We start from the raw sequence: 101,482 nt of genomic DNA, 5'->3' as shown, positions 1-101,482 counted from the left end.
ACTGAGATTCTTGAGGTAGGAGTATGAACAAGAGAGCTTGAGAATGTGAGGAATTTCACAGAAGAACTGGTGCACAGTGTTGCCTCGGCAGAGTGGAAGTGGTATTGGCAGTGTGCAGCAGAGCATGGAGAAGCCCAGTGCCCCAGGCAGCTGCTGCCATGCTGGCACAAGCTCTGCCATCCAGGAGGATCCTGCAGTGCAGGGGCTTGCAGATGGCAACGTAGCGGTCATAGGACAGTGAGAAGGTAAAATTTGGCTGACAACAGGAATGAAAACAGACAGACCTGGGCAGCACATGCAGTGTAGGAGATGGCCCTGGTGTCCCAGAGGGCATTGGCCATGGCTTTGGGGAGAGTGGTGGAGATGCAGCCCAGGTCGAGGAGGGCGAGGTTGAGGAGGAAGAAGTCCATGGGGGCGTGCAGGCGGTGGTGACAGGCTATGCCTGTGCTGATGAGGCCGTTGCCAAGGAGGGCAGCCAGGTAGATGCCCAGTAGGAGCCAGAAGTGCAGGAGCTGCAGCTGCCGCGTGTCTGCCAGCGTCAGGAGGAGGAACTCGCTGATGGAGCTGCTGATGGGCATCTGCTGCTCCTGGACATGGATAATCATCAAAGGAGAAACAAAAGGCAAGTTAGGTGAGACTTCTCTTGGCAACAACCTGTACCATTCCTTGGTGACCTTCCCACTGCTGTATAATCCAATACGTTTTCTTTCTCTGAGGGAAATGATTGTTCAGATCCAGGACTTGAGACTATTTTCATGAATTTGAATACATAAGGAAGAGGAGAGGCTTCTGCCCGTGGGCTCTTGAGAAAGCAATCCTTACCCACCCAGGTGGGTACTTTGCTAAGAGGCAGGAGTGCTTGGTTTTCCTTGTAGAATGTGACATCTCTCTTTGCATCTCCCCACTTCATCTCCCTGGGCTTTCAGGTATGTGGAGAGCATGATTGAGACCTGGCTTGCTGAGAAAGGCCACATAGACAGTATTCAGCTGATGAGGCGAGAGTAAACAAGACAAGGACACGGCGCCCTTGAGCAATGTAACAGAATGAGAAAAGAAGGGAGCAGAATGTATAGATGAGAAAGACAAATAGCATGGTCTACAAGTAGCTGAAGAGCCTGTCAGGAGCTCGGGCTTTGCAATATGTATGAGCTTCATTAGCGCCAACATAAATGCACGCAACCTTCTGATTAAAGTTGAGACTTTCTGATCAATTTTGTGGTCGTGTGTTTGTCTTCCGCTGAGCTCCGACACAGGTAAGGCTTTCAGGGAAAGATTTGCATCCTGCAGGGCAGCTCACAGCTTGGAAAGGCATCTGTCTTAGAGAGAGAGCCAAGTGCCCTAGTGATGGCATCTCATTAAAAGAATGTCAGCTCTTTCCCCAGCCTCACAGACTGCTGTCCACAGCCCCAAGCAGCTGCTCTCAGCCCCCGTGTGCTGCAGAAGGAACTGAGCTCACGCCTGGAGAGATGCAGCTCTGCTTTGCTCTGGCTGCAGACGAGGGGGTTCATGCTTGGACACCACTGCCATGAAGGCAGAGGTATTTCTGGGTGGGAGAGGATGCACGGGGGCTTGCTCAGAAGAAGGAGCCAGCTTGGAAGGGAATCCTATGTGGTTGTCTCTTGAGTTGTCCCTCCTGACAACATTTCTGTTTTTCCTTTCCTCTCATTCCCTGATTACAGCCCAGCTGCCCGGAGATCGTCTTCCCTGCCTGCTGTTTACAAGTCTTGTGTATTTTCCTTCTTTTCCTTTCCGCACTCACATTCACCACCCCAAGGTCAGTGCACCCATCTTTGCCTGTCAGGAAACTGCCTGTTTGCAGGGCAGTACCTGTGTGCATGCCTATCTTTGCAGGTATAAACAGACATATCAGAAAGCCTGAATGGGATCAACAAAGCTGATGCTCATTCTGTCCACTGAGTGAGGAAAGGCTAATGGAACATGAGGATGCTGCTCACAAACCTGTTCACCTCCTGAGCTACAGTACAACAATCTCAGCGATGTGTCAGCTTAGACAGCTTCTCTCCCATTTCTCCAGTCATCCCTATCCTAAGGGTAGGAAAATGAAGCCCCATGTTTGGTCCTGGTTCTTATAAGTCCCCTCTGCTGGGTCCTGAGCGTGCAGTGCAGCTGTGAGCCCCCAGCCCCATGCAGCACCCTCAGCAGCAGAAGGCCCCTGTGCTGCTGGGGGGCTCCTTCCTTCCCCCACACATCTTCTTGCAGCTGCCTGGCTCTGCTGGACAGCCCTTTACGCTTCCATAGGGATGGGATTCAGCTGAATCAGTTGAGGCATCTTATCCTGAGGTCGTAGCCCTGGGACCTGGAGGGCAGTCAGCTCCCTCCCGTGCCTCCCACACACCCAGCCAGACCAGCACTGACCACACATTTGGCCACAAGCAACTGGGCCCCCATCATCCCTCCTCTTTCACAGGCCACTTTCTCCTCCATCTGCATTAATTCCCATCTTGTCTGGTGCAGTCTCTATCCTCTTATCAGCTCTCACTGACTGCATTTCCCTCTTGGATCCCCACAATGCTGGCCCCATGCTGGCTGTACCTCCCTCTCCCTGACGGAGCTGCCATCTGTGTCACAGGGGTTGTGCCGCACTCAGTGACATCTCTGTGTCTGCTGTAATGAAAAATAGCCTTAAATATGACAACCCCTTTTCTGGACAGTGCTCCTTGAAGACTTTGTCTGCAACACTGTGACCTCCCTAATGAACAGTTCAAGCCTTCAGGACTTGAGGGAAATGGCTTGTTAGGTCTTTCTGCACTGTAGTGAGCCCCACAGCGTGTGTGGTGTCCATGAACTTCAGGCACTGAGAGAAGACTGCTGTAACCAAATGATGAAGGTGCATTTAAAATGCTGTCCAGAAATGTTGGAGAGTGTTGGAGTATTAATTGGTCCCTGTGGGGCCATTACCAACAAAGCCTCCCCATAGCTGTGTTAGAGCAGACAATTGGAGGCCATGATCACAGGCAAAGGCCCTGTGCAGGTGCTTTGAGGTTGAGAAAGCCCTTGGTTTGTCTGATGCAACAGAAGGGTAGGGCCATCGCTGCAGCCTCTGGGAAGGGTGGTCCTGTCCCTCACTGATGGCCCAAGGCTCTCTTACGGTCAGTGGGATGTGGGTGTGGAGTGTCCTGTGAGGGAGAATGATAGGACAACTACTGGGCTCCCCATAGGGCTGCAAGGCAGCAAGGAGGCCCCCGTGGCACGAGGACAACACGTGCCCTCTTGAGCCTCAGCAGCAGATACAACTGCCACAGCCTAGAGGACAAAGACCTTGGTTTTCTGTCGGGGCCCTCCAGCATTGCCAGTGCTGTTACACAGAATCACAAAATGGCCTGGGTTGGAAGGGACCTCAAGGACCATCAATCTCCAACCCCTCTGCCACATGAATGGCCACAAACCTCCACATTTCATACTAGATCAGGCTGCCCAGGGCCCCATCCAACCTGGCCTTGAACACCTCCAGGGACGGGGCATCCACAACCTCTCTAGGCAGACAGTTCCGTTTCTGGCACGAGAAACTCAAATCTAACAAGCAGGGACACTGCAGGGGTTGGTGGCACTGTGGGTGTTGGGATCAGATGCCTCACTCTGCTTCGAGGAGAAACGTGCAAATGAAGAGTAGGTACCCATTCGTGTGTGTAAATTCTTTCAGTACACTCGGAGGCGAAGCGATTTGCATTCCTGGTCCACAAAAGAAATCCTGTAGCACAGAAAAGGCACCTTAGCCTTGCGTATGAACCACTCAGCACTCAGCTCTGAGCAGAAATGAAACAAATATCTCACGTCAATCTGAGCAGATCAGATCCTGGCACAGCCCTCAATTTCGGGGAAGCTGGTAACCCATTTACAAGTAAGGCTGTTCTTGAGACACTCCGTAAAAGAATTAAGAATAATTAATTGGTATCGTAGTCCAGGCCGAGTGGCTTATAGTAGACTCCCGCAGTGACGCCCACTTTAGTTCCCTGTCCCTCAATCCATACCCAGAGACTTTCAACCATGTCATTCATTACTAACTGTAAGCTCCATTCCATCCAGCCCACCAGTACACGCAGCAACCCCATCCCATCTCACCTGCCCTGCATCTCCGCCCTAGAGAGCCCAGAGCCATCCATCACACACAGCACACTCCTCACAGCACCATTCCCACCATGTCTCACTCATGCTGATGATGCTGCAGCACACAGATCCTCCAACTCTGGATGCCTACATGAAAAACAAGTAACAAATAACAGCCTTGCACATGGGCACCCGGGGGGCTGGTTGTTCCCTCTTAAAGCAACTAAACATGACGTGTGACAAACCATGAGGGGAAATCCACCATTAAGATGATTTGTTCAGGATAAAATAATGGACAAACAGCTTCATTGTCTCACCAAAATCAACTCCAATTCCTGCAAGCTGCATTCCAAGCACAGCAAATGAGAAGGCCCTGCTGCAGGAGATGCCAGACACACCTTCCCAAGGACAAAGCAAAAACCTTCAAGCTCAAAAGGGATCACTTGCAAGGCAGGCATGCACTGGAGAGCACTCTGATATCTCTGTGCTCTGGGGATGAGCAGCTTGTGCACCGCGTGGGTTTGCATTGCCTTCTGCTCCCACCACCTCCAGAAACTTGGGATGGTGCACTGAGGAAGAACAAGCTCAGCTTTTTGGAGTTTTATTGCAGACAAACAAGGCTTGGCGTCATACAGCTGCTCTGACCAGCTGATTAAAGCATTCAAGAAGAGCAGCAGAACCAATGTGCAGCACGGTTAGGAAGGATGATGGGGCTGTGTGAAAGAAATGCCCTCCCAAAAGCAAGCACTGGGCTGGAGGAGGCACCAAAACCAAATCCTGCTTGCACCTTTCCCTCTCTTCATTCCACGTGCTGACATTTGTTTTCAGAACAAAAACAAGACCACAGTGAAGAAAGCTTCAGAACAACTCAGCTACTTTATTCACCCCCTTCCCTTTCCACTACAAATGGTTCTCAGAAAACCTCCAAGAATCACATTACTGCTCTCCTGACCCTTCTCCCAGATTCATCAGAGCACTCACAGATCACTGAGAGCAACACATGCACAGACACACAGAACATCCCTACACTGCCGCTTCTCCTTAGGAAATGGCATCAAAAAGCTGCTGGCAGGAAGAGCAGAAGAGGAAAGCGGGCATGGTGAGAGAACTGCTTAGGGCAGCAAGGAAAGGCCATCTGAAGCTCCTGGCTTAAGTCCCTTCTGCAGAGGGTGCCAGTGATGCACCAGAAACACCACCTGCAGGGCCAGCGAGGAGCTCTGCCCTCTGCACAAAGCCCTTCTCACACTCAAGGCAGTTCTAAGGCTTCCAGCCACGTGAACTCACTGGTGCAGGCACGGATTGGACTTCACCCAAGTGCAGACACTCCGGAACCTCAGCAGGTTCCAGCTGTGGCCAAAGCTCTTCTTGCAGGCTGCACATTTGCAGGGTTCCTCACGTGGATACACTGGTGTGCTCCCAGTTGAGCTCCCAGCTCTGGACAGACCTCTTCCTGCAGTCAAGGCACTCACAGGGACTCCCCTGGTTGCTTCTCTGGGGACTACTGACGGTAGAGATCCAGACGAAGCTCTTCCCACACACTCTGCAGACAGGATTTCTTCCTTCCTGGTGACATATCGGCCAGCTGAGGTCTCCTTTGGGTCCTCACCTGCTGCCCCACAGCAGAGGAGTTTCTACAGGGAAGGTAAGAGGTGACTCTCCTTGCACACAGCCCTGGCAGAAATGTGCCACCTGGCAGAGGATTTCCTGTGGTTGTGACACATCCCACCCTGGACTCTGCTTTGTATGACCACTCAACAAAGCAACTGCAGCTGGAGGAGAGCAATACGCATAATTCTCATGGAAAGAAGGAAAAGAGGATTCAGTTTGGCCACAGAGCTCTTCCTCGACTCAAGGGATTTGTAAGGTCCATCACCACACAAAGCCATAGTTGGTCACCAAGCTGGGGCTCTGGCTGAAGCTCTTCCCACGTTCATGTGTCTGCAGGCTCTGTACCTTGTGTGGCTGTGCTGGTAGGTAACGAGACTGCAACTGCTTTTGAAGGTTCCCAATGTCTTGAGATGCTTCTACAGCCTGCGTGCGCTGTGGATGTGCTGGTGGATGTTGAGACTAGATCTGCGTTTATAGCTCTTCCCACGCTCAGGACACTGAAAAGGTCTCTCCCCTGTGTGGATGCGCTGGTGTTGCTTCAATTCAGAACTGCCCCTGAAGCTCTTCCCACACTCAGGACACCGAAATGGTTTCTCTCCTGTGTGGATGCGTTGGTGGGAGGTGAGGTGGGATCTCCTTTTGAAGCTCTTCCTACAGTCAGAGCACTTGTATGGACTCTTTGTTGAGCGTATGCACTGGTGGTTAATGATGCTGGAATCTTTTTCAAAGCTATTTCCACACTCGGTGCATGGATTCTGCTTTTTCTTCTGGCACACAACCTTGCTCCTGGGTTCTTCAAGCTCCTCTTGACCTATGTTGAAGTCCAGTGGGATGCTTCCTGTCTTTCGCAGACACTTTCCCTGTGACTTCTTGATGTGCTCACCCTGACCTTGCTCCAGGCCTCCTTGGACATCCCTTCTGATTTCTTCCACACAGGCACTACTGCATCGCCTTTCAGCCACACCACTTTCCTGCTGATCCTCCAATATATCTGTAATCCCGATTCCTGCTGGATGAAAGAGGAAATCCAGAAATAGCACACAGTGCCCAAAATAAAACACAGAGATGGCTCTTCCTGCCCCAAACCTCTTCCCTCCACCACCTCACCTGGGCTGAGGTCTCCTGGCACGGCCTCAGGGCTACGCACATCTGGGATCCAGGGCTCTTCTCCTCCTTCAAGCAGGGAGATCACCACGGGTCTGGGGGCTGCAAGTGGAGCTTCAACGAGAGAAACAGGGGAGATGAGAACATTTCCATCCTTCTGGCACAGTGCCTGTTCAACAGCTCCACTCTGTGTCCCTCCCCAGGGAGAAACCACACTTTGGGCCTGAATGATACTGGCCCACAGCTTCCTTTCGAGCAAAGAATGCTTTCACAACTCTGAAAATTATGAAGGAATGTTTTCTTTAAAATTAAATTGTGAACGGCCTGTTTCTTTTCTGAAAATATATCAATGACCAAGGCATCAAAATGTCTATGGCAACTGAATGCAAAATCCTACATGGTAAAGGAGTAACCAGGGAGTCGTGTATGAGCCGGAGCTGGTAGCACCGTGCAGCGCACCGACAGAAGGGCTGGTTTTCTCCCTCCTGGATGATGCCCGCGTGCCAGCACCGACCCTGGGGCATTTATGAGTCTGCCGTGCATGGTAATCCCTCCTGAAACTCACGCTTCTCAGTATTTCCTTTGTTGCTGTCGTCGTTATCAATATGTAACTGCACAGCTATTATTCTAGGCCCTGCCTGCAGAGGCTCATTCTGCACAGCCAAAGGTGCCCTAACGAGGAGGAAAGGCAGCAAAGCCCTCACCCAGCGAGGCCACGCACTGGTACGTCTCCAGCATCACGTCCCGGTAGAGCGCTCGCTGCGCAGGGTCCAGCAGCGCCCACTCCTCCCTGCTGAAATACACGGCCACCTGCGCAAAGCTCACGGGCTCCTGCAAGCAAAGAGGCTCCTTGCTGGGAACAGCCAAGGCCCAGGGAAGCAGCTTGCACAGGACACAAACTCCTGTCCCAGCCGCTTCTCTGGCCCCAGCACACACGTGCTGCATGAGGGCACCTCCCTCTCCCCCGGCATTCGCATCCCTCGCCCCTCGCCCTCTCCTGCCTGCTTCCCCCAGCCCCTACCTGACACGGATGTGCTGTGGCCATCTGCTGCTCTCCTGCAGGTGAGATGATCACGGCCAGAAGGAAATGTCGAACTGGAACCTGCAGGGACAAGAGAAATGGCAGGGGAGCTGTGACGGAACGCAGCAGTCCCTGTCCCAGCCCAGCCCTCCACAGCCCATCTGCAGGACACTGCCTGGGCGATGGCACAGCAGGCCTTGCACAGGAACACAAGCAGCAACAGCACGGGCAGCACTCTAGCTACAGCTGATTACAAATCACACAGCTGACTCAAACTGGGGGGCAGAAAGCACTGACACCCGGTTCAACAGCTGAGGGTACATGAACTGTATGCCTAAAGGCAATGCAGAGCAATGAGTTAGTCATCTTACCCCTAAACAGGGAGCAGCCCAAGCGCCCCTTGAGCCCTCCTGCACAGCATTGGGTGCACAACAGGAGCTCCCCACAATCAGGGATGTCTCTTGAGGTCACACCTGTACAGAGATCCCTCTCAGCTTGATGTCAAGACACCTTGCTGACACAGACCTTCTTTAAGAGACCCAACATTAGTTTGGAGCTTCCTGAGCTTCTAAGGGGTTGTGTTACAATGAATATCTGAAGGTAATCATAGAATTATACAAGGGCCTGGGTTGAAAAGGACCACAGTGACCACCTAGATTCAACCCCCTGCTGTGTGCAGGGTTGCCATCCATCAAACCGGGCTGTCCTGAGCCACATCCAGCGTGGCCACGAATGCATCGAGGGATGGGGCATCCACAACCTCCCTGGGCAACCTCTTCCCGTGTGTCACCACCCTCTGGGTGAAAAACTTCCTGCTAATATCCAACCTGAATCTCCCCTGTCTCAACTTAAAACTATTCCCTCTTGTCCCGTCACTATCCACCCGTGTAAGCAGTCGATCTTCCTCCAGTTTATGCGTTTCCCTCAAGTCCTGGAAGGCCACAATGAGGTCTCCCTGGAGCCTTCTCTTCTCCAAGCTGAACGAGCCCCGCTTCCTCCTTGCACCAAGAATGCCTCGGCGGCTGCATTTCCCTCCTCCCCCCCCCCCAGGGGGCGCTGCTCCCCACTCAGCTCAGCACGCACCCTGCGCTCACTTCCAGGGCCCGTTCTCAGCAGCGTGCGCCCTTTGCACCGGGCAGCCTGGGCTGCGCTTTGCTGACGTGCTGCTCGGGCGGTTCTCCATGCGTGCTCCAGTCAGCCCACAGGCTGTCAGCTTTCCAGCGTCTATCACACGGCCCAGTGCCGGAGCTGGCGCCGATGCTGGACGTGCTCAGGGCCCGCAGCTGAGCGCTAAAGGCATCTGCGGCTGCCGGGTCGGCCCGAACAAAAGCCTCGGGAAGGGTTTGCACGACCCCAGGTGAGCCATCAGCCCGGCGCCAAGCGCACAGAAGGTAACGCGGAAAGGGCCGCTGGAGGCAGGTGTTGCTGCTGCGTCCCCGAAGGGAAACTGCGGGCTGCCGGGGAGGGCGAGGGGAGCGGAAACTAAGACACTCCAAAGGACTTATCGGGGAGCTGAAAGCTTCCATGGATCCATGCGTGTACAGCTGCGGAGCGAGGTCATCTCGTGCCTCCCGTGGCCCAGAGGGAGAAACACAGTCGCAGCTGGGCTGTTACACAGAGCCAAGCAGGCAGCAGAGCACGCTCAGCTCCTCTGCTCGCTCCCTCTCTGTCCCAGCTCCAACCCCTTCCTGTGGCCCTCGGATCCCAACCCGGGCTGCAACACGCCTGGGAACCGCTGCTCCCGTCCCCTCGGGGTGCTGCTCGCAAGGAGAGGGAGAGCTTCCTGCAGCACGGGGACAGTGCGCGAGGGGACGGGTAAAAAAAAGCACACAGAGCAACGGGAGTAAGGGATACAAGCAACCAAACAACTACTGCTACTGAACAAAATCTAATTAGTATTAATACTGCTTGACGGTAAGAACTCTGTGCCCTGATTTAAAAAGAATCTCTTTCTTGACGTCCCAAAGCTGCAGGTCATCTACTAGTCCTCAAGTAGTGCTGCAGCCCTCCCCAGTCCCTGCCTTGAAACGGCGTTCACCTGGAAGAGAAAAATGCCTGCAGCTCCTCCGCACGAGCCACGAGGGGCACCTACCTCGGGTGCGGAGCAGGCTGCTCCCACCTCTGGCGCAGGCAACCGGGCTCCTGGGAGTCGCGGAGAGCAGAGGATGCCGAGTGCCCGCAGCCCGGAGTTGGCCACAGGACGGCCTTGCTGCACCTCCTGCCGCCGCGGTGCTGCCCGGATGGCTTCCAGCCAGGCTCTGGCCGCTTCGGCACAGCCTCAGGTGCCGGGCAGCAATTCCCACAGCGAGCACGCCCCGAGCCGGCTGCCAGGCCTTGGCAGTTTTGCAGCTCATTCTCATGGCACGTCTGCACCCGGGGGAGGGAGGGGAGGATGGGGGCTGTGTGTTGTCACGCTAATGAAGCGTCGCTTTCTGCTGGGTCCCTTGCTTCCTTTGCTGGGGCCATTCGCACATCCCCACGTTGCTGTCCTGGCGCTCCTTTAACTCCTCTCACCCGTGAGCAGGTCCCAGCTGGAGGCAATCTCCGGCTGCCCTGCTCTCGAGGGCAGCATCTCCCTGCAGCTGGCTCACTTCCTCGCTGAGCGCTGCCCATGGCACTCATGGCACGTTTCTCCTCACTGAGCAAGTGACGTCTGTTTCTAACGACTTCCTATCCTGCTTTCTCAGTTCAGTCCTCTCTGCACGGCATGAGCATGGTTAAGCTCTCTGCTGTACGAGGGCCGGCGCTGCTGTTTGCTGCTGTAGATCTACAGACTTTAAGGTCACCCAGAAGGAACCGCCCTCGGGGTAACCGGGGGTTTGTGTCCAGGAAAGACTGCTTCCTGTTCTGCTTCATTTTCTGTGGGGCAAACATGGCCTGCAAATTTCACTTGGCAGTGTTTAAACTCTACGCATCTTTCTGCAGGGGATGTTCCTCTGAACTTTGCTGTGATCACAGCCGCATCTCTTTCCTTTGCGCTGATAACCCAGTTGTACACATGGCCAAAAGTACTTCCTCCGCTCACGTCAGAGCTTTCCAAAAAGAAATGGTTTTGTAACACATTCAAAGGGCCGTTATCCCTAACGCAGAGGGGGTCAATGCATCCTCTTCTGACACTAATTCACTTCACTAGAAATAAACCATCCAATAAAGCTGTGGAAGCCAGAGGGCCTGTCTATAAGGGGGTCATTCCCCGCTTCACTCTTTTCCAAGAAGTTCTCTGTATCCCTGGAGGAGGAGCCGTTCCACTGAAGCACTAAGTCTCCTCCTGCATAATGTCCTTTCTAGTTCTCAGGAAGGGTCTTACATTGAGGCCTGTCTATAGCTGTACATTGAATTTAGGTCCTTTTTCCTATTGTTGCCATTTTATTTGCACACCTACGCCTACTTCCTGCTGCACCCCATAGTGTCCAATTGGTGGAGAAAATCCCACACTGAGGGATTTCCATTCCTCCATCTCTTGGTAAGGCTGTACGTATCCAACAATCAGGGAGCTTTAGGCTAACTGCTATTCCTTTAGTGATGTTTAAATAGGTATTTTCACGCCAGGCTGAAGCAAGTCTTATATAACACGTGCAACATATAAAACACATTCTAAACATATTGTCTCTTAATCCTTAGCTTCAATGGTCTGGTCTTCTTAATAGTTCACTGCGGTTGAGATGTCTTCTTAACTCACGATGTTTACTCCTTCACCTTGATCGCTATATATGATGTTCTGGAACCCCAAATCTTGGAATTATATCTTGTAACAATATTTTAGTTACTCCCTGCACCTTGTTGGTCCTGCAAGGGAAAAGCCTCTGGCCAGCCCGAAAAGGTGTCTGTTAATACCAGCGTACACCTATATATATTTTCTTGGGAATTCAGAGAAATCAATTCACCATTGTTGCCCAGGATAACGTCCCTTCCCTATTTGTCCCATGGCACCCTGGGGCCTGTTCTAGGATTACTCTGTAACCAAATCTCACATTGCTGTGTTACCTGCTTAGAGGCGGTGGATAAATTCCAAGCCACGATCTGTTGGCTCAACTATTCATACAGGGCCTCGGTTCCCCAGTGAGTTTTCCTGAGCTCAGCCATGATTATGGCCCATAACAGGGAGGCGGGAGCTATTATCTTGTTTTGAAGCCTGCACCTCTGTGTCCTCTGTTTCTGAATACTCTCCAAGCCCCTCGATTAGTTTATCCAGGTCCTGTATTTTGTTTCCTTTAATCTCCTCTGAACCAGAAGGAAATAAAGATATTCTTGCTCTGATTCGCAAAAGACCTTTGGAGATATAGACAAGTTCAGCAGACATAGGGGGAAAAACCAAAAGATTGTAACTGTTTGTGCCAGACAGAACCTCTGGACGTGATCACGCGACATCTGGCTTGTACACCTGGCATGGGAGCGAGCAGATGCTATCAAGGTCAAGTTGACCAGTGGCAAACCTGAGGGGGCTGACGGAGGTGAGAGGCAAAGAACCACGGGTTCACGTGTGACAAAGGAGCAGATGGTGGACTGCCAAATGGTGGAAGAGTCCATCACTTCTACGTGGAAGTGCTTTACGTTGCCCCAGCCAGGAACAGATGGGGAAGACGACCTGCGCAGAAGGTCGAGCTGCATCTCACTCAGGAGCGGTTCCACGGCAGGCTGGCAGCAGGGCGTGGAGAGCAGCACACTGCTGAGTGGCTGCTGACGGAGTACTGCACCGAGATGGGGGCCCTGATGCTCCTTCCTCGTCAGGGAGAGTGAGACTTACATTGGGGACTACGTTCTGTCCTTCTGGCACAGTGAGAAGGTGCGGCACTGCCGCATCCACTGGCGGCAGGACACCAGCATCCACAGGTTCTTTCTAAGTGACAGCCTGGTGTTTGACAGCCTCTATGACCTCATCACCCACTATTGGGAGACGCCACTGAGGTACAGCAGACTTGGGATGAAGCTGACAGAGCCGGTGCCGCGGTCCAACACCCACAGCAACAAAGCCTGCGTGCCACAGGACAGCACAAGAGGGACGAGCCCAGCTCTAGTGCCACCTCCTTCAGGGCAGGATGGAAGATCCAGCACTGCCGCATGCAGCAGGAGGGTCACAATTCATAAGACACTTGACCAAGAGCATATTGTTCAAGTTCACTGTACACAATAAAAGTTTTTGTTCTGCACTAACAACAGATTCTGTGTCTAATTGCCACAGCCTTCATCTGCTTTGCCTTCCTCAACTTGTATGATGACCTTTGGATAGGATTTTAAAAGGGCATAGAGAGTTTTTACCAGTATTTCATAGTTGTATATCCATATGCAACACCACCTTGTCATCCCTAGGAAAGTCTGGAGCTCCTTTGCTGTTTGAGGTTCCACAGTCTGGCAAATTGCTTCCTTCCTCGTTGTTCTCCAGGGTTTGGGATCCAGCAGCAACTTCGTAACCCAAATAGGTTACTTGTGGCCATGCCATCTGGGCTTTCTGTGGAGAAACTCAGTAGTCATTAAGTCTGAGAAAGTTTAGCAGACTAATTGTCCTTGCTGTGCATACCTCATTTGTATTGGTAGCTATCAGAAGGTCATCCATGTACTGTAACAGGGCTCCTTGTCCTGGGTCCGTACCTATTGCTCCACTCTTTGGCAAGTGGTTCCTGAAAAGAGTGGGACTTTTTTTTTTTTTAAAAAACATGGAAAAGCACTGTTCATGTAAGTTCTGTTGGGTTGTGTTGTTCTTCCTAAATCAGGATTCTCCCACTCAAAGGTAAACATGAGCTGATTCTCTGGACTCAACGGTAGACAAAAGATGGCATCTTCTAGGTGGAGAATGGTAAACCATGCCAATTCCCCTGATAATTTTGTAAGCAGCATGTATGGGTATGCTACCAATGGGTATAAATCCTACACTATTCTATTGATGGCCCTTAAATCCTGTACTCACACTCCAATAACAACCCTGTCTCCGAAAACTGTCAATTACTGGCCGGATTCTTTTCCTGTCTCCGAATTCGAGGGGGTACTGTTTAATCCAAACAGACTGAGCTTCCTTCTTTATTCTGATTGCTATTGGTGCTGCATTCTTAGCTCTTCCTGGGGTTTCTATTACCCACACCCCAGGACAGACTTGATCACTTCCTTTGTCTGGGATCCTTGTCCCAGCAGGGGTAGTGATCAGTGCTAAATAAGCACTGCTATTAACAGTTCTTCTTTGACCTTAAATTCCGATTCTCCTTTCAACTTGATTTCAGCTTCCAGTTGTTCTACTAAATCTTGCCCTAGTAAAGGCTTTGGTGAATTTGGCACCTTCAAAAATTTGTGTATCCCTACCTGTTTACAAATACGAAGTTGTAAAGACTTAAGAAAGTAAACCTCCTCACTTTTGCCAGTGGCTTCCCTTACGGTTACAAATTCATCACCTAATGGAGTTAGAGAAGGATTTAACACCCAATTAGATGCTCCAGCCTCTTCACCTTTGCAGCAATTCCTTCCTTAGCTTAATCTTCTCCACCCTTAACTGTTATTGTATCTATTACCAAATCCAGCGCCTCTTTTCGCACTAAGTGCTTTCCCGTTCCACCAGGGCAGAACCTCCTGGGCCCTTCAGCTCCCCTCCTTCAGCTCTTCCTGAGGAGATCTCTGGGTCCTAGAGCCCTGCTCTCAGCTCCTCCCCTCCTAAGGCTTCCCGTGCTAACACTGGGATATCAAGTTTCCCAGGTCTCTGCAGATGAAGGCTATTCGCTTCCAGCGTCTCATCTCCTGCCTTCGCAAAAACAATATTCACTGCTAAGTGCTCATCACCTTCCAACCACCACTGATTACATTTTTTAATTAAAGTTTTCTTGCTCACGAGGCCCCCAGGATCCCCAGCAATACCTCAAGTGGAATTTGCCTGGGAACTTCCTTTCCCCGTGCTCCTCCATACTAAACTTCACTGATTCTTTATTGTTCCTCAAGCCCACACCTTATAGCTGTACGTTAGTGTGACCAAATACATATTCCTCTTTAAACCCCAGCCCACAACGCCAACCGAAATGCCAATTTCCTCTATTCCACTGTAATTCCTGAAACCAGCGTGGTACGGGCGCTGTGCCATGATTCGTAGTCAGCGGAACGGCAGGGTAGCGGTGCTGCGCTGAGGTCCGAATCATGGAACCGGTAATTAAGGTAATACTTCAGCTGTGCAAAGATTACTGTGACAAGAACATTCCTTCTAAGAAGGAGGTCGCTGCAGTTATCTCCAGGTTAGAGCAGGAGGGGGAGGTTAACGCCCCCCAAGAGATTCTTGACCACTGGAGGTGGGACAATCTCACCTCCGCGCTCACGCAACATATTGTGAGCGCACAGAAGGGTGGATCTGAGCTAAAAACTTGGGGCCTGATACTAGGAGCGTTGAAGGCAGCCAGAGAGGAAAAAAACGTATCGGTGGAGGCTCGGTTGCTTTTGGGTCTCAGCGACGGGGCTGGGACACCGGACCCAGGGGGCTCCGGAGGGGGCTCGGGAGCGGTGGTTGTTTACAGGGACCGAGAGGAGACGGAGCCGCGAGCTGAACTGACAGTGCCCAGTCTGAAAGAAGACAGACAACAAGATAGCAGAGGACGTTCGCTGACTCACCCCCCCCCGCCACCATATCCAGACCGGTTGGGTGAAACGTTGTATCCTTTATCTGAATTGTGTCAGTGCGCCCTGGGTCAAGGGAGCAGAGGAGGGTACGACCCACACGGGCAGGAGCAGCTTACTGCCGGCACAGGGAGGGGGCAGACAAAAGGCCTGCTGTCTCAGATTACACCCAAGGGCAATAGCTCGGGCAATAGCTGGAGCAACAGCTCAGCAGATGAAGGGGAAGTTAGTTCTGGGAGAAATGTTAGGGCATTGTTGCGGGCCGCCCCGGGAACGCTTAACACCCCAGGAGAAATTATCCAGTGCGTCAGCCTGCGACATCAAAAATCTCTGCAGCGACAAGGGCCGTGTTTTCAGTGTGGCCAATATGTGGAGATAGAGCCTGGCAGGGTATCCCAAAGAACCCCCTTGGTGGCCCGTGTTACTTAGGGAAGCTAACAATGCTTGCTCCAAATTATACTGGCTGTCTTAGTGTGTCTCATAGCTTACATCCTAATAGGTGCCACCGCAATATGAGCCTGGAACCTGAGTGTGATGATGCAGTTAAGTTGTGGAGTGTCACAGTATGCATCTTTGTTTCAGCGGTAGCAGCTTTAGTCCAAATAGAAAGACTGGCATGTTGGTCTGCGAAACAAGCCAATATGACAACGCTTATGCTAAATGCAATGCTTGAAAATCTTAGTAGTGTTTGCCATACGCTGTTACAAAGTAGAGCGGCTATTAACTTCTTGCTGTTAGCTCAAGGACATGGATGTGAGGATGTTGAAGGAATGTGCGGCTTTAACCTCAGTGTGTCAATACATAAACAGCTACAATGGATGCAAAAACATATGCAGAAGATTAAAGAAGAGAGTGATCCCTTTGGCAGTTGGCTGGATGGACTGTTCGGGGAAATGGGCTCATGGTTAAAGCAATTGCTTAAGGTTCTCGCAATAGGGCTCGCAATCTTTGCATGTCTTTTGATTTGCTTTCTGTGCTTTATAGGATGTCTGCAAAATAGCCTGCAACAAATGATTGAGAGGACTTTTGACCAACGAGTAGAGTGTCTTAAGCTATGTGAGAGACTGTAAGAAATGCAACATAGGGCTATTAGGCAGTATGCAAATATCGCGCTGTAACGGGGCAAGGCTTTACCGAGCACGGGGAGGGGGAGATGTTGTCATAGGCGCTAACGAGATATCAGGCTGTGATGTGAAAGGACCCCCTGCTGTGTTTTGGTAGGCGATAACGGGGTATCGGGTTGTGACGCGATAGGACCTCCCCCACTCTGTGAGTACGTGTGAGTAACACGTGACGCATGCTTAGGGGGCTTAGGCGATAGGGATGTGTATGTAAGGGGTTGTTGTGCCTTAATAAATTGTCATTTGCTTCTACATCATATTGGTGTCAGTGTTGCTATGGCCCTAGCGAATGCAGATCGCTAGCCCCTAGGCAGCGCGGCCTTTGTCACGGTGGTTGCCGGAGGTAACAGCAGAGGATATGGGGATAGGGGCCACAGGCTGCAGGAGCAGAGTGCTGCTCAGGAGAAGGCAACGTGTGAGGTAAAGGTGGCACATACGGGCTTTTGTGGTCACCTTGGGTTATGGCTCGTGGGGTTATGGCTCAGGGCCACACCTTCGGGTCACAGGGCCCCCCGTCCCCTCTCCAGAGGAATTAAAAGCACTCCACCACCACCCCACACCCCCCCTTTTCACCTCAACCCACTCCCCACATCCTCACGTTCCCCTTGTGTCCCTATACGACCCCATATCCCAGTGTCCCACTTGCAGCCCTGTGGGATAAACAAAGTCATTATCTTGCTAACGTGTAAAAAAGCTTAGCAGTAAGTTGAGTCAGACACAAACACACAGGAGACACCTGACTCCTACATGTAACCAGTTGTTTTTGCGCGGGTATAAAAGGTTGTGAGCACCTACAATAAAGGTCCTTCGTTCTGCACCAGCAAGGGAGTCTGCGCCTCTCTCGCCACACCAGCAAGGGAGCTCGGAGCCCTCTTGCCACAAAGAAGAGAGGAGAGGAGAGAAACGATAGAGCAGAACAAAGAAAAAGGGAAGAGAGGAGCTTTTAAGGGGAAGAACAGGAGAGGGATGAGCAAGAGGGGAAGAGAAAGAGGTAAGAAGAGCAGATCTAAAAAGGACAAGAGGAAAAGAGATGGCGGGGAGAACAGAGGGAACAGCAAAAGAGGGAAGGGCAAATGGAAGAAGAAAGGAAGGAATGGGGCAGAGAAAAGAGGGAGAAGAGTGCAGAAAAAAAAAGGAGAGGAGAGAAAGAGAAAAGGCCACAGCAAACTGAGTTACTGAGAAAAGAAAAAAAGAAGGAATATGAATAATTTTTAAGTTCTACTAAAGTCAAAGTCTTATTAAGACAGATTTTTTTTTTTTTTTTTTTTTTTTTTTTTTTTTTTTAGTGTTTGTATCTTCTAGACAATTAAAGAATATTCAGGAACATTTTCAGTACATTTTTGTAACGTCTGTTTCATCTCAGCTGCTCTAAAATGCCCAACAGGTGTCGGGGGGGGATCATCTCCTTAAAGGCACTCAGAAAATCCCACTTCTTGTGTCTAACATCGACAAGCTTACCTTCATGAAGGAGTAGAGAGACTTCCCATATACGGTCAGGAATTCTCTTCTGATACCCAGCATATCAATTCCGGAGCGGGACACCACCGCTCCGATCAGAGTGTTGTCATCTGCATCCAGGCCCTGGAAAGCAAAGCAGCCACATGCAGCTAACAGAGAACCTGCTGGAGAATCACCCACAGACACAAAGATCTCAGTGCCCAGTCTTGTGCAGGAGCTGCTCTTAATTAGAGCATTTTTGCATAATGGAGCGATCCATTAGCAGCTTGCTCCTGACTATTACCCTGATGTGCAGAAAAGCCTGAGCTGTCCTAGAAAAGCCAGTTTCCTGGCTGGCTGCAGCTTCCATCACACAATTGCCACAATGCTGCTGACTCAAGCATGCAAATGCAAGAAAGAAGCAAGCAATCTTACTCCACAATCTGTTTACCTTCATGGATTTATACAGTCTTTCAGCAAAACACGCAAGCTTGTTTCACGTGCACTTTACTGTAAGGAGAGACAAGAACAAGAGAATTAAGGTCAGGAGAAGCAGGAGCTTTTCCACACCGCTGCAGCACTTTCTTGGTGCAGGTGTTTCTTCTGTCAAGATGCAACTCCAGGCCAACAAACAGCAAACGCAGTGCAGGCATCCACAGTCAGTGATGTGCTGTGAGCTGATGTCTCTGCCTGCACACAGCAGTATTTGCATGAAGGCTTTCATGCCTCCTGACAGCAAACCTCTGCTGCCAAAGCTCCCTTTGGCCAGGCACACCATACCATACAGCACAATATACATTTCTCATCTGACTGGGTCTGTAAAGCATACAATCTTAGAACCGTTTGGGTTGGAAGGGACCCCTAAGATTATCTAGTTCCAACCCCCCTGCAATAGGCAGGGACACCTCCCTCTACACCAGGGTGCTCCAAGTCCCACCCAGCCTTGCTCTGTGCCCATAAACAAAGACAAACCCGTACGTAACAGTCACTCAAGGGAAGACACAGCACCTCTAATCATTTCATTTCTTTGTAGACAACATTTAAAAGCAGAGCGCTCACCTACAGGCAGCAAAGCATCTTCCAGGTCTCCTGCCATCTCAGATTTAATGCTGTTATGTCCTTGTTAGCAATGCCTCTGTACCATCAAAAACTAGGGGGAAGAGTCCATGGCGAAAAGTCAAAGAGATTCAAAGGACCGCTTTGCAACAAGCTCTTCATATACTGCATGAACATTCTTTCATCCCTGCAGCACTCTCAGCTAAATCAGGATCGTCCCACAGAAATAATTCATTTTCACTGCTAACAGTCTTGCTAATTGGCCTACCACAGCTAGTACCATTTTCAAGACCTGCTGCTTTGTGCTGCCAATCAAGTTTCTTAGCTCCTCTCCCCCCTGCCCCAATGGCAGTCACACTTCATGATCTCTGCTTTCCATGCTGGAGCTGCAGCCAGTTGGACTTAGGTTTCTCAAGTCCCTTTCAGTCTCAGGAGGGAATAAAACAGCCTGAATGGAATGGATGCAATGGGGCTCTCTCTAGGACACCTGCTGCCTCAGAAGAGTTCACATCTATTGGACAGCTACAGAGCTCCTACAAAAGCATCACACACAAACAAGGAAGGAAAGAAAAACCCAGGACACTGTGCAGGGGTCCTACCTCTCAGCAGGTGATCCCTGTTCCGTGTACAGAGGATGGACATAAACTGCACCTCATCTGTTCCCCACTTCTTCTCCCCCGCTTCGTACAGGCACTTCAAGACATTAGGGGTGACAAAGTAAGGCTCATGGAGAAGACTGGGCGTACAGGAGATCTTAAATCCCTTGCAGCTAGAGCACTGCTGGCGCGTACTTGTCTAGATCACGGATATTTTCCAACAAGTACCTACCAGGCACGGCAACCCACAGCCAAAATCTCATTGCCCCTGCCAAGTAGCCAGCCTGTCGAGAGACCTCTCATTAGAGACTTGCAAACAAGGCTAAAAGCATTATTTCCATTTCACAGGCTGGCTTCTCTTCACCATGCATCACCTGCACAAGAATAGATTGGGAAGCACATTACACGCACCTGAGCATCTTGCTGAGCATGGGCATCATCCACATACATTCCTTCATCTCTGTTTCCCTGCAAAGACACAAGGATAGAAGACTCAGTTCACCAGAGCATCTACTGGAAGCAACTCCTGAGAATTCCCCATTCATGAAAAGCTGCTGGGGATGGATAATGGAGTCCTTCAAAGGGAACACTAGCTTACAAATGAAACGCAGCTCAGATGTACTTTGGGCTTCCTTCTGAAACGAGCAGCAACCCACTTTACTGGGACATTTAAAGAAGAGCCCACAGCACTCATGCACACCCAGAGTCAGAGTTCCCTCCCCGGAGAGGCTGGGTTTGAGGAGCAGGCCATGGGACACACAGGGTGAGAAAAAGCCAGCCTGGAGCTCCTCACCACTGAGTGCAGAGCTGTGCCCACAGCTCTGAAGATTCACCCCCTTCTCCCCTCAGCTTGGCTCACTGTAGCGAGGGACACGAGGACCCTTCGAAACATGGGAGATGTGTCAGATACGATGCCATCCTCAAGGGAGCAGCCATATTCCAGCAAGAACACACACACAGCATCCGTTAGGAGCCACCACCTGGGTGCTGCCCACATTTGCCAGCTGTAACCTAGCTAAGTACAGAACTGTGCCCAGGGCTCCCAGCAGCATTGCAGCACTCCAGCCATCATCATTAGTGCTACAGCCTCCAATTAAGAAGCGCAGACAGAAGGAAACTGACAAGAGAGCCTTTCGCACTCCTTATGAAGCTTGTAGTTCTCATTAATGCCACAAATCTCTCCATTGGTGCAAGAAGCCAGAATTTCCATCGGGCAACCTTCATCTGCTCCTGCTCCCTAGGGAATCACCAAGGCAAGACTTAAGATACCAGCACCTGCTTGTGACGTGCAACCAGGTTTCTTTAAGAGAGAGAAGACATGCATAACAAAGCAGTAAGTCCTTGGCCAGAACTTAAGCAATACAAAAGGAAGATTTCCAAACCTTCACAGCCCTCCTTAGTTCGTGCACGTCATACATGGTGGTGGGAGTCATCACCCCAATGATCACCCTCTCAAAATTCCCACTCTGCTCCGACTTCAAGTCATCAATCAAATCCTAGAAGGCGAAGAGGAGAAAGGAGTTGGCAGAAGGGACGGCCTTTGAGGACAGAGGAACTGAGCTGTTCAGCACTCCTCTTCAGGCTCCAACCCTCCTTGCATCAACAACTGCTCTGAACTGAACAACAAAACAACCTTGGTCAGGTGAAGTCTCTGCCGACCTTTCTCTTGTAGAGATTGGGTCATTTTTCACTTTGCGCCCAAGTGACACAACCACGTTCGTGCATCTCTGCAGACCACCCACCCTGCCAGTAGTGCTCTTAGAGGTGATCAGAACTTGCTGACGCTGGGAAAAATTTAGTTTGGTCAAGACGTCAGTGATGGCATCTTCATCCGTGCCTGCAAGAAACAAATGGAAGCTAGTCAGGATGCTTGCACAAGGATCAGAAGTGCCCTCTGGTCTTGTGCCACCTCCAGTCCCTCACACAGCCAGATCTCAACAGCTCCAGGACTACATCGATGCACACAAAGCTGCCAGGACCCACGCCACCAGAGCAGCTGCATTTCGGGACACGAAGGGCAGTTCTGTTTCCGTTTTTCAACAATTTTTAGGGCAGCTGTGCAGCAGAGCAGTGCAAGCAGCTATGCTTCCCTCTATCAAACCACCAGAGCAGCCATTCGCAGTGCTGGGGAAAAAATAAAAGTTGACCATGGAGGGAGATCAACTTAGCAAAGCCCGTCATGGCCTTCCTGAGTGCCTGCGCTTCTTGCTCAGCGCTGAAACTTGAGACCCCCTCGATTGTTGCCTAAGGCCACAAGAAAAGGATTTAGCAAAGGCAGACCGACGCATGCAGAGTTGAACTGGAAAAAAAAAAGAAGACAAACATAAAAGATGTGAACACAGAGATAGTAAAACTCCACCCACACAACTGATGTTCTCTCTCACTTCTGTCTCACACGGCAGCCTGTTCTAGTGGGACTTCCCAAGCATATCAGAAAGAAGCCACGGGGGCACAACTGCATGGAGAACATATCTCCATATTGCTGCCCACAGAGTACCTGGTTTCCAGTGAAACAAAAGCTGGACCACCCAGCATCTGTGTTCAGGCCCACCAGGCCTTCTTCCTAGCAGTTCTCCACGTCAATCATAAAGCAATGCGCTCCCATCATAGCCCTAGTCCTGACTTCTCTTGTAGCAGGTAAGGACCAGTATTCTGCACCATTCCTTTTGCTCTGCTCGGCACTGGGGAGGCTGCAGCTGGAGAACAGTGTCCAGCTCTGGGCTCCCAGTACAGGAGACAGCTGGACATGCTGGAAAGAGTCCAACGCAGGGCTACCAAGATGGTGAAGGGACTGGAACACCTCTGCCATGACAAGAGGCTGAGAGAGAGGGGGCTGCTCAGCCTGGAGAAGGGGAGCTCAGGGGGATCCCACCCACGGCTGTAGAAGTTCTGCACAGAAGTTTGTCCTGATATCCAACCTAAACTTACCCCATGCCTGTGTGTCCTGCGGAACCCCACAGATGTGACAGTGGGCTGCTTCTCAAAGGAAACCAGCGCTCGGCGTCGGGAGTGGAGGAGGAAGCAGCTGATCCTGCCAATAACGCTGCCATCGCGCGTCCCTCCCCGGGACTCCCACACCTTCCTCTCCCCAGCCCCGCTCGGCTCCTCGCAGGCTGCAGACACTGCTGAGGCACTCGCGCTCCAGGCCGTCATCTTCTTCCCGTGCTGCCGGACCGCTCTCTGCAGCGCTGCGCTGAGCTCCTGCTGCTGCACCAGAACCGCAGCTCCCGTGCTGACGGACGGCGGAGCTTCGTGCCGGCACCCACAGCACGCGGCCCCCGGGCTGCTGGCGGCACGGCAGGATGCTCCCGTCCCCGCCTCCCTCCCACCGCCCCTCGGCTCCGGCATCCTCCCGTTATCCGCCTGAGGAAACGAAGGCCCCGCACAGGGCTCTGGACGGGCTGACCGACGGCTGATGCCAACGGAACGACGTTCAACACCGCCACGCGCCGGTCCCGCACTTCGGTCACGACGACCCGAGGCATCTCTGCAGGCCGGGGGCAGAGCGGCTGGAAGGCCGCGCGGAGGAAAAGGATCCGGGGGGCGCGGGCCCCGGGGCCCCGGAAGCGGAGCGGGCGCGCGGCGCGGGGCAGCGCCGCGGGCAGCCGGGCCGGGGCCACGCGGGACGCGCGCGGTGATGACGCAATGACGGCGCGACCGCGGGCGCAAACGACCCCGCCGGGAGCGCCCGCCCCGTTCCGCGGGCCGACCAATAGGAGAGCGGGAGAGGCGGGGCCGAGCGCGGGCTCTCCGCCAATGGCGGCCGCGGGATTCCGTGCCGGGAAAGCGGCGCTCCGCCGCCCCGCGTCCCCGCCGCCGCCCGCCCCGCGCCTCGGGGCCCCGTCCGTCCCGCGTCAGAACGGAGCCGTCCTCCGGAGTCGGCGTCGCGGCGGGGCGCCGCCGGCTGAGAACCGGCGGCTGACTGCGAGCGGCGGGACGCCCGGTGTCCGGGAGCGGCTCCTGGCCGAGCCGGGCAGCCCCGAAAGAGAGGGACCGACCCCGCCGATCGAGACGCGTTCGAGCCCGGCAGAGTCGGGCGGCCGCCTTCGGTTCCGGCTCGGCTCGGCTCGAACGGTCAGCAGCGCCGTGCTGAGCCGCTGCCCCGCAGGCGGAGGACTCGACTGCCGTTTTCTGTATTCACGTCTGTCCGAGAAGAAAGCTGGCGGCGCTGGCGCTGACCAGGGAGAGGGAGGCCGGGGGCCGGAAAGCTCTCGGGCTGCGGCTCCAGGGCAGGCAGAGGAAGTCACGGCGCCGGTGACATCAGCCGGGCTGCTGGGACCTGCGGTGCTGTCACGCTGCGTTTCCGTGACGACGGCGGGCTCTCCCCGAGGAGCCGAGGGCAGCTTTGCTGCTGAGTTCTTTACCCGACGAAGCCCGACGCGGGGGGGCTGGGCAGACAGTCTTGGCAAAGAGGCCCGTGCTACAGCAAGATTGACAGCACGACGCCTTTTGTTCCCCTTGAGCCCTGGCCAGGCTTCGGGGTGAAAACCAAGAGGAGAAAGAGGGCAGCGGCTGTTCCCCCGGACTGCTCCGTACATTGGTTTACTCCGTGCTAGAAAGGCTGGAGATGCTTGCAGCAGCTCTGGACGCCTCACTCGTGGGATGGATGCATTGCTGTGCAACTTCCCCATGGCTGGGAGAGGTTCTTCAGATCCTCCCTGCAAACGGGGCTCCCCAGTGACTGCGGATCTGGCTGATGGTAAAGTGCTGGGGCAATTGGTCGTGGATCTTTCTTCACCACTGTGCTCACGTGGCAATGAGTAGGCCCACTGCCTTGCTTATTCCCTTTACTGCTAAGCTTCTCTTTTGGCTATAGACGCTGCCAATATTACTGTTGGTTTTATTTTGTCATAGGCAGTAAAATAAGCCTATCCCAAAGACATTGGTGTCTTTGTTGCAGCTGTTGAGCCCACCGATTGGCACAACAGCATTAACACATGATGGGCACGTAACTTGGACATCAGGAACGTGACTTCAAAGGCTTCAAAGCATCGGGAATGTCTCCTTTGGAGAGAGACTGAGAGGTTTGGGCTTGTTGAGCCCGGAGAACAGAAGGCTCATGGGAGACCGTGTGGCTGCCTTTCAGTACACGGGGCCTCACAGATCACCCTTGCTGAGGGTGAGCACTATTCCCTCATCGAGGACATTGATGAAGATGTTGAACAAGACCGGACCCAGCACCGACCCCTGAGGAACACCGCTGGTTACAGGTCTCCAACCGGACTCTGCACCGCCAACGACGACCCTCTGCGCTCTGCCAGTCAGCCAATTCTCAACCCACCTCACTGTCCACTCATCTGTCCACACTTCCTCAGCTTTGTCATAAGGATGTTGTGGGAGACGGTATCAAATGCCTTGCTGAAATCAAGGTAGACCACATGCACTACATCCACCCAGCCAGTGACAACATCGTAGAAGGCTACCAGTTTGGTCAAGCATGCCCTCCCCCTGGTGAACCCTTGCTGATTACTCCTGATAACCTCCTTTTCTTCCAGTTGTCTGGAGATGGCATCCAGCACAAGCTGTTCCATCACCTTTCCAGGGACAGAGGTGTGCCCAGGTGGCCAAGAGGGCCAACAGCATCTTGCATTAGAAATAGCGTGGCCAGCAGGAGCAGGGAGGGAATCATCCCCCTGTACTCAGCCCTGGTGAGGCCACGCATTGAGCACTGTGTTCAGTTTTGGGCCGCTCACTACAAAAAAAGACATTGAGGCCCTGGAACGTGTCTACAACTTCCTGAATGGAGGCTGTGATGAGGAGGGGTTTGGCCTCTTCTCCCAGGCAACAAACAGGACCCGAGCAAATGGCCATAAGTTGTACCAGAGGAGGTTTAGGTTGGACATAAGGAAGAACTTGTTCTCTCAGAGAGCAGCCAGGCACTGGAATGGCTGCCCAGGGAGGTGGTGGAGTCGCCGTCCCTGGCAGTGTTCAAGAGGCATCTGGATTAGGAGTTACAGGATATGGTTTAGTGCTTGTGGCAGCAATGGTGATGGAAGGATGGTTTTTTCTCCTTTCCTTTTTCTTCTTTTCTTCCCTTTTTTACCTTTTTTCATTTTGTTTTCTGTTTTCCATCTTTTCTTTCCCTCTCCCCTTTTCTTTCCCTCTCCCCTTTTCTTTCCCTCTCCCCTTTTCTTTCCCTCTCCCCTTTTCTTTCCCTCTCCCCTTTTCTTTCCCTCTCCCCTTTAGTACTTTCTTACTTTTCATCTTTTAGATTCCTTTCTAAAAGAAAAGATAGAATGGGAGACAATAATTAAAGAAACAAAACCTGCTTTGAAAGCCATGGGGCCGGATGGATTGAACCTTGGGGTGCTGAGGGGGTTGGCAGACGTGGCTGCCAAGCTGCTCTCCATCATCCTTCAGCAGTCCTGGCTAATTGGGGATGTGTCCTGGCTGTCCCTGAACGTGTTTAAAGAGCTCTGGATGTGGTGCTCAGGGACATGATTGAGTGGTGGGTTGTTAGAGTTAGGGGAGTATGGTCAGGTTGCGGTTGGACTCGATGATCTTTCAGGTCTTTTCCAACCTGATCCATTCTATGATTCTATGGATTTAACAGCAGCGTTCTTGTGGGAGCTGCATTGAGACTTGCAGTGTCTCTGGGTCCCCAGAATTACTTTCTCCAAGCTGATTCGTAGGTGCTGGCACTTCTTTAAAGCCAAGAGCAGCTGCTGATGGGAGGAAGGTAGTTCAGGCTCATGAGCTCTGCAGCATCTCCCAGGATGGTACCAGAGGAGGCAGGAATGATATTGCAGAAGATGAGAAGCTCCCCAGCAGGAAGCCAGAAACCCTGCGGGAGAGTCAGAGCACGTGTGGATGCCCAGGAGGTAATGCAGCCCCAGTATTTGAGAAGCGCGTGGCCATGGAGCTGCGGCCCAAGAACAGAGCTATTCCGCCTTTGCAGAATAGCTGGCATCCCAAGAAGGACTCGTCTGTCCTTGTAAAAAGCAGGGGGAGGGCACATCCAAATGCTTGCTAGTTGCTTGGGAGCTCAAATCCTCCAAGCTGGAGGCAGCCTGGGGGTAACATCTCCTTGGTCCGATCGTGCAGCACCTGAGCAAGAACTGGCTGCACGAGGGTCATCTTAATTTCTCTGTTCTTTTACTTAAATAAACCCGTTGGGAGACCGTGGTGTTGATTTCCTAAAATTTGGATCTGGGAGGTGAGCACGCCCTTTGCTTATGATGGAAGCACAGAAGTGATGCGGGCACTCGCTGAGGTCACAGTCATCGCCGAGGTGGGAGCGTTTGTGGCACAGCCGGTGAGCAGAGCTGGTGCTCTGGTGAGCGTGCTGCACGCAGAGACTGAGCTGTGAGCTTTCCTTGAGAGATCACCCTGCGAGAGCCCGTCGGAAGCACCGCTGCGGCGTGTGCGTGAGCTGGGCACAGCTCAGGCTGAGCAGGCCGAGCAGGTGAGCTGGGTTTGGTGCTGGGTGGTTGCTGGGAGGTGTCTCAGCAGGAAAGCTGGGCTGGGGTGGGCACGCTGCATCAGCCCTCGTCCCGGCTGGCGGTGAGACAGAGGGAGTTTTCTTCAGGACAGCAACACCAGCCATGTGCTTCAAGGCGCGTAACTATTGAGGAGATGGAGAACACTTGCTGTCAGAAATCATGGCAGCTGTACAGGAGCTGGGTGTATTTTGGGGACAGTCCTTGTAACCAGCTGGTTTCGAGACATTGCCCTGCCCAAGAGTCTAAACTGCACAGCAGAAGAATGCTGGGAAAATGCTTCTTCCTCACTGTTTTTCACTTGCAGGTTCTTTCCTTAGGGTTTCTTTTTCCTTTCCAAAAGGAGATTTTGGGGATCGAGGCACTTGAAGAGAGAGTGAAGCCAGCTCTTTCCAACAGTGCAGGCAGTCCCTGTGGAGAGGACCCTGGGAACTTGAGGTTCCCCTGAGACGTTCCCCAGCATGTCTCAGCAGGGAGACGGACGCAGTTACCATCGCTGCTTTGCGCGTGGAAAGGTATGGCTGGGTTTCTTTCGCTTGGGTTTCTCCTTTCTCTGGTTTTGGAGGGGAAGGGGTGGAGCAGGGGGAGCCCTGCTGGTCCTTTGTTAGCTCAGTAAGTGGCTGGGTTGTGCACTTGCAGCAACAGGACAGCATTGCCAGGCTCCTTAACCTGCTGGGGCAGGGTGGGAGCAGAGAGCGGGCACTGCCCTCCTGCCAGCTGCGCCTGGTTATGGTTTGCCAGCTGCCCTGGGTTTCTGCTGAGAAGTTTGTTCTAGCTGCCTGCAGTAGTAAAGGGTGGGGAAGAAATAGTGGTGAAGAGCTAAGGCTGTGTACGGTAATTTTGCATGGGTTGAACTGTGGCACCTGAAGTCACTGTTTCCCTCGGAATAATGCTGGTGTTTGCAGGTGTGTTGGTTTAACCCCCCGAAGTGATGTCTGAGAGCGCCCGTCTTCTCCACCTGAACGATGAGAAAGCTGGATATGCCCAGAAATTGCAGCGCGTGCAGATGTTGTGAATGCGCTCTCAAATGTTTCCGTTAGTGATAACTAACGTCTCAGCACTCTGATACCCATCTCTGGCACCATCTGGAACGCTGCATCTCTTTGCAAACGTTGGGTGCCCGTTTCCATGGCCCTTCCTTTATTTCTCTCCTCAGAAGCAGCGCGGCGCGGTTCCCTGTGCTAGGGAGCAGCACCCAGCAGGCTGCCAGAGATCCAACAGCGCCTTGCAGCGCACAGAGGGACGCGATGGGGACAGACCATCCTTAGCACCACGCAAAAGTGAGTCTCTGCAGTCCTCTGTCATGAAGTATGGAAGAATGCATTTTAAGTATTACTTCTGAGCGGTGCAGCACTGCAGGGATGTCCGGTAATCATGGTGGAAGCATTAGAGAGGCCAACAGCAACAGATGGCAGCAGTGAGACAGAAGTGTGTGTGTAAGTGGTGGTGCTCAGAGCTGAGTGCATTCCCTGTAGGGACAAAAAATCCGTGTCTCGACTTTTGCAGCTGATAGCGTTTTGTGTGCTGACGCAGCTTTGCTCTGCAGCATGCAGAGCTGTCAGGCAGACCAGGGTTCCTCTGCTGCCACCTGAGCGGGAATGAGAGCAGTAGTGCTTTGTGCAAGCGCACTGCAGTTTAAAGATCAGTTTCTGTTCTGGCTGTAGAAGAGTGTCTTTTGGTTTTTGTGGTGGACGTGGGCTAACAGGACAGTGCTGCTCCTGGTGTCTGTGAAATCAACACACAATCTGTTGTTGTAGGGACGGAGCCTGCGCGTCCATGGAATGGTGCTGGGCTTGGGGGGAAACGGAAAGCCTCCCCAGGTAAGAAGCTCTTGTGAGCTGTGGTGTGGGTACCTGCCTCTAAATAGGGCTGCATGAAGGGCTGTGTGGGATGGAGGAGAAAAGAAGGGGCACTGCAGATCTGTGCTGACTGCAGAAATGGCACAGCGTTGTAGCAGCAGAAAGGCCAATTGAAGAAACTACGCTTGAGGAGCAGAAGTTTGTGGTTGGCTGTGCTAAAATGCTCCTCCAAAGAGATGCTCTTCATGTCTTTCTTGTTTCCTTTCTGACAGAAGCTGATGCAAGCAGGCTTGCAGTGAAGCGCAGCCTTGCAGGAAGCCAGGGGAGGAGCATGGAGTGTGGCACAGCCCCCAAGAGAGGTACAGACACACAGCAGCATCTGGGTTTGGTGCACTGTCTTTCTAGTTAGGCTTTCTGTCTGTCCTTTCCTGGGACTGCTGTCGTTGCGTGTTGCTTGAGATCTTAATCCCTGGGGATTACAGTTGCCTTTCCTGTCCCAATTGGAAATGGCCCACAGTTCAGCCAAGATCCCAAGGTCCATTGCTGTGAACACTCGAGAGTTCCTAGCACTGTGGCCCATTTTGCAGACCGAAGGCAGTGTGTGACTCTCTTTTAATCTTGCTGCTTCCCCTTGCTTGATTCAAACAGGGAGAGGTGCTGAGCCAAACGGCAAGATGTACGCAAAAGCTCCTCTCCAGGCTCCAGGAGGGCTTCCTGGAACAGCAGGTCCCAGCAGAGGGGAAAGACCTTCCCCTGCAGTTGACAACCACTCCCTCTACAAGACCTCTGCAAGAAAGCGCAAGGGAGTGGAGGAAGAGGAGCAAAAAGCAGAGCTGTGGCCTGCCAAGAAACAAGTGAAGGTGGAGCGCGATGGGGAGAAGGCTCAGAGCCCACATCAGAGCAGAGGCGGTGTGCCAGCTCCAGCAACACACCCTGGGCCTGCCCCAGCGCCGACTGAGCGGTTCCAGACCTCAAAGCGAAGAGGTAGGAAGGTGCTGCAGCTGCCCTGGTGAGGTGCTTCCCTTATCAGGTGCATGGAGTTTGTTTAGGATTTGCTTTGCTTTCTCCTTCTCTCTGCAGAGAGGGGAAAAGAGTAGAAGGCTGCCGAGTCCAATGGCAAGGAAGTGCCAGAAAGTGTAACCCTCTCTTTTCCCATGAAATCCATGACGGCCTTCTGCTTGTCCCACTGGAAATACCCTTCCCTGAGAGGCTTCCTAACCTGTTTTCATGTACCCATGTTTCCGCGGTTTTGCTGTTGACAAACTGAATTTCTCTCCTCTTTCTCTATAGCAAGACGACAACGACAAAAAGAGAGGAGAGCAGAAATGAAGAAGGCTGCTCTGAGAGCTGCCGCTGCACGTGCAGAGGTGAGTCCTCGGTGAGCACAGACACGGCTCTTGTTGTTCTCTGTCTGTCAGATGTGAAGGGGATTGTAGAATGCTGGGGGAAGCGGTGTCCTACTTTGACGCTCACTTTCTTTCTTTCCAGTCCCCCACAATGAACAGCCTTGTGGAGATGATGGAGAAGCTGCAGCTGAAGGACTGAGTGGAGGAGCATCAGAAGGCAGCGGCTTCGTGGCAGCAGCCCAACTTGGCACTCTGGTTGCAGTCCATCAATAAACAATTGGAGCTTTGTATTCACAAAGAGCGCACGGCCTGATTTGTCCAGTGGCACTCAGTGAGCTGCTGCACCACCTCCTCGTTATTCCACTCGCGGCGCTGGGTCAGAACTCCCACATCTCCATCAGGGGATGCTGCAGGTTATAGAAGCAATGGACGCACCAGTCCTTGGCCCTGCCCATAAACGCACTGCCTGCAAAGCACGTGCACAGAACTGCAAGTAGCACGGCCTGAGCACAGGCGCGCTGAGTTAGAGAACAGCTGTCTCGAGCTGTCTGAGTTTCTCGGGGCAGCACTGAGCAGAAGTGAGCGTGTGCCCCTCACCCTGCAGGCGTCTCTGTTGGGGGAAGAGAGGCTCCGCCGGCTGCCTGATCCCAGAAGGCAGAGGTGTTCTCCTGACTTCTCTGCAGTGCTACCTTGCCTCATTGTCCCCCCTCTCTTCAGCCGTTTTGATGCTACTTTTCATCCTTTGGGCAGAGCTTGAGTCACTCTCATCATCGCACAGCTTTGTACTGAGCGGTGTGGAATTTTCTGGCTTTGCTCTTAAAAGCCTAGGCTGAAAACTGCAGCGTGCATGCTTAGTTTACATGGGGACATGGGGGGGACATCCCCTAACCCCCATTATCAAAAAATAAACCTTAATTGCAAAAGTGAGGGGTGTCAACCCCCGACCCATGGGAACAAAGTGGTCCGTGGGGGTGACACTGTGGGGGTGTCCCCATCTCCAGTACGTGACACCACCAGGGTGCCATGAAGGTGTCCCCAACTTTGGTGGTGTGACAGCATGATGCTGTGTCCCCACTTCTCCAGGAAGTCCTCCAGCTGGTTACAGTGTCCCCAGCTTCGGCTCAACATCCCCAGGGGGTCCTTTTGTCCCCTCTGCATGACGGTGACACCCGATGCTGGCTGCCGAACGTGACACCTGATGACGATGACACCGCGTCACGGCTGTGCCACGCTGGTGTCACACAGTCCCTTCTGGTGGTGGCACAGAGTTCACCACCGTGCGTGTCCCCATCCTCATGTCAGACAATGGTGACAGCACCAGAGGACTCCAGTGTCACCAGGTCCAGCTCTAGGCAGGCCTGGAGGGGTGACAAAGAACAGTGAGAGGCTCAGTGACAGCATGGTGACAACGCAGAGCTGCCTGTGCCTGGCCCCATGCGGTGGTCAGAGTACAGGGAATGGTTCTCACCCGATAGATGGTGGCACACAAGTGATGGTGACACCAGATGATGGTAACAACAGTGACAGCCAGGGATGGGGACACTGCGTCACGGCTGTTCCACATCGAGGTCACCCTGTGTCACGGTGTCACCTGAAGACAGTGACACTCAATGACTCCCAGTGGCATCCAGTGAAGGGAAGAACCAACAATGGTGACACCACCGACCCCATGTCACACCCACAGCAGACCCCACATGTCCCCCGACTGTCCCCAGCTCCCCTCCCTGTACACTCCTCGTCACCTCTTCAATGAGGATGGCACCGCTCTGCAGTTGTGCCAGTCCTCTTCTTGGTTGCAAGTGTTCCATTTGGTTTTGTCATCCAGTATTTTTGGGAGAAAACGTGTGGTAGTTCTAAGAGAAGGGGTATTTCTGGGAGCAAATCTCCTCTTTTTGGAAGAGAAGGTGAAATTTACCACTGAAATGTGGTATTTCTGGGAGAAAATGACATACTTGAGGGAGAGAACTCGGAAATGGTGGGAGAGAATGTCTTCTATTCGAGAGCAACTGTGGTATTTTTGGTGTGACGACTGGTCCTTTGGGGAGAAAATACGGTAAATATGGGAGAAAATGTCCTCTTGAGGAGTGTCAAGTAGTACTTTTGAGAGAAAATGTCAGGTATTTCTCAGAAAACTGCTGTTTCTGGGAGATAGTAGCATCCTTGGTTGGAAAATGACAGGTGTTTGTGAGAAAGCTGGTATTTTGGGAAAAAAGGCCGTATTTTTAAGACGAAGCTGGTATTTCTGGGGGAATATGTCCCATCTTTGGGAGAAAAGTGGTCTATCTTGGAGAAAATGTTGTGTATTTGGGAGAAAACTGGTCTATCTGGAAGAAACTGCCATTTTTCTGGGAGTAAGTGTGATCCTGAGGAGCGTCAAGTAGTATTCTTGGGATGAAACGTGAGGTATTTCTAAGAGTAGTGGTATTTCTGGGAGAAAATGTCTTGTTTTGGGGGGAAAAGATCACATGTATGTGAGAAAGCTGGTATTTCTGGGAGTAAACGCCATATTTTTAGGAAAAAATGGGTATTTCCCAGATAATCGGTCACATAGTTGGAGAAAAGTGGTCTATCTGGGAGAAAATGTCCTTGTTTTTTGGTGGAAGAGATCATGTGTAGGGGACTAAAATAGTGTTCCCGGATGAAAATGTCACGTATCTGTGAGAAAAGTGGTATCTGTGGGTCACAGTGCTGTTCCCCAGGGGTCGGTGCTGGGGCCTGTCCTCCTCAAGATCTTTCTTGATGAGCTGAGGGCACTGAGTGCACCCTCGGGAAGTTTGCGGATGACACCAGGCTGGCTGGAAGTGTGGATCTGCCTGGGGGTAGCGAGGCCCCACAGAGGGATCTGGACAGGCTGGAGAGCTGGGCTGAAGCCAATGGGATGAGTTCCAACAAGGCCAAAGGCCGGCTCCTGCGCTTTGGCTGCAACAACCCCAGGCGACGCTACAGGCTGGGGGCGGAGCGGCTGGAAGATGCGTAGAGGAAGTGGACCTGGGGGTGTTGATGGATGCTGGGCTGAAATGAGCCAGCAGTGTGCCCGGGTGGCCAAGAAGGCCAATGGCATCCTGGCCTGCATCGGGAACGGTGTGGCCAGCAGGAACAGGGCAGTGATTGTCCCCCTGTCCTCAGCTCTGGTGAGGCCGCACCTCGAGTGCTGTGTCCACTTTTGGGCCCCTCACTGCCAGAAAGACATCGAGGCCCTGGAGCGGGTTCAAAGAAGGGCGCCAAGGCTGGCGAGGGGTCTGGAGCACAGAGCTCACGAGGAGCGGCTGAAGGAGCTGGGGTTGTTCAGTTGGAGAAGAGGAGGCTCAGGAAGACCTTACTGCTCTCTAGAACTACCTGAAGGGAGCTTGTAGTGAGCTGGGCTTCGGCCTCTTCTCTCGTGTCACTAGTGCCGAAAAACGACGTTATAACCCACAAATATCAGTGTTCTCCCAAATACACGATGTTTTCTTCCGGAAAGATCACTTTTCAATCCTAAATACGACAATTTGTTCCAAAAATGAGATATTTTCTCCCGGAAATACAAGCATTCTCCAAAATCCATGATATTTTCTCCCGGAATGCCAGCTTTATCAGAGATATATGAAATTTTCTTCCAAAAATATGATATTTCCTCCCAGAAATATCAGTTTCCTTAGAAATTCTTCATGTTTCCTCCAAAAAATACAACATTACAATACCCCCCCTTCCCCATAATGTGATACTTTCTCCAGGGAGTCACAGTTTTCTTAGAAATACCTCATGTTTTCTCCAAACAATATGACATTACAATCCTCAGTATGACATTTTCTCCCAAAAATAGGACATTTCCTCCCAGAAATACCAGTTATCTTTACAAAAATATAACGTTTTCTCCCAGAAATACCAGTTTTCTCCCCCAAAATAGGACATATTCACCCAGAAATACCAGTTTTCTCCAAAAATAGGACTGTAGCCATCGGAGATCTGCTGGAAGGACAGACGGCCAGCTCCAGGAGCTCCAGGAGGCTCCTGGAATGCAGCCATGGTCACTTTGTGCTCCGGGCGTTGGGCAGACCGACCAGAGGTGAAGCGTGGCTGGATCTGCTGCTCAGCAGTGCGGAGGAGATGATGAGTGAAAGGCGTTCAGGTTGGGGCAGCCTGGCTGCAGTGAGCACGGCTTGTGGGGTTGGTGATCCGAGGGATGTGGGCATGGCAAGGAGTGGGGCAGGACCTGAGCTTTGGGACAGCGAGCTTTAAGCTTTCACGGGCTGATGGCCCAGATCTCTGGGGATCTGTCTGTAAAAACAAAGATGGTGAGCAAAGCTGGCTGCTCTTCAAGGCTGCCTTCCCTTCTGAGAGCACAAGAGCTCTCCGTCCCTCTGAATAGAAAGCAGAGGACGCAGGAAGCCCATCGGCTCGGCGCAGACCTGCTGGGCAGCTGGGGGCAAAGCAAGGAGCAACGAGCTCTGCTAACAGGCCGTGTCACCTGGAGCAATACAGGGCTAACAAACAGGCCGTGTCACCTGGAGCAATACAGGGCTAACAGGCCGTGTCACCTGGGAAGAATACAGGGATGTCTGGACCTGCAGACGTGGGATCAGGAAACACAAGGCGCAGAACTGAACTTGGAGAGGGACGTGAAAAACAACAGGAAGACTTTCTACACGTGCATTGGCCAGAAGAGACAGGTCAAAGCAAGTGTGCCTCCTTTGTAAATGTAAAAGGAGAACTGCCTGCAACAGATGGAGAGAAGGCTGAGGTACAGAATGAGTTCTGTGCCTCGGTCTTCACTGGCAGCCAGGATTCCAGAGTTTGTCACGTCCCTGAGCCCTGCATCCATAAACCTCCAGGTGGGGACCGGGGTGGTAAATACCCCCTGCTGTGAGGGCAGAGCAGAGAGACTGCCTGATGAGATTGAACGTGTGCAAGTCTATGGAGCAGATAGATGGTGAGATGTGAGAGTGAACGTGTACAAGTCTATGGGCAGGATGGCGTGCATCTCAGGGCTCTGAAGAAGCTGGCTGCCGAGCCGCTCTCCATCATATTTGAGAAGTCGTGGCTGTCTGGTGAGGTCCTGGATGCCTGGAGGAAGGGTCACGTCACTGCCGTTGGCAAGAAAGGGAGCAAGGAGGACACGGGAACTACAGGCCGGTGAGTCTCACCTCTGTGCCTGGGAAGATGATGGAACAGATCCTCCTGGATGACATGCTTGATCACATGAGGAGTGAGCGTGTGATCCGAGACAGCCAGCACGGCTTCAGCAGGGGAAGTCATGCTTAACCAATCTGGTGGCCTTCTGTGATGGAGTGACGGCATCGGTGGACAAGGGGAGGGTGACCGATGTCATTTCCCCGGACTTGAGCACGGCCTTTGACACGGTCCCCCACCACATCCTGATCTCCAAACCGGAGGGATGTGGATTTGATGGGTGGACCACTGGATGGATAAGGAATTGGTTGTAAGGCCGCAGACAAAGAGTGGTTATTAATGGCTCTATGTCCAGGTGAGGCCAGTAATGAGCGGCGTCCCCCAGGGGTCTGTCTTGGGACTGGTGCTCTTTAGCATCTTTATCAATGACATCGATGGTGAAATCGAGTGCACCCTCAGCAAGTTTGCTGACGACACCAAGCTGAGTGGTGCGGTTGACACGGCTGAAGGAAGGGATGCCATTCGGAGGGACCTCGACAGTTTGGAAAGGCAGACCCGGGTGAACCTGATCAGGTCCTACACAGCACAGTGCAAGGTTTTGCACTTGGGCCGGAGGAATCCCAGGCATCCATACAGACTGGAAGGAGCGGTCCTTGAGAGCAGCCCCGTGGAGAAGGACCTGGGGGTCCTGATAGATGAAAAGCTTAGCATGAGCCAGCAGTGTGCCCTTGCAGGTGGGAAAGCAAATGGGATCCTGGGCTCCATCAGAAGAGGGGTGGCCAGCAGGGACAGGGAGGTGATTGTCCCCCTCTACTCCGCTCTTGTGAGGCCCCATCTGCAGTACTGTGTCCAGATCTGGAGCCCCCAGTACAAGAAAGACAGGGAGCTGTTGGAGAGGGTCCAGAGGAGGGCCACAAAGATGATCAGGGGACTGGAGCACCTCCCTTATGAGGACAGGCTGAGGGAGCTGGGCTTGTTCAGCCTGGAGAAAAGAAGGCTGTGGGGTGACCTCATTGCAGCATTTCAGCACCTAAAGGGAGCCTACAAGCAGGAGGGAAGTCAACTCTTGGAAAGGGTAGAAAACTGCAGGACGAGGGGAAATGGTTTGAAGTTGAGGGAGGGAAGATTTAGGGTGGATGTCAGGGGGAAGTTCTTTACAGAGAGAGTGGTGAGGCGCTGGAACAGCTGCCCAGAGAGACTGTGGATGCCCCATCCATCCCTGGAGGTGTTCAAGGCCAGATTTATGGGAACCTGGGCAGCCTGGTCTAGTGTGAAATGTGGAGGTTGGTGGGCCTGCAAGTGGCAGGGGGGTTGAAGCTTCATGATCCTTGAGGTCCCTTCCAACCCTGGCCATTCTGTGATTCTGCTATTCTTGTAAGTGATATCCTTTAGTCTTCAGTATAACAGACATTCTGTGACTGTGCTTGAAGACAGTCTCCCTTGAGCGTTTTAGTTGTGCTTGTTTAGTGCTCGTAAAACCAACTGTGCAAGTGCTGCTCTCCTTTGTGAGGGGATTGCTGGCAGGAGCTAAGCAGTTACCACAGGCACCTCCAGCAAGGAGCTGCTGTGGCAGATGGGTGGGTGGAGCAGCTGTCTTCCAACCTGTCCACTGCAACAATTAGCATTCTGTAAGCTACTCTTCCCCAGTTTGCAGAACGAGTATCAAAAGTTGATACTCTTTTGTGAAAGAGTAAATGCGGGTTGAAAAAAAAGATGATATGACATTCCTGACTGCAGGTGAACAGCAGCACAGATGCTGGTCACCGCCGCAGAAAAAGCTCGACTTGTTAATGAACATCTGTGTTGGGATTTTGTACAGCTGACCTCACCTGCCTCTCATTCCTTGCCATCACCCCCTTTTTCTTCTAAGGTGAAAAAGACAGCCTTATTCTTTGTGAGTCCGTAATTGTGATCGTTTATTGATTGAGTACAACCAGATAAGACATGGAGTGCCAAGTTGGGAGGCACTCGCAGCGCTGCCCTGTAACACCACACACTGCAGCTGCTGCCTTCTGATGTTCTTCCTCTCAGTCCTTCAGATGCAGATTCTGCATCATTGCCACAGGGCTGTTCATTGTAGAGGACTGGAAAAAAACAAAGTGTAGAAATAGGACAGAAACAATCTAGGGAGACCTCACTAAGAAAGTCTGAACAGTAAACTTCCACAACAGCCCCATGCAGAACAGCAGGTGACTGCCATTCAGATCACTGACATTACTTCCCATAACACACAGCTTCGCTGCTGTCCCCTCCCTTCCCTACCTGAGCTGCATGCCCTTCCTTTTCCCTACCTGAGCTGCTTGCCCCTCGCCTCCTTTTTCTTGGTGCTCTTGCCTTTTCCTGCTACTCACTCCCAATCTCAACACTTGCCTGCTCTGCTTGCTGCTCTGACAAGTGCCTCTTAACTCTGCTCGCAGCTTCTCTCCTTCTGCATGCCCTTCTCTATTCCCTTCTTGTGCCCTTCAGGCTTCTGCTCCCCTTGCTGAGCAAGCCCATGCCCGGTAGCTCCCCTTCAACCTCCTCCGCCCTTTGCCTTTCTCCACACAGATGCTTGCTTCTGGCCAGCACTCCTGCCCGCTGCCTAGCCCACAGCCCGCATCTCTTGGGGAGACAGCAAGGTGGCCTGGAGCTACCCACACCTCCTCCCGGGCACGGCTTCTCAGCTTTGCTTCAAGCCCACAAAAAACCCCAAGGAGCTCCTCTTACCTTTGCGCTCAGCTTCTTCTCCTGCCACGCAGCTCCTGTGCCAGGCCGGGGCTCAGCTCTTCCCACACTCCTCCATTCCTGCAAGATTGCTTTCTCTCATTCACTGCCTTCCTTTGCTTTCCTTTGCTCTGCTACCCTTAGCTTCCCTACTTGCTTTCTCTACATTTACGTGCACCGCTTTGTACTTTTGAGTCTCTTCTTTGCCTCTTCTTTCTCTATTTTCCCTTCAACCCTCCCCTCCCCTCACCCCTCCTTCCCATTTTTCCCTTCCTCCCCTCCCCTCTCCCCCCTCCTTCCCTTCCCCTCCCCTCCCATACCCCCCCTTTTCTCCCTTTCCCCTCCCCTTCCCCCTTGCCTTATGGCAAACTCACTTTTCCTGCTCTTCACTCCCTCCTTCTTCATTCTCCTGCCTTTTGCTGCTACTCTCGCCTTGCTTTCCCTTGCTGTGCTTTGCTTTGCTTTCTCTACATTTGTGGCCATCCAGTCTTTTCTCAGCTGTTATTCTTGACTGTTTACTTGGCTTTTTTCTTCTTTTCTCATTTCTTTTTTTTCTGACCTTTTTTGGCTTTATTCTTTTTCTTCTTTTTTTATGCTTTCATTTCTTTTTTCATTTCATTGCACTTGTTCTTTTTTTTTTTCTCTTTTCGTTTTTTTCTGTTTTCTTCTATTTTTTCTCTTTTGGTTTTCTTTTTTCATTTTCACTCTTTTTTTCTTTTTTTTATTCTTTTTTTCTTTTTTTTCATTGCACTTTTCTTTTTTATTTCATTTTTCTTTCTCTTTTCTCATTTTTTTCTATTTTCATCTTTTTCTTTTTCATCTTGGTTTTCTTTTTTTGTTTTCCATTTTTTTTCTTTTTTCCTTTTTTATTTTTTTCCTTTATTACTCTTTTTTTTCCCTTTCTCTTTTTTCTTTCACCTTTTTTCTTGTTTTTCTTTTTTTTTTTTTTTTTTTTTTTTTTAATAATCATAGGTACTCCTGAAACCCCCTTTAAGCCCTCCCTACCCTCCCCATTCTTTCTTTTCTCCCTCACCTCCCCCCCTGCCCTATCCTACCATTCCCTTGCCTGCTCTTCTTACCTGAGCTGCTGTCCCTTCCTTTACCTACCTGAGCTGCTTGTTCCAAAAATTACCTAGCTGACCTGCTTGCCCCTCACTTTCCTAGCTGAGCTGCTGTTTTCTCACTTACCTGCCTTAGTAGCTTGCCCCTCACTTTCCCAGCTGAGCTGCTGGCCCCTCTCATTCCCTACCTGAGCTGCTTCCCCCTAACTTACCTAGCTGAGCTCCTTGCCCCTCGCTACGTACTTGAGCAGATGTTTGCTCACTTGGCTTCCTTACTGTTTGTCCCCTCACTTACCTACCTCACCTGCTATCCACTCACTTTGCTAGCTTAGCTGCTGTCCCCTCCCTTCCCTAGCTGAGCTGCATGCCCTTCCTTTTCCCTACCTGAGCTGCTGTCCCCTCCCTTCCCTAGCTGAGCTGCATGCCCTTCCTTTTCCCTACCTGAGCTGCTGTCCCCTCCCTTCCCTACCTGAGCTGCTTGCCCCTCGCCTCCTTTTTCTTGGTGCTCTTGCCTTTTCCTGCTACTCACTCCCAATCTCAACACTTGCCTGCTCTGCTTGCTGCTCTGACAAGTGCCTCTTAACTCTGCTCGCAGCTTCTCTCCTTCTGCATGCCCTTCTCTATTCCCTTCTTGTGCCCTTCAGGCTTCTGCTCCCCTTGCTGAGCAAGCCCATGCCCGGTAGCTCCCCTTCAACCTCCTCCGCCCTTTGCCTTTCTCCACACAGATGCTTGCTTCTGGCCAGCACTCCTGCCTGCTGCCTAGCCCACAGCCCGCATCTCTTGGGGAGACAGCAAGGTGGCCTGGAGCTACCCACACCTCCTCCCGGGCACGGCTTCTCAGCTTTGCTTCAAGCCCACAAAAAACCCCAAGGAGCTCCTCTTACCTTTGCGCTCAGCTTCTTCTCCTGCCGTGCAGCTCCTGTGCCAGGCCGGGGCTCAGCTCTTCCCACACTCCTCCATTCCTGCAAGGTTGCTTTCCTTTGCTCTGCTGCAGTTAGCTTTCCTACTTGCTTTCTCTTGATATACATGGATTGCTTTTTACTTTTTCTCCTCCTCTGTGCCTCTTTTTTTCCCTGTTTTCAGCACTTCCATTTTTTTTTTTCTTTTTCCATCTTCTTTTTTCTTACTTTTCATTCTCATTTTTCCTTTTGTTTTTTTTTTCCCCGCCCCCTGGAGATTCTCCCCCTGTATCCCCCTCAGCTTGCCTGTATCTGTGCCTCCAACTGGGTCTTCTCTCTCACATTCCCGTCTAGTGCCTGGTGTCGCCCCACATTACCCTCTATTTCGCTGTGCCCACGCAAGCCCCCTATTGTCTCTCTGCAGCCTTTTATAACCTTACACCTCTCTACTTCCCCCCCAATCCCACCCACAGACCCCTGTCATACCTGTTTCTCTATACCACGCCTACAGCCCTCCCACTGCTCCCTGTAGCCCCACATCCCCTTCTATCCCACCTCTATTCCCCCTACAGCCACTCATAGAGCCACAGTTTCTTAGGTCCTCCCCCAGCTCCCTATATCCCTCCCCGTAGCTCTCCCCAGCCCCTCCCACCCCCCAATGCTCCCTATAGCACCGTGTCCCCCCGTTACCCCCTTACAGCCCTCTGCTGCCCTAAATCCCCCTGTACCCACCCCTATCGCCCCATGTACCCCGATACCACAGCCGCTGCAGCCCCGCCTGCCTCCCTATCCCCCCCCCCGCCTTCCCAGCCCCTCACCCCACCAGGCTTCCTCCCCTGTCCCGGCGCCGCTCTCCGTCCCTCCCGGCTCCGGCTCTGCTGTGCTCAGCACCGCTCCCGTCGTGCCGCGGTTCCGTCTCGGTGCTGCCCGGACAGCTCCGGCGCGCAGCAGCGGTGCGGGGCGGCCCGGGCTGCGGGAGCGCCGCCGCCTGAGGGGAGAAGAGCTCTGAGCCAGCTGCCAACGGCCGTTCCCGCGCGCCGCGCCTCAGCCAATCGGAGCCAGCGCCGCTGCCGTTGACCAACGAGAGCCCGGGGGCGGAACGGATCGGAACGTGCCCAACGAGAGCCAGGGGGCGGGACGGACCGGCACCTGACCAATGAGAGCCCGGGAGCGGGACGGACCGGCTCCTGCCCAATGAGAGCCCGGGGGCGGTGCGGCGTTGCGCTGCGCTGTTGGTGGGAGGAGCGCGGCAGGGGGCGGGCCGTGGGTGGGGCCTCGGGGTGCGCCCTACTGCTATAGGGGGTGCGAGATGGGACTGGGATTGACAGGTGGGAGGTGGGGCTTGGATGTGGGGTTGGGATATGAGGTTTGGAACTGGGCTTGGGAGCTGGGGTTGGGATGTTGGATGTGCATTGGGATGTGAAATGTAGGGTTGGGGTGTGGGGATATGGATATGGGGTGAATATGGAATGGGAGATAGGAAAATGGAATATATATGGGATGGGCTTGGGATGGACATGGGACCAACATTGAAGAATGTGGGATGGATTGGGGATGAAATATGGACACTGGATGGGATTGGGATGATAGTGGCATGGGATAAGTAGATGGAATGGACATGGGATGCATGTGGGGATAAGGATTCGGAATGGCTATGGATATAGGGTTAGGGATGGGGATAGGATGTGGGGGTATGGATGTGGGATGGGTTTGAGATGGCTGTGGGGTGGATATGATGGATATGGGATGGGATAACGTTGTGGGATACGGACAAGGGATGGCTACGAGATGGGGCTGTAGTGGTTATGGGGCCATAGGGGCGATGGGGCCAGAATGCTGCAGTCACCTCTGTTCCCAGAGTTCATCCCCAGTGTGACACACGGAGCCCCACAGCCGCTCCTCTGCCCTTTATCACTTACATGGGGAGGACATCCCCCATCCTCCATTATCAAAAATAAACCTTAATTAGAAAAGTGAGGGGTGTCAACCCCGCCCCATGGGAACAATGTTTTCTGTGGGGGAGGGCACAGACGGCGTCTCCAGAGGGCTGTCCCAAACTCTGGGGGGTGTTCACAACTCTAGGATATGACACCACCAGGGTGCCGTGAAGGTGTCCCAAGCTTTGGGGTGTGACACACGGATGTTTCCAATTTTGGTGGTGTGACATTGTCATGTGGGGTTCCCACTTCCCCGGGAAGTCCTCCAGGTGGTCACGGTGTCCCCAGCTTCGGCCCAATGTCCCCAGGGGGTCCTTTTGTCCCCTCTGCATGACGGTGACACCCGGCGCCAGCTGCCAGGAGTGACGCCCAATGGTGATGACACCGCATCACGGCTGTGACACACTGGTGTCACACAGTCCCCTCTGGTGGTGGCACAGAGTTCACCACCGTGCATGTCCCCGTCCTCATGGCAGACGATGGTGACAGCAACAGAGGTTTCCGGTGTCACCGGGTCCTGCGGTAGGCAGGTCTGGAGGGGTGACAAAGAACAGTGAGAGGCTCAGTGACAACATGGTGACAACGTGGTGCCGCCAGTGCCTGCCCCCACATGATGGTCAGAGTACAGGGAATGGTGTCACCCGATAGATGGTGGCACACAAGTGATGGTGACACCAGATGACGGTAACAACAGTGACAGCCAGGGATGGGGACACTGCGTCACGGCTGTTCCACATCGAGGTCACCCTGTGTCACGGCGTCACCTGAAGACAGTGACATTCAGTGACACCCAATGGCATCCAGTGAAGGTGACACTCAATGATGGTGACACCACCAACCCCATGTCACACCTGCACCAGACCCCACGTGTCCCCCAACTTTCCCCTGCCCCCCCTCCCTGTACCCCTCCTCGTCACCTCTTCAATGAGGATGGCACCGTGCTGAAGTTGTGCCACCATGGCAGGGGGGACAGCATGGGACAGTCATGGACAGCCAGGGTGACAGCGTCCAGGAGCTGTAGGACGCGGATGGGGCTCTCAAGGTACGTTGGTACGGCCCCAGGTTCCATGGTTACAGTGACGGTGAGAACTTTGGGGACAAGTGGTTGTCCGGTGTCACCCGGTGGCCCTGGGGGGATTGTTTCCGTGGGGCTTTGCACAGGGATTGGTGGGAACCATCCATTTCTGAAAGGAAGTGGCAAAAAATATACAAGAAAAGTGACATAGTATTGATTTTAATGGAAACAGACATTATTGGGGGTGATCCCACGGGGACAAAGAAGAGCGAGAACGTGTCACTATGTGAGGTTGTCCTCAAAATCCCCATTGGAGACCTCTGGAGGACTCCAGGAACGCCTGGGGACCCCAAGACACCCATGGGACATCTCCAGACCCTTCCAGAAGACAATAGGACCCTCTGAACCCACCTCAGGACCCCCCCACATTCCACAGGATCATTCTGGGACGTCTGCAGACCCTTCTGGATGAATCCAAGGACCCCCTGGATCAATTTGAAAACCCCCTGCACCCTCCAAGTCCTCTCTGGGACATCCCCAGAGATGTCTCTGATGACGGGATGACTCCAGGACCACTCAGACCCACATGAGAACTCTCTGGACCCTACCAGACTCTACTGGGACATCTCCAAATCATCCCAGTGGCTCCTCGGAGCTCTTGGACCCATCCTGGGAGCTTCCAGATCCTTCCAGGGACCCCCAGGACCATTCTCGCGAGCCCCTGGACACCCCAGGATCCCTCTGGGACATCTCCAGATCCTTCCGTATGAATCCAAGGACACCTTGGATCCACCTGGGGACCAACTGGATGCCCCAAACCCCTCTACAACATCTCCAGATTCTTCTGCATGCCTCCAGGGCTATATAGGGCGGGGCTCGTGGGGAATCTATGGGCGGAAAGGTGTGAGTGGGGCTTCTGTGAGGTGGAAAGAGGGTCTGGAGGTGGAGAAAGGTTGGAAGGGGAAACTGAGGGATTGTGGAGGGCTTCCGTGGCGTGGAAAGGGGCTCTGAGGATGGAGAGAGGGGGTTGTGAGGGGGAAAAGAGCAGAACAAAGCTTCTGTGAGTGAAAAGGGGGCCTGGGGATGGACAGGTACATTGTGGAGGGGAACTTGAGGGGTGGAAAGGGGGCTTTTGTAGGGCAGAAAGGGGGGTCTGGGATTGGACGGGGGGTTGTGTGGGGGAAAAAAGGGGTGAGTTGGGTCTCTGTTGGGAGGAAAAGGGGTCTAGGAATGGAGAAGGGGTGGCAGAGGAAACCTGGAGGGTTGTGGGGGGCTTCTATGGGGTGGAAGGGGAGTCTGGGGGACACCTTAGGGAAGTATTGGGGGGGAGGAGAGTGGGATGTCTATGGGGTCGAAAAAGAGTCTGGGGGGAAACTTAGTGGCTTGTGGGGGGAAAGGGGTGAACAGAGTTTCTACAAGGCAGGAAGAGCATCTGGGGGTGGAGGGAGGGGTGGGAGGGAAGAGCCAGGGGTTGTGCGAGGCTTCTATGGGGTCTGGCTGAGGGGAATTGGAGGTCAGAATGAGGGAACTGACTCCAGGGGTCAGGGAGGAGCGCACAGGGGGGTACAGGGACCTCTAGGGGTCAGAAAAAAGGGGCCAGGAGGTGGGAGGAGAAGGGAGGACACGGGACCCTGGGGGTCAAATAGAGGGGAATGGGGGGTGGTAGGAGACTCTGGGGATCAGAATGGGGGAATTGGAGTGGGGGCACTCGGGGTGAGGAGAGGGGGTTCGGGGGTCAGATAGAGGAGACTGGGAAAGGGGGGGACTCTAGGGGACAGAATGGGGAGAGCGGTGGGGGGGTGGGGGGACACCAGGGATCAGAACGGGGGACTGGGGAGGGATGAGGGATCGGGGGGGGGACCCTGGGGATCAGAATGGGGGAGGCACAGAGGGGAGGGGTGGAAGAGGACTACGGCGATCAGAACGGGGGGACTGGAGGGGAGGGAGACCGGGGGAGGGTGTAACCCCGGGGGGCACATAGAGGGACTGGGGGGTGCGGGCGATCAGCGGTAGGGGGAGAGGGGGGGAGGGCAGCGGAAGACACGGGGTGGGGGAGGCGGCGAGACGCAGGGCAGCCGCCCCCGCCGAGGGAAGCCCCGAGCACAACGGAGACCCCGCGGGGCCGAGGCAGAGCGGCACGCGGCCCCCCCGCCGCCTTCACCCCGGCCCCCGCCCCGGCGCCCCCCGAACACCCACCTGTAGGAGCCGAGGCGGCGCCCGGAGCCCCGAGGCGCCCCGCACCGCTTCCGCACGGCCGCCTCCTCGGGTCGCGGCGTGATGACGTCACTCGGCGGGGACGGCGCGGCGCCGTAGCGACTGACCGGCGCTGAGGCGCTGAGGCGCCGTCGCCGTGGCGACGCCGTCGAACGGCACCGCTCCTGCGGGAGCCGCGCTGAGACGTGCGGCGTCTCCGGCTTCCCCAGAATCGCTTTCTCCAGGCCGATTCCGAGCTGCTGGCGCTTCTTGAAAGCCGAGCGCGCATCTCTGCCCGGTTTTCTCACGGCTCCTGCGGCGGCATCTCTGGCCGCTTGCTCCTCCGAGGAAGAACCGAGCGGTGGCCCGGCCGGGCTCGGTGCGTGGGATGTGAGAAGGGCACAGCCCGGAGCAGGACCTGAAGAACGAGCTCAGCTCACCGCTGGCACGTGTTCTGTAGTCCCCCGGGTCCTGCAGAGCTGCGCTGGACTCGCTGAGCAGCACGGCGTGGTGCGGGGATGTAAGAGCACACAGGTGCTCGGTAGACTTGCTGGGGCAGGAAGCTCTCACTGATGCTAAACTCGCTGAAACGAAGTGACTCGTTCAGGACACGTGCCTGAAACAAATGCTGGTTCTCTAGGCAGAGCTGCCGGACAGACCTGTCAGCACTGGGAATTAAGCACGGCAGTGAGATGAAGCCAATGATGCGTTCATGTAAGAGCAAGAGGTGCTTTGGAATGCCTTTATGGCTGCACTGCTCCTCGGGAAGCAGTTACACCTGCCGGCTCAATAAGAGCTGTCCCGTAGATGCTGTACAGCTGTGGAGCCTTTGCCCACCTGCACTGCATCTTTTAGATGCATCATTGAGAGGAATTGAACCAGCAAGGCTTCAGGGCTGAGCTCTAAGAATGGAAACTCCCTCAACTTTTGAAAGAGACCGGGTTTCTAAGGTCTTAAGACCTGGAGCTGGCAGGGCACACCCCTCTTGTGCCTTTCTCCCGACTGGTTTTTGGGAGACAGCAAATGGACACCCCTACAAGAAGTCTCAGGGTGTTTCCTTCTGACACTCTTATTATGGAAGTAAGAATACATTCCTGGCTCCATTTTGCTCCTGTGTCAGAAGGCAGAGATTTAAGCTACCTAAAGTCACTTTTCCACAAACGTTCCCACAGAAAGAAGCATCCAACATCTCTCTGTAGCTGCGGAGACCCTGACTTCTCAACCCTTTCCAGGTATGTTTTACTGTCTCTTTCCAAATTTAGAAACGGCAGCTGTGCAGAAAAACATGCCACAGATCCTGAAGTGTGGGCCAGCGGGGAGTTTTACCCCGTCTCCTCCCTGATGTCAATCTGAAGTGATCTCCTTTAGTCCTCAGTATAACAAACACATCCTGTGACCGTGCTTGAAGACAGTCTCCCTTGAGCGTTTTAGCTGAACTTGGTTAGCGCTCTTAAAACCAGCTGTGCAAGTGCTGCTTTCCTCCCCACTGTGAGGGATTGCTGTCAGGAGCCAACCAGTTATGCCAGGCACATCCAGCAAGGAGCTGCTGTGGCACGATGGGCGTGCGGAGCGGCTGTCTTCCAACCTGTCCTCTGCAGCAGTTAGCATTCTGCGGGTTACTCTTCCCCAGTTTGCAGAACAAATATCAGAAGTTGATGCTCTTTTGTGAAAGAGTAAATGTGGGTTGAAAAAAAGGCAGTGTGACATTCCTGACTGCAGGTGAACAGCAGCACAGATGCTGCCAGCCCCGCTGTAAAAGCTGGACTTGTTAATGAAGCAGCTTATCTATCTGTGTCGGGCTGTGGTATCAGGGCATTGCTCTTCAGATCTTTGTTTTCCATCTGAGGATTTTGTCCCAGCAGGGTTTGTGCCTCAGGATTTTGGGCAGGAGAAGGGCTGGCAGCAGCCCAGGGCAGGACGTGGGTCCCCTGGGGACAGCAGCTACATCCCCTGCCCCATCTGCACAGTGACCCTGGGCCATCCCTAGGACACCTCGAGACCCTCCTCCTCTGCACAGCCCCACAAAGCACGAGGGAAGGTCTGGGGTGGCACTGGTCCTCCTGGAATGGGGCAGGGATGGTGCCCTCCATCCCATCCATCCCCAGTGCTCAGGGCTCCAGAGATCCCCAGGGTCCCTCAGTGTCCCTGCACCAGTGCCACTCTTATCGTAACAGACTTCTTCCTTATGTCCAGTCTAAAGGAGAAGAGGAAAGGTTGTCAGGGGGTTTCCCCAGTGAGAAGTACAGTTTCAGAAAGGGACGTGTACAGAGAACCCAGAGGGATAACAAGGCAAGCCTAACAATGACTGCTACAAAACCAATGGTACAAAGAGAGAATTCACTGCCAGAAATATCTCACAGTCCAGTGATAAAGATTCACAGCTGCAAGGTTGTCTTCTAATTAAAAACAGTAATTACAAACAATCTGGATTTTTGAGCTGTTATAATAAATATTAGTAGGTGGGGATTGCTAAATGGTGCTGCAGTCTCCTACTCGTAACATCCTTGCTGCTTCATTCTGGGTGCCGTCACTGAGCAGCATCTAATGGAAGTTCTTCCCTGCTCAGCTGGCTGCCTTAGTTGGAGCCCTGATGGCAATGACGTGGTGATGGCAGGCTTAGTTTTGCTGTTTTCTCCTCGTCAGAATACTCCGACTTTTGAAGGAAGCAGCTTCTTGTTTCCTGCCTTCCTGCCTTCCTGCCTTCCGCCCTTCCTCCCTTCCTCCCTTTTAATTTTAATTCATTTGGAATATCTATATTCCATATAGATGTTTTGAATATCATTATTTGTAGTGCTGAAAACTTCTTTAGAAAACAGTCATACTCAGTTAAAAAGGTATAATAAGGATGTTAAAGAAAGAACCCTCTGATGTGTTGACCAGGGATGAACATAAAAACAGCTCCCAGTTAATGTATAGGCAGCTGATGTGACTGCCTCTGTCCTCAGCAGCTTGCTCAAAGGAGCCCCACAAAGCATTTCAGCGCTGGGCTGCTGAGGGAAGCTGTCGGAACAGGAGCACTGTGTCCTCTTGCAGAGGACCGGGATGCTTTTACAGCTGACTGACTGACGGCTGCTTTGGTTGTGGCCACAGCTCCTGAGGAGGGCAGCAGTGCTGAGAGCTGAGAGGAAATGGGGGAATGTTGCACCTCCTGGAGGATGCTGAGAAATTAGTGGCCTAGGGCAGGTGCTGGAGAGGAGCTGCAGGGTGCTATCGTGGCAGCTGGGCACTGCTGGTAGCACAACGGACTGTGCCTCTGCTAAGGCGACTGCAGTCACAGAGTGAGCAGTGAGGCAGCAGGCATACGAGGCTTGCAGCACTGCCTTCCTCCCGTCTCTCTCCACGTTCAGATTCTTGGTCCAGCCCACAAAGCAAAATGAAGTAGAGGAGGGAGGAAATGTGCTCATAGTTCTTGCTTGGTTCCTATTGCAGAGCAAATGATTGCCTGCTGTCTGGTAAAGCTCATGCAGAAGCACTGATGCTTTTGCATAATGAACTGCCACCCTTGTCTCCTGCCCGAGCCGGGACGTAGGGCACCCGCAGCCTCTGGGCAGCCTGGGCCAGGGCCTCGCTGCCTCTGGGGGAGGGATTTCTCTACACATCAACCTCAGTTTCCACTCTTGGAGTTCAAAGCCATTCCCACACGACAGTGGCTGTCTGCCAATGCCAAGTGGCACACAAGGTCTGCTCGTGGGTCAGGTAGTGACATGACAACAGTGTGGACAATTGTGATGGTACTTTCTATTTATTGGTACAGCACAGCCTAGAAAGCCCCGGTTGATGCCAGCTGTGGTTCTCTGGCTGTCAGATGATGCCCCCAAACGCACACACGGGGTGCTCCCACCTCCTGACTGATGGTGGAGAAGTGGGAGGGCAGAAGTGATGCTGGGGGGGGAAGGGGCGGGAGTCAGGGGGCTGCTGTGCCTGTCATACTTCCCCCAGACAGTTTTTTTTTTACAGGTGTTACATGATGATCCCCCTGAGGGGGCCGCTCCCACCTCTTGATGGATGGTGGAGAGGAGTGGGAGGGCAGAGGTGGTGTTGGGGGGGCTGGGGGCTGCAGGGCCTGCTTCCCCCTGGCATTCTGGGTGGTTTTCTGGGTGTTGGGCAATGCCCCCAAACTGACAACCTAGGGGGGCCGCTCCCACCTCCTGAAGGATGGTGGAGGGGAGTGGGAGGGTGGTGATGATGCCCAGGGGGACGGGGGGCTGCTGGGCCAGTTGGCTTTCCCCAGGCAGCGGTTGTCTGTCGGTTGGCCAATGTCCCCAAGTCTACACACTGCTGGGCTCGCTTCCATCCCCTGATGGATGCTGGAGGGGAGAGCGAAGGCAGAGGTGGTGCTGGGGGCTGCCAGGCCTCTCAGGCTTCCCTGAGGATGTGGCTGCCCCCAGGCTGACACCCTGAGGGACCACTCCCGACCCCCGAAGGATGGTGGTGGGGGACGGGGGGGTGGTCTTGATGCCCAGGGCGGCTGGGGGGCTGCTGGGCCTGTTGCTTATCCGCCAGGGTGCCGTTGTTTGGGTGCTGGCTGATGAGCACAAGCTTCCAAGCCAAGCGGGTTCCTCCCGTCCCCTAAAAGATGGCGGTGGGGGACGGGAGGTGGTATTGATGCCCCCCAGGCTGCAGAGCCTGGTGGGCTGTGGGGCCCACGGGTGCAGCTGGGCCCGGCTGCTGTCAGGTCTGGCAGGGGCCGCCCTGGTGGTGCCATCCGGCCAGTGGGCAGGTGGTTACGGCTGCTGGCATCATGTCCATCTGCCAGGCCCCTTGAGGAGAGCAGGACGAGGGCAAACTGTGGCCGCAGACATCGTGCTGGGCTCCATCAGCTGCAGCGAGGCGCCTGTGGAGAGAGGAACGTGCTGAGGGCCCCTGCTCTCCTTCCTCAATGGCAAAGAGCCGCCCTCAGCTCTCAGCCTGTCTCAGGCCCAGCACTAAGAACGGGCTGCAGGAACGGCCGTGCCAATTCAAACATCTGATAGCGTAAATCTCAGACCACGTTAGCCAACAACTAACCAGCCTCTGTGCTGCTGGAACTACAAGTGCCTCCTGGCTCACAGCAGCCCTACATTAAAGAGTTGGGCAGGATGGGGGTGGGGGTGAACAACAACTCACTGGTTTCTCTGCCTCCATCGCCGGATAAGCAGACAGCACGTTATCATGGCTGCCAGCATGGAAACCAGGAAAGCTGCAGTCAGTGCCAGGCAGTACTTCAGTAAAACTTGATCTTCTGTGGCGTTTGCACGTCCTTCATCTTCCACACCTGGAGGAACAATGTGCTCACTGCTGTGTCTTGTGCCCTACTGGCAGTCTCACGAGAGGTCTGACATGGCCAAAAATGTTGTCTTTCACTTTGTTGGCCTCCAGGAACATGTGAAAATCCTCGGGCTGCAATGCTTCCCTGATTCCAGCGAAGCAAAGGGAACTCCCTAAGGCACTGCACATCAAGGCAGCGCCATAGGGAACCTCTTTTTGGCCTCTCAGCTTTGTTTACACTCTGGCTCTGCCACGGTCCAGACCTTCCTGGGCCATGGATTTGCTCCTTCTTCTCCATCATGCTCTAAGACTCCTTTTGCACTTGCCCACCCTCGCCTCCTGAGGCTGGGTAGTTGTCTGACTAAACAAATCTCACTAGAGCAGAAGGAGAGCGTGTGGATCTGTTTAATCAGGGTATAGACAGAAATACACTCACCACGTGCTGCCTTCTTCATGATTTTCATTAGTAAATGGGACAGTCTCTTGGAATATTTTCCATCTTCCCATGCCACTTTCCATCCCCCAGGACCTTAACAGAAAGCATTAAGATAAATCTTAGAGAAACAAAGTATTGAACTGAGCGGTCTTTTCGGTGAAGTCAACAAAGACAACAGCCACCCTGGGATGCCTGTGGGGCTCCAGCACAGGAAGCAGCCGAGAATTTGGCACAGCCTTCCCTGGAGGCAATTCTGCAGCCAAAGCATGAGGAGAACTTCCCACCACACACTGCAATCTACACAACTGCACAAGGGCATCACTGAAGAGCAGATGGTGCCAGGGGATCGTGTGAGGACAGGGCACGCACATGCAGCTGTGCATTCTCACTCACGCCTGCAGACATGCCCGGCTGACATTAGGACTGTGAGCTGGCATCTCTCAAAGGAAGCAAAAACTCATGGCATACCAATACGAGTTGCTGGGGCTTCTGTCCTTGAGCTCGGCTGGGAAGCTGGAGACCATTCGACTCCACCCGCACCTGGACACAAACACAGAGCAGCTCCTGTCAGACATGGCCAGGTACTTGTTTAGACTACAATGCCAGCTCCACAGCACTCTTCTCTCCCTGCTACACAGCAGCATCTGGCAAATAGCTGCTAGGTGCCTGCAGCAGCACCGTGCCAGTCCAAGAAGGAACCGTGTGCAGAACTGTCTGCAGAAGGGAAGGGGCTGGAAGGGGAAGGGAAGATCTGAAGGCCCTTTCCTTTGGGATAGCCCCACAGGAGGCTTATGGAGCAGATTATGCTGAACCTTTGGCAAGACACTGCTTATAGGCGCAGCTGTAAAGAGAAACATTCCCATTGTGTGTTGTGATCTCTCTCTTCCTTAGGGACCTGCAGTGACTGGAAGGGGCTCAGCTGATGACGTGGCACTCAGACTTGGGTCGAAAGTTGCCAAGCTGGAGAGGTGGGCAGTTGGCTGGCACCCAGGCTTCTCGTGCAGGAGAAATCACCGGGCAGTGAAAAGCTGAACCCTTCCTGAACTACCACAACCACATATGAGCAGAGAGTGTGAGATGTAGGCTGGTGACTTACCTCTGGCATCCAGCCCAGGCTCAGGAACAGGACTCTGCTTTGGTAATTCACCAAGAGGACCTGCAGGCACAGATGTGATCAGACACAGGTGAGGAGAGCTTCCACTGCACCTTGGGGCCTGGGGTTTTTTTCTGCAGTGACCTGCGAGGACTGACGGCAGGTCAGGGAATGACATGGCCCAAACAGCAAACGTATAGGTTCTCTCCTCCAAAGAGTGGCAAGGGCTGCCTTCCCACAGATATGTGACAACTCTCCAAATAAAGAAATACTCAGGACAGATCTGTGTACAGCCTTTGAGGCACAAAGAGACTTGAAAGACCCTTGGAGGTTCCTGAGTCCATCTTGTCTGGTGCAGTCTCTATCCTCTTATCAGCTCTCACTGACTGCATTTCCCTCTTGGATCCCCACAATGCTGGCCCCATGCTGGCTGTACCTCCCTCTCCCTGACGGAGCTGCCATCTGTGTCACAGGGGTTGTGCCGCACTCAGTGACATCTCTGTGTCTGCTGTAATGAAAAATAGCCTTAAATATGACAACCCCTTTTCTGGACAGTGCTCCTTGAAGACTTTGTCTGCAACACTGTGACCTCCCTAATGAACAGTTCAAGCCTTCAGGATTTGAGGGAAATGGCTTGTTAGGTCTTTCTGCACTGTAGTGAGCCCCACAGCGTGTGTGGTGTCCATGAACTTCAGGCACTGAGAGAAGACTGCTGTAACCAAATGATGAAGGTGCATTTAAAATGCTGTCCAGAAATGTTGGAGAGTGTTGGAGTATTAATTGGTCCCTGTGGGGCCATTACCAACAAAGCCTCCCCATAGCTGTGTTAGAGCAGACAATTGGAGGCCATGATCATAGGCAAAGGCCCTGTGCAGGTGCTTTGAGGTTGAGAAAGCCCTTGGTTTGTCTGATGCAACAGAAGGGTAGGGCCATCGCTGCAGCCTCTGGGAAGGGTGGTCCTGTCCCTCACTGATGGCCCAAGGCTCTCTTACGGTCAGTGGGATGTGGGTGTGGAGTGTCCTGTGAGGGAGAATGATAGGACAACTACTGGGCTCCCCATAGGGCTGCAAGGCAGCAAGGAGGCCCCCGTGGCACGAGGACAACACGTGCCCTCTTGAGCCTCAGCAGCAGATACAACTGCCACAGCCTAGAGGACAAAGACCTTGGTTTTCTGTCGGGGCCCTCCAGCATTGCCAGTGCTGTTACACAGAATCACAAAATGGCCTGGGTTGGAAGGGACCTCAAGGACCATCAATCTCCAACCCCTCTGCCACATGAATGGCCACAAACCTCCACATTTCATACTAGATCAGGCTGCCCAGGGCCCCATCCAACCTGGCCTTGAACACCTCCAGGGACGGGGCATCCACAACCTCTCTAGGCAGACAGTTCCGTTTCTGGCACGAGAAACTCAAATCTAACAAGCAGGGACACTGCAGGGGTTGGTGGCACTGTGGGTGTTGGGATCAGATGCCTCACTCTGCTTCGAGGAGAAACGTGCAAATGAAGAGTAGGTACCCATTCGTGTGTGTAAATTCTTTCAGTACACTCGGAGGCGAAGCGATTTGCATTCCTGGTCCACAAAAGAAATCCTGTAGCACAGAAAAGGCACCTTAGCCTTGCGTATGAACCACTCAGCACTCAGCTCTGAGCAGAAATGAAACAAATATCTCACGTCAATCTGAGCAGATCAGATCCTGGCACAGCCCTCAATTTCGGGGAAGCTGGTAACCCATTTACAAGTAAGGCTGTTCTTGAGACACTCCGTAAAAGAATTAAGAATAATTAATTGGTATCGTAGTCCAGGCCGAGTGGCTTATAGTAGACTCCCGCAGTGACGCCCACTTTAGTTCCCTGTCCCTCAGTCCATACCCAGAGACTTTCAACCATGTCATTCATTACTAACTGTAAGCTCCATTCCATCCAGCCCACCAGTACACGCAGCAACCCCATCCCATCTCACCTGCCCTGCATCTCCGCCCTAGAGAGCCCAGAGCCATCCATCACACACAGCACACTCCTCACAGCACCATTCCCACCATGTCTCACTCATGCTGATGATGCTGCAGCACACAGATCCTCCAACTCTGGATGCCTACATGAAAAACAAGTAACAAATAACAGCCTTGCACATGGGCACCCGGGGGGCTGGTTGTTCCCTCTTAATGCAACTAAACATGACGTGTGACAAACCATGAGGGGAAATCCACCATTAAGATGATTTGTTCAGGATAAAATAATGGAAAAACAGCTTCATTGTCTCACCAAAATCAACTCCAATTCCTGCAAGCTGCATTCCAAGCACAGCAAATGAGAAGGCCCTGCTGCAGGAGATGCCAGACACACCTTCCCAAGGACAAAGCAAAAACCTTCAAGCTCAAAAGGGATCACTTGCAAGGCAGGCATGCACTGGAGAGCACTCTGATATCTCTGTGCTCTGGGGATGAGCAGCTTGTGCACCGCGTGGGTTTGCATTGCCTTCTGCTCCCACCACCTCCAGAAACTTGGGATGGTGCACTGAGGAAGAACAAGCTCAGCTTTTTGGAGTTTTATTGCAGACAAACAAGGCTTGGCGTCATACAGCCGCTCTGACCAGCTGATTAAAGCATTCAAGAAGAGCAGCAGAACCAATGTGCAGCACAGTTAGGAAGGATGATGGGGCTGTGTGAAAGAAATGCCCTCCCAAAAGCAAGCACTGGGCTGGAGGAGGCACCAAAACCAAATCCTGCTTGCACCTTTCCCTCTCTTCATTCCACGTGCTGACATTTGTTTTCAGAACAAAAACAAGACCACAGTGAAGAAAGCTTCAGAACAACTCAGCTACTTTATTCACCCCCTTCCCTTTCCACTACAAATGGTTCTCAGAAAACCTCCAAGAATCACATTACTGCTCTCCTGACCCTTCTCCCAGATTCATCAGAGCACTCACAGATCACTGAGAGCAACACATGCACAGACACACAGAACATCCCTACACTGCCGCTTCTCCTTAGGAAATGGCATCAAAAAGCTGCTGGCAGGAAGAGCAGAAGAGGAAAGCGGGCATGGTGAGAGAACTGCTTAGGGCAGCAAGGAAAGGCCATCTGAAGCTCCTGGCTTAAGTCCCTTCTGCAGAGGGTGCCAGTGATGCACCAGAAACACCACCTGCAGGGCCAGCGAGGAGCTCTGCCCTCTGCACAAAGCCCTTCTCACACTTAAGGCAGTTCTAAGGCTTCCAGCCACGTGAACTCACTGGTGCAGGCACAGATTGGACTTCACCCAAGTGCAGACACTCCGGAACCTCAGCAGGTTCCAGCTGTGGCCAAAGCTCTTCTTGCAGGCTGCACATTTGCAGGGTTCCTCACGTGGATACACTGGTGTGCTCCCAGTTGAGCTCCCAGCTCTGGACAGACCTCTTCCTGCAGTCAAGGCACTCACAGGGACTCCCCTGGTTGCTTCTCTGGGGACTACTGACGGTAGAGATCCAGACGAAGCTCTTCCCACACACTCTGCAGACAGGATTTCTTCCTTCCTGGTGACATATCGGCCAGCTGAGGTCTCCTTTGGGTCCTCACCTGCTGCCCCACAGCAGAGGAGTTTCTACAGGGAAGGTAAGAGGTGACTCTCCTTGCACACAGCCCTGGCAGAAATGTGCCACCTGGCAGAGGATTTCCTGTGGCTGTGACACATCCCACCCTGGACTCTGCTTTGTATGACCACTCAGCAAAGCAACTGCAGTTGGAGGAGAGCAATATGCATAATTCTCATGGAAAGAAGGAAAAGAGGATACAGTTTGGCCACAGAGCTCTTCCTCGACTCAAGGGATTTGTAAGGTCCATCACCACACAAAGCCATAGTTGGTCACCAAGCTGGGGCTCTGGCTGAAGCTCTTCCCACGTTCATGTGTCTGCAGGCTCTGTACCTTGTGTGGCTGTGCTGGTAGGTAACGAGACTGCAACTGCTTTTGAAGGTTCCCAGCGTCTTGAGATGCTTCTACAGCCTGCGTGCGCTGTGGATGTGCTGGTGGATGTTGAGACTAGACCTGCGTTTATAGCTCTTCCCACGCTCAGGACACTGAAAAGGTCTCTCCCCTGTGTGGATGCGCTGGTGTTGCTTTAATTCAGAACTGCCCCTTAAGCTCTTCCCACACTCAGGACACCGAAATGGTTTCTCTCCTGTGTGGATGCGTTGGTGGGAGGTGAGGTGGGATCTCCTTTTGAAGCTCTTCCCACAGTCAGAGCACTTGTATGGACTCTTTGTTGAGCGTATGCACTGGTGGTTAATGATGCTGGAATCTTTTTCAAAGCTATTTCCACACTCGGTGCATGGATTCTGCTTTTTCTTCTGGCACACAACCTTGCTCCTGGGTTCTTCAAGCTCCTCTTGACCTATGTTGAAGTCCAGTGGGATGCTTCCTGTCTTTCGCAGACACTTTCCCTGTGACTTCTTGATGTGCTCACCCTGACCTTGCTCCAGGCCTCCTTGGACATCCCTTCTGATTTCTTCCACACAGGCACTACTGCATCGCCTTTCAGCCACACCACTTTCCTGCTGATCCTCCAGTATATCTGTAATCCCGATTCCTGCTGGATGAAAGAGGAAATCCAGAAATAGCACACAGTGCCCAAAATAAAACACAGAGATGGCTCTTCCTGCCCCAAACCTCTTCCCTCCACCACCTCACCTGGGCTGAGGTCTCCTGGCACGGCCTCAGGGCTACGCACATCTGGGATCCAGGGCTCTTCTCCTCCTTCAAGCAGGGAGATCACCACGGGTCTGGGGGCTGCAAGTGGAGCTTCAACGAGAGAAACAGGGGAGATGAGAACATTTCCATCCTTCTGGCACAGTGCCTGTTCAACAGCTCCACTCTGTGTCCCTCCCCAGGGAGAAACCACACTTTGGGCCTGAATGATACTGGCCCACAGCTTCCTTTCGAGCAAAGAATGCTTTCACAACTCTGAAAATTATGAAGGAATGTTTTCTTTAAAATTAAATTGTGAACGGCCTGTTTCTTTTCTGAAAATATATAAATGACCAAGGCATCAAAATGTCTATGGCAACTGAATGCAAAATCCTACATGGTAAAGGAGTAACCAGGGAGTCGTGTATGAGCCGGAGCTGGTAGCACCGTGCAGCGCACCGACAGAAGGGCTGGTTTTCTCCCTCCTGGATGATGCCCGCGTGCCAGCACCGACCCTGGGGCATTTATGAGTCTGCCGTGCATGGTAATCCCTCCTGAAACTCACGCTTCTCAGTATTTCCTTTGTTGCTGTCGTCGTTATCAATATGTAACTGCACAGCTATTATTCTAGGCCCTGCCTGCAGAGGCTCATTCTGCACAGCCAAAGGTGCCCTAACGAGGAGGAAAGGCAGCAAAGCCCTCACCCAGCGAGGCCACGCACTGGTACGTCTCCAGCATCACGTCCCGGTAGAGCGCTCGCTGCGCAGGGTCCAGCAGCGCCCACTCCTCCCTGCTGAAATACACGGCCACCTGCGCAAAGCTCACGGGCTCCTGCAAGCAAAGAGGCTCCTTGCTGGGAACAGCCAAGGCCCAGGGAAGCAGCTCGCACAGGACACAAACTCCTGTCCCAGCCACTTCTCTGGCCCCAGCACACACGTGCTGCATGAGGGCACCTCCCTCTCCCCCGGCATTCGCATCCCTCGCCCCTCGCCCTCTCCTGCCTGCTTCCCCCAGCCCCTACCTGACACGGATGTGCTGTGGCCATCTGCTGCTCTCCTGCAGGTGAGATGATCACGGCCAGAAGGAAATGTCGAACTGGAGCCTGCAGGGACAAGAGAAATGGCAGGGGAGCTGTGACGGAACGCAGCAGTCCCTGTCCCAGCCCAGCCCTCCACAGCCCATCTGCAGGACACTGCCTGGGCGATGGCACAGCAGGCCTTGCACAGGAACACAAGCAGCAACAGCACGGGCAGCACTCTAGCTACAGCTGATTACAAATCACACAGCTGACTCAAACTGGGGGGCAGAAAGCACTGACACCCGGTTCAACAGCTGAGGGTACATGAACTGTATGCCTAAAGGCAATGCAGAGCAATGAGTCAGTCATCTTACCCCGAAACAGGGAGCAGCCCAAGCGCCCCTTGAGCCCTCCTGCACAGCATTGGGTGCACAACAGGAGCTCCCCACAATCAGGGATGTCTCTTGAGGTCACACCTGTACAGAGATCCCTCTCAGCTTGATGTCAAGACACCTTGCTGACACAGACCTTCTTTAAGAGACCCAACATTAGTTTCGAGCTTCCTGAGCTTCTAAGGGGTTGTGTTACAATGAATATCTGAAGGTAATCATAGAACTATACAAGGGCCTGGGTTGAAAAGGACCACAGTGACCACCTAGATTCAACCCCCTGCTGTGTGCAGGGTTGCCATCCATCAAACCGGGCTGCCCTGAGCCACATCCAGCGTGGCCACGAATGCATCGAGGGATGGGGCATCCACAACCTCCCTGGGCAACCTCTTCCCGTGTGTCACCACCCTCTGGGTGAAAAACTTCCTGCTAATATCCAACCTGAATCTCCCCTGTCTCAACTTAAAACTATTCCCTCTTGTCCCGTCACTATCCACCCGTGTAAGCAGTCGATCCTCCTCCAGTTTATGCGTTTCCCTCAAGTCCTGGAAGGCCACAATGAGGTCTCCCTGGAGCCTTCTCTTCTCCAAGCTGAACGAGCCCCGCTTCCTCCTTGCACCAAGAATGCCTCGGCGGCTGCATTTCCCTCCTCTCCCCCCCACCAGGGGGCGCTGCTCCCCACTCAGCTCAGCACGCACACTGCGCTCACTTCCAGGGCCCGTTCTCAGCAGCGTGCGCCCTTTGCACCGGGCAGCCTGGGCTGCGCTTTGCTGACGTGCTGCTCGGGCGGTTCTCCACGCGTGCTCCAGTCAGCCCGCAGGCTGTCAGCTTTCCAGCGTCTATCACACGGCCCAGTGCCGGAGCTGGCGCCGATGCTGGACGTGCTCAGGGCCCGCAGCTGAGCGCTAAAGGCATCTGCGGCTGCCGGGACAGCCCGAACAAAAGCCTCGGGAGGGGTTTGCACGAGTGCTGCAGCCCTCCCCAGTCCCTGCCTCGAAACGGCGTTCACCTGGAAGAGAAAAATGCCTGCAGCTCCTCCGCACGAGCCACGAGGGGCACCTACCTCGGGTGCGGAGCAGGCTGCTCCCACCTCTGGTGCAGGCAACCGGGCTCCTGGGAGTCGCTCCTGGGAGAGCAGAGGATGCCGAGTGCCCGCAGCCCGGAGCTGGCCGCAGGACGGCCTTGCTGCACCTCCTGCCATCGCGGTGCTGCCCGGATGGCTTCCAGCCAGGCTCTGGCCGCTTCGGCACAGCCTCAGGTGCCGGGCAGCAATTCCCACAGCGAGCACGCCCCGAGCCGGCTGCCAGGCCGTGGGCAGTTTCACAGCTCGTTCTCGTGGCACATCTGCAGCCGTGGGAGAGAGGGGAGGATGGGGGCTGTTTTGTCACGCTAATGAAGCGTCGCTCTCTGCTCCGTCCCTTTGCTGCCTTTGCTGGGGACATTCGCACATCCTTGGGGTCACACATTCCCACGTTGCTGTCCTGGCGCTCCTTTAACTCCTCTCACCCGTGAGCAGGTCCCAGAAGAGGCAATCTCCGGCTGCCCTGCTCTCGAGGGCAGCATCTCCCTGCAGCTGGCTCACTTCCTCACTGAGCGCTGCCCATGGCACTCATGGCACGTTTCTACTCACTGAGCGAGTGACTTCTATTGCTAACAACTTCCTATCCTGCTTTCTCAATTCGGTCTTCTCTGCAAGGCATGAGCATGGTTAAGCTCTCTGTGTACGAGGGCCAGCTCTGCTGTTCACTTATGTAGATCTACTGACTTTAAGGTCACCCAGAAGGAACCGCCCTCGGGGTAACCGGGGGTTTGTGTCCGGAGAAGACTGCTTCCTTTTCTATTGCATTTTCTGTGGGGCAAAAGTGGGCTCCAAGTTTCACTTGGCAATGTTTAAACTCTACACATCTTTCTGCAGGGGATGTTCCTCTGAACTTTGCCGTGATCACAGCCGCATCTCTTTCCTTTGTGCTGGTAACCCAGCTGCACGCATGAGCAAAATTATTTCCTCCGCTCACATCAAAATTTTCTAGGAAGCAATGGTTTTGTAACAAAAGGGCCAGTATCCCTATGGCAGAGGAGGTTAACACATCCTCTTCTGACTCTGCTCTTGAGAAGAAAAAAAAAAAAGAAAAAGAAAAAGAAAAAGAAAACAAACAAGGAAGCTAACAAAGAAGCCCACCCTAGTCTAGTCTGGGACATGGTTCACCAGATTCTTCCAAGTGTTCTCACTTCTGTCTCACTCAAGGCTAAACAGAACTTCCATATGTGTGGAAGAACACAGATCATGGCCTGAACAGGATGACTTGTGGAAAATCAAACTCCATAACCACAAAGTGGTTATAAAGCAGGTATATTTTGAGTTACAGCACTGCACACACACGCTGGGTACTGAGGGAGTAGCCTCTCCTAACATGCACACCGTAAAAGGACAGTTTAAGGATATCTATAGAGACAAGTTACACATATGCAAGAATAGGAGAGGATATTACGATTGATTCTAAGGAAGGAGGCGTAGATTATTCTGATATTACCCTTAGTATAGGAGGAGATATTCACTGGTTCCAAGAAGTTATAATATTCTCCACCCCAACTGCTGAGTTACTGTGGCTTGCAGCTCTTATTCCTTGCTGTAGTGGCACAGCAAGGAACCAGTAAGTGAGCACGAGTGCCTGGAGCGGTGCGAGAGATGCGTTCCTCGGCTCACCTCCCCCTTCTCCAGGCTGCTGCTAGGAAGGGTAAGTCAACCCCCGTCTGACGTCCCCCCCGAAGCGTCTGCGTCACTTTTTCTGCTCTACACCTCCTTACCTAGTACATAATTCCGAAACAATTCTAAAGAAATAGTCCCACATCAATTCCCCCCTTTTCTACAATCTAGCAATTGTCACGTCGCTAGATGACACCATTCTCACCTCAGGATTTATGAAGAACGCCCTGCTTTCCATCTTTTAGTGTATCTTATGCTGTTTCCATTAAACATACTCAAGAAACAATGTAACAACACATACGAATATTCCAAGAAAGAGTAAGACTACACAAGCCTTGAAGAGTTGCTTTAGCCAGGCAAAGCTCGGTAACCAACTGGTTAATCAGCTCCACAGTTCTGTAAATCCAAATGAGGTGTTATCCAAAATAACTTGGTGGATCACCTGAATTTATTCCCATAGTTTAGTGTGCACATCTGTTTCTTTTCTTTGAGTTTCATCAGTTTTGATTGATTATAGCGTACACCCCTCCTTCTTTGGCCGTCAGGAGATCAAGAGCCATTCCTTTCTGCAATACTACTTGACTAAGAGAGGATACCTCTGTCTGCAATCCAAGAATAGCATCCATAGTTGAGTTCTTGATTTCCCTAATGTAGCTGCTATACTGATAATTGCCTTTTCTGATTCACTTACTCCTAGTCTAGGAATAAACCATCCAATAAAACTACGGAACCCAGAGGGCCTGTCTATATGGGGGTTATTACCTGCTTCACCCTTTTCCAAGAGGTTCTCAGTATCCCTGGAGGAGGCGCTGTTCCATTGAAGCACTAAGTATCCTCCTCATAATGTCCTTTCTAGTTCTCAGGAAGGGTCTCACATTGAGGCCTGTCTATAGTTGTATACTGAATTTAGGTCCTTTTTCCTATTGTCGTGATTTTATTTGCACACCTACGCCTACTTCCTGCTCCACCCATAGTGTCCAATTGGTGGAGGGAATCCCACACTGAGGGATTTCCATTCCTCCATCTCTTGGTAAGGCTGTACATATCCAACAATCAGTGAGCTTTAGGCTAACCGCTAGTGATATTTGAATAGGTGATTTCACACCAGGCTAAAGCAAGTGCAATCTATAAACACATTCTAAACTTACTGTCTCTTAATCCTTAGCTCCAATGGTCCAGTCTTCTTAATATTCCACTGGGGTTGAAATGTCTTCTTAACTCACGTGTAGCTCCACAAGCTTGCTCTTTCACCTTGATTGCTGTATATAATATGATATGATATGTTCCGGAACCCCAAATCCTGGAATTATCTCTTGTAACAGTACTTTAGTTACTCCCTGCACCTTGTTGGTCCTGCAAGGGAAAAACCTCTGGCCAACCTGAAAAGGTGTCTGTTAATACCAGCATATACCAATACCCCCCTTTTCTTGGGAGTTCAGAGAAATCAATTCACCATTGTTGCCCAGGATAAATTCCCTTCCCTGTTTGTCCCAGGGCACCCTGGGGCCTGTTCTAGGATTACTCTGTAAACAGATCTCACATTGCTGTGTTACCTGCTTAGTGGTGGTGTATAAATTCCAAGCCACAACCCATTGGCTCAAGTATTTATACAGGGTCTCGGTTCCCCAGTGAGTTTTCCTGTGCTCAGCCATGATTATGGCCCATAATAGGGAGGTGGGAACTATTATCTTGTTTTGAAGCCTGCACCTCTGTGTCCTCTGTTTCTGAATGCTCTCCAAGCCCCCTCGATTAGTTTATCCAGGTCCTGTATTTTGCTTCCTTTACTCTGTGTATCGCCGGGAGAAAAGAAGGACATTCTTGCTCTGATTAGCAAAAGACCTTGGGAGATGTAAACAAGTTCAGCAGAATGAAGGGAGAAAGCCGAAAGATTGTAACTATCTGTGCCAGACTGAGCCTCTCGACGTGATCACGAGGCGTCCAGCTTGTGCACCTGGCACGGGAGTGAGCAGATGCTATCAAGGTCAAGCTGACCAGTGGCAAACCTGAGGTGGCTGACAGAGGTGAGTGGCCTGTGTGCCACGGGATGGCACAAGAGGGACGAGCCCAGCTCTAGTGCCATCTCCTTCAGGGCAGGATGGAAGATCCAGCACTGCCGCATGCAGCAGGAGGGTCACAATTCATAAGACACTTGACCAAGAGCATATTGTTCAAGTTCACTGTACACAATAAAAGTTTTTGTTCTGCACGAACAACAGAGTCTGTGTCTAATTGCCACAGGTAAACCTTAGTCTGCTTTGCCCTCCTCAACCTGAATGAGGACCTCTGGATAGGATTTAAAAAGGGCATAGAGAGTTTTTACCAGTATTCCATAGTTGTATATCCATACGCAACACCACCTTGTCATCCCTAGGAAAGTCCGGAGCGCCTTTGCTGCTTGAGGTTCCACAGTCTGGCAAATCGCTTCCTTCCTTGTTGTTCTCTAGGGTTTGGAATCCAGCAGCAATTTCGTAACCCAAGGTTACTTGTGGCCACGCCATCTGGGCTTTCTGTGGAGAAACTCAATAGCCATCAAGTCCGAGAAAGTTTAGCAGACTAATTGTCCTTGCTATGCATACCTCCTTTGTTGTGGTAGCTATCAGAAGGCCATCCATGTGCTGTGACAGGGTTCCTTGTCCTGGGGCCGTACCCATTGCTCCAGTCTTTGGCAAGTTGGTTCCTGACTTTTCAGTGGGACTTTTGTTTGTTTGTTTGTTTGTTTTAACCTCTGGAAAAGTGCTGTGCATGTAAGTTGTGTTGCTCTTCCTGAATCAGGATTCTCCCACTCAAAGGTAAACATGAGCTGATTCTCTGGACTCAATGGTGGACAAAAAATGGCATCTTTTAGGTCCAGAACGGCAAACCATGCCAATTCACCTGATAATTTTGAAAGCAGCGTGTATGGGTATGCTACCAATGGGTATAAATCCTACACTATTCTATTGATGGCCCTTAAATCTTGTGCTCACACTCCAGCAACAACCCGAATTTCTGAAAACTGTCAATTATTGGCTGGATTCCTTTCCCATCTCCGAATTTGAGGGGGTACAGTTTAATCCAAACCGGCCGAGCTCCCTGCTTTATTCTGATTGCTAGTGGTGCTGCATTCTTAGCTCTTCCTGGGGTCTCTACTACCCACACCCCAGGATAGACTTGATCACTTCCTTTGTCTGGGATCCTGGTCCCAGCAGGGGTAGTGATCAATGCTAAACTAAGCACCTCACTTAACTGTTCTTCTTGTACCTTACATTCCAATTTTCCTTTCAACTTGATTTCAAGATTCCAGTTGTTCTGATAAATCTCGCCCTACTAAAGGCTTTGGTGAATTTGGCACCTACAAACATTTGTGTATCCCTACCTGTTCACCTACACTAAGTTAAGGGTTAAGAAAGTAAACTTCCTCACTTTTGCCAGTGTCTTCCCTTACGGTTACAAATTCACCACTCACTGGAGTATTTAACACCCAATTAGATGCTCCAGTTACTACAAATTCCACACTTTGCTGCAATTCCTTCCTCAGCTTAATCTTCTCTACCCTTGACTGTTACTGCATCTGTTACCAAATCCAGCACCTCTTTTTGCACTAACTGCTTTCCCGTTCAACAGGGGCAGAACCCTCTTGGGCCCTTCCAGCTCTCCCCCTTCAGCTCTTCCTGAGGAGATCTCTGGGTCCTAGAGCCCTGCTCTCAGCTCCTCCCTTCCTAAGGCTTCCCGTGCTAACACTGGGATATCAAGTTTCCCATGTCTCTGCAGATGAAGGCTATTTGTTCCCAGCATCTCATCTCCTGACTTCGCAAAAACAATATTAACTGCTAAATGGTCATCGCCTTCCAACCACCACTGATTACAATTTTTAATTAAAGTTTTCTTGCTCACGGGGCCCCCAGGCTCTCCAGCAATATCTCAGGTGGAATTTGCCTGGGAACTTCCTTTCCCTGTGTTCCTCCATACTTAATTTCATTGATTCTTTATTGTTCCCCAAAGTCCACACCTTATAGCTCGTAAGTTACTGTGACCAAATACATACTCCTCTTTAAACCCCAGTCCACAACGCCAACCAAAATGCCAGTTTCCTCTATTCCACTGTAATTCCTGGGCAGTACTACAGGTCAAGGCTCTGATAACAAATACAGGGTTAAACAAATATCCAACTAAACTCGATTCCCACGTTCACACCACTCACACCTTGGATCCAAAGGTTAGCATTCACACTAGATAGCAGCCGCTTATAAAGTCTCGTTGCTGGGTAATGGAGTCTGCCTACTTCCCCAGGGCACAGGAACACCAAATTCCCTGGGCACGAGCTATAACCAATGTCTCCCAGCAACAAGAGCACTTGTGTTGTAAATGGAATTCCACAAGCAATAATTTTATAACAGAAACACTTATCAATCACAAAGATAACAACAATGAAAAACCAGTTTGGACATTTACTCGTTACATGATCCTACCAGGCCCCTTCCTGGCAGCTAACTGCAAATGCCCCCCAGCGCATTTTTGTTGCGATGATTTCTCCAAAGTATTACAAAGCTTACATTCCCGAGCGCATTATAGCCTCAATCTCAGGGTGCCTTGCAAGATTTCACCTCGGAATTCTTGAGATAACTCCCCAAGTGGGACCCTGCTCTCAAGGGTTGTGCTCCCACACCGATCTGCATCACACAGCCTATAGCTGTGGATCCACCCTCTGGGGGAGCACCCTCGCTCCTTCACCCAAATGGAGTACATCTCCTTAAGACATACGGGTCCCTGTACCTGTAATGTACCTGGTCCATACCAGGGCTCTTTCTCTGCCCCACAGTGGATGATGTGTGGGCCTCTCTCCTCCTCAAAATTAAGACACTTGCACTTATGCCTTTGCAGGACAGATCTTTCCAGGTACAATCCCTTCCTGGTTTTGTGCAATTATCACCAGCCTCTGTTTTCAAAAGACAGGTGCCTGTGACAGATAGGTGAATATCTCCAGGAACCAAACTGAAACAATAGAAGCTAGGCACTTAATAAAAAATAATCCCTCACAAAGCCCACCTAAATTGTTCAGTATCTAAATATTTTTACAAATCTGGGTCATGGATCCCTAAGTTCATTTGGGGAGATGCCTATGTGGTCATCCTCACAGCGGTATGAGTCCCTTTTTAAAGCCGGTGGGGCAGGAAGCCTCCTCTGCATCTCCCAGCATCCCTGGCCTTTGGTTACTACTAAAAGGTTTCTCTTTAGCTCCTGTTTCATCTTCCATCATCACAAAACAGCTGCTGTAAGGTCTTCTTCCCATTTGGCCTCTGACTAATCACATCTATCCTGATGTCTGATAGAGAGAATGCCTCTTTGCGGTCTAATGGGAGCGGTGAGGGATTCAACAAAGGACCTTCCTTCCACTTTTAGAAAGAACTTTCATCAAAACGTAACTAAGCTAAGAAAACAGCTGAGAACTGCTTACCATCTCCTTCAATCACATGACTGCAGGGGAAACAGCTGAAGAGGAAGGAGAAACAACAAAGTTTTCAAGCAATGATTTTATTGACGGTAATTTCTCAAATGTATCTCAATAGCTTTCCTGTTTTATTTAAACTGAAATAAAAGGAGAAGGATGGCAAGTCTGATTTGGGTTTCCAATTGAATCTTGCGTCATCTAATTACAAATGTCTTCATGATATTAAAAATGAAAATATTTCTTTACATCTGCTCCACCCTCTACAAATATGGTTTTGTTTTGCTGCTTCCCTAATCCTGAACATCTGAGCATTGGAAATCCAGCAATGAAGAGTCACATACACATTTTTAGTAAACATCCAGCTGAACATCTGTACATCCACTCAACACACAACTCTTGCCTGGTGTATGTTCTTGCTCTATCCTGACTGCAATACTGTTGCTAATCATGTCATGGCATTTATTGTCTGCAGGGATGCCAGCATATTTCAATCACCTGCCCTTCATCGCTGACAAATTTAGGATCCACCTGCAAATTTGCAGAACTCCCAAATGTAATCCTCCTTTATTTATCCAAGCAGAGATGTGTACACAACACCTTGCACCTGGCTTCCAAAGAATAAAGGTCTATCCATTATGGTGCTCGACTGCACAGTCAAGGGAGTCTGGAGGGAAACGGTACAACTACATATACCTCTTCTTTAAATGCTAGGTGCTGTCCTCTGACAAATTTAGTCTTTGTTAGTCTTCAGCAACCGGATGAAAGAGCTGCTTGATGCAGCTCATCTTAACACACGGTCATCTTAGAATTGCAGCTGTAAGGAAGACCACGCCATTCAAAAGCTTTGTGTTAAACCACTACTCCTGAGTGGCAAGTCGTCTTTATGTTCTTCGGGAAAACTGGGTGTCATTAGCTGCTCTCATTTAAACATCTGTAAAAGCTTGAAACAGCTCAACATAAGCAACACTAAGCTTGAAGAGCAACTAGATTCTGATTAGCCCAGCTATCCTGAAAATAAGAATTACAACTATTGTTTTGTACTTTTAGATCACTAAAATAACATTCCTTTTACTGTCTTTAACATTTCAACCCAAAAGTTACAAAAAAAATGCACTGAAGTGATTCTGATACGTTATTAATGACAAAGATTACATTTTCAGCACCACTGCATCTTGTGAAGAAAGTACATGCTACAGGATATTAAAGTACATGCTACAGGATATTTTCACAACAAAAGGCCTAGACTGCTTATCTTTATAACTTAAATGGAAGATAAAGAAGTAAATCTTGTACAGAGACTTGAAATATGAACTGTCACCTAAACTGCTTTAGAGATACTTACGTGGCAAGTAACTGGAAGCCATAGAAACGTTATAATGCCCACTAGCACTACGTTTGTCACAGAACTTTACTGCCTTTCCATATATCCTGCTTCTCACTTGGTGACATTTTCTTCTGCAAGGACCTCGCAATGCTTCCTGGGACATCTCCTGATTTTAGCTCCGCAGGCAGAGGTCTTTTCTCAGTGGAAGATCAGGCACATCAAGGTTGAAAATGGGATTAGGAGATGCATTTGCTGATCACTGCTGCACACTTTTCTAACCCTTTCATGGAAGCTGATCAGCGATATTCCAGGTAAGTACGTTAACCTTTACACTTGTGAAAGACAACGTGTCAGCTGATGCTTACCCCCACGTGCCACTGTTTGCCCATAGCGTTCACCACACGTCCTTCAACTGGTCTTCTACGTGCTCCACAGATGGGGACGCCCATTTTGTCACGGCAGGTAAACCATATAATTATTCTCCTTTCGGTTCGTGAGCATCAGCAGTGAATTCCTTCCTGTTCAAAACTTCATTAATTGAGAGCATGAATAGAACAATTTCAACTTCAGAGCTTCCGTAGAGATCATTTAATTTTTAGCACTTGTTTCAGTAACAGGATTTATACTATAATAATGTCTTTAGCAGCATCAAATATGACAGTTCAATATGATTATTTTTTTTTAAACAAGCTTGATTGATTCTGAGAAAAGCCTGCTAAGTAGGATGCATCAAATCTCTATGAAAATAGCTACGGAGCTTGTCTCAAACAGGTTAGAAAGCTGTAGTCATGCCTGGCTTACATTCTGGCTCTCTTAGCACAGGTTTCTTTTAGATTTACTTAAATGTAATTGAAGGAAAGAAAAATGCACTCCTCTGCATTTTCCCCGTGATATCAAACATCAGAGAAAGAAAAATATAAGCTGACAATACCGCTGACAACACTACAGGTTGTTCTTCAAATCAGCCTCTGCCATGATAATGAAATGATAGCTTCCTTTGTACTAAAAAGCAAACAACTAGTAACGTGTGTTATATCCTACAATGCCCCCTCATCCATGCATCACTGGGGGATGTAAAAACATGCAGCTATGTATTCTGCAGCTGCAGAAGCTGATGAAACGAGATGAAGGAAATCTGAAAAGAAAAACACACTTTGTGCAACTCAACTAAAAGCAAAGAACATAGGCAAGATAATGACTGAAGCAGCCAAAGACAACCAATTTTCTGCCCTTTGTATTAGAAAAATAATGTCATTTTGCTGCTATAAGCAAGTTTGCACCCAGATTTCCTATTTCCTATGGTACCACCCTGTGCTGCAAATTGCAGTCTTTCATCCCGCCCCACTCCCATGCTTTACCCTCAGACTCTTCAGAAATTTAGATTGGAAGCTGGATGGCAAAACGGGCCCTAACTCTCTACATAACCACATGTACTGCATTAAAAGCATGAAATCAATGGCTACACAGTTTACTTAAAAAAAAAAAAAAAAAACCGTGAAGGATCCCACTGAAATGAGCGCATTTATTAGTGAAAAAGGTGATAAACTGGACTCAAATTGGGGAACCCCTGTTGGGAAAATAAAAATCTATTTAAAAATGACAAAACTTCCGCATCTGATTTGTTTTTAAGTGTCTACCACAGTGTATCCTACTCATCCTGAAACATCACCAGGTACAAAACACACTTGACAGGAAATCTGGTGTCGAAGTAGACAAGTAGTTAATATTTTATGCACACATTTTAAGATATCCACTCTCAGTTTTGTGATGCATTCTTAGACCTTTTTCTCATAAAAGACACTTTGGTTACTCCATCTCAGCAGGAAAGCCTTAGGAACCATAACCTCTACATCCCTCCCAACTGTCATTCCATTTTCATCATTATCAGTGATAGAAGGAAGGGTGAAGACCCACCTGCCGTTATTCTTGACAAATCCAACTCCTGCCAATACTTGTTGGCAGATATCACAGCAGAAGCACTTCCAGTGGTTGTTCATAGCTTTAGTAACGCAACCAATAACAAACTCACCTGTAGGAAACATAGTAACAGGATGTAAAATGCCATGCTACACAAAGTTAAAAGAAGCCTGCAACTGAATTGCTAGAATTACATCACCTTGCTCCTCTTCTAGAAAAGGACACTTTTCAACTGTTGTTCACACAGTGTTGGCTTCTACTCCACTAGGCCTAGAATCAAGGCTTGAAAGAGCTCCATACTCAAAGCACAACAGAACTGAGTTTGGATGGCCCTGACCCTCCTGCGAGAAAACTCCTGCAGTCAAAGTACAGTAGAATACAAAGACACACAGAGATACAGCAGGAGAATGCACTTGCTAAACAGCAAATCCAACACGCACACCAATTTCTGATCTACCACAGAGTCCTGTGCTGGGAGGCACTGAGGAAGTGAGAAAACTACCATTTCATATTCTCTGCTGCACAGCCATGCCAAACACTCACGCTGTTCTCTGCACGCACGCTGCAGCCAAGGCCCTGAGCAGCGCAAACACTGCCTGCAATACGTCGGGAGCTCCGCCTCCTGCTGCTGCCAAAGGCTGACACCCGGCTCTGAAGAGCCTACAGATCCAACAGCTGCCAAAGAGAAGTGATCAGGCAGATAACAGGTATGAACGAAACGAAGTCTAACATGCAAGTCTGTGGCATTCCCCTGAAGTCATAGCTTTCCAAGAATAAAATGCGATGGTCTCTAGAAGTGTCGGGAAAGCTTGAGGCATCGCTGCTGACTGCAGCCCTGCTGATTTCGGCTACTCTCACCACATTCAAGAACTGGAAAAGCTCACTTTCAGGCAGGATTCATGGAGTGCTGCAGCCCAGATGGGTTTTTTCTCTCAGTGAAAAGCCTTCACATTAAGCTTACCTGACATCGAAGTCACTAACTATTCTGTGAAATGTGGTATTCTTGAACCCACAAGCCTTTCTCCCCTGTGCACAGGGCCCTGAAATTTTCAGCTGTTTGAGGGACAATATTTGAAAGCAGCTCCGTGGTTGTGTGTCCTACAGGTTCGTCACTGGCAGAAACAAAATACACAACAACAGGGTTGGTGTCCTTTGACAGCTCCGCTGCCAGAGAGAGGTGGCCCTTCTGCAGCTCTGACAAGCTTTCCTGGCATTCTCCAAGTCTCCTCTCAAAAGAATTGGCCAGTTCTTGAACTTTAGCTCTGACCCCAAATTGCTCTACTTTCACTTCACCATCTGAAAACAAATCCGAGATTTCCTTAGCTCTAGTCACTGCAGCCAGAGATCAGCAGCTTTTGTTCTGTATAATCTCCAGGGTAAAACAAAGCCAAACAAACTACAGAAGATACTGAAAAGAACTGTAAAAACCACTCAACCGACTAACCAGCATCACCTGTAGCTGTCCAAATTAAAACACTGTTTGATGTTTCAGAGGGCACTAAGTTCATTTCTTTAGCGATGACATGCTTTGCACACACCTCAAGAACTTGGTCCCTTCTCATAAGGATCCTGTAACACTTCTTCTGTGTATGGAAGAGGACCCTGAGCTCTCCAACACCGCGCTCCTTCCACTGAGCAGCATCTCTGGCCCAACTGTAAAATTTCGCCCTCTCTTTGAAGGGAATTCCTTCATCTTCTTCTCCAGACTACCTCCACCTAAAACACAGCACAGTAATGCATGATTTCCCCCAGAAATTGTCACCAACAACACTGTTACAATTCTGACATCATAATCCAAAATTATTCGATGTTTTCCTTTCTTCAGTGGCTTTGTACCCACAGCTCTATACTCATCATGCACTGAAGTGACCGAACAGCCCTGCCTTCTCAAAAGGAGAGAGCCCAACAGATTTCAGCCTTTGAAATTCATTTTTAAGCTATCAAGTGTGCCGGCATATTTCCCAGTGAAATTTCAGGTCTGCTGAATGATGTGCTGAGTGATAACCCAGCACTGTTAGCATTCCAGGTGTTCCCCTTATGAAGGCTGCTAAGTAACTTAATACTGGCATTTGATCAGAATAAGAATCAACTGAAAATAATAAATGGAGGCCTCACAGCTGCGTATCCTCCTCACTTTATATGTGCACATTACTGCCTTTTAACATCCTTCAATTAACACATCTTCCACAGTTAAAGAAAAGCTTGAAAGAACTGGAGAAACATGTGACAGACAAGCATTTCTGAAGGAGAAAAAGAGCAGGCAAGGCAAGAAAGAAAACAACAGACGTCATAATATGATTAACGGATGAGGAAAGGCAGACAAGATATTGCAGAAAGAGGAAGACAACATTTTGCAGACTTCATCAGATTAACTGTTCCAATTAAAGGACACTACATACTGTTTTTTGGTGCTCTATCAGTCTTGCTTAGTCATTATACTAACCTGCAATTAAGTTCTATTCTTTACAGGAAGCCAAACTAGAAGACTACAGTCATTGTAAGCTTCTCCTCTTATTAGGCATACTAAGGTTAAACACGAAATCCAGACATGAACAACTGAGTTAAGCCTTACAAAGCTACATCAGGCTTCTTCAAGCAAGTTGTTCTACTTCCTAAAAAGCTGTATCATCACCTCCTGGTAAATTCTCTGACACGCGAGCAGTTTCTGTGGATTCTGCTTCTCCGCTGCTGGCAGCTGACTGCACAAATACTGTTGCTGTTGCTTCACTGGTTGATGGAGTATGTAATTATTCCTTACTTGTAGAGACTGAGTCAGTACGATTAATAAAACAGTAAGCAAATAAGCCACAAGAGCCTAAAGATACAAACTTCAAACTCCATTAAGTCTGGACACTAAGAATAACGACTCCCTCCAAAAAAACCACATTTTCTCTCTCCCCTCCCTCCCTTCCACAAATTGATAAATTTCTTCATTTAATTACAACAGCAGTACAGTAAAAACAAGATAGTAAGTTCTCAGTCTCCAACTTTCCTATAGTGCTACTAATGTTTCAGAACAGCTAACTACCAGGGATTAAGGGAAGTGAACAACTGGGGAAAAACAAAAAGCAAACAAGAATTGTTGTTGGAAGCTTTCAGACATTCTTCATCACTCTTAAAACACACACAGCTTTGACTCAACAAGAGACTGAAGTACCTTTGAAGCAGTACGATTCCAAAACAAGCACCATTTCCCTTGGAAACTGCTCTGAAATCACTTAACTCTTACATACCTGCTAGGAGGAATTCTACTAGCCAAAGCTGTTTCTACTTTAGGAGGCAAAGCTGTTTCCTTTCTCTCCCAGAGAAACTTAAGTTCTTAGTAGTACCATAGTTCCAGTGCCAGAACAGACTTGAGACACAGTCAAAGAAGTCAAGTAGTTTCTAATCTGCCAGACGCTTTATTTCTCACTAAGTGAAAATAGTCTAAGAATAATACTGCAAATTTATTGCCTAAACTTTCGTAAAGACTTGACTCGTACTTTTTCTTTGAGTTTTTACTTCTTTCTGAGAGCCTTCTGGACTGGCATCCTCCGCACTGCTACTAAAGCCACAGACAGACGTAGAAGGGACCTGTGGAGTTTCTCCTTTAGCCTTCTGCTCAGAAGATTTAGTTTCCCAAGCAGTAACACATTCACGTTTGACTGGGGGGCCTGCTGCAAAGCACAAAGATTAGTGGAAAACAGCTGATAAGACAGCTAAATACCGTGATCATTTTTGGCACATACATTATAAAGTAACCTAACGATATTCAGAACATCTTAAATGTAGAGCTTTTGAAATAACATCATTATGTAAAAAGACACTCATTCAGGATAACCAAGGAACTGTAAATCCGTCATACTTGGGTTTTCTGCTGCTATCAAAGAACCTCCATGCAATAATGAAGACTTCAATCTTGCAACTGCCACTACAGATACTAGCTTCCTTTGACATTTACTTATATTTCCGGTAGCTCAATACGTGCCACCTTTTATTAGTACACAGACACTCACAGCCTCAGAAAGAGTGACTGGCCAAATGGAAGATGACAGTTTTTCTCAATTTAAATATTGTAAACTTATTGTAAATAATTGTCTGTTGGTTCTAGTAGCACTATACACTTTCCTTTTGAAATTCACGTCTCAGACCAAGAACAGGTCAACATTTTCATATTGTTACAAGAATTATTGACGGCCATATGCCAAACAAAATACAACTACACAGAAGAGCCATATGGGTATCATCTACAGAGGAAAAGCAAAACCAAGGACTGAAAAAGAAAGTAAGAAACAGAAAGCAGTCAGCAGCAGCGTGTGCTACCGATGAACTTTGAGCATTTGGAACTCCAGATGATATTAACCAGAGACTGAATAGAGCTTATTTCACAATACTTCTGGGAAGTACAAGAAGAAAAACCACGACAAACAAAGGCTCCAGCTAAAGATGTGAAGTTACTGGAAAGGAATGGAAGCAGACAAGAAGGATGCCTCCTAGTTGAAGGGATAATTCGAGTTGAAGCTTAAGCACAACTGCTGTTTTCGGAGTTTACCAGTCAGAGCGAGGCCTGAGCACAAACACTGCCAGTTCAACACAAAAAATGCACTGTCAGCACTTCACCCTGACATTTTAAACAACGCCTCGTTGTTTAAACAATATTAGCATCTCCTGGTTCTAGCAGTACCAAACTCCTTCCCTACAAAAAAAGCAACACTAAGATCAACTCTGACGCCTCGGACAGATTCCAAAATCCTACCCGCAACTCCCTTTCTCACTACAGAGTTGCACTGAGTCCCGCATAAGGCACGCTTCTGTTCTTACGTGCAAAGAACTACAACTTCATATTTACTCAAGTTGAAAGTCTAGGATTTGAAGATTCACAGACGTGCATTAGAACTGAAAGAAACAACATACTATTAAGACAGAAGAAGTAATACACAATGACCAGCGTTAACAAGTGACTGACTAATGAGCTGCACACTTGAATAAATTACTGGTTCAATTAACACTCACCTTTCTCCAGGATTTTAAACGAGAAGTTGGAGGGCCCACCCTGTGCCGAAGGAGCCGGCTGGGATGCCTCGCTCTCCCAAGGTTTCTGAGCAGCACTACAGCTTTTGGGTGGTTCAGCTACTCCCGCTTTTTCCTGCTCTGCTTTCCGAGATGCTGAAGTTCCTTCATCGCTCTTTCTTGGACGATTCAAGCTGAATCCAAAGAGGGAGCCGGGGGCTGAAGTATTCCCAAACGGGAATGTCTCTTTGTTACTGAAAACGCTCCTGACAATTCAGATCTAAATACAAACTTTGGAGCAGAAACCTCCGTTTTTGCTGGCATTTCAGAGGTGCTTGATACCTCTAAAGCTTCTACGGTGGCATCACAAGCATCACCACCATGGCCGAGGTCGCTTCTCTCCCTGGTAGCTTCCTCCAGCACAGCTACAGCGTTGTTACCACAAGGAGATGCTTTGGCTGCATTAGTACGAGAAACATGAGATGTTACCAACGTGCCTTTCTCACGGGTGTGCTCACTCTTGTCCCTGTCTGCTGTTTCTTCAGACTGGAGTGTAACTCCACTACTCGAAGGCAGTTTGTTTTTGTCTTTTTCATCCATGTTTGTCAAGTCAGTTGTACACTCTTTGGATGGATCATCTTTCTTAGCGGTATTTTTACTGGACTCCTGTATACCAAATTTAAATCCACCGAGAGGCATCCACATTGAAAAATTACATCCTTCCTCTGCAGGCTTTGCTTCACCATCTGCAAGATTCTGAGAGGTACATGCTGGTGTTTTCCCTTCAAGTTTCAAGGAAAATTCTTGAAGAGATACTTCTGAATTAGTTTTGCTTGTATTCTGGCAAGCAACACATTTTGGGGCAGTGGGTTCATTTCTTACTAAACAGATGTCACAGTTCCACTGGCCTTCCTTTTTAGCAAAGGCAGATCCCAATTTGTCCTGTGCGGCACTAACACTGGATTCTAGAGGTTTTAAAACCACACGTTTTGTGAAATAGCCTGGTTCAGGCAGTGGTGGATTTGTGCTTGCCTGTGGAAGGCTGTAGTTGTAGCGATCACCACAAGGCAAAATGATTCCAGCAGATGGAGCATCAAAATGCCAAGGTGCGCCATACGTGTCTTGAGGAAACATGGCAGCGCAAGTGTTTCGCAGAGGTGGCGTGCGGATTGCTTGTTGATGAGCATATCTACGCTGCTGAGGTGCAAGTCCATCCATGCCACAGACAGGTGCCTAAAGAAAAAGCACCGTTACTTCCTTGTGGAAAAGGAGGAAAAGGGATTAGGGTGCTAAAGCCCATGCAACATGTACTCTTAATAGCAAGGCGTACCATAAAATGAGATTTCAACTCTAATCAGTTTTAACTAAAATCATACGTTCAAAACTTGAGTGGTATCTGAAAACACAGACTGGGGAGAAGCGTAAGCTGAATAGACTCATTTTTCTTTAGTATTTAAAAAAAAAAAAAAATCAAGCCCCCATACTATTTTGGGGAAAAGAACAATGCAGACAACGAGCAGAGGACATATGTTAGCAGGTTAAAAACATGCTTTGCTGGCTGTTTCTCCCAAACCCAATATCCCAAAGCTTAGCTGATTACGGAACTTTCTGCCTGTCTCCAGCAGACCTCAAGTTTAGTAAACGCTCTCTAGGGAACCGCAGTTATATCCTGCTACACACAGAAACAAAACCAGTTCACCACATCAGTAGAAATGGCTTGAGCGGATTCGTATGTCCTCACCTTTGTTGGTGTTACACTGGTTGCAGCAGTTCTTTGAAGATACTGCGAGTTACAAGCAGGTGACTGGCTACAGTGAACAGATGGGCCAGAGGTAGCAACTGAAAAGGAACACCAAGAAAGGAGCTTATATCCAGTTTTTGTGATTACTGACTTGAGTGAACTTTCCCAGGGGACCAGTTTTACTCATTCATCTCAGAACACTGCAGAAACATTTTAAGAAGTCTTACTCCGTTTAGCTAAGTGTTCAATTAAAAATTCAGCATCAACTTACCCCTTAAAGGAGCTTCATGAAGATTTTGTGCTCTCCGATAACCATCTGACACTGTATCTGTTTCATAGCTTCCAGCAGGCCAGCAGTGAGATGATACATTTACACTGGAACTATTACGTTTCATTTCCCGTATTTCATTCTATTAAAGACAGTGTTTCAATTAAGAGCATGTAAACATGTTACATTGGTATTTGGAGAAAACCTAAGGAACGATCCCTACGCTCCTCTGCTATTTAAAAGCATGTTCAAGGTCTGAGACACACACACAAAAAAGATGAGTTAAGTGCTGCAATAACCTATGATCTTCCCATGCTTTACGAAACTGAGACTGTTCCCTGAAGCTAGAAATAAACCCAGAACAAAGATGACAGTAGCTAAGCTGAAGAAAGCACAACTTTCTGCACGCACAATCCTCAGGATTGCTTCCCATATCTGAGTACCAAATCAGAGTTTGTAGGCAACAAAGTTTTACTCTTGAACTCACTTTAAGCAGATGTTTATAGCAGTTCTCTTCACTGAGTTTTAAGAGGTAGCCTGGTAAGGGAAGTTCAATGCTTGGGTCACAAAGTACTTACCAGAACAAAAAGATCAACCATTCTGCATCGAATATAGTGACTAAAGTTGCTTACCGTTAAAGCTTCCACGTGCTGACACAGCTTTTGAAGTAAGGACTTGTGATCTTCTGCCCACTGAGAGAGAGTCTTAGGAGAAAACTGGAAAGAAAAGAAAAAAACTAATTGAACTTGGATTTTTTTATACAAACGTAACACTTCCCTAGAAGAGTAACCAGCTAATATACCTGGTAGGTATTTGTTGGCGAGAAAGAGAACTTCTTAGGTGATGGAATTGAATATTTTACTTCCACGCGTGCAGCTGGTGAGATATTTCCGGAGGCAAGACTTCCCTCTTCACCATTCTCTCCAAGCTCCTGGATCACTGCATTCAGCATTTCCGTTACAGCTTTAACAGATACCGGCAGCTAGAAATGTATTTGAAACGCAAGTCATGATCGCAATTCTTCCTCAGAGCAAGAGGCTGTGCTCTGATCTACGGCTGCACAGTTTGCAAGGCTTTCTGCACAGAAATTCTGGGTGTTTTTTGTTGTTTTTGTTCCCCCAGGAAAGCCCTATATCTGTTAACATTAACGTAAGACGACAACTCACACAAGCATTAATTCTTTTACTTAGTCAGCTACTGACGGGTCAGAGGAGCTTTCGTCAATGATCTTCATCAGGTAATGCTTTCTTTTAACAAGATAGGCTTTGCGTTCTTCTGGTAACGTATCACCACTCTCAACCTCTTCTGCCTTTCTTTGATAAAGCTAAGTAACAGCATATGGATTAGGAATAATCAGTCAGAATGTAAGTAATAGAAAAGCATTTTGAAGTAATGCAATTTACAAACTTACAATGGCAAGATTCCAGTACGAAACCACTTTCTTAATAGCTTCAAACGCTAGTAAAGCATCATCCATTTTGCCTTCAGCTGCATCCAGCATTGCAAAAACTACACGTGCCTCTTCTTCATAGGCTGCAACCTGGAAGACCTACAACCAAAGCAAAAGACATGTCACACATGACACAGTGTGGACACTTGGAACAGTCAGTGACTGTAAGCATCTAGTAAGTAGTTGTATAATCAATGAAAATTATATAAAGGAATATTATATAATCAAATAATATTAAGATGTTACAACAATGAAATAAGCAAGAGAGTTAGGCACAGCGAGACAAAGAGAATAAATAGAAGGCTCACCCGTGTCGTGGGCTCGCTCAGGAAAGACCAGTGGAGTGGATCTTCTGAAGAGAGAGAGAGAGATCCTTCCCCACTGGTAGTCAGCTCTTAAATGGGTCTAGGAGAGGTAGAGCCAGGCTCCACCCCTTCCTGCAGCACAGGTGAATTGCTTTCACCTGTGCTCCCAGGGCTGACTCATTGCTCACCTCAGGTGACTAATCAGAGGTTCAGGCCGTGACTCAGCAATTCCCATGCAGTAGTCAAATAGGAGGAGGTACTAAGGCAGTTCAGTATCTTCCAATCAGAGTTTTAAAACTCAGAAGTTCAACAGAAAGATACTACCAAATCTCAGTATTAGTAGTACAATGACAAAAAAAAACAAAAAAAAAAATAAAACCAACCACAACCCATCAACACACAAAGCCAACTGAAACAAAAAACAAACCAACCAGCTAACAATTCATATGTAAGCCTCTGACATACAACCCCCTCTTACTCTCACCTTTGAATAATCCATCAGTACCTGGATGTCCACACTATGGAAATGTCTGAAGAGAGGATACGCAGGTTCGGGAATACTTCTGTGCTTTTTGATAGTTCTCAAGCTAAGCAAAATTTTCTTCCAGTAGTAGACGCTTCTTCCAATATATTCTTTCTGGTCGTGGGAGTTAAGGCTAACGCCCTGTTGAAGAAAGAGAAATTCAAACTATCGCAGAATATTTAAATAGAGTGTTATTCATACTTATTCTTCTCTGATGCAGTTGAGAGTAGTGAGGTAAGAGTATTTGACTAGAGCAACTGCCTTGCATGACATCCCATCAAAATTAGTAGCAGCAGTTCTCAATACTACATTCTCATCTGATTTTATTTAGTCTATGAAGTTTGCAAAATTAGAGAAAAACAGATGATACTTATTTGCAGATAATCTTAACGTACTGTTTTTTGCAGGCTTCTTGCCCAATGTATAATTAAGGCAGGCTGAAGGCCGTGTTTCTCCAGGGCTCGCACAGTACTTACTCCGTGCTGTACAAGAAGCTTCAGTTTGGTTGCCGAGTCTGGTCTGAATATCAAAAGAAATATTCCTCAATTAGTATTCCCTCTTTTTCATCTGTTCACACGTCATTTGTTTGATGAACATAACAAGCAGCTTCAGTCCTAAACTAGCTCTTCTTTACAAATGCACTGTCAGAAATGTAAAGCCCATTTTTATAAAGTTCTTCAGCATCTCACACGCCTACAGCAAAAAAAATTTAACATTTAAAGGACGCCAAACAAAAGGAACTAGTTTTACACAACCTATGGGAATCAATTCAGAAGCCATCTAGAAGGTTGGTTCCAATATTTCCAAACTGAAGCAGCCTTACATTGTTTTTTTCTGCATAAGAGCACAAACAGCATCCCACCAGGATCTTTGCTTCTCAGTACAGAACTGTTTGCACAGCAGCAACGGTAAGAACAGAGGTTGATGTGTGCCACGCTGAGTATTAAACTTCTCTTGCAGTTCTAAGTTGCTAGTGAACACCAGCCCGAGTAAAAAAACCTGTTTTGGTGAAAATAAACAAACAGAAGGTATTAGGTAGCAAAAAACAGGCATTTAAATGCATTTAAGAACTTAGGAAGCTTGCTTACTTCAAGGTCCAACAGGCAAATGGACTCAGGAGCATCTGTTTCCAGTCTTGATGTCTCTTGGGGCAAGTGAAAAAGTTGTTGTAATGATCTGCGCAGTGGGAATAACACTGACATAGAATTCCACTGCAAGCCAAGCCATGCAAGGTGCTGGAGACTACCACTGTGCATCCGAACTGCACCTACGCAAAAACAAGGGTTGTAAGAAGCTAGGATCTGCATCCTCGTTAGGAAAGGTATCATTCTACTCCTGTTACACTCAAATTCAAAGCCAGACTTCATCATCAAGTTAAGCCTAAAAAATGGGAAGATATCATTAGTTCACAATTCATCCTGGAATTATTTCATTTTTATGCCTGTCACCTGTGTTCACAGATTACACATAAATAATGTGGGCCTTCCTATCAGCACTCACCAGCGTACAAGCACTTTCCAGTTTCAATTGGAAATGAGTCAGAGCAGACCAGAAGACAACAGTGTGGAAGCAGGAAGTATGTGAGAAATTCTTCAGAACCTGGCATGATGATACTGCCCCTCAGCTACAGCTGAAAGTGAAACTTCTTGCAAAGCACCCTCTGAGTAGGGCAACCACAAGCAGCTATTACAGACACTTGTCTTTTGTGGCAAATGAAGCACTTGTAGAAGAACCTCTAATACAGAGTCATGCTTACGTTGAGTTTAAGTAGCATCTCTTACCAATATCGCATTTACTCAGTTCTCCCTGCTCTGGTGCTTGGGGACTGACATCTCCCATATCATCTGTGCCGAGAAAAGACCTCTCTTTAGAAGCTCCACTCCCAAACAGACTTTCAAACAATGTAAATAAACCACTTCTCTTTGCAAGCTTCCACAATCTCTTTCAAGAAGTCTTCCTTGCCGTGGCTTAAGTTCAGCAACATATGACCTAGAAAAACGTAATGTCACATAAGAACACTCAACTTAAACAAGGACAACAATATTTGATGCAGTGGGTTGTTCCTGCTGCTTTAGGCTGGGAATCCAGACTTCCCCTTATGATATTTACAAATTTCTAACTTACACTCTCCCTATAATTAAGTCACCCTTTTAGCATATGGGCTGACAGCAGTCCCAAGGCATTTTCAAATCCAGTTCTCCAGAATTACTGTGTATTTTTATTACAATGACACTGCAATTGTCTTCAAAATAAGTAGCTGTCAGTCTCCTCTATTCAGGAACAATTCAGCCTGATGCCCGGTGTTTTCTTCGTTTTCACCTAGAGCCCACAGGATAATGAATACTGAAAACAACTACCTCGGCTTCACCAAAAAAATGAAAAAAAATGCACCAAACCTGTTGGAACAAAGAAGGGAACAAAAGTGACAGGAAAGGAGCAATATTTTCTTTTATACTTGGGACTAGCAATGCTTACAAATAGTATATTAGTAGGCAGAAACCAGCAGACTCGGAGACACTGAAAGTTAAATTCTATCTTAATGTCCTGGAAATAAAAAGAAAAAGCCCATTACGTGTCAGGATCAAACCGCTCTTTTGTATTTCATACGTAGCCAAAATACAGAACGTTTGATAGCATGTTCCAAGACGCCAAGTGTGCTCTTTAACAAGCCATTAACTCTGACATTAACTGCTCATAAAATGGAACTATGGAACATTTATAATTCTTAGTTTTTATTACCAGACTGGCTTTTTCGGTCACAGGCCAACATTTCCAGTGCATCTAGCCCAGCACGATCTCCTCTTCTTAGTTTTGACTTTGGTTTAGGAATCTGGCAAAGAAAGAAAAGAACTGCTACAGCTTCTTCTCAACAAAAAACAACTCACCCTCATTTAGTCTTAAAAGTTAGGAAACAAGCTTGTTTCTTTCCTGAAAAGGACACAAGGTGAGTAACTGAACAATTGCAAATAGCTGTAAGAGCACACAAGAGAAAGCAATGTTTTGAACGCAAGCACTTGTGCAAAAGGGAAAGCTGATTTTATTCCATAAAGCAAAGAATTAAGCTTGATCAAGCTCTGCTGCTTATGGAATTAGTATATGAGAGCTACTCAGGTCATTCCCCTCCCCCCCATACCAATAACCTTAATACTAGTTATTTTAGCTGCATTACAGAGAAGGGAATAGCCTATAGGAAACACACTCATTAGCCCTTAGTCACTTTACTTCTGACAAGTGAAACAGATGAGATTTTCTTCACACTACTTGAAATCTTTTAAACAAGTATGGAAGGGTAAGATTTGGCCAGGAGACAGCCTTAAAAACAGTAGTTAGTTTTTGGAATGCAGGCGTTCAGTGCGCATACAGTGAGAGCATTCAAGAACTGCAACAATTACAGGCACAAACTGAAGAGTGACTTACGTGGAAACTTTTCAGGTAACACAATGCTGCGAGTTCACATGCATCTCTCCATTGTGTCTCGTTGTTCTGGGCCGTTTTCAGCAGGAAAGTTCCAGCGTGCATGTAGAAGTGTCCTTTCATTTCAAGGAAGGTACGAGACAGCTCATCAGGTCCATCCGCACACGGCTTCACTGAGTGAAGCACACAATCAAAACTGGAACATAGAAAAGATTCATTTTCAACCAAGTCCTGGTCTCCCAGGATTTATACTAGACCCCTATCACTGAGTCTTCTCTGAGGCCTTTAGCTCAGACACAGCTTGCGGATCAAGCCTAGCAACATTTGCTCTTTGCAGTTAGTACAGAGGAACTCCTCTTCCATCCATAAAACAGCTACTCACTGAAAATGATGCCTGCTAGAAGTTCGGTGACCCAGAAAAAATATTCAATTTTTTTCTTTTTTTTTTTTCTTTTTTTAAATAAGCAGAACAGTTAAAAGAGTACCTTTCAAGGGCCCCTCTGCTTTGTCAAACATCTCTAGAAGCAAGCGTCATTTTAGCCAAGCTAGAATAGGCCAGCAGATGATCCTTCTTGACAGCTCTCCAATTATTTTTATCAGCCTCCAAGTCTCGTACTGATTCAAGATATTCCTAAAGAATAAAGTTCATCACAGAATGAGGAACCGCCATCCTTCTATGAAGGCAAGAGTTTCTCCAGAACTTCTTGCTACATAATCCAGTTTCCCAGGTGAGATGTTAACGTATTCTTCAGCAGCAATGTTCCAGGAACTATTTGCCTCAGCAATTCCCTCCCTGATGGAGCTGCTGTATCTAACTTAATACCTCAGCTAGAAACTAAACAACGCTTTAAGGCTTAAGAAAATCCTAAATAAATCACTGTTTCCACAGACATTACATTTAAAGGAGTTAAGCCACTTGAGAATTAGCTGCCATTGTAACGATACTAAGAGAATAACACCGGTTTCAAGGACATGGGAGATTATGACAGGATCAAAACATGATTAAATACCTCAAATGTCTTTATGACGCACAAACACCACTCCAAGCTGGAGTCTACAGGTATTTTCTTCTCCGCCTCCTGACAATGAAGCACAGCATCTCTTAATCTATTATTTGAACGGTAGAGAGCAACCAGTCTGATGTTAAGGTAGGGATCGTCTGGTCTCGCATAGAGCTCGGTTTGAGTCATATCAAAGAGCTGATTCCAGCCATCTTCGCCTTTACGCTCCAGTAACTGCTCCTATCACATACAAAGGCAACACGTTAAAATTTCATTCTCTACGAGAGCCTCTTCAGCAACTATGTTACCTGACTGTTTTCTCATCGCCATTACAGGCTACATTACTCAAACTGCTCTGGAAAGCTGGTAGGTGCTACTGAGAGTTTGACAAACATTTTAGAAGTGAGGGAAAAAAAAAAAAAAACAAAAACACAAAACCCAAAGCTTTAGAGTTTGCATCCTGTAGATGCTAAGTTAGATGCTAAGTTAAGACTGTCAAACCACCTGGTTCAAAGATGACACACGTCAATACAGAACAGCTTGTCTAAAAAAAATAAAATAACATAACCACACAAAAAATCCCAAAGCACAAGCCTCTCAAGACTTTGATTTCATTGCAGTTGTGCTCCAGAAAACTAACACCTGTACAAAAGTGAGATTGTATGACTGAAAGCATTTACACAGTATTAGGGAATAACAGCATCTCATACACTTGACAGTTTTCAACTCAAATTAAAAAAAACTAGAAAGCAGTGTAGTCATGTAATAGAGACAATACTTAACCTATCTAATCTTGACCTCTTGGATAATATTACTACCATGGTTTTCCCATCGCTTGACGCAACTAAAGTTTCTTCTAGGCACAGAACAGAGATCAGAAGCAGGAATTTACCTTCAATCTGTAAGCAGCAGGATTCCCAGGGAAGAGACTGGCAGCTTTCTCAACCCAGTACTCTGCTCTTCCATCAGTGATGTCGTTACTGCATAGTAACTCTGCAATCTTCAGTACAAGATCTTTCTGCATTGGATTCAGCTCCACAGAACGCTGGTTTTCCCCATGCATGCACATAAGAAAAAAGGTTACTAGTAACTTGATCTTGCAGTCCACGTAGAACAAGAAAGAAAACATGTCAAACATGTCCCCCATTAAACAGACCCAGCAAGTCAAATTAGAACTATCAATAAATACTTTCTCACTACTTTAAGAAAAGCCTTTTTCCCTTTCAAGAAGGCCACCATTGGTTTGTAACACCCAGACAACTGCTGGAATTCAGAACACCATAAGAGAAACAATGTCAAAACCAGCTCCTCTACCACCCGCTGCTGCTCTACTCAGACAGCCAGACCAGGGGTATCTCCAGCCTAACCTAATACGGAGGCTTCCGGAAAACAGAATTAAGTCACAAAGACTGATGGCACTCAGTCACTGTGCTGGCAACAAGACTTTTGTGTGTATCCTCTCCCTCCCCGGTGCCCGAATAATGAAACACAGACTGTGAAGTTCACATTTATATGCTTACCTAATCGGAACTGTATTTGCCCCATTCCCTCTACTTCTGAGGAAACAAACAAACAAAAAGCCCACCGCTAACAAGAAAACAAACAATGCAACTGAAAAACACTCTCAGTCCAGTCTTTCAGTAGCAGCCAGATTACTGCTGTCACCATAATCCCTACTGCAGAATTCTACAGGGCTCACATATTCTTAGTCCAAAGGGCAGCGGGAAGAAGACTATCAGAGCAGGAAGCACAAAGATCAAGTCCATTTACAAAGGAATAAAGCAGGACAGGGAGGTGAGTGAGGTGCTTACCTTGTAACACCCAAAAGCTTCTTCCGTGTTATCCTGAGCCTCGTAGATCTGTCCCAGAAACCTGTGCGCTTTGGGATCTCTCTCTCGGACACTGAGATAAATAGATGTATATCTACAGAGTAAATAAAGAAAGAAAGAAAAACCAGAAGGATCAGTATTCCTCAGTATTACAAGTCCCCCCACACCTTGCAGCTAACGTGGGACTTTAATCTGTCATACAGGACAGTTAGCTGTATTTAGTTCAAGGGGCTTGATCTAGATCTTCAAGTAAGGCACAACATTATTGCTACACGTACAGATGTTGCATATTTGCCTGCAAGCACTGGCCTTCATTAAATAAAGCAGTAGCTCACAGGAACTGTAAGAAGGACGTAACACGATGGCATAAAAGACATTTCTACCGGATGGGTTTTTACAGCACCACGTAACTACCCATGCTTTAAGTTGCCGTTTTAGGAAGATTTAAATGGCACCATATTTCCCATTTGCCGCTACCTTAAAACAGCATGACAACGGTCTTCATTTCTCCACTCTACTTCATTTAACTTTCCCATCACACTTTAAAGAACAGAACAACATACGTAACGTTTATTACCTCTTAGCAAGTTCATATTCTTTTATCTCAAAGTACAGCTTAGCAAAAAAGAATCCTTTTAACGATCTCTGAAGAAAAAAAAACAAAGGGTACATTTTAAATATACAGTACTTTTGAAGTAATTGAGTAGGGAGACCCTTCTTTCCAGGGGTGCATAATACTTCCTAAAGTGTCTTCACAGTTATCAGCTCCAGTTCACTCCTTGTACTCTGGGCTTTGTTTTTGAAAGACACAGGAGTAAGAACATAACATTTCTTCCCAGTAACTGGCAAAGGCTACCAAAGCGAAACTGAGGTTAGTAGCAAAGCAAGTCCTCACACTTGTTACTTTTCACAAGCACACTTCCGACTAAAGAGAGGAGAATGGGGTCAGCTACATACAAGCTGTTTCTCTTGCAACCTATCTACGTTGCAGAAGAAAACAAATGCCACAAATCAAGCTCCTCCTGTCCATGCTTCTGTCACCTTCCTCTCTCGCCTGCCCCGCCTCCTCGTAAACGGGGCTGGAAAGGAATTTCAAAAGAAACGCCGGCAGCCTCGCACAACCCTCCTCTCCAAAATCAACGCAACAGGAAGACCAGCAGCTACTTCCATCACCGACCGCGCTCCACAGCCAGTCGTTCCAGAGAGCAGGGGATCACCCGGCTGCCCAGCCACCAACGCAGGCAGCAGAGCTATTTCCCCCCGCCTCTCCCTCTCTTCCTGCCGGCGTTTCACAACGCCGTCGCACCCACGGCAACAGCAGCCGCACAGCGGCCAAACGAGCCCAAAGCCGAACGGCACGCGTTCCCTATTCCGGCTCCTCGAGAGAGGGAAGGCCGGAAGCCCGGGGACCGTGCCCACGGAACGGGAGGGAGCCGAACTCCGCCCCGCCGCCGGGCTCCTTCCGAAGCCGCCGAGGGCTCAGCGGCTTTCCGAGGCGCGCAGCTGCGGCGAACCGCGTTTCCGAGGAGGCGACTCCGCGCCCGCCCGCCGGCAGCCTCCCTCGGCTTCGACTCCCCGCCGGAGGAGCCCGCCCTCGGGCCCGGCACCCGCGGGAGGGGCGGAGGGACGGGGCGGGCGGGGAGCGGCCCCCACCGCGGCCCGGGGAAGGCCGAGGGAGCGCCGCCGGCGGCGCCGGCCGGGCCGCAGCACTCACCGCTCTGGGAGAGGAGGCGGCGGCCTGCACGGAGGCGACGTACCGCTCCACCTCGGGCTTCGTGCGCCGTGCCATGGCCAGGAGAAGGAGCGAGGGAGAGGGAGCGGCGGAAGGCCGGCACTCGCGCGCCGCTAAGGGAGCTCCCCGCCGCACGCGGCGGAACGCCCTCCCTGCCGACCGCGGCGACGCGCGACGTCACAGCGCGGGGCGGGGCGGCGCATGCGCGGCGCCGAGCGGCCGGTTCGCGCTTCGCGCGGCGGCGCTTTGAGCCGCGGGACGTCGGGCCGCTCGGCGCGGGCTGCCGGGCGCCGCGAGGGGCTGCGCGCGCCGCCGGTCCCGTCCTCGGCCGGCCTGCCCTCGCGCGTCTTACGGAGCTCGGCGCGGTGAGGCGTACCGAGCCGCTCTGCTCACCCGTAGCGACGCGCCGCGGAGAGCGGAAGCGTCGTTTCTGCGTCGGGTATTGGAAAGGGCGGTTGATCTGAAGAAGCGCGCTGTGGCGCATCCTTAGAAACAGCTGATGTGAAAAGTGGAAGTTCCGTGCGCACATTAGTAGCGTGTTTTAGAAACGCAGTTACCGAGTTACGTGAGAAATCCTTTCTCACAAAGCTGCGGTAGGCTCTAGATGTCCTAAGCGATGTGGGTGTAGTGTTCTGAGCTGGGAAACCCGCTGTGAGGTGGTTCGTTAGGCCAGCAGAAGTGAAACACATTGAACACGCTTTCAAGGAGCCAGGGCCTTTGCACGAAGCAGAGCTGTCCCGCTCTGTGGGAACCTCAGGGTGCCGCAGGCGGGCTCCAAGACACTCCCCTCTGTCCTCCTTCCCAGCTTATCTCTGTGCGAGGACAGAGGGATGACCAGAACAGTGACCAGTGTAAAGGGCACAAATGCTAGCGGTAATTAAACAACTAAGAGCTTATGTTTCTGTGCTATCTTGGCGCCTGCCTGTCACATCCCAACTTCTCACGGAGTGAGACAGTCCGGCCTTGTGTAGAGGCCCTGGCTTCTCTGATGTTTGCTACATCTGTTTTTCTCTTGCTGGCAGTTTCTTATCTAACAGAACAACTCTATAGTATGTTTTCTAATCCCTAACACACTATACTCGCATTGTTTGGACCATTTAACAACTATTCAGTTTTGCAAGAAAGAATTAATCACATAATTCAGTAATAATGTTTTAAAACATACCGCTAACATATACGGTATTTTACTTCTTAGATCAACTATTTCTAAGGATAAGTTACAGAATACAAATGCATGATGTTCTACTTCTTCAAACCAGCTGCTCTTGTTAATGTCAAATGCAGAAACAACATTCCATTTCCACAATTCCCCCCTCTTTTTCTTTCAAAGTGTTGATTTCTGCAATTCCTTTTTTTCTTTTTTCTTTTTTTAAAGGTACGATTCTAAAAACTTCTTCATTTTCTTCATTCTCCATTTCGTCTAATATCATCATTTTATCCGAGTGCGGTGGTGGTTCCACTGCTGTTTGCTTAGGCAGCGCAGTTTCTGTTAATCGCTGCACCAATCCCCCCACGCAGGGGATAATACAGCAACCGACGGCCGTCAGGACTCCTGCTGCCACAGTCAAAGAAGTAAATAAGGACACAATCATCCCTTTCCATTTGCCAAACCAGGACTCCAAACACCCAGTGAGGGAATTACCTATTCCTGAGTTTTCTGCTAATTCACTGGCAAGAGTAGTAAGCCCCCGTAATGCTCTAGTTATTGTGCTAGCTGGGGCTGTGTTATTTGCGATAAAGGTACAGCATTGGGTGCCCAACATCACACACACACACCCTTTTTCAGCTAATATCATGTCTAGGGCGATCCTATTCTCCCAGGCCATCCTGCTTGTAGCATCCAATTGTTCTGCAATTCCCTTTATTGCCTCCTTTGTATAGTTTATAAATCTCTGCTGATTGTAATAGATGTAGTTTATACAATCTACATTTTTGTTAATTGTCACCCACCAGAATAGAGATTCAAATCCTGCAGCAATTGATTTCTAGCCTTAAATTCATCAGGGACACCTCTGGGCACCCCAATTGAGTCTTTATATATTGTATCATCATCAAATGGGATTCCTAAACCTCTTCTGTTCCTTTTGCGAATGTGTGATAGATCCTTCTCAAATGCCAGAGTGAACGGTATAGCCAGTTGAACAAGTGCACAGGTACCTCCCCAATGAGATGGGAGAGTGGACCGTAAGATCTTCCCACCGCAATGCCACCAGAGATCCGCTCTGGGGATTCCCAGCCTTGAATAGTTCCCCGCCAAATCCTTCGTAACATCCAAGGTTCCACTGCACAGTGAGAAATTCCCTATAGGCCTGATAGCCCTCACACCCTGCCTTGAGAGACAAGCTGTACGGTTACCGATGGCCATGGAGAATGCAGGAGGGATTTTGGCATCTATCTCTGATATCCGGGGAAACAACAGGGAGAGTGATTTTCAGGCTTCATTTTCCCAGGCTGTTTTCTCCTGGTACAGGGCAACCATACATTGCATCCCTTGGGAATCCTTGGTCCACCCCGGAGGAAGGGGTACTACCTGAGCTACATGCCATCCCAATGCACAAGCATTGTCGGAGCTCGGCAGGAGACAAACACACGACCACAGAATTGATCAGAAAGTCTCAACTTTAATCAGAAGGTTGCGTGCATTTATGTTGGCGCTAATGAAGCTCATACACATTGCAAAGCCCGAGCTCCTGATAGGCTCTTCAGCTACTTGTTGCCCCAGCCCTTCTTTGTACTTTTTGTGATTAGACCATGCCATTCATCTTTCTTATTTCTACATTCTCCTACCTTCCTACACATCCTGTTAGTTTGCTCAAGGACTCTCTCCTCGTTAGCCTTGTTTACATCCTGTTACATTGCTCAAGGACTCTCGTCTCACTAGCCGAATACTGTCTGTGTGGCCTTTCTCAGCCAGCCAGGTCTCAATCACGCTCTCCACACTTCCCCTGTTTTCTTTTTGGTCACCTAGGCTAGCTCGTACTAGCTTATCAATTGCTCGGTGTATTAAGCGCTGTAGACAAGAGAACACACATGGCACCACCAACAGTAACACAATTAACACCCCCAGTATCATAAGCATGAATCGTATGATGTCTCGAAACCAGGGACCAATTCCTAGCCCACGGAGCCAGTCCTCTAACCCCAAACCCTCTTCTTCCTGCAAATGGCTGGTGAGGGGCTGTAGCTTAGCTATTTGTTGGTGTATTGATGACGAGTGTTCCGTGAGGTTCATGCAGCACATTCCATCAAAGTCCTCACATCCGTGCCCATGAGCCAGCAGTAAAAAGTCTATAGCGGCGTGATTTTGCAGCGTGGCATGTCTGACTGAATCTGTATCTACCAACAATTCCTCTAATACCCTTGAAGTGGCATTTGTCTGCTTAGCCAATCAGAGCCGTGAGATGTTCTTTCTTCTTCTGAAGGTGTCCTTGGTTCTCACGCCACTTATCTTGCTCCGCAGCTGCTGCTCCATGCAGTTTTTTCTTACGTTCCCACATTTCCCCCTTTTTTGTTTATTAGCAAACTTCTACCATACTATAAAATAATAACACTAATTATATTAATAATACAATCATTATAACTCAATCAAGGCCTCGATTGACAATACTATAAGTGTGAGAAAGGAAACAAGGCAAACATAACATCATGACAAGAAATACTGTTAACCTACTAAAAAGAACAAACGTGTTTGGTCTGCAGCCCAACTTTCTGCAACCTGGAAATAAATCCCCAAGGGCCCCATTCTGTGCTAATCTCTAACTGCTTTGAAAGAAGTCTTCAACTTTTATATATTCTGATATATTGATTTTGTACAAATCTTAGTGATTTTTCAACAGATGCTTTTAGAGTGCTCATGATTGTGCCTTTGGGCTAATAGAAAATTAATAGTTGAGGAACTTTGCATGCCAGATAGAACTAGGGGCATTATTACTTACTGAGCCTCGAGAAACAACAACCTGCAGAAAAAGGGTGATGAATGCAATAGGCAGTGCCAGCAGGGCGTCCCCTGCTTCAAGGTGCACTTTTCCTCTCTCACCCACCACAGATTCTCTCTTTCTTTTGTTCTTCTCAGGGTCCAAAGAGTATTTTCCATTTGTACACTGCATCCGCATGGCCAGTGCGTGATACAGAGGCCAAATGGAACATCTGCTTGCAGAATGAACTATCAAGGTTAACTCTCTTAGCGTGTGCCTTTGTCTCAGGTGCTTCATGATCATATTTTAAATTCCCGAATAGTGGGATGAAAGAGAGTTAATCATTCTATAATATAAGGTCATCCCTTTGCTTGGGATTCCTTTCCAGGTTTTGTCTTAGCACTACCAATACATTAAAATAGCTATCTCCATAGATTTCAGCATTAGTAACATTAAATCCTGTTAATTCACATTCAATCTATTACTAAAAAAAAATTAAAAATAAATAAAAACCACACAACAACGGTTACTACTCTGCTGTTTGAAATACAACAAGTTACAAAGCAAAACCAAATAATAAGAAGCACACAATCCCAATCACTATGAGTTCATGGTCGTTTCAAGCCTGGTTTCAGTCTTTCTCATCGTTTCGCATCCTGACACCGTTCTTTTTGTGGGTTCCGTGAGCTGCAATGGGAGTATGCACAACCATTCCCCGCAATATAGACCGCAATGATTCTATAAGTTCATTTGGAATGCTGACTATGGGCTGTAGCCACTGCAGGGCTCCTAGTAATTTTTGGGTGTCGTTTTAAGTCCTTATGTCTGTCTTCAATTGAAGCTTTTGCGGCATGACGATTTTATCATTTAATATCAGTCTGAGATATTTCCAGGGGGACGTATGCTGGATCTTTTCTGGTGCTATCACTAGTCCTTTGCTGCCAGTGTTTCATGCAGGAGTGTCATCTGTTGCTCAGCGTGTGTGGACTTCTGACGCTCGCAAAGGTGCAAGAGCTGCCATTACCTGCGACTGACTAGCTTGTGCCTGGGCTTTTAATCCCTCACCCAGATCTGCCATTGCCTTCACTAATAATGCTTGTGGACCACTAGGTATATTTGATATTCGCTCTAGTGCTTCTTCTATTGTCCATCCACTACTCAATGTGTTTAAAACTCCCCGAGTTGTAGAATTGCAATTTTGTAATGCACATTGTTTTAACATAGCTCCCTTCATGTATTCAGGTACCCCTGCAGCCTCTATAGCTGTCGCTATCCTATCAATAAAGCTCCCGATATCCTCACTCCTTCCTTGCTGGATTCCCATGCATGAGGGGAGTCCACCTGGTGCCCTAATTCTGGACATGGCCTGCCTAGCCAATTGCATAGATTCTCTCAATTTGTCCGGACCTAAGAGGGCTTGAGTCTCCGTCCTCACGTATGGTCCCAGCCCTAGTAGTTCATCAAGTGTTACCCCATGCAGCGGATCTCCTGGCTGCCTCTGAATCATCACACTCTGCTGGCACAGATCTTGCCAGTGAGCAATAAACAGCAATAACTGATGCTGAGTAAATATCAACTTTGCTACTCCCCTTATGTCTGCTTGTAGCAATATTTGTGAACCCCAGATAAAATCCAACATTTGCTTCACTGGCTCACCCGTGACTCCACACTGGCTAACTGGAGCCCTCAGCTGTGACAATAATTTCCAGTCTAATGCTGATATGGTTGCCTGCATTCCTCCTGCAGCCAAAGGAGTATAGGTCACAGGGCACGCCAATTCCTGCACCGCCGCCGCCCCTTCACCATCCCGCTGCTCCATGCATGCTTTCGCTATGCTCGCCCATGCCTCTCTGCGCTCTCTTGCGATTGCCTCCGCCAGGGCACTTTCTGCCCCAGGGACCGGCTCATCGCCTTGCTTTTCTAGGGCAGTTGCTGAAGGGGTTAATGGTTCCACAAGGCGCGGTTGGAACAGTCATTGGCTCCCAGCCGGCGGCTGGAGCATTTACTGGCTCTGAGCCCACAGCCCGTTCGGCTGGGATAACGATTGTGCTTACGGCAGGAGGAACTGCTGGCGGCCAATTCCCGTAACCCTCATTTCGCTGGTGTGCCCCCACAACTTGTTGAGCTGCCCTTTTCTCACCCTGACTCTGAAGCAATTCATTATGAACTGCCTTCCATAACTTCCCCAGTTTCCTTGCCACTTTATTGTCCTCTATCGTAGCCTCCCACAACACATCTCCAAACTTCCACCACTCACTCAGCTCATGGACTGAATGAGGGTTAACAAGCAAACCCCGGCTCTGACCATAGGCCAATAATCCAGGGAGCCCTTTTTTAAGATCTATTCCTTTTATCCCACGCTCTTCTAAAAAGCGAGTAAATAATTGATAAGCTGCTTCCCTTTCCATACCTAAGTTTCAGCGCTGTTGCAGCCTTGCAAAGTCCGGCAGCACGTATCGGTCAGGTCTCACAGAGTGTCCTGAGGCGTGGCACCTCTTCTTTCTCGGAGTGCTTTCGCCGTCCCCGCTGCTTAGGGACCCGAACTTCCTACGCCGCTCGTCTGGTTCTATCCAACGGGTATCACGTCGGGGTCACCATTAGTCGAAGCTCGGCGGGAGACAAACACACGACCACAGAATTGATCAGAAAGTCTCAACTTTAATCAGAAGGTTGCGTGCATTTATGTTGGCGCTAATGAAGCTCATACACATTGCAAAGCCCGAGCTCCTGATAGGCTCTTCAGCTACTTGTTGCCCCAGCCCTTCTTTGTACTTTTTGTGATTAGACCATGCCATTCATCTTTCTTATTTCTACATTCTCCTACCTTCCTACACATCCTGTTAGTTTGCTCAAGGACTCTCTCCTCGTTAGCCTTGTTTACATCCTGTTACATTGCTCAAGGACTCTCGTCTCACTAGCCGAATACTGTCTGTGTGGCCTTTCTCAGCCAGCCAGGTCTCAATCACGCTCTCCACACCCACATTGTTCAGAACATTGAAAATCTACTGCAGTTTTGTGAGAAAGAATTTGTTAGGTAATTCAGTAATTATGTTTCTAAAACATGCCGCTAACATATACAGTATTTTACTTCTTAGATCAACAAGGATAAGTTACAGAATACAAATGCATTATGTTCTACTTCTTCAAACCAATTGCTACTTTTTAATATCAAATGCAGAACCAACATTCCCTTCCCTTCCTTTCCCTTCCCTTCTCCCCTTTTTTTCCCTTCTTCCCTTTTTTTCCTGTTTTTCCATTTCCCTCCCCCCTCTCCCTCCCTCCCTCCCTCCCTTTCTTCCCATTCCTCCCTCGCTCCCTCCCTCCCTATCAGCCTGGCTCTCACGCTGTTGTCCAGATGCCCGTCTTCCTTTTCCCACACCTCCATGCTCTGCCCACATCCCCCTGTTTGGCTGCATCTCCCTGCGGATGTCCCACCCCACAGCCCCACTCACAGCCACCATCCCCGGAGCTCTGCCCGCCCCCAGTCGCTCCCCCACCTCCCCAGGAGATCCCTGAGGGCTCTCCGTTCCCCCCCCACCCTTCTTCGCCCCCCGCTGCCCCTCGAACCCCACTCGGGCTTCCGGCCGTGCGTGCAGGCCGCGCTGCCACGGCGACAGCGCGCCCTCCCTCCTTGCGGCTCGGGAAGCCGTCCCCGCGGCGACAGCGCATGCGCGGCGGCGTCTCCATAGCGACAGCGCCCCGGCGCGGCCGTTGCTCGAGCGACGTGCCGTCCCCGCTCCCCGCGGAGTGACGTCATCACGCGGCGACCCGAGGACGCGGCCATGCGGAAGCGGAGCGGGGCCCCGCGCTGCTCCAGCGCCGCGGCGCAGCCCCGGACTCCGAGCGCCGCCTCAGCTTCTACGAGTGGGTGTTCGGGGGCGGCGGGGGCACCGGGGGCATCGGGGCTGGGGCCGTCCTGTCTTGGCCGCATGGGTCCTCTGCTGCTCAGGGCCTCTGCTCGGCGGCGGGAGGTGCCCTGTGCCCCCCGCCCTTCCCCCCCACCCACGGTGTTTCACTGCCTTCCCCCCACACCCATCCCCCCCGCCGCGGGTCGCCCACAACCTCCCGAGTGCCTCAGTCTGACCGCTGGGCTTACGCTCTCCCCCCCCGTACCCCGCCTCCACTTCCCCCATTCTCATCGCTGGAGTCTTCTTCTACCCGTCCCCTCAGTTCCTCCATCACTGTCTGCCCCTGTTCCCCATTCTGACCCCCAGGGTTCCGTGTCTGTCTGTCTCCCACTCTGATCCCTTGTGTCCCCAATCTCGCCCCCCCACGAGTCTTCCCGTTTTCTCCCCTAGATTTTGTCTGCTCCCCGTCCCTTCTATCTGACCCCCAGAATTCCCTGTCCCCTCAAGTTCCCCTGCTCCAATTCCCCCATTCTGATCCATAGAGTCTCCTACCATTCCCCAGTCCCCTCAATTTACCCCGCAGGGTCCCCTGTCTTCCCTTCCTCCCCCCGCTCCTCACCCCATTTCTGACCCCTACAGTCCCCTGTACCCCCATGCCCTCCTCCCTGCCCTCTGGAGTCCCTTTCCCCTATGTTGGCCCCCAATTTCCCCCAACTGGACCCCCTTCATGTCCCAAAGAAGCCCCCCCCACAACCTCCAATTCTCCCCTCCCACCCCTCCCTCCACCCCAGACCCCCTTTCCACTCACGTGGTCAGCCTTGTTCTCCTCTTTTCATTCCCCTCACTCTCTTCCCCCAGACTCCCTTTCCACCCCACAGAAGCTCCACACAACTCTCCAGTTTCCCTCTTCCACCTCTCCCTCCATCCCCAGCCTCACTAGCTCATTTCTCCCCCTCCCACCCCCCGCTGAACCCTCCTTATCCTCCCTTGGAATCATGCAGAAGGATCTGCAGGAGAAGTCCTAGAGAGGTTTGGGTGCATCCAGGGGGTTCAGGACTCAACCAGAAGAGTCTGGAGATGTCCCAGGTGGGTTTTGGGTGTCCAGGGCATCCCCAGGTTGATCCCGTGGGCCCCTGGAAGGATCTGTGAGCTCCCACTATGTGTCCAGGAGCACTGAGAAGTCCCTGGGCTGATCTGAAGATGGTCCCAGTTGAGTCTGGTACGGTCCAGAGAGTCCTCATAAGGGTCTGAGTGATCCTGGAGTCATCCAGAAGGTCTGGGGATGTCCCAGAGAGGACTTGGCGGGTCTGGGGGGTCCTCATGTTGATCCATGGGGTCCGTGGGTTCATCCAGAAGGGTCTGGAGATGTCCCAGAAGGATCCTGTAGGGTCCAGGGGGTCCCACGTGTGCCCAGGACATCCTCGGAGGCATTCAGAAGCAGCTCGAGGACTTCCCAGGGGAAGTGAGGACACCGCATCGTGGTGTCACATCCCCAAACTTGGGGACACTCCCAGAGCGTGAAGTTGGGGACAGCCCTATGTCATCCCCACAGTGGCACACCCGAAAGCTGCGAACAAACCTGTGTCATCCCAATGGTGTCCCACCCCGAAGTTGAGGACACCCCTACAGTGTCATGCCATGAAGCTGGGGACACCTCTCTGTCACTCGAATGGTGTCACACCCCAGCGTTGGGGCACCCCCACAGAGTCAAACCCCAGGGCCCCATCCAATCTAACCTTGAGCACCTCCAGGGATGCACGGGGCATCCGCAAGCTCTCTGGGCAGCTGTTCCAGCACCTCACTACTCTCATAGGAAAGAACTTCCCCCGGACATCCAACCTAAATCTTCCCTACCTCAACTTCAAACCATTTCCCCTTGTCCTGCTGTTATCTCCCCTTTCAAAGAGTGGACTCCTCCTGTTTGTAGGCTCCCTTTAGGTACTGAAAGGCTGCAATGAGCTCACCTCGCAGCCTTCTTTTCTCCAGGCTGAACAAGCCCAGCTCCCTCAGCCTGTCTTTGCAGCCCCCTGATCATCTTTGTGGCTCTCCTCTGGACCCTCTCCAACAGCTCTGTGTCTTTCTTGTCCTGGGGGCTCCAGGCCTGCACACAGTACTGCAGATGGGGCCTCGCAAGAGCAGAGTAGAGAGGGACAATCACCTCCCTGTCCCTGCTGGCCACCCCTCTTCTGATGGAGCCCAGGATCCCATTTGCTTTCCGAGCTGCAGGAGCAAGCAGCACTTGATGTGGGATTTGGATGTGGGATTGGGATTGAGATTAAGAATGGCACTGGGTTACAGACGTGGGATTGGGAGGTGGGACTGGGATATGGGATCGGGATTGGGATGTGGCTCGGGGTTGAGATTAAGATGTGGGATTGGGATGTGGGATATAGGATTAGTGATACGGGATTGGGATTGGAGATTGAGATTACGATGTGGGATGTAAAGAAATGTGCTCTGTTCACAGATGGATTGTGTCCTGTTGTGGGGAAGCGTTGCAGACGGAAAGCTGCTGTGTGGAGCCCCACACGACGAGCTGCAGAGGCGCTGAAGGAAAAGGAGAATCAAGGCAATGTGCAGAGGTAAAGGCTGTTCAGCTGGCCTCAGATGCTGCTGAACGGGAGAGGTGGCCAGTGCTCTATCTTTACACGACTCATGGATGGTGGCAAGCGCCTTATGGGGGTGGTTCCAGCAGTGGGAAGAAAACAACTGGCGGCCCAAATAGGGCTAAATCTATTTGGGTTGCTGAGCTGTGGAAAGACATTGCTGCCCAAACAAAGAATACGGGTGTAAAGGTGTGCCATGGCGATACTCATGTGCTCAGCAGTCGGGCCAATGAAGGACAACAAAACAACCGTCAGGAAGATCAAGCTGCCAAAATTGAGGCTTCGTTTATTTTCCCTTGCTTTGCTTTGGTTTGCTCTTTTGTTCTTCCTTTTCACCTCTGCTTCACATTGCTTTGCATTGCTTTCTAGTTTTCTTTCTTTGCTTTGCTTTACTTTCTACTCTGCTTGTTCCCGCTTCTTCCCTTTGCTTTTGTTTTATCTTTTTTTTTAGTTTTTTAAATTTACTTTATGTTCTGTTGAGTCCTTTTTCCTTTTCTGACTCGTTTAACTCAAGCCTGTTCCCGTGCTTTCCTTCTGTGCTTGGCGCTGTTGCAGTTCTGTCTCAATGTCACGAGTACCTTTGCATTCCTTTGCACTGCTTTTTAGTTTTCTTTCTTTGCTTTGTTTTCCTTTCAGCTTTGCTGGTTCTCTTTCCTTTGCTTTTTTATTTTTTCTCACTGTTTTTTCGTTTACTCTTTTTAGCTTTAGTTAGGTTTTTTTTTTTTTCTTTCCCTTTCTCTGTTTGAATGCTTTACTTTGCCATGATATTGCATTCTATGGTTTTGATTTTTCTTTGCATGTCTTTTTTTTTTTTTTTCTGTGCTTTTCTTCTGCTCTTTTTTTATTGCTTTATTTTTCTTTGTTTTTTAACCAAACATTTGTTTTGTTTGTTTCTTTTGTATTGTTTTGCTTTGGATGTTGTTGCTTTGCTTTGCTTTTTTTTCTCTTGTATTTTTACTAAAACATTTTAACATTTCTTTTATGTTGATTTGGATGTTGTTGGTTTTCTTTGCTTTCTTTTCCCGTTATTTTTCCTTACTGCGTTTTTCTCTTTGCTTTCCACTGTTTTCTTCATTTTGTCATTTTTTTTTCTTTGCATTTCTTTCTTCCCATTATTGTTCTTTTTCTATGAGAATTCCTTTTCATCTTCCTTCTTTTCAACAGATTTTTCTGTGCTATCTTTCACTTTGATTGCTTTTTTCTTTCTGTTCCTTTTTTTTGTTTTTCCATTCCCTTGGTTTCCTCTTTTGTTTTTGATTCCAAATTTGCTCATTGTTTTTTAGTTTTCTTTCTTTGCTTTGCTTTCATTGGCTTTCTTGTTTGCTCCTTCTCTTTTTTTTTCCTTTGCTCTGATTTTTTTTTTATATATATATATATTTTTAACCTTGATTAAATTTTTTAGATTTCTTCCTTTCCTTCTTTCTCCCCTTCCTTGTCCCCATGCCTGCCTGCTTCCTCTTACATTGCCTTTACTTACCTGACATTAGTCCTCTGGATTCTTCATTTTTATCTTTCTTTCTTCTGTTGGTTGGTGTGGGTTCTTTTTGTTTCTGTTCCTTGTCTCTTTTTCCGCTGGGTCGCATTGGTTTGCTCTCGTTTGTTCACTTGATTTCGTTTTCTTTACTGCTTCTTTGCTTAGGTTTCCAAAGTTTTTTTCATTTTTATTTTTATTGGTTTGCTTTCCATTTTGTTGTTCTTTCTTTTCCTTGGCTTTTTGGTTTTCTTGTTTTGCTTTGCTTTTCCTACTTTCTACTTTGCTTCTTCCCTTTTATTCTCTTTGCTCCCCTTTTTAATGTATTTGGCTTTTTTTTTTTTTTTTTTTTTTTTGCGTTCTCATTTAGCTGTTGTTTGCTGGCATTTTTTTTCCCCCGTCTTTGTCTGTATAAATCCTTTCATTCGCCATTGTATATTGTTGTCTTTGCTTTTTTTTTGTTTTTCCCTTTTTGGGTTTGCTTTGAATATTTTTGTTTCTTTTTTAGTTGTTGGATTTTTCTTTTTTATTATTGTTTTTCCTTTTTATCTTTTTTTCTCTTTACTGTGTCATTTTTGCCCATTTCTTTTTGCTTTTCTTTTTTTTATGCTTAGTTCTTTTTTTTCCTGTTTGTTTTTTCTTTTTTCTTTTTTTTTTTTTTTTCTTCATTTTGTGTGTGTGTTCTATGGTAATTTTTGTATTGTGTGTTTTATTGTAACTTTTGTATTTGTGGTGTGCATTGTTGGTATTTGTATTCTGTTTTTTTTTGTTTGTTTTTGGTTTTTGATTTGTGATTTGTGCTCATTCTGGTTTCTTATTTTATGTATTTGTGGTTTTTGTTTCGTTCCTTTTTGCTTTTTTGTTTCTATTTTATGCTTGTTTATTTTTTGCTTTTTTCTTTTTTTGTTTTTACATCTTTTTGGTTTTTTGTGCTTGTGTGTTTTTTGTGCTTTTGTTTTTTGCTTTTCTGTTTTTTATGATTAATTTTTGCTTTTCTTTTTAACTTTTTTCTGTTTATTTGCGGTTTTTGTTTTATGCTTGTGTGTTTTTGTTGCAATTTTTGTATGTTTGGTGTTTAGTTTGGGGGTTTTTTAATTTATGTTGGTTTTGCTTTTTATTTTCTTGGGTTTTTTTGTTTTTGTGTGTGTTTTTCTTTTTGTGCTTTTTTTTTTGTTTTTTTTTTTTTGTTTTTTTTTGTTTTTAATATTTCATTGTTTGTGTGTGTGTGTTTTCATTTTTTGTCCTTTTGTTCTTTTACATGTTTTGCCTGTTTTGTCTCTTTTTGTATTCTGGGTTTTTTTTTTGAACCGTTGTTTGTTCTTTTTTTTTTAGGTTTTCTGTTTTCTTCCCTTTTTCTTTTTTCTTTGCCTTTTTATTTAGTTTTTACTTTTCTGTTTTGGTTTGCTTTCTTTTGTTGTTGCTTAGTTTTCTTACCTGTTGTTTTTTTTCCTTTGCTTTCCACTGTTCTCTTCACTTGGGTTGGATTTTCATGGCAGTTTCTTTCTTTCCATTTCTTTTCTCTTTTTCCTGAATATTCCTTTTCATTTTATTCTTTTTTCCATTGCTTTGCTCTCCTTTGCTCTTGGTTTTTCTTCCACCCTTTCCTTTGCATGGCCTTTCATTCTGCTTGCTTTACTTAGTTCTCTTTTATTCCCTTTCTTTTTCTTTTCTGTTTCTTTTTCCGTTTACTTCCTCTTGCATTAGTTTGCTTATTTTTTTTTGTTTGAATCCTTTGCTTTGCCATGATACAGCATTGTATGTCTTTGCCTTTTCTTTCCATTCCCTTTCGTAGTTTTGCTTTGATTTTTCTTAGTCTTTTTTTTCTCCTGCCTGTTTTTCTTTCGTTTTGTTAGTTATTATTTATTTTCTGTTGGGTATTTTGTTCCCTTGGATGTCATAGGCTTTGTTTGCTTTTTTTTCCACTTAGTTTTCCTACTGCTTTCTACTTTGCTGCTTCTCTTTTATTCCTGTTTGTTTTCTTTTTTCTTTTTCCTTTTTTTTTCCATGTACTCTCCTTAAATTTGTTAGCTTTTTTATTGTCTCAGGTGTTTCCTTGAATTCTTTGCTTTGCCATATTCTTGCAGTCTATGCCTTAGCTTTTTGTTTGTCCTTTTTTCCCTTGGTTTACTTTGCTACTTTTCTTTTCCTTTTCACATTTGTTTACTGCTCCTTTGGCTTTGCTTTCTGCTGTTTCTTTTCCTTTGTTGTTGGTTCTTTTTCTTTCCAGACCATGCCTTTGCATTATTTTTTTCTGTTCTAGAAGTATTTTCTTTTCTCCTTTTCAATGTAGTTTTTTTTGCATTCCATGAGCTCCTCTTTTTTTTTTTTTTTTTCTCATTACATTCTTCCTCCTTCCTTGTCCCCATGCCTGCCTGCTTCCTCTTACATTGCCTTTACTTACCTGACATTAGTCCTCTGGATTCTTCATTTTTATCTTTCCTTTGCTGACTTGTTTAACTCAAGCCAGCTCCCTCTGCTTTCCTCCTCTGCTTGGTGCTTCCTCAATGGCTCAGCTGCCTTCCCGCCTCCTGGGTGTCCTTGCCTCATGCCTCGACATGGACTGGAGGCTTTCATCAGATGGCCGGCACATCCGTGCCCGGTAGCTACCCTTACCTCCTCCTCAGCATGACCACGAGCGCTTTCCCTTCCTCCAGAGAGATGGTTTGTCCTCATTAGCAGCCGCGGACTCCTGCACGGGCGCTAGCTGAGAAAGTGCATCTCTGGTGGAGGTCGCAGCATGCCCAGTAGCTACCCTTTCCTCCTCCCAGGCACGGATGGTTTGCTTCTGGCTGCACCACAGTCTCTTGCCATCTTTGCTGAGCCATCCAATTGAGGAGCAGATTTCTTTGCTCTTCTGTTGGTTGGTGTGGGTTCTTTTTGTTTCCGTTTCTTGTCTCTTTTTCCGCTGGGTCGCATTGGTTTGCTCTCGTTTGTTCACTTGATTTCGTTTTCTTTACTGCTTCTTTGCTTAGGTTTCCAAAGTTTATTTCATTTTTATTTTTATTTTTATTTTTATTTTTATTTTTATTTTTATTTTTATTTTTATTTTTATTTTTATTTTTATTTTTATTTTTATTTTTATTTTTTC

At 49.5% G+C, this 101,482-nt stretch overlaps 8 protein-coding genes, 1 long non-coding RNA gene and 1 pseudogene across 23 annotated transcripts; 3 read left to right on the top strand and 7 right to left on the bottom strand.

The window, feature by feature from the left end:
* Positions 1–4,922: 4,922 nt before the first annotated feature.
* LOC149911684 (zinc finger protein 621-like) lies at positions 4,923–23,058 on the bottom strand. Of its 10 annotated transcripts, XM_090133371.1 has the most exons (10): positions 20,969–23,058; positions 19,998–20,823; positions 19,819–19,870; positions 18,994–19,683; positions 18,386–18,444; positions 17,956–18,078; positions 7,799–7,879; positions 7,482–7,608; positions 6,781–6,891; positions 4,923–6,682 (listed from the first exon to the last, which is right to left on the bottom strand). In XM_090133371.1, exons 5-10 carry the CDS (start codon positions 18,389–18,391, stop codon positions 6,090–6,092), a joined length of 1,041 nt encoding a protein of 346 aa, XP_089989497.1. In that variant the 5' UTR covers positions 18,392–18,444; positions 18,994–19,683; positions 19,819–19,870; positions 19,998–20,823; positions 20,969–23,058; the 3' UTR covers positions 4,923–6,089. The 10 variants fall into 10 exon arrangements, with proteins under 10 accessions (XP_089989497.1, XP_089989494.1, XP_089989496.1 ...); XM_090133368.1 differs by having other exon boundaries at positions 18,994–19,870; XM_090133370.1 differs by lacking the exon at positions 19,819–19,870.
* On the top strand, positions 12,156–13,408 carry LOC149911686 (1-phosphatidylinositol 4,5-bisphosphate phosphodiesterase gamma-2-like; annotated as a pseudogene).
* Positions 13,423–17,770, top strand: LOC149911685 (uncharacterized). The gene has a single exon (XM_090133378.1). The coding sequence runs from the start codon at positions 14,906–14,908 to the stop codon at positions 15,803–15,805; it is 900 nt and encodes a 299-aa protein (XP_089989504.1). The 5' UTR covers positions 13,423–14,905; the 3' UTR covers positions 15,806–17,770.
* A 2,652-nt stretch (positions 23,059–25,710) lies between the features above and the next one.
* On the top strand, positions 25,711–30,468 carry LOC149911683 (zinc finger CCCH domain-containing protein 11A-like). Of its 3 annotated transcripts, none has more exons than XM_090133384.1 (8): positions 25,711–26,991; positions 27,425–27,540; positions 28,182–28,305; positions 28,783–28,845; positions 29,097–29,183; positions 29,473–29,808; positions 30,115–30,191; positions 30,313–30,468. In XM_090133384.1, the coding sequence occupies exons 2-8, from the start codon at positions 27,487–27,489 to the stop codon at positions 30,367–30,369; spliced, it is 798 nt and encodes a 265-aa protein (XP_089989510.1). In that variant the 5' UTR covers positions 25,711–26,991; positions 27,425–27,486; the 3' UTR covers positions 30,370–30,468. The 3 variants fall into 3 exon arrangements, with proteins under 3 accessions (XP_089989510.1, XP_089989508.1, XP_089989507.1); XM_090133382.1 differs by having other exon boundaries at positions 27,369–27,540; XM_090133381.1 differs by having other exon boundaries at positions 27,333–27,540.
* Positions 30,469–36,324: 5,856 nt separating this feature from the next.
* Positions 36,325–42,100, bottom strand: LOC149911682 (uncharacterized). Of its 3 annotated transcripts, none has more exons than XR_016462966.1 (4): positions 40,761–42,100; positions 39,928–40,059; positions 37,986–38,063; positions 36,325–37,363 (listed from the first exon to the last, which is right to left on the bottom strand). It is a non-coding gene; the product is annotated as an uncharacterized LOC149911682 (long non-coding RNA). The 3 variants fall into 3 exon arrangements; XR_016462965.1 differs by having other exon boundaries at positions 40,766–42,099; XR_016462964.1 differs by lacking the exon at positions 40,761–42,100 and having other exon boundaries at positions 36,327–37,363; positions 39,928–40,752.
* A 675-nt stretch (positions 42,101–42,775) lies between these two features.
* Positions 42,776–49,381, bottom strand: LOC149911681 (uncharacterized). Its single transcript, XM_090133394.1, has 4 exons — positions 49,233–49,381; positions 45,658–45,755; positions 45,091–45,517; positions 42,776–43,063 (listed from the first exon to the last, which is right to left on the bottom strand). Exons 1-4 carry the CDS (start codon positions 49,379–49,381, stop codon positions 42,793–42,795), a joined length of 945 nt encoding a protein of 314 aa, XP_089989520.1. The 3' UTR covers positions 42,776–42,792.
* Positions 49,382–49,687: 306 nt separating this feature from the next.
* LOC149911680 (uncharacterized) lies at positions 49,688–53,724 on the bottom strand. The gene is made up of 5 exons (XM_090133385.1): positions 51,867–53,724; positions 51,239–51,310; positions 50,771–50,863; positions 50,194–50,341; positions 49,688–49,921 (listed from the first exon to the last, which is right to left on the bottom strand). Exons 1-5 carry the CDS (start codon positions 52,039–52,041, stop codon positions 49,759–49,761), a joined length of 651 nt encoding a protein of 216 aa, XP_089989511.1. The 5' UTR covers positions 52,042–53,724; the 3' UTR covers positions 49,688–49,758.
* A 944-nt stretch (positions 53,725–54,668) lies between these two features.
* LOC149911679 (zinc finger protein 621-like) lies at positions 54,669–57,911 on the bottom strand. 2 transcript variants are annotated; one of them, XM_090133379.1, is made up of 4 exons: positions 57,545–57,911; positions 57,228–57,354; positions 56,527–56,637; positions 54,669–56,428 (listed from the first exon to the last, which is right to left on the bottom strand). In XM_090133379.1, exons 1-4 carry the CDS (start codon positions 57,566–57,568, stop codon positions 55,836–55,838), a joined length of 855 nt encoding a protein of 284 aa, XP_089989505.1. In that variant the 5' UTR covers positions 57,569–57,911; the 3' UTR covers positions 54,669–55,835. The 2 variants fall into 2 exon arrangements, with proteins under 2 accessions (XP_089989505.1, XP_089989506.1); XM_090133380.1 differs by having other exon boundaries at positions 54,669–56,425.
* Positions 57,912–67,930: 10,019 nt separating this feature from the next.
* Positions 67,931–86,731, bottom strand: LOC149911678 (E3 SUMO-protein ligase RanBP2-like). Its single transcript, XM_090133391.1, is given in 25 exon segments — positions 67,931–68,521; positions 69,301–69,415; positions 72,786–72,959; positions 74,296–74,565; positions 74,568–75,525; positions 76,034–76,131; positions 76,305–76,443; positions 76,934–77,017; positions 77,104–77,283; positions 77,488–77,625; positions 77,713–77,850; positions 78,562–78,720; positions 78,975–79,098; positions 79,403–79,578; positions 79,668–79,846; positions 80,361–80,506; positions 80,508–80,568; positions 81,319–81,409; positions 81,997–82,189; positions 82,479–82,624; positions 83,004–83,234; positions 83,887–84,039; positions 84,806–84,917; positions 85,401–85,468; positions 86,538–86,731. Coding segments are annotated over 25 exon segments (4,293 nt in total). The 5' UTR covers positions 86,613–86,731; the 3' UTR covers positions 67,931–68,436.
* A 2,425-nt stretch (positions 86,732–89,156) lies between these two features.
* LOC149911677 (uncharacterized) lies at positions 89,157–92,435 on the bottom strand (the record flags this gene model as incomplete). The annotated part of the gene is made up of 1 exon (XM_090133393.1): positions 89,157–92,435. A coding segment is annotated over one exon (993 nt), but the record flags the coding sequence as incomplete, so codon positions are not given.
* Positions 92,436–101,482: the final 9,047 nt, after the last annotated feature.

The sequence above is a fragment of the Phasianus colchicus genome, unplaced genomic scaffold, assembly GCF_987193195.1.
Source record: "Phasianus colchicus unplaced genomic scaffold, bPhaCol1.hap1.1 HAP1_SCAFFOLD_60, whole genome shotgun sequence".
NCBI lineage: Eukaryota > Metazoa > Chordata > Aves > Galliformes > Phasianidae > Phasianus > Phasianus colchicus.
This window is presented reverse-complemented; position numbering and strand designations above follow the sequence as displayed.

Coding starts and splice junctions, on each gene's coding strand:
- LOC149911685 (XM_090133378.1), top strand. CDS start 14,906: ATGGAACCGGTAATTAAGGTAATACTTCAGCTGTGCAAAGATTACTGT.
- LOC149911683 (XM_090133384.1), top strand. CDS start 27,487: ATGTCTCAGCAGGGAGACGGACGCAGTTACCATCGCTGCTTTGCGCGT. Junction 27,541..28,181: donor GCTGCTTTGCGCGTGGAAAG/GTATGGCTGGGT, acceptor TTCTCTCCTCAG/AAGCAGCGCGGCGCGGTTCC. Junction 28,306..28,782: donor ATCCTTAGCACCACGCAAAA/GTGAGTCTCTGC, acceptor CTGTTGTTGTAG/GGACGGAGCCTGCGCGTCCA.
- LOC149911679 (XM_090133379.1), bottom strand. CDS start 57,568: ATGGCCACAGCACATCCGTGTCAG. Junction 57,355..57,544: donor CCACAGCACATCCGTGTCAG/GTAGGGGCTGGG, acceptor CTTTGCTTGCAG/GAGCCCGTGAGCTTTGCGCA. Junction 56,638..57,227: donor CCAGTGCGTGGCCTCGCTGG/GTGAGGGCTTTG, acceptor CTCTCGTTGAAG/CTCCACTTGCAGCCCCCAGA.
- LOC149911684 (XM_090133368.1), bottom strand. Junction 6,892..7,481: donor CCAGTGCGTGGCCTCGCTGG/GTGAGGGCTTTG, acceptor CTCTCGTTGAAG/CTCCACTTGCAGCCCCCAGA. Junction 6,683..6,780: donor GCCAGGAGACCTCAGCCCAG/GTGAGGTGGTGG, acceptor TCTTTCATCCAG/CAGGAATCGGGATTACAGAT.
- LOC149911681 (XM_090133394.1), bottom strand. CDS start 49,381: ATGGAAGCGAGCCCAGCAGTGTGTAGACTTGGGGACATTGGCCAACCG. Junction 45,756..49,232: donor CCTCCACCATCCTTCAGGAG/GTGGGAGCGGCC, acceptor CTTAATTCCCAG/TGCTGACAGGTCTGTCCGGC. Junction 45,518..45,657: donor TTTCAGCGAGTTTAGCATCA/GTGAGAGCTTCC, acceptor CGGTGAGCTGAG/CTCGTTCTTCAGGTCCTGCT.
- LOC149911680 (XM_090133385.1), bottom strand. CDS start 52,041: ATGTCATTCCCTGACCTGCCGTCAGTCCTCGCAGGTCACTGCAGAAAA. Junction 51,311..51,866: donor GCCTGGGCTGGATGCCAGAG/GTAAGTCACCAG, acceptor GTTTGTGTCCAG/GTGCGGGTGGAGTCGAATGG. Junction 50,864..51,238: donor AGCCCCAGCAACTCGTATTG/GTATGCCATGAG, acceptor CTTTCTGTTAAG/GTCCTGGGGGATGGAAAGTG.